Source organism: Gymnogyps californianus, chromosome Z (genome assembly GCF_018139145.2).
Source record: "Gymnogyps californianus isolate 813 chromosome Z, ASM1813914v2, whole genome shotgun sequence".
In the NCBI taxonomy this organism is placed as follows: Eukaryota; Metazoa; Chordata; class Aves; order Accipitriformes; family Cathartidae; genus Gymnogyps; species Gymnogyps californianus.
In genome coordinates, this window is record NC_059500.1 from 39199397 (window position 1) to 39343575 (window position 144179).

The 144179-nt window shown below is 38.3% G+C and overlaps 1 protein-coding gene across 5 annotated transcripts; it reads right to left on the minus strand.

Annotated features, from left to right (window-relative positions):
• Positions 1-537: 537 nt before the first annotated feature.
• On the minus strand, positions 538-59722 carry ERCC6L2 (ERCC excision repair 6 like 2). Of its 5 annotated transcripts, none has more exons than XM_050912870.1 (19): positions 59489-59722; positions 55549-55973; positions 52328-52447; positions 50637-50830; positions 48241-48402; positions 46782-46989; positions 45209-45349; positions 43549-43662; positions 41922-42041; positions 35594-35665; positions 34245-34390; positions 28954-29049; positions 27504-27603; positions 24081-24233; positions 22888-22968; positions 19971-21162; positions 19115-19269; positions 3652-3836; positions 538-1776 (listed from the first exon to the last, which is right to left on the minus strand). In XM_050912870.1, exons 1-19 carry the CDS (start codon positions 59505-59507, stop codon positions 795-797), a joined length of 4665 nt encoding a protein of 1554 aa, XP_050768827.1. In that variant the 5' UTR covers positions 59508-59722; the 3' UTR covers positions 538-794. The 5 variants fall into 5 exon arrangements, 4 of the variants coding, with proteins under 4 accessions (XP_050768827.1, XP_050768828.1, XP_050768829.1 ...); XR_007767795.1 differs by lacking the exons at positions 538-1776; positions 3652-3836 and adding exons at positions 3868-4027; positions 5000-5169; XM_050912871.1 differs by lacking the exon at positions 41922-42041.
• Positions 59723-144179: the final 84457 nt, after the last annotated feature.

Below are 144179 nucleotides of genomic sequence, written 5' to 3' on the forward strand. Positions count from 1 at the left end.
TTTAAAAGACTATTCCCTCTCTTCTTTGCTTGCACGGAAAAGTGAGTAACACCAACATATTGTCCAGATCACAACAACTCTGACAGAAGTCTATAAAAATAAAAATGGGAGATGAAAGTGTAATGAGAGATGAAATTTGACACCTAGCATCATGTAATCTGCTGTAGGTCTTGCACGGAATTGGTGATTCTTCACATCAACCAAGCTGAGAAACTCACTGCCATAGGATACTGAAGATAATTAGAAGCTCCACAGCTTCAGAGAGACTGAGCAAAATCACGGGGGGGGGGGGGGGGGGGGGGGCAGGGAAGGGGGGGAATCCAAAGGCTCTTCGACACAAAGACATCATCCCTGTCTCATGAAGTCCCTGAGTCTCTAGTAGCTCAGCAAATATGTGGAATATCATTGTCAAATCCTGTTAATATCGTTACATTCTGCCGAGACGACTGAGGGTGTCCAAATGTAAGTAAAGGGGAAAAAGTACTGCTACCGAGTCTAGGAATATAATCAGAATTCAAGAAAGCAAAGTGCACTCAGAACACTTTAAAAAGTTTAATTTAAAATTAATATATCATAGCTTACAATATATAGTACATATGCACTATTATGCACATATGTACAATACATTACATATTAATTACATATATATTCACATCTGTGAAAGGTAAATCTGTATCATCATAAATATGAATTCATCACTTTGCCTTTAATTTCATGGAGGTATCACATGTTTTGCTGCATACTGCTGAAGCTGTGGATATTTTAATGTTCAACTAAAATAATTACAGTGCAACTCACATAGAAAACTTCCATTTTACTACATTACAAGATGTAGCAGTGGACGGTTCATCTGAATCATCTGGACTGTATTTTTTCCATATAAAATTTTCATTTTTTTTCCAAAGAGAACTTTCACACACTTCTCTCTCTTGGGTCATTGGGGGATGAGGTGCTCTTTCACACAGCTTCTCTATGATTGCTATGTCTGTGAGCTTTCTGAGGCTCTCCTCATTCTGCTCATTCAGCATGTCCCAGAAATCTTTTGGTCTCTCCTTTGATTTTTCTACTTGCCCCGAAGGGAATCTCCTTGGTGATTCGGTAGGCCCATTTCCATCATTTCTGAAGAGGTCATTGAGAATAGAGGTATCTCCAAGTAAGTCCACAGAAGACATTTTCTTACAAGTCTGAGCTTTTCTCTCCCCATTTTCTGACTGAGATAGGGATCTTTTTCTTGGCAGCTGTGCTCCTTCTGAGTTCTGCTGTCCTTCACAACTTTTTACAGGCAGCACCTCAATTATTTCTGATTTACGGCTTAATGAGCCAGATGCCATAAAATCCTTGAATGCCTGACTGTTTCTCCTTTCAATATGATGAGTAGCAACAGTGGGTGATTGTTTATATTTTGCATCAACACACACATCTTGCAAGTAGGAGTCATTGTGAAGCTGCTCTACTTCTCCTCTACAGCTCTGCGTTTCTGCAGTTCCGCTCAGCAGCAGTCCTTTAGCTGATGAAGATCTAGACTTAGATCTTTCAAAATTAACAACGGATTTTCTGTTTCTGGAGTGTGTTGTATCCAATTCTCTTTCCTCATAGTCATGTGAAGCTTGTACTGGTATTTCAACCGGGAAGAAAGACTCCACCTCTGGATGCTTGGAAATGTAGAATTCCTTCAACATCTTCTGCCTTCTTTCTGATGTAGCTTTTGCAATATGTTCTGCAAGTTCTTCCACTGATCCCATATTGAAGTGGGATACCATTTCCTCAAATTGTCTCCTGTAATTATCAAGAAGGAAAAATGCATTATTTTGACACATTTAACTAGAAACAAAAGCAGCTTTCAAGCAATTCACCTACTTCACATATCCCAGAAAGTAATCACTAAAAGCAACTTCCTTATTAGGAGCATTGTTTGTTTTTATTAGCAAAGAGAAGAAAGAATAATGACCTCAGAAGAACTGAAGTGACTTCTGAATCGCAAACTCCAGTGTGATTTCCTCAGCTGATGATCCAAAGACTTACTGACTTTCAGTGTAGGTAAGATATCATACCAAAGGACCACATTTCAGAAGGTGTTTAGCTACCAAAAGGATGCAGATGGACAGATGCTAATGTTTTTTCAGGGAGGAAAAAAAAAAAAAAATAGTTGCTCAAACTCCTTTTAAAAGACTTGCTAAACAAGAGCTGGATAAACACATTCACAGGAGACAGGGACTGTCCCCTCCATCTTATCCAGTGAGCTATGGAATATTTGCTTCTGCTAAGAGGCCAAGCTCTAACTAAAGGAGATCACCCTAATTGAGTTAGCCATAGTCTGGGGTCAGGTAACCTAACTGGAAGGCTGGAGAGGTGGGTTTATGCTCCTTTGTCAGAGACAGGATATGAAACATTGCCTTTCCTGTATGAGGGTTCCAATAGGCAGTCAGATTTAACCCTGTTTGGCCTCAAATACCTCTTGACTTGCCAGCTCCAATTATACCCGTTTGTGTGTGCTGACTACAGACAGCTTCCCACCCCACCTTACAACTACAACACAAACTGAGGCACCTAACCATCCTCATTCATTGCACAGTGTATCCAGATGTACTACGAAGTCTAACTGCGAGCCAGGTGCTAACAGATGACCTGCTTAACGTTTAGGAGCAAATGTGCTTAAGCTTTTTGCTAGATAGGGCTTTAGGATCTTGGAATAACATTCTTAGCCACTTCATTACCTTTGAAAATTTTACTTCAACAAATTATTGATAACTATGATTATGATTTTGAATATTTTTAGGATGAAGGGTTCTCCTCTACTTGCCTCTTAAATATTTAGAATTTTCAGTATCTATAATAGTAAGCAAGTCTGGCACTTCAACAGTAACAGTTTGGATAGCTGAGGCCACCTGGCTAATATGACAGATTCTGAACACTTACAGGTATTACCTAGATACCAACTCTCATATAGTAATTTAATTGTCTCAAGGCCAAATTGAAAATACATACCAAATCCCAGTTCTATGGTTTGCTTAGTTAGCTACAGCTTTTCTATTCCCACATACCATCTGGCTATTGTTATTGAACGTCTACCTATATACCAACGGAATTTATGTATTTATATTAATACTAGCAATAGTTTGGGGAAAAAGGGAAAACAAGGAGATAGAAAAATTATTATCCTTCCAAAAATGAGGGGGGAAACAAAACATTAAAAGAAATATTGAAAAATATTGAGCCCCATGTTAAAAAATAAACACAAAGTCCAATTTTTTTAATAGTCTTTCAATGAAAGTGATGAGATCTAGGCAAAATCAGTAGGCAGTCAGAAGCTCACACTATAAAGCTTCTTGTTTCTATACAGTTTAAACATTGGTTTGTAGTACTGCATGATGCACATACCATGAACACTCGCGGTGATGATGTCTGCACAGCTATGTAATATATGACACATTGAATCAACATGTTAAAGTGATTTATGGGTTCAACTCATTTTATTAATCAATTATGGTACTCTTTGTATAGTGTGAGTGGAAGTTTCCCATTAGTTCTGCTCTTGCCATAAAAAATAATCAGTATTCCCTGAGTATGGTTGAAACAAAGACAAGCAACTGCCCAGACGGAAGTTCATTTCAACCTTAGAGTTTTACTTCCATCTCACCAAAACAGTCTCACCTGCGGATTCCTTTGGGTGTCTTTCCAACTAAGAAGGTGGTTGAACCTACTCTGTGTACTCTTTTGTTCTTCTGGGTCACAGGATGCCTAACATACAGGTGATGTTGATTACTGTTCACCAGCATTTCTTGCCCTCCCTTAACGTTCTTCTCTGCTGTGTCGTCTTCTGGGTTTTCATCATTTTTCTAGTAAAATGAGACATGGAAATCATCAAAACAGCTGTGTCTCTGACATAACGATGAGTTCTATTGCGCCCACTTCTGTCACTCTTAGCTAGCACTCAATGGTTTGAATGCTAAGACTGGGATTGAGAGCTGCAGTGTAGACTCCCTACTCAGTCACAAACTTCCAGGGACACTGAAGGCAAGTCTTGGTACTGTAAGAGTAAAATGGGATATTTTTCCAAACAGGTTAATTGTGAGGCTAAATAAAAGATCTCTAAGTTCTCTAATGCAAAAACAGGGGTTATTCAAATACTTAATCCTGTGCCATAGGACTCAAATCTCAGTTACAACCTCCAAATATTACTATAAAATAGAAAATGCCTGTGTCAATAGCTTACAGTCTTAATAGACACATAATAGCTTCCTGGATTAATTTATCAGGATTAATGGATTATTTGGATTCACTGCTTCCTGCTTGTTTATATATGTAACACAATTTTCACACAGTATATATTCAGAACTCTTAGTTACTTTAGCAATTTAACATTCAAAACCATAAATAGTCACACCACTATTCAAAGATACCAAAGTTAAGGTAAAAACATTTTTGTCAGTATCACAATCTCTAACACACGCACACACACACACACACACTCTTATTCAGAATTGTAAAGATACTTTCAGAAGAGGTATCACTATACTCACATGTAAAGGAACAGAAAAAAAAAAGTTACACATTACACTTTCATTATAATACTGACAAGATTAAAACACTAACAATCACATGATACTTCTTAAATGGAGAATGCCAGTTTGAAATGTAATAGTCATAAAAAGCTAATGTTCCAATCAAATTCAAGAAGACTGTGCTACAGATCAACTCATCATGCATTGACAGTCAATGTCTTGCACAAAAATATAATCCTATTTACACCTCACTTATTTTTCAGAAATTCTCACAAATTCTCATCAAAATTTCCCCCTTGCCAAAAGGCAAGCCAAAGGAAATATGAAAATTAAAGAGTGTGTTTGAAGAGCGGGGAAAAACTGAAAAAAACCCAGAAAAGCAATATTACCTTTTTTTTTTCTCCCCCCACATAAGATCAGGGGAAAGAATAACCGGTTAGTGATGTCCTCAGTCCCCCTACTAACACTAGAGATGAAAACACAAACTGTGTTCACACCTTGTCATTTGCAGTTCAAAATTTGGTTTTTGATCTACAATGTTTCTTCCCAATATATTTCTATTTGATCCATGTCCACTTCCTTTATTTCCATGGGCCGTTCACAATGTTCTTGAGCTTTAGGATCTCACATCTGTTCTCAATCCATTACTTTGGCAAGTAACCTCAAACTAGCATACAGAGAGAGATGTTAATATTAAAGGACCTGCAGGCATAAATTTTCACTCTTTAAGCTAAACGCACAACTCCAAAGATTAAAATTTCACTGCAGTATTAAAATTTATACTACACAAAACTGAAACCAAGGACCCAATTAAGACAAAAACCCTATTCTCCCAATGATGTTATGATGATAGTAACAAAATTAAGATTGAATTAGCAGATGCTATCTATAGCATAAGTATTCTATGGTTATCTTGCTAATTCTGTATACATTTAAGATATTTACAATTTTTTTTTTTTTTAAGATATGCATGGATAATACAGAAATTTACTTGGAAAATGTATTTTAAAAGAAGAAAGCAATGCTAGTTTTAAAACAGATTCATTTTGATGGAATTTCTGCATGAAAAATACTCATAGTATTCAGATCTCACTATGATAAGACTCAGTGTATTTGTAACTCTGTCAGGAAATCAGGATTGTATAATTTAATTCAAGCAGGCATAACTTGGATAGAATACAAGCCTAACCATGTCAATGCCTGTCTTAAAAGTACTTTAAACCCCCATAAATGTGCATCCATCTACCTCTTATTAAACAAGACCAGAGTATATGAGGCAGCAATACTTTGGTTTACACATCTGTTCAAACACAGAAGATTAAAAATCGCTTTGGGAAAAAAGCCAAATGTTGTAAACACACTGAAAGTCGTAAAATTGCTTGTTTTTGGAGGGAATCAGAATTAATGTAAAAAGTACTGCTAATTGCAAATAAACTCACAAATGGCATATTTAGTTCTGGAAGTACAAACCTTTTAAGAACATTGGTTCACACTGCCAAGCCCGAAAGAACAACAGCAAAATACCACCATATACACACAAAGAGCTCCTCTTCTTCTACCTAAATTAGCTGCTCAAAGTTTTTTCATTAAGGTAGAAAAAGTTACTATAAACAAGTTACCCCAAGAGCTGCAGGAGCCAATTCCAGTGAAAGCCCATGGCCACTGTGAGTTACTCCTGAAAAACTTATCTCGGCTCTCTGGAGCAAAGCCGATTGGTTAAATAGCACCCAGTTAGGCTGAAACACAACAACTGGCTGTTAAACTTCTTGAAATAACATTTTAATGATACAAGATCTGACTACAATGTTTTCGAATCATTACTGGAAAACTGGAAAGATGACAGTGATCAGTCCATAAGCATATCTCAGGATGATAAAGAAACAGTGATTCAATAGAAAGAAAGAAAGGAGAATTAAGAAGAACAAGTCAATTTTTTTTGTCAAAAAAAATCCAACTGTTTTGCCAAATAGCAAGTCTGGCTTTGCTTTATGGTTCAGCCTCGTAAGTACTGAAAAATGTTAACCAATTTAACACAGGGAGGAGAAAAATAGTCAAAACTCTCAAATGGCACAAATAGCGACAAAAATTCTTTCTCCTGGAATTAAGATTCCATCCAGTACCTAAGTAATAGCATGTTTTTCTCTCACACTGAAATGTAAATATGCTTAGAAGTTTCAAATACATGATTAGGGGCAAGTTATTCTGAATGACAACTAAAATCACAGTATAGAAATCCAAAAGCATTCTTGCCAAACGTTATACCATCAAACACATACATACTGTATGTTAAAACATATTCTTCATGTACTGCATAGCATGTCTTCTAATTAGCCTTCTGAAATACGTATAACACAAAGCTAAAGAAATACTTAGTATAGCATACAGTATCTGCTGTATGTATTTTAAAAGAATTTTTACAAAAAGATTGACAGCAATCATGAAAGCAGTTAGTCTTTACTAAATGTTTAAATACATTAAAGACAATACGCATTTGCAGTGTATGTTATGAAATTTCCACTGTTCAAAGCGGAAAAGTTTCACTTAAACTTGACCACATACTTATTGGTCATCTGATAAATTAAGTGCACTTATAGTGACTTATCTGTAACATCATTATACGTTTCTGTATTCTTCACATTTTCTCCTTTCTCAAACCAGTACCTTGGCAGGGGGAAAAAGCTGCAGCAAAATAATTTCTTCGACATCAAATATAAAAAATTTGATTCAATTACTGAATGTAACGTTTTTACTACTTTATTCAACTTTGTGCACTTCCACTTTGTCAAGAAAATCTTCACATAAAGTTCAAAAGAAATAAACAATTTCTTTTCAAAGGCATACATATAAGATTAAGGCCACAGATGCAAGCTGTTTAGTAGAAGGCAACATTTTTTTGATTCAAAAAATTACATGAGAAAAGGTTACACTACAGAAAATATCTCAGTAAATGGAAAGAGAGTTAATGAAAGTACAGTAAAATGAAATTGTGAAGTGCTAGTGCAAATTAGGGAAAATAATATGTAGAAGTGCAGCCATTCCTTCCTGTCTTACACTTGTTTTCTTATCCTATCCTCCTCTCATTTACTGCACTTACTCTGAAGAGGCTTTCCATATATTGCAATGGAAAGGAAGAGGGATTACATAGTTGTGCAGAAAATAGTTTTTAAAACCCAGGGACACTTACCACACACAAAAAAATACTTCAAAGAAAGCACTTATTTTCACCTTTCATGTTCCATTTAGTCTATGGGGTTTTCTACATAAACACGTTATATCTTCCTACCACAGAAGATCTTTTCCTCCATTCCTCCTTCTTTTGTTACGTATGTCTCTTATTCTTAAAAGTATATATCAAGTTTTGGATACCAATAATGAGTTTCCATTTCTTTGAGTTACATATTACATACAGACTGTAATCAAAAGTCCAGCAAAAATGGTAGCATCTGCACATGTAGAGTCCCACACCAGTTCACATTTAAGGGTAATGCTCTTCAAGAAGAATGAAGACATGCAGTTGAGCATCAAGCAAAAATTCAAGTGCCACAATGCTGCAGTCACTTTTACTTAGAGATTCCATCTTGAGTCTGCAACAACTCTTGGATCTGTTAGGTCCCTGTGACAATCTGTCTCCTGCTGCATAGTTACAGAAGTTTTAAAAATAGTATACACGCACCAAAACCAATTTTTGTCTATCTTTGACAGTACAAAACTTCAGTACCTGTTCTTCCTACAACAGCCATAAAGAGGTGGCTCTACACTCTGGACCAATGAATGCTAGTCCATGTATAAGCATCCTCAGACATGACTGAGATGACTGGCCACCTTAAGCCTGTGACTTCCCTCTTCCTCTCCTTAGCCCCTTCAAGCAAGGCAAAAGAGAACTATGTTCACCTTTTTAAGTACAGGAAGATGAAAATGTATGGGAGAGTAAGTGAGCAGAGGCTAGGAATAAGATGAGTAGAGAAAAAAAGAAAAACGAAAAACAGATATTCAAGGATACTTGTTTTTTAAGCTGTCTCACATTTGTGGCAATTCCTCAAGTCACCAGACTTCAAGGATGATGAACTTCCTTCAAAAGCCTGAATCTGAAGGTGACAACATGTTTGCATAATTATTCCTCAGCCACAGTTGTACTGTGTCTGAGCATCTTCCTCTCTTTTACTGCCTGACTATCCAAAGTATCACTGTGATAAGTACCTTGCCAGATACTGACTTCCAGTCAGCAATCACCCTCTCTGACTTCCCCACTCACAGCTGAAACAGTGTTAACAGGCTTTTCTCTTCAGGTATGCAGGAAACCACTGCTGCCAGATATCCAGGATACTTTCCATTGCACAGTTTCATTGTTTGTTTTCAATTCTAAACAAACAAGAAAGGCCTTCTCAAATCTCTAGCTGCCTTGCAGCCACCTAAATCATACAAAGCCATGAAACACAGTGAATTCAGTATGACTGTCCTCTTAGCACACAGCTTACAAGCAAATAACAAACCCTTATGCCATATTCTACTTTACATTTTTCCACTCCCCCCAAAACCTGAGAAAACACATGACCTTCCAGATATATTGCGAGTTGCAGTGGGCTTTGGATGATGGTTATTATTTTGATCAGGTGATACTTACTGCATGCCAGTGAATTTATCTACCCAAATTACAATTCCAAATTATTTCAGCTAATCTTTTTTCCCTTTATAGTTTTCCTTGTTTTTTTCCCTGGGAGCTTTTCCCATAATATGTATGAAATACTATGACCTTTCTATATACTTTTCTTGAACATATGCTATTCCAGATATTGTTTTTATTTTACCTACGTTTTCTCTACTTGTCAGGACATAAATACATACCCTGAAACGTTTGCTACCCGACTATTCATTCTTGGTCTTCTTTCCTTCTCTCTTCTATATGTACACATGTCAAACAAGAATTTCTTCCTAAATTATTCTGCATGCCAGAGTATGCATGCAGAAGACAGGAAGACAAAGTATAATAGTGTCCACATAAAACTTCGTGTAGTTCCTCTAAAAATGAGGTCCACGTGGTCAAGAGAAAAAAAGTTATCAAATAGCGAGACTGTCTCTACTTTCACCTGGTTCTTAAATAAACCAGAATTGCTTCTCTACTTACAGAGGACACACTACTGAACAAATTATGTACTTCAGAGGGTTATGGCGAGTTAAACATTCCACAGTTTGAAATAAGCCTGAATCTTACCATATTTTAGAATGATTTCTGATGTGGACATTAATTTTCCATCTGAATTTAACTTCAATTGAAAAGCAGTCTCACTCAGACTGAATTTGTCTACTGTTCTACCAAAACAGGATTGTAGAATGAGAATTAGAGGTAATTGTATAGCTCATGGTCAGCACCTAAATTGTCTTAGAAATGAAGCTAATCTACCTCAAAATTTTAGAATATTCTAGGACAATCGCATTTACACTCAAACTTTCTGAACTAAACAAAGCTACTCAGGATGTTCGCTATGACTACAAAGGTATCTAATATTTGATAGCATCACAGCAGACCAATAGCCAAAATATTCTTCAAGCTACAAAAACTGTTAGACTTATTCTGGGTCCAAATTACTCCTCTAAAATATTCTACCAACACCAAGAGACCAGTATTTAGCTATACCTGCTGATAAAAGTAAAGAAATTTTATCGGAGTAATATGTAGTTATTTTCCCCTGGTTGTCCTATCTAGCTTTTCTGCTTGTATAAACTGAGAGAAAGGACATTCCATAAGCTGTAATCTTTTGCTTGGTAGTGGAGAATTGACTGCTAAGTCATTTGAGGATGGATTGTGTTCTCTCTGTTTCACATTTACTTCTGAGTCCGTTTCTTCTCCAATCAGGTAACAGAGCAAAAATTTCTCATTGGTAGCAGTTTTGTTTAATTTGTTGACTCTTTAACAAAAAGAATTCCTGTAAGCCATATCACTTTCTTGAACCAAAAACCTGATTGTAAATCAACATAGTTATTACTACTATTGAGAATGAGAGGAGATAATCAGCCTGTCTCAGAATTCAAAGGTAATTGCTTATGCCAGCAGAAGCCTGTGGACTTGCACCTATCTTCTTTCACCCTCTCACCCCTCCATCAAACAGTAGCAAAACCAAAAGCCATGCACATACATCATAACGAAAATGCAACTACATGCTTCACAGAATGCCGCATATGAACTCACCACATTTTAAAAAAAACAACCAAAAGCCATACTGAAATGGTTAATTCCATTGTAACCTGAAACAGTAAGCTCAATAAAGCAGAATTACAGGCCAATCATTTGGGAACAATTATTTTGAAACTGAATAGCATTCCCCATCCTAGAAGAGCAAGGAAAATGGAATGTTATCTCCCAAAAGCCTACTCTTTGTAAACAACTATCTAAACTTGTTGAATCTGAAAGCTGTGCAAACACACTGCGATCAGAGTTACTATAACTGATAGAAAGTCTTTGTTTAAATAATCTACAAAATGTCAATGTAATACAAATAAGATAAAGAGGAGTTCTTAATGACACAACTTTTGTATTTACAGTATTCTCAACAGCACTTAAATCCGCATTGGAGATACAAAGGGCACGTTTTTTCCTAGGCTGACAGCATGCTTAGTTCTCTCATTTACACCACATTGCAATAACATAAAGAGGGGTTTACCATTAATCCAGGTTTTACTACAAAGAATCCCGTTATTTCTCTGTCAAACACTGGCAAGAGTGCCAAATGTCTGTCATCCAATTCAGAGGATTAAGTCTTCTTTTATAGTGTGATTCTTGTACGAATTTATAAAAATACAGATATAGTTTCTTAGAGCTGGTCACAGTCTATATTTTGGCCCGAATTCATGCCGCAGAGGTTGACTATGACAGCTGGCAGGAAGCTGAGGGGAGAATACATCCTCCCCCTTTTCAGTCACCACATTTCTGTTGCCATAGTGATTAATCCTCAATTGAATGGCTGCCTTTGTACATTTCTTTTCAGTAAAACTTTAAGTAAACTTAGGTTGAAAACATGCAGTTGACTGAAAAAAAAGAGAGACTCCACATATTCAACAGGTACAGTACAAGTTCTTGTGACTAATACTTTTCCACATATTAAAAAGTGCAAATTAGCTCTAATGTGGGACATCATCAGTTTTTCAAATTATTTAGTATGTCCTGTTCCCATTTTTTGTCTTTTTTGTGAAGCCTCCAAGCCTTCTCCAAAGTTTTCCCCATGCTCGAACCCCCCCCCAAGATTCCTATTACAGAAATACTGCATAAATTCAGCTTTATAGGAACTAGAGAAAGCCTATTCCAGACCTCTGTACTTGTGTAAAACGTTTCACATTGGCAAAAACAGCCTATTAACACAGAAATTAATTAGGAAATTAATTAAGGAATGCAGTCATTTAATTCAGAATAGACTAGAAACAGTAGAAGAGGATATTTAATCTTGCCTCTGGGAGGCTTCTGTTGCTTATGGTAGCTAAGAAAAAGCTTCACAAATAATAGTGCAAGTTATCCAAAACCCAAAGTAAGTAAAAAGCTCCTGCACTGAAAATCAGCCAGGTTGGTTTGCAACCTGGAACCCACCAAAAAAAAAAAAAGGATCAAAAAAATCAAAACCTCTAAAAGTACTTAGTAGATGATTAAGGTCTTAGAGAAGTTGTTAACACTTTCATTTTTTCCCAAAAAATTAATAAAGCCAGAATAATTCTGAGCAAAATATCATGAATGACTCAAAAAAATTTTTTTTTTTTTCCCAAAAGGCTGAAATAACTGTAAATTATAGTCTGGCTTTGTAAGTCCACCATGTCCAGTCTACAGGGTCATTTCACATGTGAACTTTTCGAAGCTTTTGTTTTCAATATCCTTCTTTCTGTAGTTACACAATATAGTTCTTCATTTTGGTTTTCAGCTATCTTCTTAACAGATAGTGATGGGGTAATAGAGACAATAATCTTCCACTTGTTTAATGAAAAAACAATTAATTTTTAACCCAGTTTATTTGCACACACGTGTAAACAGAAGACTTGAATTTAAAGTAAACTGCAGAACACAGATTACTCAATGTCATTAAATCAGGCTAAAACCAACAAAATAATGCAGGGGAAAAAAAGTTATTTATTCCAGGAGATTAACTTTTAATATAATCTTCCCTCACACTTCTACATAAAAGACCAGAAAACCCTTCTTATGAACAACCTTCTGTGAAATAGTGTATCAAGTGTATTTTGGGGTCATATGCATACGGAAGCAACAAAGACCAACTCTCAGTCATTTTTACTGGAGTGGGTATGTGCCACACTAAGTGATGTGCATTTTCTGCCCTCAGCTGTTTAGAATACTGAAGCCTGGTGTGATTCTCCTTGCATCATGGCATCACAGATCTGACCATAATTTCTGTCTTAACACTTATGACTTGCTATGAAAGATTACAAATAGCCAGAGATCTTAGATTGCAAAGAAAGACACTTCACTGCTGAGACACTTAGGTTCTGGGATGTACAATAAATTTTCAGAACTAGAGAGGAAGTTGAGATGTATTATTAACCTACAATACCGCATAATCTGTATCTCCAAAATCTCTTCACAAACAGCTGTCTGCCACTCTTCTGCAGGGAATAAAAATCCCTGGCTTTGTTTTGATTACTGAGGCTCTTAAACACCTCTAATTATTGACACTTCAGTGCCTTCCACATAAGCAGCACTATCAGAAACATCAAGTGTTTGAGGGAAGATTATTGTACTGTTCTTGTGTCCTTTCTTCTCAAAATCTACATTGATCTAAACACCGCCAGCTGTGGTCAATGGTCATAATAGAGACAACCTTCAGACACAGGATAATATGTACAATTCCAGAACTGTTGGTAGTAAGTTAAAATATTTTTACTGTAATTCTAAGTATTCTACATTTAAGGGATCTCAAGTATATAAATGCCACGTCTATCTAAAAAAAAAAAAAAATTGTTAGTCCTTTAAGTACCTCCCTGATTATATTTGCAAAATAAAGCATAAGCAGATCTCCACTGCTGTAGATGACTATTTATGAAAGCTCCCTCTATAACAAGACAACAGTATCTCTCTTCATTGAAAATGCTACTCCAACTCACCTAACAGCTACAGAATCTTCTACTTTTATGCAATCCCATGGACTTCTGTGATAAAGGGAATATATTCCCCAAAATACAACTTATTTTCCTTTCTTCAGGATCATGAGATTAAAAAAAAACCTTTCACATTTGTTTGCTTCTACTGTTGTCATATACTGTATTGGGTTTGCGTGGCAAGGTTTTGGTAGCGGGGGGGCTACAGGGGTGGCTTCTGTAAGAAGCTGCTAGAAGCTTCCCCTATTGCTGTATTATCATTTATTATTATTTTATTTGCTTTATTTTGCAAATATAATCAGGGAGGTTAACAGGACTAACAATTTTTTTTTTTTTTAGATAGACGTGGCATTTATATACTTGAGATCCCTTAAATGTAGAATACTTAGAATTACAGTAAAAATATTTTAACTTACTACCAACAGTTCTGGAATTGTACATATTATCCTGTGTCTGAAGGTTGTCTCTATCAGACAATAGAGCCAATGCCAGCTGGCTCCAAGTCGGACCCGCCGCTGGCCAAGACCGAGCCCATCAGCAACAGTGGTAGCACCTCTGTGACAGCATATTTAAGAAAGGGAAAAGAAGTTACAGGGGAGTTGCAGTTGCAGCGAGAGAGATCGGAGTGAGAAGATGTGAGAGAAACAACTCCGCAGACACCAAGGTCAGTGAAGAAGGAGGGGCAGGAGGTGCTCCAGGCGCCGGAGCAGAGATTCCCCTGCAGCCTGTGGTGAAGACCATGGTGAGGCAGGCTGTCCCCCTGCAGCCCATGGAGGTCCACGGTGGAGCAGATATCCACCTGCAGCCCGTGGAGGACCCCATGCTGGAGCAGGTGGATGCCCGAAGGACGCTGTGACCTCGTGGGAAGCCCACGCTGGAGCAGGCTCCTGGCAGGACCTGTGGACCCGTGGAGAGAGGAGCCCACGCTGGAGCAGGTTTGCTGGCAGGACTTGTGACCCTGTGGGGGACCCACGCTGGAGCAGTCTGTTCCTGAAGGACTGCACCCCGTGGATGGGACCCATGCTGGAGCAGTTCGTGAAGAACTGTAGCCCGTGGGAAGGACTCACGCTGGAGAAGTTCGTGAAGGACTGTCTCCCGTGGGAGGGACCCCACGCTGGAGCAGGGGAAGAGTGTGAGGAGTCCTCCCCCTGAGGAGGAAGGAGCAGCAGAAACAACGTGTGATGAACTGACCGAAACCCCCATTCCCCGTCCCCCTGTGCCGCTCAGGCAAGGGGAGGAGGTGGAGAAAATTGGCAGTAAAGTTAAGCCTGGGAAGAAGGGAGGGGTGAGGGGGAAGGTGTTTTAAGATTTGGGTTTATTTCTCATTATCCTGCTCTGATTTGACTAGCAATAAATTAAATTAATTTTTCATCAAGTCGAGTCTGTTTTGCCTGTGATGGTGATTGGTGAGTGATCTCTCTGTCCTTATCTCGACCCACGAGCCTTTCGTTTTATTTTCTCTCCCCTGTCCAGTTGAGGAGGGGGAGTGATAGAGCGGCTTTGGTGGGCACCTGGTATCCAGCCAGGGTCAACCCACCACATATACAAACTATCTTCAAATAGTTATCTATCTTTAATTCAGATGCTGGACAGGATTTATTCTGACTGATGATATTCAACCAAAATATGGTTTATGCTCTTGCTTGTACAATCAGTGCATACTTTATACTGTTACTTTTACTACGTTTAGATTTTATCTCACCTTTCATAGCTGGTAAGTTGTGAAAGAGCTCTCATGATGTCCTATTTTTATTTCTTGACGGCAGACTTCATATTCTGGTTGCTGTTACCTAACTCTATTTTCAACAGTCATACAGAATTTATGGAAATACACACTAAACAGGCATTCAGTACTATAAATGTGAACATTCTAGCTGAACTAGTCAGTTTGCACAAATCCTTTTAAAACAAACAAAAATAGAAAGTATGACTGCACTCCCTACCACCTCTGGAGAAAGAAGAGTCAAAGGCTCTGCAGCAGTCTTGAAGCCAAGTACCAGGACTGTTATGGAACCTGGAGCACAAAGCAAGCAAGAACAGAAGAAATAGTAGCAAGACCTATTTCTCATAAAAAGAACCAAGATTTTGTTCCCTTAAGCCTTTAACGGCACACAACAACAGCAGGTTAAAATATGTTCTATTACTTCAGAGAAAAGGTAGCTGGGGTATATGAATACCAGCACAGGCAACATTAAGGACAGACTGACTACTTGTTACTGGATAAAAAATACGCTTGATTGAAACCTAAAGTTTAAAAGGTTAAGAGAGATTTGACTGTGAATTACATTAGTGCCAACTGTCCAGATCTAATGCAGACCTTCTGAAGTCAAATTACGGAAAGAAACTATCACCAAGACAAACACCTTTTCTTATCCCAAAGTTCAAATTTTACACTTTTCATAATCAATTTAAATCCAAGCTTACTTATTTGTTAGTTACTCATGTTCTTAAACAAAATGTTCTACATACCTTCAAAGTTCTCTTTTGAGGAACAAAACTCCCTGCCCCCCATCCCTTCTCTCTTGGCTCTCAAGGATGATCTTCCCATGCAACCTCTCACTTTGAAGGAAGAGTCTTCACAAGTTTTGCAGTCTGCTCCAGTTTTAAGCATTTTGTACAGCTCAAGTGACTACATCAGTCTCCATGCTTCAGCAATAAAGGAAGGACTAATAAACCTAATTTATACTCCTTTTAGCTACTGCAGGTAGAAAACCAGGATGATGACTTTTTTTTTTATATTGCTTTCCAGCAGCTTATTTTTGCTGTTACTCATATTCACCTAATTTCCATAAGTTAGCTACTGAAACTGAAAAGCTTAACCTAGGATGTAAAAGTTCATGGGAATTTAGTGAAGCCAAAATGTGATTAGGTGACTAGCCAATAGCAAGAAATCAACAAAATGTCAATGTTCTTACAAGAGGTTGTCTTAATTGATTACTTTTGCTTATTACTTATTGCTTATTATAATATTGTTTATTATGCCTGTCATTCTAGATTGCTATATAAGCAGGAAGCAAAAATGTTTCACTAATTCTTTAACCAAGATTTGTAGGAAAAGCTGTATTTCCCAACTTACAATTCATCCACTTCAGTGGAGTACTTTGTTAGTTTTTAAGCATTCTTGCATCCCTTTCCCAGGGATATTAGTAATTTCTTGAAAAATGTATTTAAACTTTATTAAGTCAGAAATGCATTATTATAGACAGATTGCAGAGCAAAACTGCAAAGCAGGAAGACAGAGTTGGCATAGGTAAACTGAACAGCACAAAAGATATTTTACTTTTGTCCTAAAGAGACCTATCTATGAAATGAAAAGAAAAGATCCTTTTTTGATCACTCCTACTTAGAAATAAGACAATTTGATTAAGTGTGCTTAAAAAGAGACATAAATATTATCAGGGCATTATTCAGGAGCCTTCATGATGCTACCAAATAAAGGTTCAATATAAATACACTGTAAAAAAAGCTTCTAATTAAGAATGTGATCACTGATACCCAGAGCAAACAGAAACAGCTACATAACAATTTCTGAGAAACACTGTTAGATCAATGGTGCTAGAAAGCGACATCAGTGAGACATTTCAGCTAACAAGTTTTGTTTTTCTTTCAATAACTATCAGTTGACAATTAACATTCCAGTATTTAATACTATAATTTTATTTACCTAAAATAATGATGGAAATTTAAACTGTTCAGCTGTATTTTTAATACTACACACAATGCTACTTTAATCTGTCAAAAAACTTTATTAAACTTCACTTGAAATCAGCATTCTCTTTATGATAACACAATTAGTTGCTCTGGCAGTGAATGTCCTAACTTAAACTGATGGCAAGTAAGTGAAAAATGACCAAAGACTGATAGCCAGAAAAGCAACAATGATCATGTTTTTCACAAAGCGCCTTCCAAAATAAAAATAAAATAATGATGAAAGGAAAATAGTAGCAGTAACATTCTAAGTAGATCATATTTCAAAGTTGTCTATGAAGCTCTGGCAGCTCTTTTTTAAAGCTGAGTACAAAAAATTCAAAGCTCCGCATTTAAGAATAGCAGCCATCTAGGGATTATTTCTAGATTAGTGCCTCTACATAAAAGAAAGAACAGGAAGTGAAGGAGGAGGCAGCCTTCTCCATAATTATTGATGTTTTTCTTCCTACTTAGATCTCCAAGAGAATTGATACTACTGTTGCTTCTGAGTGAAAAATAGATACCTTAGAAAAATTGACTGACAAGTTAATCAAGAGAAGTTCATTTGTAATACTTGCAGTCACATAAACTCTAAATAATGAGATGCAAGTTACACAAACAATACAAATGAACTCGCACAAACTAGTTTTGAACATAGGTGGATCAACAGACATTTACACAAAGTACTCTCTTCAAAGTTTTCTTTCATTTATATTTAGTTTTAATAATGTTGTCAGCCATTGCCATTAAATAAGTACCTTTCTACAGTATTCTTGAGTATTTTTGACCAACTTTTGTGTTAATAAGGGACATTCTAATGCAAATGTGTTAGAATTGAAAAGGCCTCACTTTACTGGTTGGCCTGGTTTGATCTTCCCAGTGTAAAAATTCTTTGGCATCCCTGCTAATGGCTTAATTAAATACAGTACATTAACAACGCTGGAAGAAACTCTTCTAGCCACTGCGGATGTTCAACACCCCAGAACAACATAGTCTTATGTCTACAATTTCTATAGTGATTGCTAACATGTTTGTAAAGACTAAACTGCACATTCACCAATTACTTATTCTATGCTTGTGGTTTATCTTAAGAATCAGTCTAGGAAACTGCAAACGTTTATTACAAGGCAAACAACAAAGTGTCCAGATAATCAAAGTAGATTAAAACCACTATGTACTAAGAACAAAAATCTGGAAGCTGTACCTGAATTTATTCCAGATTTGTTATGTATTCCAAATGTAATTAAACAAGATGCATGACCAACAAAAAGCATAAAACGTATCTGTTGCTGCAAATGAGCACTCCCAGTAAACTCTAGTTTTACATTTCAGACATTAAGCATAGACAATTTAACTCATTATAGTAACTGCATGTGTCTACCCTCAAAAAAAAAAAATCTGCAAACTGATTGATGTTTGACTTTCTATGCTACAGAGATTCCGGCATGTACTGTGGCAACTGGATTTTTGTTAACTGGATCCAGGACAAACTAAAGTTTTTTCAAGCCTCAAATCAGAAAAACATGGCACAGAATTTGATTTCAAACATGCAATCTTTAATCTTACCATTTCTCTCACAGAAAAATCCCACAGAGGGTGCTGTGCTGCTTAATTCCCAACTCTTTCAGAGCTAGCCAATGTAAAAACCACCCCAAAAAACAAAACACAAGAGTAATTTATTAGACCTCCATTTGAGCCTCCTCCTCCTCCCATCCTCAGTGGCTTTGATCATTCATGGTGGCCATTAACAGAAAAACAAGTTTGTTAGAGCTTTTTAAGATGAAAAATGAGGATTAAAAAAAGAGTAAAAACAACATTTCCCAAACATTTCTCTTTACCTTGGCACTACAGACTGCTACATTAGCAGGGAGCTGGGAAAACTGCTTCAACTCAAATACGTCTCGCACTGCCCACCGGCTCAAGCGGTTCTCAGCCTTGCTGGATCCAACCACATTCTGATTTGAATGAATATATGCCACTTCTTGAACACCATCTGATATATTAGGAGAAAGATATAATCAAAGCCATTGGTTATTCCAAAACTCTGAAGGTACGCAGTGGCACTGAAGAATGATATTGTAATTTAAAAAGAAGTTTTATATTAAAGTTGTAAAATTTGTTATGATTTAACTCAGCACCAAGTTTCTCAGCTGTATGAAATTAACAACAATCATTAGACTTATTCAGATTTATCCAGACAGTTTAATACTGCTTCCATTTCAGTGTGGGTTTTTTTCAGCTGGACAAAGAAGTTTCAAAGCATCTATAATTTAATGGCTGCAATATTAATGTTTCAAGTTAAGTCTCCAACAGAATCAAATCTTCTACATGGTATGTTTTTTCTCATGTACCTAAGTTTTTATTTAACAGCCCTGTCAAGACTTTTAAGGTTTTACAGTTCAAATATTTAGATTCGTGAATTCTTAATAAATCTTCAATCTTAGCATCTTTCAACAGACAGTAAGTGTTTAACAAAATATTACAAAGCAGCCCATCACCCCAGAAGACAGGAAGGCAAGGCTAATAGACAAAAAGAGAGATACAGAAAGACATTACTAAATAATTTAGCAGAGCATTTATCAGTATCTTGTAACAAAAACATGTATATCAGGAAAAACTTAAAACCTGCCAAAAATGATAAACACGTTACTACTTTAGTTGATATAAAATCAAAGAAATTAAATTACTAATTACCTAAGTATCTGTCCATTGATTCCACTTTTTGCTCTTGATGTTCAAATTCAGTTTTACTTGCAGAAGTTCTACGCACAGCATAATTGCTAGACTTCATTTGTGCAACAGAGGTATCTTGAGTAGCATGAAGCATTTTAGACCCAAACCGAACTCTGCCTCTCCGGCTTTTACACTTACAGCTTTGCTTTCTGGTATGAATTTTCTCTAAGTTATCTTCAGAGGATGAAAATTCGTCTATATTCTGGGAATCACTTTGCTTTTCTTTTCTATTGGGCTTCTTTGCTTGTAGCAGAGATTTGGAGACGTTACGTAGTCCATTGTCATGGGCATGTCTTTCTTTCCATTTTGGAAAGCTGCAAGTTCTTAACTTTCTTGATTCAGAATTGTGGGAAATTTCAATATCATCAGACTCATCACTTATGTCACTTGCTCCTTTCAAATCTCTTGTGCTGTTCTTGATGTCTGCAAAAGACATGGCTTTGCTGAAATTTGACTCAGTACTATGGAATCCAAATTGCCTACTGTCTCCCTTAAATACAAGCCCATCTTTTTCTTTTGCTAACTCTTCACAGTTTTCAGATGTTGACCTGTATATTTCAACTTTTTTAGTAAGCATTGGTTGCTGGCATGCTGGAACTTGTGTAGGAAAGATGACATCATCATCCTCTTCAGAACTGCTTTCAGTTTCCATGACTATATCACTTTGCTTTGAAATGCCTTGATCCTCACTTTCTCTGTCCCCTTCCTCCTCAGAGCCTGATAAAACAAGCCAGTCTGTACTACGCATATCTTGTTTATCAGTTCCATTTGGTGACTGAGCAGCTTTCGAATGCTCCAAAACAGGCACACGGCTTTGACATTTCTGAAAATCACTGTACTTGCTATTTACATTTGTTCTTATAGTCTGATCATCAGAACTTGAATGATGAGAGTTATAATTATTATCCCCTTCTTTGGTAGTTTCAATTTCTCTCTGCAACAACTTAGAGAATCCACACTGCATTAAGGAAAGCTGTCCCTTTGTTACCATTAAACTATTTGCATTGCAAGGCTTGCTTCTGTCACATTTTTTCACAGAAGTTTCCAGAATATCATCATCACTAAAGTCATCACAAAAATCTCTTTCTTCTCTCTTTAATTGTGCCTGAATGCTTCGGGGATCTCCATCTTCTTTACAGTCTGGTTGTTCATACTAAAAAGAAAAATAATTTACAGTAAAGGTATTTAAAACATAAGTAGTATATGGAACACACCTAATTCCAAAGCAGTGTAAAAAAAGTGGATTTTCACTATGTTACCCTATCTAAAAATATATATATAAAATAATATTACAATACACAAATAGAAAGCAAATACAAAACAAATCATAAAGACAAATTACATAAAAGTCTTTGGCAGAACAAAATTTTTGGCAGAACAAAATTTTTAGCAGAACAACAGTGAAAATAAACAAAAAGATTATATATTTGAGATAATATATGCTGCACACTGCTAAAACAACCTATGTTCACAATCCACACCCGTATTTTTCTAGTTTATACTAATCTTATTGCAACTTTTCATCTTTCAAAGGTAGTTTGAAAAGTGACTTCATGATTCAAACCTTAATACTGTTTAATGACATCCATAAAAAAAAAAAATATCTCACAGCAGTGGTCAACCTCCTTGTATATGGGGGCTAACACAGTTTACAAGAGCTATGAGTACATAACATTCTGCTCTAAAATTAGTTGAGGCCTACTGTAATCAAACAAAAATTACCCCCAGGCAACCTAAAAACATTTTGAAGATACAGAAGTCCAGAACACAGCTCCAAAACTGTGTACTACTGAGACGAGAATTAAGACAATATGTAAATGGAAAGTCAGAAGTGTAAGTACTAAACTTTTGTACATGAAGTTTTAAAATTAATACATTAATCCTGATATCACCCTGCTTATCAAAAAGCATTTAACATAAGCTAAAAAAGTTACTGTTTTTCACCAAGTCCAATGCGAGATCATGACCATACAGTGATGTGAGGCTAAGACCAATATAATGGCATATCGATTTAAATTGATACTGACATTTACCCACAGAAATCTCCAAAAAGCATAAGAGACAGTGGCTAATTTTTAGCACCATTCAGTGTGATCTAATCTCACGATATTTTCATGCTCAGAGGCCATATTGTAGACCTAACTGTTCGTTTCTCAAATCACCTGAACATAGCGTTCAGTCAAAAACATTCATGAAAATGCTCCCATTAAACCCAACGTTTTCAGAAAGAAAAGGAAACCATTAGGTAAGTTGTTAAAAAAAAAAAAAAAGAAAAAAAAAAGCCAGCATTGAACAGACCACTGATTTGGTGGGAATCAGTCTGATTACATTAACTAAAGATATATAATACATCAACATCAGCCCATTTCTTCCACAGAAGTCCACAAAACCTGAAGCAAGCTTTCAATCCTCTAAACCAATTGTACTCCTTTCCACAATTCCCTAATGAAAATTTTCTAAATAACAGTAGGTGTCAGATTCTCAACTGTCATGTCATGTCATATCATATCATAAGGCTGTCACTCTTAAGACACTACAGAGCAGTGCTTCAGTAAACAATATTGCTCTATAATAACAGCATGTTACTAGTACCTTCGTTCAGACTGAGGATATCCAAGTGTTGGAAAGGTCATAGAATACCGTATTACCAGATATTCAGAATATTCCATTTTAAACACAGAAATACAGACAGTATGACATTATCTAATGCTTTACAATATGTAAAACTAGAGGTAAGCAGACAATAAAAGACGGCAAGTGCAATCTAGGGTAGAAGTATTATCAGCCTAACAAAACATACTGTCCACATTTGCCACTGTACTATCAGGAACTAGTGGGACTGTCATGCTCTGGTCCATAGTCCACAAAGACACCTCACCTTTTCTGAGTTGCATGGAGGAGTCTCTTCCTTTAGCCATGTAGTTGCTGTCATGACTCCTGCTTCTACTCGCCCTTCCCTCTAAAACAATCAAGAATGTATGTAATAAAAACTGTATCTGTTCAAGTTGACAAAGGCAAGCCCAGAAAAAAAATAGCTTTTCTTTCTTTCTACAGAGATGCAAGCACCACAAGTACAATCAGCAAAGTCCAGACTAAGACTTACATTTTAGCAATACACTTACTGCTCTTTGATCTAACACATAACCTGTAGGAAAAGTAATACACTGCATAAATTAGGAGAATCTTATGCATATACTGTTTTAATAATTTTAAATTTTTTCCAAAGCAGAATACCTGCTACAATGTTCATATTATATATCATGTTTTAATTTAATTTAGAGAAGGTGTCAGCTTAATATCCCCAAAGTATGTGTTCTTACACCATACTACTCGTTTGGCTATGCTAACTTTATACTGCTATATCACATTCCCCAGCCTCTTCCTAGCACAGGCAAAATGACAAAATAAAGGGAAGGATGGAAAGAAACCTAGAATAAACATGTTGGATAGAAAAAGGTATATAATACTGCATATACTTAAAATCAGTTTGCAATATACGCTATGGAGTTGGGCCAACAGTCTTTTTAGAGTAACTAAGAAATGAATCTTAAAATATGAAGCCTCAGTTATTTACTTCCACCCCATAACATTTTTAAATACAGCATTATAAAATATATTTTATTAAACAGTTTTTGACATCTCAAAATGTACTATAAAAAGGTTACTATGATCATAAAAAATATTTTTATGATCAGAATTCTGGCTTAAAAGGTCACTCTGAGCTAGTGATGCATATAAGGTATCTGTGCACAAAGTTGACAATATGTGAAAGTATCACAAAAATAAGTTAGGGCATTTTTATTAGGAAAAGAAATATATTAGCAAACTTTTGAAAATTATAATCCAAACTTTTTCCAGTTTTTTGTTTGATTTAAGGAAATTTATCTGGTCTACATCAGAGTGAGAAATTAGCATGCCTATTTCATTTCAGGCACTGCATAGACAGGTACTGTTTCAGTTTCACCATTCTGTTTTATAAAGTGTTTCTATTCAAAATTATGACAAAATATCTCATGAGGAAAGGAAAAATGTAAAACTAGTATCCAAAAGGAAAACGGCAGGACTTCACACCTCCAGGATGTCTTTGGTAAGACAGGACCCATGAGTCCTAAGTTTGAAAAGGTTATGGATCCCAAAAAGCTCTCCTTGATGTTCCTTTGATCCTTGCACTGCCTCGAAATACCGCTTGGCATTTTCACTTCCAACCACCGCACAGTGAAGTTGCTAAAACAGAACAACACAAGAGATTTCAGAAGTGTTTGCTCCAACAACATGTCAGAATTTCCTGGCATCCACATTATATACACAGCTTTAGTTGGAGCAGGCAGAAATTCCTAAGGGAGGATATTTTCTTTTAATTTCCCTGGCAGATGTTGGTATAATAGATTGCGGTATAATATGAACCTGCTTGGTTTTACTGAATTAAAAAAAAAAAAAAAATTTCAAGCTTTTTACTTCATTGTTGTCTAAAATCAGACACTTACTATACACACTACTGACACTCCTCTGTATTTTGACTGCTCATCTTTCCTCAATACTGAATTCTTACTATTTTTTCATAGTCCTTTGCATTGTATGCTTACTTGGTAACGATTAAATAAAGCCACAAGATTACTCCTACTGATCTCTGAATATTTCAATTATCATGCACTCCTGCTGAGCAGACTGAACAGAAGTGACTTAAAAATCTTCCAGGTGAAAAGGAAAGACAAGTAAATAGTTTGTCAGGCAGAATTAAAACATTTTTGAAGTCAGGCAGGTTTAGCTGCATTCCAATGACTGCAAATTTTCAATACTTATATAATTGGTCTATTTGACTTTAAGTGGAAGAATGTCAAAACCATGGTTTTATGGATACCAGACCTGTAATATTTTTTGTAACTGTCTCTAAGCAGTTGGTAGTTCTTCAGTTCTACTCACTTCCAGTTCTAGCACTGAACAGGCATTTTTCTAGACACACATCTCTTGAAATATGTAGGCCAGTAACTATACAGTCAAATTCTAGTTTAACTTTAGCTAAGCACAGTTTACATCTTTCTTGAATTATGCATGGTATTTACAAAAGTATACTTTACGATACATTTATAACTTATTCAGGTTTCTATTATGTTAGATTTCAATCTTATTTACATCAGATTCTTCAATCACATATGACTAGGTCAGACAACCAAACACCACTAATAAAAAAATTTCAGCAATTTTAAAATCAAATAGATCTCTCAGTAAGAATACACTACAAACGTGATAAAGCATTTTCACATAAATTCATTTCATGAAAAGGATGGATGACAACATTTAGCTGAGAGCACATTTGTACAGTTCACTGAAATTCACACATCTACATGTACTCATGGTTTCTGAATTTTCAACAGCAGAAAAACGCATTTTCTTCACAACTTACTGAAAATTTCCTAACTGTGCTCAAGTGTCAATAGCAGGGAATGCAATCCAAGTGTAGACCAAACAAAGAAATCCCAGATTTACAATTACCGTTTATTGCTTCTTATTCAACTTGAAAAACACAAGACAACTTGAAAAAAAAACCACAAAAGCCTTCCAAGAAGTTTTATACACACCTTTTGGAAATCCAAACAGACAATATCCAGGTCTTCTTATCTACAAGATCACCAATTCGAAAGACCTCTGTGAAGCCTGACTCCCCTCTTTCAGGATTGTGGTGAATATAGTTGGTCGTAATCTGCTATTGCTCATTTTGTTAGCCTTTCTGAGACCTCTCCTACTGGTACTTGCTGTTGAAATGAATCCTCAAAAGTAGTTCGCACAAGAGAAACTTTGGAACAGGATGCTCTCTAAGCTTTTCCATGAATATGGATATCAAGAATAAATCAAGTAGGTTTTTTTGCAATGAACACTCCTTTAAACCTCGCTGAAGTAATGCCCATAGAGCAGTACAATTCCTGCTCCTGATGTGTTTGAAATCTAAATTATTAGCTTTTATGATTTTAGACCACTGTCCCTCAAAAATAGTTTTTGAACTTACCATGTTTCATATTTTACTTGCCTCATTAGTATATAATTTCAACTATTAATACAATGTCTTCTTCATTCTAGGCTTCTGATAGTCTCTGAAAATTGCCTAATTACCTGTGAGCACTTCAGCCCATCACCTACTTCTTTTAATTTCTTCTTAACAAGTTTTCTCTTTTTTATTTAGATAATTTTGTCAAAACTAAACAGAACTCTAATGGCTTTTTGGCTTCCACAAAACACTGAATTTAAGTGAGATAAAGTCACTTACACTTTTGAAAGTAACATTTTAAAGCAGGCCATACACATTACTGAGAGCAGGTCAAGATTTGATCTTCTAGCTGTGGATTTTCTCACTATCTGCTCTGTGAAATCAGACTATCTTAGAACCTTATTCTTATTTGTCACTTGCTTAAATCTTAGGAGGATAATGACAATCTATATACTACTGCATTTCCCACTCATTCAGCCTCCAACCTACTCCTTGTAAATAACCCAGCTACAAGAGGGTGCTTGTCACTGAAGACTCATTACCAAATTTTTCCTATTTATGGCCAAAAATTCAAATTATTAAGTTAATTCATCAAATTTCATAAAGCTTTCTTTAATATATAGTATCATTTGCCCACTGAAGTGACCTACTTTGTCTTTTCTATGAAATGCATTCTTCAAGACAACTGTATCTCACTGATTTTCTTCCTTTCTCCAAGTTTATATGCCCATAATGTCAGTATCTTAACTTAAAACCAATCATCTTATTTCTTAACTTGCAACTTCTGTTAGGAAAAACATGTTCATATTCCATCTAATTTCTTACTATCCTGCAGCCTGCTCTTTGTTGTTCATGTTCGAGTTTTTTGTTTTATTTCTCATCTCATCAGGAAACAGTTGCTAGATTATGTGTTCCTCAAACCACACACTGTGTTTTCCCAATCTTAGGTGTTTAAACCTATCAATGCAAGTAGAAAAATTTAGAGAGAGCAAGTGTTTCAGGTTGAGTATTCTGGCAAGCAACATCACTTCTTACCTTCATAATAGCAGCAACTACAAGCTGTTTTCCCCTCCTTTTACAAGCAAGTTTTCACAGGCAGAAGAGTAGCAATGCCTTCTTGCTTTTCTTCTATAGCACCAGCAAGATTTTTGCTGTACTTTCTCCAACCTCTCATAAGAAAAAGCTGCCTGAACCAGACTGCTGCAGCTACTACCTACAACTGTCACAGATGTATTTTACAAGTCTTTAAATAAAACAGTTCTCTTCTCTGTATAACCTGATTAATGTATACTGCATAATTAAACTGTCAAAAGTTACAGAAAAACTTGAATACAAATATAATTCTGTTTTGTTCTTTGACAATTCCTAAATGATATCTCTCTGCTTAATAAGTTAAGGTAACAGCATATATCATAAAACCAAGGTAAACTACAATTTTGCTATAGGCTAGCTTAGCTTTCAGTCATTGAAACTGCTAAAAAGAGCTCCCAACTTAAATAGTTTGTGAACTTTACCTGTTTATAAACTTGTCGCAAGTACATCATCTCCTCCACAGTTCCCAAGGATATCAATCTAAACACTTTAACAGCTTTGTATTGGCCAATCCTATAAGCTCTGCAAGGACAGTGGCATATTAAAAAACAATTTTTATCAGTAAAAAAAATAAGCGAGAGCTCTTAGGCGTAGTTAAATAAATAAATAAAAGCATTCCAATAAAACAGGAGTACTCTAAATCATTTATGAGTTGGTTGGGTTTTTGTTGTTTTGGTTTTTTTTTTTTTTTTTTTTTTACTTTTCCAAATTTTCCTCAGTATTTCATTCCCTTTTCCTTTAGCCTTAGTTTTCCATGTTTCTTCCCAGGCCTACCCAGTTGAAAAAGCTTTCTCCTCAATTTGTATCACAAGGCCTGTCTCCCATCTCTCTTGAAAACACATCTTCCACCATGTTTTCTCAGGGCTTTTTTTTCCCCCCCTCCGTTTCCATCTGCTCTTGTACAAGATATTCTCCTATTTGCATTATACAGGAGTTAGATCATGGATTACTTGGGGCAGTCTGTTCTTTCTTAACTTTATAAAGCACTTTGCAAGTCACAACATCATAAAAACAGCTAACGAACAGGCAGTGTTCTATATAAACGGTAAATTATGAGACTTCTAATAATTATATTTCAAAAACTCAAGAGAGGCTGAACCAATTTATAGAAATGTAATCTCACAAAGATTCTTTAAAGACAGTCCCTTTCAACAAAACACATTTCTGACACACATATTTCTCTAGAACAGGTGCACATAAACACCTCTTAGAAGTCAGAAAGATCCTTAAAATGGAATTACGTAATTGGATGGGACAACAGAAACAAGTTTATTTCTGCTCATGAAAATATAGAAGTCTACTGAATTTTGAAGGCTTCCAATATTCTTTACTTCAGCTATTCAAAAGTCTGTCCTGAATTCCTAGGGAAATATCCTATGGTCAAAAAGCCTTGAAAGAAAAATCCAGATTCCTGGAAATACTCCAATGGCATAATATCAGAGATGGAAGTGAGTGCTGAAAAGACACTAATCTCCACAAGGGTGAAGCAGAAAAGAACATAAATGTTTTTCTTTAAGGATTCTGGAATTCAAAACATCATTTGAACTATGGTCAACTACAACATACTGTCTCCTGACGAACACAAGAAAAATCCCATCCAGCTACACACACACACACGTGTTCTAGAGATCACAAAAAGTTACACTGCCACAAAAATAAAATGGAAAATAAGAAGTAAAATTCAAGAAGTCAAAAATAAGAACATCAAAGCTAAAAAATAATTTAGCTGGACATTTCTTACTGTCTTGTGGACAAGTCAGACTACGTAAAAAATTTCTTCCCTGAGGAAAATTTTAGTTGGACAATCAGATTACAGAATCAAAGCAAAAGAAGAATACAACATGGATCAAGTTCTGTACTTTGAGAGTGTACCTGTCAATAGCTTGAAGATCATTTGCTGGGTTCCATGTAGGATCAAACAGTATAACAACATTGGCACCAACAAAATTAAGACCCAGTCCACCAGCCCTAAAAAAACATAAAAATGAAAAAATAGAACTATTTGACAGTAAGGAAAATAGAACAAACTTTTTTCCAGTGTATTAGGTCCATATTGGCATACCTTTCCCCAACATAAATAAAAAGAGCACAACAGAGACACTGAAAATAGGGGGGTACAGCTTTGTGTTACTGTTGTGTTAACAACCACCAAGTACTCAAATAACCACTGCTGTAAAAGGCAATCTTTTCACCTAAGTAGCAAGAAGATTACAAACTGTATGACCAGCTGAGTCATAACCAACTGCTATCACCTTACTATAGTAAAAGTCCTGATTGCTACTTCATACCCACTAAGCCCTACACAGGCCAACTCCCCCAACGATTATACTGAAATTCACAACCACTTCTATGCCAGTTAACATTACAGAAGCAGGAAAACTACAGCTTAAATAAAAGAGTCTGCATTAAATTTTACTTCCTCTAATCCCAGCACATAGTTTTGACAATAATGCTACGCAGCTTCCACTAAAATGGTCATAGTCTAGGGTAAGTCACAGCTATAAGAATTAACAACTGTCACAAGCATATTTGTGCAGTATGTTAAGTCAACTGTTAAAAATATAGTTGGCCACGCAGCTGCATATGAGCAACATTCATACCGGTCATCACAAGAAAAAAGTCACTGCAAGAAAATTGTCTACTGTGGGGGTTAGGAGTCACAGGGGTACCAGTTACATCATCTTAAAACAGCTCTAGTGTGCTTTCAGGTAAAGCCTGCAAGTCAGTAAAGAATGTGAGCATATGCCTAACCTGAGGTAGTAACTAATGCCTCGCTGAAGCCAACAAAACTGCTCAGTTACTTGGAGTTTGGCATGTGCATAGCTGAACGATTTGATAGGAACAAAAGTGACGAAAACACCACTTCTCATCCAGCTGCAAAACAAGCAAATACTGAAAATTCTTTTCAACGGGCTCAGCCAACATTCCTACAAAAAGAGACAAGTTCCTATGCAAGCACATGCTAAATACTATTATTAACTATTAAAACAATTCTTCACATTGACATAGGCAGCCCTGATTTCAAGTGTGTTTTTTTCCTGAATGAGGTACCACAAAATTGAAAAAGTCAATCCCATTTAATTTACCAAGCACCTAGTTTTAACAGATTACTTTATATTCTGCTTGTTTAAAGCAGTGGGAAAGGTAAAGTTTCCAGGTATAAGAATGAATGGAGACAGAAACCAAAAGCTTACAGAGCCCCACCACTTTTTGGTCTTCATGGAATTCTTGTCAATGTAAATACAGTTGTGGCCTCTTCCTTCCAGGTGTGGTATGGTGTTGGGTTAGTTAAACCTGGAAAGGGAGAGGATGTGGGAACCTGCCAATATTAACGGAGGTTTCCGGAGGATGAGCGTTCTCAAAGTTTGAAATGCTGAATAAAAATCTTTGTATTTTTCAGAATACCTTACTGTATTTTGGAATTTTGGTGTATTTCTTTTTAGTGAGGACAGAATTCAGCCTCTCATCTTACCAAACGAACCCTGCAGTCAGCCTGAAACATAAGTCAACATGTTTTTCCAAATGGTTTCTCAAAAACTTGCAATATTTGGAACTGAAATATGAATTAAACCTCAGCGTAAAGCCTTAGTGCAAGTAAAACAGACTGACTATAAAAATTAACTAAACAGGATACTTAGCTTTATAAAGCTTTTACCTTTCAATATTTTTAGTTATGCCACAAAAATTCAGATTTGTGAATACTCCAAAACAGAAAAAGAACGGCTCCTATATCCTTCATGGACAGAATGAATGCAGTAGTTAGTTTGTGCATTGTAAAGAATATCTTCCATTTTAACAATAACTTTAACTAGCTGTTAGTCATTACTACAAGATGGTCCATGCAAGTTACTATAATATGGCTCAAATGAAGAGCCCTGTATGAAAGGCCTCATAACAGTTCTGTTACAAACAACAGTTTTCAAAAGATCATCTTATTTAAAACTGCACACTGTGTTAAATAAATGGCTTGGTTTTATATCCTGTCACTGACTATTTAATACCTCAATGTTCAGAAGTTACAAAACTATACCGCATTATGAAAAGTTTCTATGAAAGCTTTGACTACATAATTCTATTTACCAAGGTAAGTTTTTTATAGTTCTTAAGTTCTCTGTTTCAGTGAGATCTTGTGGCTGAGAGTTCTTTGAATGTGATTACATGCGCATTAAGAATTATTTGCAACATAGTTGTGAAAAATTCAAGTTAAATGAAGCCCTGTAAAAGCAAAAAGTAAGGGACAGCAGTCCCGTAATGGACAGTAATTGAGAATGCTGCAGGTAGAATGGAAGCGCATACTGTAACCTTTCATGATAAAAACTGTCTACAAATTTCTGTAACCATCATCTCCATCATCTAAGCACTTCTCTTTACATAATAATGAAAACTGAGAAGCAGAAACAGATTTTCATGTATAATTATTGTGAAGGAATTAATCTAGAGAAAGACTAGCATGGAAAACCCAGAAACAGTGATTTAGCCTTAAAGGAATACTCGCTGCTCTTATTTCTTCCAGAACACTACAAGGGAACAGGACTGCATACACTTCACTATTGTACACATACAGTTCCCCTTCTTCAGGCTAAGCAGCACCAATGGAGTTGCAAGCTCTGACATTCTCCTATCAAGTTATAGCAACTACAGTAATTATTTTAATGTTTCTAAGCATGCCCAAAAATCCCCTTCTCTTTTTCTAAATAATCATACATTTTCCCAGCAACACCAGCACAGAACTGAAGTATTCTGAAACAGATTTTACTTCATGAGCCTTAGAAGTTCCAACAGATGTATACCTATTTTTCCATAGGGCTCAAGGCTGACATTCATGATCTACACCTAATGGCTTGATGGAATTTACAAGCTCTGAAGAAATCAATCATATTTTCTCTCAACATCCATAAAATATATTTACCCATATGGCTATATTAGTCATAGCTATCGATAAAGGCATTATGGATAGCTATATGACTATGTTTGATACTGACATTAACTGCAAGACTTGAGGTCAAACGATATATAGATAGACAGATTTTTCTTTTCTTTTTTTTTTTTACTTTATTGTTTAAGGCCCCATTTCTCAAAAAAACCTCACCAACCAATTAAAAATCAGGATTTTCAAATGTCTATGGGCTATACATAGGCAATTCCAGGCAGAAACAGCATTTTGCCAGTATAAAAAAAGGAATATAAAACAGGAACCTTGTAAATTTAACAGTGAAGTCATCACCACTGTCTGCACTGTAACTTGCTAATTTATAGATTGGAGCTTCCTGTTTAAAGTTGTATGTTAACTGTGCCAGTAGAATATAATGGCAGACTCAAGATCACTATGCAGGGAATTCATCCTTTGCAGAATGCATTTCTGCAGCCAAAAGACTGTGCAAGTATTTTCAGTGAAAATCAACATTTGGCTCTCCGACCAGTGGGAGTTTCAGAACACATACAAGTTGACTACACAGAACAGTCAGCCAAAAACTCTGCAAGAAAGTACAGACAGAAGAGCATGACCCAATTCTGTCAACTTACTATGTATTGAGAAATAAAGAATATACTGTAAAGTCCTAATGCCTGAAATCTGAGTAAGAGGAAAGATGAATCTCTTGTAGAGTAGAACTAGGATATATCACGTTCTGATTTCCAAAGGATTACAAAATTAAAGCTGCTTCCATTACTGTATATCAAGCAAGCAAGAAGATCACTTCTTGTTATCTATGACAAACTACACAAAGAATTACACCTTCTGTTATGCTTAGTAAACACCGGTTGTATTGACTGCAATTCCATCATTGTTTGCTCCTTCCATTTACTCAGTGAGATGAGAAACACTAAAAACAACAGAATCAAGACTCTCATCTCAAGCACCACAAGCAGGCATGGAAAGCTCAATAGTCTGTATTCACAAGCTCTCATAACAGAGAGGAGAAAGTCCATCTTTGTTTACCTGACCTTCATTTTTCTTTCTGTGTAAATTAATGGAAGAGAACTGAAGACATTATGATTACGCAACTAAACTAGACTGATAGGAGCACAAACTAGCATCTTTCCTAATACTATGGATGCAGTAATTCCTTGCTGTCTTCAGAGACAAGGAATAGGGACTCATAAAGGTCTTAGGGAAGCTGATGGCCAGATTCCACAGTTGACGGAGATTACAAACAAATGGGCATGACCAACACCACAAATCTCTTCACAACCCTGCCCACATGCACCAGAGAGTATCTGAAGACAGTTCTGATGTGCGCTTGCAATAGTCTTTAAGATTATGTCTGACTTCTAATTAAACACAGGCAGTGTGGATCCTCCTAACTAACTCCAACATGCACACTTTTAGTAAAGAAGGACTAAAGTGACTGTATAGGCAAGAACAGCACGTTTGCATGTTTCATCAAGTTTCACTGAGTTTTCCTCTGGGCAGGAAGATTAAAGTTTTTCTTTGTTCCCCTTCTGCCCTTGCCTGGTAACAAACTTCATCCAAGACGAAACATGGAAGTAACCAGAATTAAATAAATAAATAAATAAAAATAAAAGAATGGTCATCATAGTTTCATTAATTCTAGTTGAACACATTGCTCTTTTTCAAAAGAATTCACTATCCTTCATAAATTCATAAGCAGATCTGATAGGTAAATACTTTTTTAAAAGACAATCAAGGATTGTTTGAAGTATTTTAGACAGACATATGCTAATTAATGTGGTTAATAAATTACAGTAACACCAAGAGATAATTTTCAGTTCAACATAGCATTTCATGTTCACACTTACTTGCTAGTTCAGTACAAGAAATACTAGTGCAGTACAAGAAACTGAGTCTGTCTACAATAAAATGAAAGCTTTTTGTGGATAATGACATAATAATAATAATAAAGTTTTAATAATAATGTTTAAAAACCTACAGCAACTGAAAATATAAAACTAGGATTCAGAAGACCCACTTGTTTCCGATCTTAGAAATCCTCATAAAGCAGAGGAAAGGGGAAGGGAGGAAGTCTCCAGATATTTTAAGAAGTTTCAGACCACAGCAGTGACTCTGTGTTACTAACACACAAGAGAACAATTCACTTTCTCAAAAAAGTAATCCCTCACAAAGTCATCAAGCAAAATGCAGAGTAACCTATTTACTAAACGCTACAAAGGCAGAACGAAACAGACAAGTTAAATTTTCTTACATTGTAGATACAAGACATATGTTAATTTCTTGAATGCTGTTGAACTCTCTCACAATTCTGATCCTATCTTCTGATTTTGTATTTCCATCAAGTCGTCGGTAATCTAGCCCGGATGCCATACAGTATTGTTCCAGCACATCTAGCAACTGGGTGGAAAAATAAAAAAAAAGATTAAGTGCTTACTATTATCTTTTTAATTAAACATAATCACAGAGGCCATGTTTCTTAAACATATTTTCAATAGACCAAGCATTGAAAGTGAGTGTAAATCTTCGCCATTTTGATATCAACATCCTTGACTCTCTTTAGCTGTGATTCTACAGCACTCAAGGTGATAAACATTGGTCTGCTGTGGTCTCACTCAATCCTCCAGCCCTGGCTGCCTGTCCCACCTCTAAGTGATGCTGGATCAGTTCAACCCAATAAGCTGGCAGGCAACTTAAACAGTTTCCAACCATCTTAGCAAGTTACAAGGACTTGAAATATAGTAAATGAGCATCAGAGCCAGCACAGAGCAACACGCTGGTATGCACAGTCAGAGTTCAGAGGGATGGACTGAAAGACTGCAGTAACCAGCAGTCAGTCTGGTCTTGAACACCGTGAAGCACAGCCTAAGACATATAAGCATTTTACTACTGCATCTAAATATTAAACTTGCATCTTCCTTAAAGCCACAAAATTATTAAATGTTTAAGACTCTGAAATGTCATTCACACTATTATTTTTTAATACTTTTTAATGCTATCATTATGAATCTTTAAGTGTAGAAAACCATATTATAGATTCACCATTTCAGGAAACACATTACTCCCTAACAAGAAAACCAAGGAGCAAGTCCCTTAAAAGTGAAATGTGCATATACCTCTTGCTCCAATTAAACACTGTTTTAAGTTCAAACCAACTGGTGTAATAAGTCTCAAGGTTGAAGTTTCATCACTGCTGATAGTCAAAAGCCAGTTAAACAGAGGAAATTTAACTACTTTCCGTGCTAACACAAAGGTTGTGTGTACAGCAGTACACAAAGTACTTCAGTCGTACTTCGCTGTGACACTGCTCTAACTCAAGACATACCAGCTGAACTCAATATGAGCTATCTAAACGTGAAGTAATACAACAATTTTAAAAAGCTCTAAGGAAGGTAGCAGAGTGTTACATTTGTTTTGCCATCACCATTTTTATCATGAGAAAACATAAGGTTTCAATATGCTTCTGGAGTACGGCACACTGTCCTCATCACTATTTCCCATAGTACAGACAGAAAGGAAATGTGGTTGACAGCTGTCACCTCAGTGCTTTACGCTTCAGAACTTACTGCTGCAATTAATTGATAAAAATCATATGGAGCTCACCTTTGTGGAAAACGAGAAAAGAAGAACTTTATCCTTGTTTTTTCGGAAGTGATTTAAAAGCTGCTGAAGGACCTGTAAATGAACCGGAGAATACAAATGAAGAGATTTTATCTACAGGTCATCTCACACACACTTACTTGGACTTTCAACCTTTAAACAGGCTACAGTGTAATTAATTGTTTGCAAAGCCAACCAGAGGCACAACAAAAAACATTACTAACATAATAAACATGCCAAAGGTAATGGATCTATGCTGGATCTATGCATTTTTCAGTGATCTACACGGAAATCCTGCTGTAAAAAGGCAATCATACCACTAACAGGTAAATTCAGAAGCTATTTGTGTCATTGCACAGACTGCAACAAAATGTTACTTATATCATGCGATAGCTCAGCTTGTGGATTTTTGCATTTAACAAATGCACACAGTTCCCCTGAAAACACGAAGGTCTGTTTAAGTTTTCTGTACTACATCTGAGTTCAGAACTTCTTGGAACTTGTCTTCTTAAAATAATCAGTGAGATGTATGCCCCTCCCTGCTCTCACTCTTGTCTGTTGCTCTGTTTACAGTAGGATCCAGCTTCCCAGACTCTGCACAGACCTTGAAATGCCAATAATCCGCCCACACACAATGTTCTTCTGGTGGGGAAGCAAATAATCCAGAGCCTTGTGTATAATAGTGATACTGTTATTTTCAAAAGAAGCATGTCCACATCTGGCAATGGCAGCTCCAGAGTACCGCGCAGAAGCAATACACAAAGGGGAAAGAGGAATTTTCCGTACCATGTCTGTAGTTTTCTCCCACTGGGCAATAAATATTTGAAAAATTATATTTATTCAGTGATAAATACATAAACTGTTAATTAACACTGATTTCACTAAAAGCCTAACAAATCTTTGACGACCAAATAATGATGAACGTTTATATTAATTTTACAGTTCTGGATAATATCTAGAATATGAAATAGTAATTTTACATCACTTATAAGCCCTTTTGTGTATGTTAGCCAGCCAGTTGCAAGTGAAAACAAGGTACAAACAAGATAATTTTTGCCTGGTTTCATTGCACAAGAACATATAAACTAGGACTTATTTTACTGGGAAAAAAATCCATATCAGGTAATTTAACAAGAGCTAAATGACTTACATTTGCATTTTATTTAGCCACATTAAGAAAAAGAAACAAAAGAAAAACAGTAACATGCTTTTAAAGTAGAAGGAATTTGGCTACTGTATTATTGTTGTTATTATTAAAGTACAGGTCAAATAATGCATTTCCTATAGGAGAACACACAAATCCACTCAGTTTGTTTAAATAAAATGGATCAATGTCATGCCCATTGGGATTTTAGGTATTCTGGAGTAAAGAACAGCTCTGATGAACAGGGAAAAGTAATGAATGGGTCTGCGCCAAAGAGAAATAAATTCTATGCTTGTGCACCAGAGTATTATCCTTAAAGTTGTTAGTCTGAAAAAGAAATACTTGATCATACTCAAGCAAAAGGAACGTGCTCTTTGTAAGAGTCCACATGGATTTAAATGCATATCTCCCCATTACTACATATTGTGAGTTGTCTGACGTGATCAAACTTTACCTCTCACATTTAAGAATACCTTGTTCGTATACAGATGTCCAAGTTAGCCTACAGTGTTTTTACACCTTCAAAACCGTGCCTGCCTGGGTTAGGGTTATGTTTAATGGCAGAAGTTATTATTATTTGCAAGGTACTCCGATAGACTTCCATTTTCCTACTGAAATAATGATAATATGCCAGGCAAAAATAAATAAATCAATCCAACACTGTTATTCCTAAGAGATTTATATTAATTAAGAACAGTATTCCAAACCTCCACAAATGGAAGTCTGTGGAAATATTATACATGTAGTTAAAAAAAGTTATTTTGAGTGTCCAGACATTTAATAGCCCTTTTCACTTAGAAAGCATATAGAGTCTCTCTGAGCCAGAATTTTAACAAAACTGTACAAATAATCAGAGAAGGTAGTAATGAGAATTACTGCAGGCTTTTAAAACTACCCTCATTCATCTTACTTCTTTTCCAAGCAGCCCCCGATACTTCTGTGTGGACAATCTGCAATCTTTGTGTTCCAAAAGCAATGGAATCACTTGTCCTTACACTTCGCAGGTCCCCGCTGTCTTACTTCATGATAGAAAAATGGTGATTTCTAAACAAGGCAGCACACTCATTTCAGTTCTCACATATTCAACTATTTCAAGTTAAAAATCTAGGCATGAAATCCACCTTGCAATAGAAAGTATAAGCAAAATCTTCTGAAAACTGTATGTTCTGCAGTATGATTGAAAATGAGGGGATAATTCCACAAAAAAAGCTGAAGCTCAGATCACACCACTGTGTATTACCCACCTCCCACTGTAACGAGGATGTATTAGAGTCATAGGTATACCATCAACGCTTGTACGTGTACTTTTGGATTATAGGGACTGTTTTTTCCAGGCTCTTGTTACAATCTTAAATTCAGAACAGAAAACCAGGGGTGGCATGTTGTAAATGCTACAGCTTGCAAAACACATAGAGATAACTGCAGCCACAGCACAAGGTAGGACGCAAACACCAATATGCCACTCTCACACTTACGTTCAAGCAATTCTAGTTTTACTGGTGGCAGTAGGCATATTCCATAGTACAAAAAGCTATGTTTCCCTATGTGTTTCATCTCTGCTTGGCGAGGGAACAGAAGATACTTTAAGCAGATAGGTTAACCTTTTCAACTCTGCAAGACAGTGACAGCTGCTTAGCTAATAAACTTCATAGACAAATCCAGGACTTTCCCCATCATGCCCCGAATAAATTTAAATAAATGCCACAAACTTCTCCTTTGCAACTATGCTCATCTACAAAAGAATAATCAGCTGTGCCAAAATTTCTAGGTAACCTGTATTAAATTTTAATTTAAAGGACTAAATAATACCTATTCCGTCTATATTACCTGATGAAAGTTACAGAAGTATTTCAATTAGTTTCTAGAATATATTTATAGAACAGAAAAGGTAAAGTACTACAGTGGGACAAGGCTATTAAAATCATTTTACTATCATTTGTCTCTTTTTTTCCCCAAATACATTAAAAATAAAGTAGTTTTCAAGCTCTAGTATCTGTTGACTCTCCTGATTACTTTCTGATAGTAAGAGGACCTTCTAAATTAAATACTTTCTGAATGACTTTGGTTCCAGAGCATAAAAACAAAAATCATCCCAAACAGCTTCTGTTTTAAAACTCAGAATAGAAAACAAAAAAGTTAGACAACGTTTTCTCACAAGACAAACCTCCAATGCAATCAGCAGCAAAAAAATAAAAAAAAAAAAAGCCACCACAACACCAGACACATATGAACCAATTTTTGGCATCATAATTATTCTGAAGTCAAAATTAAGGGACTCAAAAAACACTTTATTTTTCAATGATGGCTACTTGGCCCACTACACAAAACTCCTCCTTCCAGGCACAGAGACATCACCACACAGTTCAGAATAGTCTGTTTATACTGAGATATATTTCATGAACTGACACAAAATTCAAGTTCCCCTTAAAAGAGAAAGCAGACCAATTTCTCCCAAAGTAAGCAGTTCTTTCAATAGTTCTTAGATAAATTCTATCCAGTTTGCAATGGACTAAAATACACACTGTAGATTTCTAAAACAAAGCATCATATATACAAAACCAGAGGTCATCAACAGTGGAAAGATATTCTGTAAGTCTACTGACCTGTCATAAATGCAGCATTTGAAAATGTTTCTATTCTATAATTCATAAAGTAAAAAACCAAACCAAATAAGCAGAACCCCTCATAATAACACAAGATCATAACTTCTTACGTTGGAGGAAAGAAAGGTCCATATTGCTTTGTACCTTTGCCTACTACTACTGCACTGTAGAGTCTGATCTGACTTTTTTAAAAGGTCAGAGTAAAAAAAAAAGTTCTGTGAAAGAATTATAGCAATTTTTTAAAATTTCCTTTCTTACTTTTCTACAGAAATTCATATTGCACTTCTCATCTGTCATGTACCAAACATACTGAAGAAGTATTTTTCAATATAAATATTACTTCAAAAACACAAGATTGGATTTTAAAATCCAGTTTCCCATGATATACGCTGCACTTTTTTTTAGAAAAAGGAAATTCTCCACACCAAGGCTCTTCTCAAGAATATGCGCTTATTTACGGTTTGGGTATTCGTTATTTGGGGGGTTGTGGGTTTCTTTGTCTTGTTTTGGGGTTTGTTTTTTTTTTGCAATTACCTACAATCTATATTAAAAAATACCTTGAAATACAGGAATATTGATCAGTATAGACCAATAACAAGCTAAAAGATCAAAAATTAAATAAAAAGCACAATATATTAGGAAAGTCTCTAGTGAGATAGAATGAAGATGAGCATTAGATGATTCACTAACAATAAAAAAAAGCAGGAGTAATCACCATGCTAGTAGCTCACTACTTTTAATCACATTAACTTCTTTCTCATTAATTTCTCATCTCATTCTACTTATGTTTGGGCAATTTATCCAGAAATGTAAATTGGCCTGGCACTTATCTACTGGTAACTCAGAGATTCATTTTTCTAACCGTGTGGATCTCCTCAACATCAAAAGTAAACATTCAACCTGCCTGACATCTCATCAGTATCAAGCCATCAGCACAAGCTCAGTATACTTAAGAAGATCACAGCCTCTGCTCTCTTGCCACCTCAGTTATGCTCTTACTCCTGTGCTGCAACAGCAGAACCTTCTTCCTTACCACCCAAGGCCACTGCACACAAGCATGAAAAGAGCCTTACTGCTACCAGCCAAGGTTACACCCAAGCCACACAGCTACAGCCGGCTGCACCCCTGAGAAGATGCTGCAGTCTATGCTGCCCCAGAAGCAACTCAGGCTTATGGCCATGGTTTGGAACAGATTCCTCCCAACAGGCAGCTCTGTAAGCTGCAGGCTTTAAAGGCACATCATGTTGGAACCTGTGCCTTAACTCAAGCATTTTTGCTTGCCTGTGTTTTTCACTACTGTGTCAAAAACCACATAATGAAAATGTTGTAAGGCAGTGCTGGAGTGAAGTATGCAATAGCCCCAAGAGACAGATTTCTAGAGAAAGGAAAATGAGTCTTAACCAAAAAAAGAAGAGCTTCATAAGCACCACTGAAGATCATAGACTTAGTTTTTACAGGTATATATTAAATATTTGCTGGTAGCTAATTTAACAATAAAGTTGACCTTCACGAGATAATTAAGTGTATATAACAAAGCTAATATGCAGGCCTCTCACATGTATGTAATAACAGAAAAGAAAGGTGTTGTTTGCATAATAACAAATCAGTAAAGTGGTAACAACCATTACCATTACAAAAACGTGGCCCTGCCACTGCCTCCCCGCCAGTCCCAACCAGCAACTGTGAATATCCAGGTTTATAGAGAGCAAAAACACAGTACACTCCATTCTGCATAGCTTCTCACCCTCCAGTTACTCTCAGCTCAAGAACACTCCTAAACCTAGTATGGTTTTCTTTTTAATTAGCTACATTAGACATCTTTTTCAGTTATTCATTCTGTTCCCCTCTGAAACCAGAGAAAGTCACAGCTTCTGAGGTAAGGAGTTTTACAGGTTTACACTTAAAGTGTTTATTTCGTTAATCTTTAGCATGGCTCCTATCAGCTCCATTTGATGTCCAAAGGGTTAGAAAAGACAGTAAGCACTCAGTACATCTTCATCAGTTCCATGCTACTCATGATTGCGTAAGTCCCTCTCACATTCATCCTAAGACATTTTTTCCAGGCTGGAGAGTCCCAGCCTACTTGGCTGCTTCTGTCCCACAGTACTGATCACCTCTGTGGCCCTGCTGTTAACCTTTTCAAGGTCTAACATATGCTTTTTGAGAGGAGTGACTGGAACTACCCACAATATTGAAGGTGTCCACAAATCATTAAGTCATAATGATTTTGTTTTGCTCTCTTTTACTTTCCCAAATATTTCCGACTGCCACTGAATCGATGGTTTCATGGAACTATCTGTCATAATATTATGACTCCAACTCCCTTGACTGTAAGGGTTATTTCCGTTCCCATCACTAAATATGTGAAGCTAACATCTTCGGATATCTTAGCATCGCAGATCACTTATCCAGTCTTTGCCCAGAGGCACCCTGATCCATGACAGGAGATACATGCTGTGGTACCACCACCATAAACACAATGATTAAAAACCCACAACTGTTAGGTGTACATTTTCTTATATCCATATACTACAGCAGCAGATCTAGTACTAATACTTATCTTTCTTCTAAAGAACAGGTTTACCTTCATTTTTCCACTGTACTTTGGATCTGAAATTGTTTCAAAGGCTGCATCTTTGCTTAACTGCATAAAATCTGGAAAACTGGAAAATACCTGGCTGCACACTCGTTTGATATGTGCTTCCTGGAAGAAAATCAGAAAGTTTGAATAGGCATTAAAAATTAGAGCTACACTGGGATACCAGTAAGCCATACAAAGAGTTAAAACAAGTTGAAACAAGTGATCTGCTGAAGTAACTCAAGCAGAAAGAGTTACGTGTTTTTATTCAGTTCACTACAGAAGTGCTGGATAGAACATCTCCTGTGTGTTTTGGTTTGCTTCATTCAAAAAAGAAAGAGGATCTTAATCTGCAACCATGGATTCTAGTTACTAGAGTAAGAGATGCCCAAAATTTCTTCTCCTGGGCAGAGATCGCAATAGGACTGGCCAGAATTGTCAGTCTCAAGAACTCTGTTGGCTTGACGTTTACATTACCTAACAGTTGTGTACCAGCATTTCTCTTGACCCTCTGGCATGAAAAGCCAATACAGGAATTACATATTGTCCCACCAATACGACAAAAAACAATATGGGAAATGCATTTAAACTGTTCAAAAGCCACACAAAGCTCCACTTCTAGAATTTGGGTAGCTCTGAACTTGAACGTGACCAAACACTTTAAGTCTACTTTTCCAGAGGAGCAGAAAAGATCTCATCTCTCACCTAATGACAACACATGTGATGGATGTTAATACTAAAGGTAAGAAATACTACAAAATATCAGTTTCTTCAGTAGATTTTAGAGAGTTAATAATTATGTATGCCATAAAAGACAGTAAGTCTCGAAATACTCGTATATTGTTATTTCAGTGGCTATTTAAACTCTCAAATGTTATTACAACAAAAACCACACACACAAAAAACCCACTGAAAACATTTGGGTATACACTGCATATAAGGCCCTGGACACTTAACAGTAACATTTCCTAAAAAGCAAGACTGCTTTAATGGAACAAACGTGCCAAAATTAGCTAGGATTTTCTCATTTCCATTCCTTTGTGGCTTCTGAGAGGAAGTGGTAACATCCCTAAATCCCTTTGCTCATTCTTGGATCTTAGGGATCACATACAAGCATTTTTAAAAACTCTGCTGTTTGTGGGTCTTGGAGGTTACTTGCCACAGTAACAAGATAAACTGAAACTGTTCTCTCATTGAGCATTTTGTACTAAAACGTGTTTCTCATTATTTAAAGCAGCTCAGCTCTGAATAGAAAGTACTAGAAAAAAAACCCCCACATCCTAATTACCTATTATTTATTTGTTTGCACAGACATTCCTCTCACTAGCCACTTGTCATAAATGGAACAGAAATGGCATTATTAGAAATCACTAAAAATTGCTCTCCCCCCTAAAGCTCTCCACTGCTTCTGTAACCCTTATTTTCAGATACGCACCAGCTAAATGAACATACTGTTGTATAACATCTCTATCTACAAGGGCTGCATTCTGAATTATTGAATGGAAAAGGAATTTTGCAATATATCTTCATTTCAGTTAGTTAAGACTTAAAAAGGAGGCCAGCAGCAATTTTCATTCAAGAGTTTTCATCCCATTTTCCACAAGTCCATTTTTCAGATACTTCTGAAACTAACCTGCTGCTTGCTAGTGTTGTCCGTCTGCAGCAGCGCAGCATGATTTGCAACCTTCTGCAGGATTGTCAGGTAGCTGAAGCGCAGTGACTTAATTGTTTCACCATAAGCATTTACCTACAAAAAAAAAAGAAAGAATGTTTATGCAAACAAATACTCCTGAAAATAAGAAATAATCTAAAATAAATGCTATTCTTACAAGGTTTAATACATTGGCGATTTTAAATAGTACTACAATTGATGCCAAAGAGATGCATATTGTATTTCTGACAAAATGCAGCAAGTTTTTTTTCCCCTCAGCTTTGTGATCCTATTAATAGAAAACATCTTCTCAAAAAGAAAAGAACCTCACACCTATGTTCATAGTTTGCTAAGCATTTCAGATAGCGTGGTATCTACAGAAATTACTAAGATAACCAAGAATTCCTTGGTAGACAAAAAGACAGTAACTTTACAACTGATTTAAATGTAAATAAAACCAGAGTTGTTTGAATGACTTCTTACCCTACAACTGCTAACTTTACTTTTCTCTATAGCAAAAACGTATGAAGTTTTATAAACATGTAGAGTAACATAATTCAAACAACTTCACACATTCCACAATGCAGCAGCAGCAATAGCATCAGCTATTCTTCTGGTTATGGTTGGCCGATTCGACAAATATTCGTTTTCCTTTCCCTTATCAAGTTACTAAATTTCACGGTTAACTTTGGAATAAGACAGTCCATAAGAGCACTTAAGTATCTGCAGGCCTGCCTACTGCCCTTTGTGAATCAGGTTCAACAGCATTTTACTTTTTCTACAAAACACCACGAGAAACAGAAGCCTGCAAAGAACAAATACTAGTACCCATGGAATATTAAACAGGCTAATAGGGAGACTGTTTTTAAAGAAAGATGCAGAAGATTGAATAAGCTACATCATTTGGAAAAAAAACCAAAACACACTACACAAGAATCACAACAGGCTAGAAGGAAAATAGGGAGAAGCAAGTATGAGACATATGCTTCTAAATGTTTAAAAGACGTGCTTAATCTGAGCCTACTGAGTGATATGGGCAAAACAAATACAAAGCTAGACTAACTGAGTGTTAAAGAAGTCCAGAGAAGATAGAAGAAATCTGCAAAGCTGTTACTAGTGAACAAAGTTCTGCTTGTGCTTTATGGCTACTGTCACAGTTCTCTCTTCAATGAAGCAAAACAAAGCGCATGTTTAATGGCACAGAAAGACACAATCCAACTGCAGTTATAACACAAGCAAAGCCCAGACAACCTGCTGGGTCCAGGATGCCTCTGATTTGCAGCTTCTGCATGGACCGCCTAAGGCGCATGGGAGCAGCATGCCTGACACATACTGAACTTCCCAATGCAATATCCTTGCCGACATCAACTATATCACAGGTGCACTTATTAATACAACACATCCAGAATTTACTGCATAAATAACAACCACCTGCTCAGGGCATGCAAAGCAGCTTTGCTGTAATCCCACAGTGCCTAACTCCATCATGCTTCTGATGCAGCCACCCATGTTTCCAGTCAGGATTTCCCAAACAGATGGCCTATGACCATACAGCCATTTCAATCAGCTCTTCATTGGCAGACAGTCTCTTGGGAAAACCAGAAAGACTACGTTCTACAATCTAAACAGTGTAAGTTCTTACTTTGTAACAACAGTTCTTCCTTTTACGGCCGCTGTTGCAGCCACAGGGCTCTCCTGCTCGTAATACTAAGCTTACATCCTCTGTGTCTAGCACAGCCTGGTACACCGCTTTCTGGAATTCGGTCAGGGAACAGTACACCATCTGCCAAAGAGAGAACCCCAAAACCACAATTATGTGCGGCATACAATGAAAAGCAAAAGAGCACTGCATGAAAAAAACATAAAACACGGAATACTGAAAATAAAGTAGAAAACAAGAATATATCTGCTCAAATAGTTACAGGAAATTATTCTACTACCAAAGGAAAAAATGCGGATCTTGATACCACAATAGCATGAAATTGTAGCCAAAATGTACGTATACTTATTTTATACCCTCCCAAAATTCTGCAAAGAGTATCAATGTCAAGCTACAAGAACCTGCTGTTAGGTTTCTATAAACCTTTCAGTATGGCTTTTGTGGAGGCATAGGAGGAGGGGGGGGGAAGTGAGAGAAATAAACACATAATTGTAATTACGGATTCCCCTCTGCTTTGCCAGTTGCTTAATTTGCCCTTTCTTTCCTCTTTTCAGGCACTAGCTGTTGCAGGGCACTACCACGGGCAGGACAAACAGAATAAGCAATGAGAAGGCAAGGATCTACACAGTGCTATGGCCAAAACTCTTATCCCTCTTCTTAGAGACCATGGGTGGCATCTCCATGACATCTTTAGTCTTAAACAGCAGGAGACAGAAATCCCAAGATCCTTCCTCAACCTAGGCCACCCACACAGCAGCAGCACCATGCTGAGCTATAATAATACAACAGTAACTTGAACATATACTCACATTAACAAGAGAATGAAAAGAATAAAACCTGCTAGATTTAGAAAAGCCATTGACTGACGTTTGTGTTAATCTTTCCTTCAGAAGACAGTTTAGATGACATTATTATACACTAAGGATGAAGAATAAACATCAAATTTTGAAAACAAAAATAGCTGCAAACTAATGTGTTTGTCTACTTAGAAGGAAAGCACAAATATGTGTAATAAGAATTTACCAGAACTCTTAGCTATAGTCATAAAGTATTATCACTTCATATAACGTTTACAATAGCATTAGATGAACAGGATTACAGACCTATCAACAATCAGCTTTAGCTTTGGGGGTTTTCTTTTTATTTAGTGATTGAAAACGAGGGAGTTAAAAATCAAAAGCATACTGTTCCATGCACAAAGTGTCAAGCTGCAAATTCAGAATTCCTACATAGAATTCAAGAGATTTACATACATTGCATTGGGTTTGCACAGGTAAGTACAAAAGTGCACATAAAATAGATGTGTAAATCACTAGTCAGAAGTCTAGCTGAGCATTTTCATGCTTGATTAACTCCATTTCAACACGCAATCGTAGTAATTATGTGAACAAAGCACTCTACTGCATGTGCATTTTTTCTAAGGCTCTGGATTCTTCTTAAGTCCAAAAGAAAATCATAAACTACTACAGGCATAATGAAAGAGAGAAAACACAACAAAAACAAAAAATAAGAGATATATTCATTAGCATTGTATCTGAAATGTGCAGGCACTTACTCTGTCTTCCTTTTTTGGCAATTGATCGCTGATAAGTGCTTTGGTACGTCTCAGAAACCAGCCAGACATTTTTCTTGCTAGCTTCACCATGGCCTTACGACCTGTTGCTAGCTCTCTTTTAGTTGCAGTGTGCCTCTGGCCATGCTCCACTGGATCAGAAAATTTCTTCTTGAAATGTACTCTGCTACCCAGAAGTCCTGGTACAGCCCTGTTAAAAAACAAAGGGGGGTGAGGGGTGTGTGAAGGAATAACAGCATTTTCTTTACTCCAAGGCAGTCTATGCTTTTCCATTGATTAAAAGCGTACCATAAATTGTTTCTGGCTAACAGCAAGAGATCTTAAATTAACAATCACTAGAGAAATGAATAAAAATTTTGTATATAAATAGAAACATATACTACCTCCAGACACACCATTTTTTCATTTACTTTCTGTGACCCTCAGATATTAAGAGATTACCCTCATGACAAGGGTTGCCATCTGCAGAAAAACAAAAGCTCAGTAGACCAACAGAAGTCACAAGTATATAGACCCTCTAAACTACAAGGCTGCTGCTGTTCAAGAGCCTCAATTGGAAGCTAAGCAGTCATGTTTTCAATTTTTACTGTTTTTATTAAAGTCAGGTTATGCAGATATTACAGTTTACTAAATAAAATCTTAAGAAACCCAATAGCAAAAAGAATTTAGTAATCATTGGCAGCACTACATATTGGAACAATCTATTAACAATATCAGTATAGTTTTAGTGGACTGGATGCAACACTAAGCTTACTGTTGAAGTATTTCTTTCCTGATATTTCAATTCAGTCTGTATATCCTTATATTTAAGGTATGTTTGCTTGGTTCCTCCTCCGTAAAGCATCCCCAGTAAGTCTTCTATGCTTAGATTTATAAGTAGGGTTAGTTCCACCTCTCCCTCTCAATTAAAAGTTTTCCTGGACAAGACTGTTGCTTTGCAAATATGTGCACTTGTACATTTTGAAAAACAGCAAGATATTATTACTTTCATCTTACAAGTACGTCAGAATGACCTGCACATAGTGGACAGAGCAAAGGCACAACGTTGTTCAAAGTTGTGTAATGATTCTCTATCTACTATGCGGAGGACAGAAGCAAAAGAACAAAAAAAGAGTGTCCTTAGAAAAGAAAGGTAAACATAGAGGGGGAAAAAAGAAAATAATTTTAACTGCTTCCCAAATTCCCCACAGAAGCCAGACAGAAGGCGACCCAAATGTATTAAATAGCTGCAAAATTCACACCAGGAGCTTACCTCCATAGAGGTATTGGAAAAACATACTTACATTCTCACAAAACACTGCGTTTTTTTAGGGGGAGGGTTGTGGTTTGTTGTTGTTGTTTTTTGGACACAGATAGGTCTGTATCATCCAGCTCTATCCCAGTCCCACTGCATGGTTAACAGATAGAGGTGTTTAACCATAAAAAAAGATATTTTATTTACCAGTCCATAACACACCAAAGTTCCTTCATATTGTTTTGAAGAATGGTTCCAGTAAGACCTATGCGAACACTGCATTTTAATGACTTCATGGTTTGAGTTATCTGAGCCTTTGGGTTCTTGATTCTGTGTGCTTCATCCACTATCACAGCAGACCATTCTACACTGCAAATCAACAAGAAATATTGTATTAACTGAAACCACTTATCCAGTCATCCCACATACACATAAAAAGTGAAGTCAGTCACACAAATAGCTATGATTATTGTAAGACACTATTACTTTTTGATTTTCCTGTTCTACATTGTATTATACTACTCAGTTTCTTTATATTCTGTTTGTTTAGTAAATTCAATTGCCATAGTTGAATATAATGGCTAAACTACATAGCCAAATAAATGAACTACTGTTAACTGTATCAAATGCTTCCTGTGAAGAAAGCAGCTTTCAATCTCTGGAGCAAGCAATCCAGCACATCTCACCAGCACTAATTCCACGCATAAGTAAGATTTAGAAAAATTAAATAAATCTCTGAAGGTAAACTATTGAAACATGCTTAACACAGGTATGCTTTATTTTCCCAACAAAACCTATCCAATGTAGCTAGAAGTAGACTGAAAGCATTTTCAATCTGTGTGGTTTCCTACATGAAAGCATCACTCAACTTCTTTAATATCTATATGATACCAATATGGCAGAGGAGTTTTAATATTTTGTGATTTTGTGGCTAGGAGGAACATACCTAGAAGCAGTGACCGAAAGATATTTTGCAGCCAGTTCAAGCACAAAACTTGGAGGTAGAATGACCTGTATACTGTGATACTAATTTAAGTCATCAAGTCCCTAGGAAGAGATTTATTAAATTTATGAGATCTCTTTATATATATGAGTGAATATTTCAGAACAAAATCATATCTACTTTGATGATACTTCAAGCAGCAAAAAGCTGAAACAGACATGTTTAGAAGGAATCCTCTCTCCTGAGCAGGCTGCATTTAGTTCACTAATCTGAAGGCTGATCGTATGGCATTTTTGATGCCTGCTAAGTACACTCATTCATATCTGAGTTCCTTACATTCCTAAAATCTGCTAAAAATTGGAGTTTCTGAAGGAGCCTAACAGATGAGCATGTGCTAGCTCCTTCAACTTCATCTCTCATTATGCTGATTTACATGCATAACTGAGCCTATGTATTCTTATTAGTGCTAATTAATTATTTAAGACCAGTTTTTGAGGCCAATCCATCATTCTAGCTAAGCAAGACACATAGCCTCCTCCAGTGTCAAGATCACAGACCCATCCAGTCACATGCTCTGCAGAAAGAGTTTGGTAAATCTGTATGCTGAAGCAATGTATTGGCAAGCAGTCAGTCACATATCAGATCTGCTCTGCACATGCACCTGTTTCCTGACCACTGTCTATTCAATGACCAAGCCTGACGAGTTTCTCAGAAAGACAACAGCAAAAATTAGGGTACTGCTAACACAACCCCTTTCGTCTTCTCCTATCTGCACTTCTTTTTCAGACCTGAGCACAGAGAGAGATGGAGATCTGACTGTTTTGGTGACTGCTGTCCAGACCACTAGGACACTCTATGGGGCTTGGACCTTTCCCAACACCTAGAATGACAAGATCTGCAGATCCACTGACAACACCAGCTGCTAAGGGCAGGCTACTACTACTAGCTATTCACACAACTTGTACCCTACTGTCCTGGTTTCGGCTGGGACAGAGTTTTCCAAGATGACATAAGGAAAGAGGACCACTAGGATCAGATGAGAGGTTAAGTACTCCTGAACATAGCCAAAGGAAAGGCAAAACTCCTAGTTTGAAAATGCTGACGGCTATGGAGCAAGTGAAGTAGGATTTCTAATACAATCTGCTGTCAGAAAGACGTTGATTCTGCTAAGTCCATCAGGTAATTAAAACTATACACACACATATATCTCAAAGTTTTTAGGAATCAAGAATTTTTTCAAGCTGGTGAAAAGTGCAAATAACAAGGAAAATACCTTTTGAACATTTTCTAAAAATTCCAGATTTTTTCCTCCTTACACTGTACTGAAAGATAGAAATATCTTCTGTGTATCTTTTAGCTACTACCGCTTTTCAGGCATGCAATTCCTGCATCTTTTAGAGAATACTTCATGAATGGGTTAACAGCAAAGACTAGCTTTATGAAAACTATTCAAACACTTACTTCTCCCAAGCATCCCACTACAACAATAATATAGGGTACACTCCCCAAAGATAATTAAACGGGATCTTCCTCCTCAGCACAGTGAGTCATTGGATTTAAGAGCAAATACATTACACAGAAAGAATAAGTACTTGCAAAGAACAATGTAAAATTAGACAGTTAAAATTCTGTGTGTAGAAAAATACATTAAAATCATTACCTGTTAAATTCATCCAAATATAGGCGAAGTATCTCATATGTCGTAAGGGCAACTTCGCATTTCCCTTGCTTGATGCGACTCAAGTCATCATCTTTTTTACCGCCATGTAAAACAGAGACCTTAAAGTACCCCCATGTGTCTAACTCGTCCTTCCAGTTGTACAGCACTGAAAGAGGGGCCACTATGAGGAAAGTCTGAAAACAAATAGATGTTATAGTATTACTGGAAAAACTAAAACATAGCAATTTCTCAATAAGGAAAGTCAAAACCTTGAGATTTATTTTACTGCTTTGAACAGTTTGAACTGTTTAATTCTGTCACTTCAAAGCATAGTATAGAGAATATCTGAAGAGTCAATATAAATTCAGAAGTAATCAGTTTACTCAGAGTATGTAAATAGTACAGAAGAAAAATACTGTAATAGTAAAAAAAATACCATAGTAGTGCTCCTTACTTAAATTATACTCTAACAACTGCAATAAGACATGAGATACTATCACTTTGCTTTGTTATAAAATCTGTATCTATATACCATAAAATGTTTTACAGCTGGAGAAAACAAAAGGATGAAGAGGGTAAGCAGCTTCCTCCAATCCACAAGTCTAGTCATCATATGACTTCAAAACAGAGAGACCTGAAAAGGGTGTAAAAATTTAAGACAGCTAATACAACGCATTTAATGTCATAGAATAATAAAATCAGTGAGGTGGGAAGGGGCCTCAGGAAGTTTCTAGTCCAACTTTCTGGTCAAAGCAGGGGCAACACTGAATTCAGACCAGGTCATTTAGGGCTTTCCCAACTCAGGTCTTCAAAACCCCCCCAAGGATGGAGGTAGTCCACAACCTCTCTCTGTGACCTGTTCCAATACTTGATTGTCTTCAAAGTGAAATTCTTCTTCTCTTATTCCCAGTCAGAAGCATTCCTTGTTTTTTTTCACATGAAGTGCTATCCCTTCACCTGTTGCCCTCTGCCTGTATTTCCTGAGGAACCTGTATCTGTTACTCACAGACCTATAGTCCTATGAACCATTCTACCAGTCATATATTCCAATTATTCCAATAAAATAAAAATAGTAATGGAAAACAGAAATTGCATGGGTCCTGTGGTGGGTAAAATTAAAATGATCTTCAGATTTCTCTCATTCACACAGAACTTTTACACACATCTTTATTTGCTGTAACTGTATTTGATTACCTAGATTATCAATCAGACTTACTTCTGACATTATAACAGTCATTCAAGAAAATATGAGAGGTCACAAGAATATTAGCAATAAATTTTCCAAATATATGCATTTGCCTTAATTATTTAAATAGCCTGTTAATACAGACACACATGCTTTTTGTACTTTAGAAACACAATCACACAAAACTATCATTTTCTACTCACTGACACGGGCTTTTCAAAGTACTCTAACCACAAATCTCTTCCAGATATTTCCAAATGTTTTGTGTTAGTGCAGATCAACAGTATTAACAGATTAGACAATAACAGCTAGATAACGCACTGTGACAGTCTGGAAAACTGAAGGCTTCCCTAACACTATTAGAAGGCCATGAACCCCTGATCTCCCTAAGTAGCTGAATTTTAAAAATCAATATACATGAACTCCTAACGCAAACAAACAAACAAAAAAATCCAAGTATTGCCTTTTACTAAAATCCTTAAGCTTGTATCACTAAAAGCTGTACCTTCTTGGGGTTACACTTTGATTCTTTTTTCATTGTCCTCAGTAAAAATTCTGGCATATTATTTTCAATATCTTCACGTGTTCCCTTTTTGTGCAACACTGCAGCCAAAAACGAAATGACCTTGAGAAAGAAAACAATTCTCAGTGATTATGTACAAAAATACAAACAGAAATTGAGTGAGTTCCACTGAAAATAAACATTCAGGACAAAATCTTGGATGGGATTTAGTAAGGTGGTTTTGGTGGGGACTAGGTTTTTTGTTTGGGGTTTTTGCTGGTTTGTTTTAAATCAATCTCAGTTTTTAAAATGGGAACCCCTTCCCTTGGAGAATCCTGAATTCATAAGAGCAATTAATTGCTCTATTTTACTCTTTCACCTTCTAAGTGGAAAAGTTCCAAAAATACAGAAGAGACTATGAATGAGCCAGGAAAAACTAGAGACAAGGCATGCCTTGCATTTCTCCTCCATTTTCAGGAGGACACTTGAACCTTAGATGAGAAAACTGAAGGAAGAGATACTTGCTAACTATACTCCCAATGCTACTTCTGCAAAAGGAAGAAGAGGTTTAACAGGAGGTTAGATTTTTACTAATATGTTGATTTTGGTATGTTCCATTCCTTCCAATTCCTGTTGTTAGCTTCAAAACCAGCTCTTTCTGCTGTGTTTGGGCTATATTCTCTCATCTGCCTCAAACCAGTCAAGGTGATTTCCCTTTGATTATGAGAAGACAATTATAATACACCACAGCAAGGACAAACATCCCAGCATAGGCTATTCCAAGCTGCTCCCATGTTAATCCAAAACAGGAAGAAGGCACAGAGATATCTGGCCAGAACATGCCAATCGTAAAATCCACTTGGGATAAATAGTATCCATGGGGCTAAGCAGCAGCAAGGACCAGATGCGTCATCAGAGAGGTGCCCTTCTTTTGAAAACTCAACAGGACCCGTTTACTCAGAGCAGCGAGCTCCAGTTGCTTCCTTTTGCAGCTGCTACACAGCTGTTCATAGCAGGGCAGAGGTAAAGCTGTCAGCTGTTGATTTCCGAAAAAGAGGAAATTTCCAGAGCTTTCTCCCTCTAACTTTGGGGGGAAAAGAGCCAGTCAGCAGCACAGAAGTGCAGGAAAAATAGCCGAGAAGAGTAAAGGTAGATAAGCAGAAGAGACAGGAAACCCATCACATATGGGGCTGCAGGGTGGGAAATAGATACGTAGAAGAAAAGAAAACCAAAAATTTTTATACATAATATTTCATATAAACTGAGGCTAAAAGGACCTGCAAGTTTGCACATGTTGTTTGACTTTAAGCCTTTTGAGAATAAAATTCAACTGAACATAAAATCTCCATGTGTCTTCCAGATCCTCCATTTTTGGAAGAATTATGCATCACAAATTTGTAACAATAGCAAAGGCTGTAAAAGGGCAACTCTGCTGAGAAACCTTTGGCTCTTCCAGATCAAGCAGGAAGCAACCTAAAAGCCTTGCTAGGAAACTAACTTACTGCAATCACATTAAGAAACAACATTATTCTTCCTGCCTCCACTGCAACTTGAGCTTGAAATGGAAGAGCCATACAGTCAGGCCAATTTAAGCAAAAATCAGTTCATAACTACAAAGAACATTAAAATGCAAAAGTTTTCTAGAAAAGTCTGTATCTCATAAATCATTCTATAATTCAGAAACAATTAGGTTCAGCCAATTGACAAGCATAAGACAAGTTTCTGTAACACTGAATCAGTTACTTGATGAAGTTTAACTAGTATTTGTTCTTTCATACATACTAATCTTTTCTAAATAAGTGAAATTCTCTTTCACTTCATATCCCCTGAACTGCCTTTCCCACACTGAACCTGAAGAACATAAATACTGTGCTTTATAAAAAATACACAAGATATTCTTCAAAACCTCTACCTTTCTTCTGCAAACTTGATGCTGTGACTAAAAGAAATAACCATCAGATGTGAATTCCACACAGGAACACACTGTCACTGTGTGATAAACGTGACCAGGTCACTACAGAATCAGCTCTGACATTCAAAAAATACAAGAGATGCAAGAAAGACAACTCAATTCCCCCCCCCCCCCAGTTTAATACTGTCTTATATAGATGCTTCTTATTATATGAAATCAGATTATTTGCAGTTCTGAGTAGAAACAAACTTCCATAACTACCGAGTTCTTAAACTGCCATGGACAAGAAACATGGCCAAGCTTACGTAAAACAGAATGTAAATGGATGCAGTCTAATTTTAATAAACATCTGTTAACAGATCAGCAGCAGCTACACAAATCCATGATGCACCTCTAAATGTTCTCTCTGTCCAGAGAAGTTTTGCCAGTTTAGTTTACTCACTCCTCTTGTCAAGTTCCCTACAGAACAATACTTCTTTGCACTGAAGGGTGTCTGTCGACATTCTCCTAAATGGAAGGGCAACAGATGCTACAGCCAGTATTTGTCAGTGAAGGAATAAGCTTGCATTTGACACATGGAGGGAGAAAAGAGAGGGGACAAAGACTAGCCACCATAGGATTCAAGCTGTTAACTTAAAACCAGACAGAATAAAGAGAATTTTCAAACATAAAAACACCCTAATTTTAGTAGCATAAATAAATCATTTGGGCCACACTGATTTAAAGCATAATGGAAAAATCCAGCTATACTTTGTCCTTTCATCTACCCAAGTCGTATTTCCAAAAGAGTGATAAAAATAACATGGAACATCTAAGCACTTTTTCCAGAGATGGGAGCAAACGTGTCTGCTCCTTCTCGTTCCCAGTACAATTAAACTATTTGTTTTCAGGAAAAATGGAAAAAGATATTTAAAGAGCTACAGTCAGAGAAAGGCTGTAAGTACTTCTAGCATACTCCAGTGCAAATTACTTTCATGATGCACAGGTAGCAATCCTCAAAGTAAATTCAACATAAAATGAATACTAACATTTTAACTACTGTAATTACTCATGCTTACACTAAAAGGGGCCACATCCCAGTTTTGTGGCCTGTCAGGAGTGAATCTTAAATCAGCAATGGCTCCTGGCTCTAAGTGCTGTCCTGGACGGTCGTGTCCTGCCTCCTCCAACTCCACAATAGCAAAGGGAGGTTAAGCTCCACTAGGGTGTCTTTTCTTAAATATGTTATTTTTTAAAAAGATTTACAACTCACAGAAAACACACTGCCAAAAAAAATTATCTATTTTCTCACTGTAACAATCAAAAAGAATACCTGTATTGTCTTTCCAAGGCCCATATCATCTCCAAGAATACACCCCCTTTTATTAGCATAGTGTCCGTACAAAAATTGGGCTCCTTCCCTTTGATAATCACGCAGGTATCTGTTAATTGTATACGGGATAAAATCGCCATTGTCAGACAATTTAAAAGCCACTGCAGGAGAGGGAAGATTTCGGTCAGGAAAATAAGGCTTTTCCAGATCACCATCATCAAATATTAAACTCTTCCAGGGTCCTCTACTGGCTTTGACTCTACAAAGTTTAGTTATTAGTATTTTCCTTTCTTCAGACTCCAAGAATGATACAACAGCAAATAATTTTCCATCCTTGTCCTTTTCAATAGAGGATATTGTTCCTTCATGAAGTTTCCCATTTTCAAGACAAGGGGCAAGGCATTTCTCCCCAACATGCCAATTATCTATAAAAAAACCAAACACACATAGTGATAAACTGGCCAGATGTACAAAGTATTTCATTTTGTCACGCTAATAAAACACTGGATATAAATTCATTTGACAAAATGCATACAACTTAAGATAAAAGATTTTATCAAAGGTAGCATTAGAATCAGGATACCGATTACTTTTTAGAACCAAATCCTGAGCTAGACATAAAATTTTAGTTTGCTGAAACACTGCTATTTTATAAATATCTCAAAGCCTATGTGAAAAAATCTGATGTGAAAACCAAATTCTGATACATTAAGTGGTTACACAGGCAAACACTGATGTGCTGATGCCTGCAGGTTTAGTGTCCAATTAACAGACCACGTGACCCGGTCAAAAAGGCCTTCTGTATTAAGACACACTTCTGATCTAGCTCAATCTACTACTGCAATGTTAGAAAAATGTTTTATAATTATAATCACATAGGAAAACACGATCTTTCTCCTAACAAAGTCTGGAACAGGTAAAAAAAAAAAAAAACTTATGTTCAGAAACAACAGAAGTGTACTTTAAGAACATATAGTAGCGTTTCATTTGCCTCTATTGTTCATCAAAGTAGCTAATTACTCAGTAAACTGCTTACATAGCTGTCAAGTCTGGAACTGTTAAATTCTGTTCCTCTATGTGGTCCCACTACAGCCTTAATACAGCATATCAACTATTAACACAGATGACTGAACTGCTTCATCTTCAGCTATCTCATTCTCACATTTCATGCACAAAGATGATTTTTAAATGGTATGTACACTGCTAACAGGGAAAGAGGAAGAACAGCAGTGTATCAGAGTCCAAAGAACCTACATTGTACTGACAACGAAAAACTCAACAAAATATCTCTATCAGAAAAAACAGGGCCTTCACTCTTCATAGTAAAAAGAGAAAGACCTCATAAATAACCGCTGCACACACAGTTTTCCAAATCTGAACTGAGGAAGCGTTGTGCTTTTGAGTTTGTGGAAACAATTTCCAACCTTCCCCTGCTCAGCCATCCCAAAACAGATAAAGGGACACACGATTAATTTCAGAACTTCTACTGTTTTGTATCTATTTGTTGGAGTAAGTTCTGCTACTTCTGAGAAAGTCATTACCAGTAGCAGTGAGAAGCACCTAAGGTTTTTACGGGAAGGAGCAAGTCAGAGAGATTCTTGCATCAGAGTAAGTATTCGTACTTCATACCTATGATCAGTGGTAGTACACCTTTTTGGGTGCATCAACCCAGTTACTTTTCAAAGGTAAGGAAAAGAAAAGAGGAAGTCCTGAAGGCGAGAAACTCCACCTTCCCCCATTTTTATGTCTCAGTGCAAAAAACTCATGAAGAAGACAGGTTCTTCTCACTAGTTCCTGAGCTCCTGGAATTGTACGCTCACAGGATTATTCTCCACAATGTACTAGTTAGATCAGCAATGACTACACTTCATTTTAAAAAATTAATTAAATTATATACACTAAAAGAAAACAAAAACATCCATGTAGCCCACTCTTCTGTAACAAGCAGTGGCCAGAAGTTGACATCCAGGTAACAATAAAAATAGCACAAACATATGGAATATCTCTCTTCTAAAATTCTTTGGCGTTAAAGTATTCTTTTAGCTACAGAGATTTCCAGGGCTAGGTGTGGTTTGCCTGTTTAGCAAACTCCAGTGGACCGCTCTCTTTTGAGTAGCTCCATTCCCCCTTCAACACATGCAGATTTCTTGCATCTGGTGTCTTCTGACTACAAATTTCGCAGGTCTGCTCTCTAATACCTCTCAAGCTTTTGCCTGCTATGAACTTGGATCCCGCAATCCAAACTGATTGCCCATTAGTTCTTATACTAACAGGATCATAAACCACGATCTCTCTGTTAGACTCATCATTTTGCAGATCTCTTTCATAATGCCCCCCATCAACCTTACTTGAGAAGTTCAGCCCCACAACCTGTGACCCGTATGTAAGCTGGTCCATACCTTCAGCCATTCCCACTGATCTTCTCAGAGACTTGAAGCTCAAACGTATCTTTTTGAGGCAAAGGGTGAAGTACAGACAGTATATTCAACAAATCATATGTAACTAATCTCTTAAACTTTAAGGCATTTGTACTGTCTCTCACACATGCTCAAATCGATGCAAAAAAATGTGCACATCAACTTCTCCCAGTAGCATCTAAGTCTTTGAGCAATTTCTCAAGAACAAGAAGCAAGACTGAAAAAATGAAACCAGCTATATACAGCACACTGTTAAATATGCAAAACAAAGCTTAAAATAAGAGAGCATTTCCATAATTACTTTCTTTTACAGTAATATCTGAAGTGACATGTGACATTAGTTTAAAGACCCTTAAGTTGAAACTATGATTTAAGATGACAGTCCCTTTGTTTTTAACTAAGCATTTACTTGAGTTTAATGAGTTGCATATGACTTGTCAGAATTAGGGTTCCAGGTGCAAAGTGGAATAAATTGCATGGAGCAATAGTTTCAGTATTACCAAACTCCAAATCTAGTGAGAAACAAGAAACAGAATGAGAAAAAGGGAAAGAAAAGCAATGGTATTAAGGACACCATTGCGACAAAACCCCAGAAAATAATGCTGTACAAAGCAAGAATTGCAACTGCAACTAGCCTGATTCACTAACTTCTTGGGTTTTGAACCAGAACTATAATTTATGTAGGGTACTATCTTTAAAAATGTAGAAAATTATCCTTCCTAGCATGGGTACAGTACACTTGCCATCAATGAAGAAAGCTGATATTTAAGATGCCTGCCTGTATTTACCCTTTTAATACAGTTGAAAAAAATGTGCTGTTATACATATTAACTGTACTAAATCATGCTGGTAATGGCCTACTGTCACACACTAGCTCCTTTTAACAACTACTCCTCTACAAAAAAAAAAGAGCAAAACTCATGAATGCTTTCTAACTATTGAGGTTTGACCACTTAATGTGGAGTGCAAAGGGGTTTTTTACACTCCAATAAAAGGCTGTAAAGGCAAAATTCAAGGATACTATAAAGTAAAAGCATTGCCCTTCTTAAATTGCAAAGCTTAAGTACAAAGCTGGTAAACAAAAGGAGCTAAAAAACCCCAAAATGTTCTCTTCCAGAAGATGTCAGAGCAGGATGTTTCGAGTTCACTTAACCACACGTTTCTACTTGTTGCAAGAAACAATCTCAAAATGTACACTGACAAACAACCGATTTAAAAAGTTTTCTCACTGACTATTTGTAAAACAAATACACCACCATTCTTGTCACAAACGCCTCAGCTTTGCTGTCAGGCAAGGCCTCACAGCACTGCGGCACAGAGATGTGCGCACAAGGCACTGCCAGCAAGCTCCCACGGGCCAGCCGCTCCACGGGCGCGCTCTTCCCCACAGCGAACGTGCGGGTGCACCCACCGTGGGTTACCAAGCTCCCTGTAACTTCCACATCTGCTCTCCTTTTCCGCCTGCGCAAATGTGAATTAAGCGTCTGACCATCGCTCTGGAAAGATACACGGAAGATGCTTACCTGGGACATCATCACTCATTTTAACTTTGGGCCGTGCAAAGCCCAGCAGAGCCCGTGGGCGGAGGCACCCGGCGGCAGGTGGGGACCAGAAGCCAGCCGGGACGCCGCTCGGGGGGGGCCTACCACCACAGGAAGGGGGGCACGGGCCGGTCTAGCGCCCACACCCCTTCTCTGGACGCCGCACGCTCCCCCGGCCAAGTCACAGGAGGGCAGGGGCTGAGGAAACCCGGGGGGCGCCGAGCAGTCACCCGGCGGGCACCTCACAGCGTGTCAGGGAAGGAAACCGCCCCGCTCCCCGCACCACCGCCGGCCCCGATAACGGCCGGGCAGCCTCACCGCCCGCCTCCGCCATGAGCGGCGCCCCCCTCCCGTTCCCTCCCCCCGACCCCGGCGGGGTGCAGGCAGAAACCGTGCCCGGGGACGGGGGCGAGCAGCTCCTTCGCCCTCGCGTTTATCGCCCCGCCCCGCCCCGCCGCACCGGGCGCGGTAGACTCGGCCACCGCCGGACTACGGGGGCGGACGGGGGGAGAGGGGGGCGGGTATCGCGAGAAGAGCGGCGCGGCGGGACTTCGTTCTTAAAGGAGCCAGCGGTAAAGTGGGAAGAGCGGGAAGCGTCGCGAGGTTTGCTGGCGGCGTCGCGAGAGGCGGGCGGGGAAGGGTCCGGGTGTGGGGACGCGGGGCCGGGGAGTGCCGTGTGCAGCGCCTGAAGGCCGCGGTCTTCCTCGTCTGGCACCCCGGCTGTCGCGGAGCTTTCTCAGGCAGCCGGTGGCTGTGCTGCTGTGGCTCGGAGGGCGCTTGGTCTGAGGGCGGCCGTGGGTGCTGGTGAGGCGAGTCCCCGGGAGAACCCAGCGCAGGGCTGGGAGTAAGTCGAGTCTGTGCTGCGGGGCCGTGTTCCGCACGCCGAATTGAGTGCGCTTTCGCACAGAAGCGCGCCGAGGTGGAGTGTGGTACGTGTGGCGGTGTTGTACAGGCCTGTGACTGGTGAAAAATGCGGCGTTGCCCCTGAATGTAGCCCCTGAGCGGGACATAACTACTCCAGCTGGAATGATTTGGCATCTTGACCCATGCTACCTATACTGTAACTGAGTTTCCTCCTAATGCAGCCCTTGTTTGTAGCAAGATCTGTAAAGGAAACGGGGGGAAAGGCATCTGAAGTTATTTTCTATCAAGAAATTGCACAGGTAAGGAAGCAGGGAGAACAACTGGTGCAATGGAAGGTGCAACTGGTGCCCTTGCAGAGTATGGCTTTGCAGCTGGTGTGGTAGAGAGGAGTTAGCCGCAATGCGGTGATTGGAGCATGGTAAGAACCAAATGTGAAGCAAGATGCAGCATTTGGGGAAAAGGCTTAAGTGAGAGGCCGGCTTGCTAGAACAGTTCCACCTCCACCTGTTTTCAGAACAGCTTAACTGGATGTGGCAACACTTAGCAAATTATAAACTCAGTAACAACCGTCTTATTCTTGCTGAAAAAATTCAGCCCCACCAAGAAATCTATCTAGATTGCCTCATATCTCAGTAGCAATTTAACAGAATGTTACGTGAAGGGCATGACTTCCCAGATCCTTGCTATTACTTTGGCAAAATGCTTTAATGTGCATTTAATAGCACAATACTAAGTAGTTTCACTTATGAGAGTAAGTATATATGTGTAAATATCATGCAAGATCTATTTTTAAAGCAACTTTGATTACTTTTTTAATGCAGAAGACATCAGTTCAGGATGAATCTCTCATTGTTTCTAATTATCTTGTAACTTCAATCATTTTACTGACATGTTAAGGAGGGATTAAGCATTGGAGAAAGAAAATGGGATCCTTTTGGCATATGGAGTAAAATTGTGTACAATAAAGATGGATAGTCACACTGGCTAGTCAAAATTCTACATCCTACAATATTTTCAGAAGCAAGGCAATAAATTTTCTAATACGTGGGTCTCTGGGATGTTTCTGCATGCAGCTGACATGCAGGCAGCTACCTGCCTGCTCTAAGAGTAATGAAGACTTATGCAACCTGGAGAAGCATTAAGTTGCTTCTTTAAGTTGTCTGCTGTTAGCCAGAATTTTGTTCTAACAGAAGTTAATGAAAGATGGATGGTGTTTGATCAGCCAATTATGTTAGACTAATGGGAAAATAGCAAGCATAAAAGCACTAATACAGTTGCTGCAACAATAAACTACATGAATATCGGGCACCACATATGTTGGGGGAGGCTGTTCAAAAATAAAACATAATATAGTACCAGTGAATTACATTGTTTTAAAAATATATATGTAGTCATGCACTTAACTGCGTTCATTCCAAAGGAATGTGAGAAGAACTATACCATCATAAAACAAAAGCTGAAAACAGATTTTAAAAATCTGGCAAAATAAACACAATGTAATTTTACCATGACCTCAGATACTTAATACGCCTCGGCCCTTGGAGTATCTTAGAAAAATCGGCAAGAATGTAGGCTCTGATTCTAAGGCAAGCTTTTAAACTGGATCATGTTTGAATATAAAGGTGTATCTATACCACAAGGTGTTTATTTAACGAATACTATGTTGCATTTGATTCTTAGCAAGATATTTGTGCTTAATAAGGACTCTTTCATGCAGAGTACAGCTGTTATTTTACAGTCAAATACAATATTATGACTTCACAATAGAAGGAAATAAGAAACAGATTAAACTCTTGCTTAAACACTTTAATTTTTCTAATAAACAGGCAGTAAAATTCTGCCTACACTCCAACGATCCCATTCTGCTTTTATGTCAGTGGTAAGACCTCAGTGGCTTAGCTCGAAACAGAATTGCACCTGAAAATCCCAATGAAGTCACTAGGATGGGTCTCCAATACAGTTAGGTACACTGTTGAAGCTCTTCCCTTCAGGGGGGAGAACAAAGGGAGGAACACACCCTTAAGAGGAACGGTTGGTTAGCTTTATGTCAACAGGTAGTTTTCCTCTTGCCATTAAAATTCCTCTCACAAATTACAAGCAGTTTCTGTATCTTTACTCCACTTTGAAAAAAAAAAAATAAAGCTAGAAAACTAGCTGGCCCACTAAGACTAGGACTTCTTTCATGCAGTACCCTTATAGGACAAGGCCCATAATGACAATGTTTTCAGAGGCCAGAGAATTCTTTAGCTCTATTGTGTATCTTTAAAAGTTTTTGGAATATAAAAGTCCTTCTTTCAGGAATCTTTCTAGCACAAGTTAGAAGTTATTTGCTAGGATGTCAAAAATGTCTCACACTGTGTTTCTTCAGGGAAAGATTTGTAAAAGGATTTCAATTTGAAAAGCTGTTGCCATTACTGAAAAGTTGAATATATCCAAACTCTGTATTAAAATTTGAACTCTGCTCATATTTGAATTAGTTTAGATTTCGTAAGAGAAGGGTTAGGCTCAGATAACAAGCAAAATGAATAGGATAATGGGGATAAGCACTTTTTAAATATGTGCTATATCCCTGAAAGCATTTCACATGTAACATTGTGGCCTTCCTGTTCACTCTTCTTTGACATAGAAAGGAGATAAATTAACTGATGTGCATCTAGAAAGAGCAGCTTAGTTACATTTACAGCATCCTCCATGTCAGTATGTCTGAAAACAAAGCAAGCTAGTGATTCTCAGATGCACTCAGCATTTGCAAGTCTAACTGAAACCCACGGAAAGTACAAGCGCCTAGAATTTTTGAAAATGTCAGTCAGTCAGTTGTTTAATTCTATAATAGAAGAAAGAAGAGGTGGTTCAATTCACTGGTATTAATTAAGCATGGCAGCATTAAAAGTGCTACAAAGAGGAACCGTCTAATGTGATATGCACTGAATTAACATTTTGGAAGGCCTTTTGTCTCTCCAGCAGTTCATTGCCACAGTATTTTACACATTACCCATTAACAGTATTCAAGAAGCTCTCAGAGTTCTTCATGGAAATGAGCCTAACTGGGTGCTCTGAAGTATCTGTACACTGACGCATACCCCGTAGGGAACAAAGAAGAGGCCTTAGAGCCCTTGTGTGCAGCTCCAGGGCTACAGTCTCTTTGGGATCACAGAGACGTGGCAGGATAGCTCACATGACTGAATGCTGCTGTGGGCAGATAACGGGCTCTTTAGGAAGGACAGGCCAGGACAGTGGGGAGCAGAACTGGCCTTTTATGTGAGAGAGCAGCAGGGATACATGGAGCTCTGCCTGGTCTGTAGTGGCCATGAGATGGTGGAGTCCAGGATCTTGAGAGAAGGGAACAAGGCAAATAGCAGGATCGTAACCCTGGACTTCAGGAGTTCAGACCCATGCCTAACCAATCCATTAGCCATCTACAATGAAATGACTGGCTTGGTGGACTAGGGGAGAGCAGTGTATGTTGTTTATCATGAGTTCAGCAAGATTTTCACCGCTTTCTCCCATAAAATCCTCTATATACAGGCTGGTGAAGTATGGACTAGGTAAATGGGCAGTGAGGTGGATTGAAAACTGGCTGAACTTCTGGGCTTAAAGGATTATTATCAGCAGCACAAAATCCAGCTGCAGTCCCATTACTAGTGGAGTATTCGGGGGTCTTATACTGGGGCCAGCACTGGCCATTACATTAATGACTTGGATGGTGGGACGGAGTGCATCCTCGGCAAGTTTAGAGATGATACACAACTGGGAGGAGTGGTTGACAGACAGGATGCTTGTGCTGCCATCTGAGAGGGTCTGCAACAGGCTGGAGAAATGGGCAGGTAGGAATCTCATTAAGTTCAACAAAGTCCTGCACCAGGGGTGGAATAACCCTGTGCAGCAGTATAGGATGGAGATCAGCTAGTTGGAAAGCAACTTTGCGGAAAAGGACTTGTGGGTCCTGGTGGACAGCAAGTTGGCCATGAGCCAGCAGTGCACCCCTGCAGCACAGAAGGCCAACAGCATCTTGGGCTATGCTAGGATGAGCATTGCCCAGCAGATCAAGGGAGGCGATCCTTCCCCTCTGTTCAGTCCAGGTGAGACCACATCTGAAGTGCTGTGTCCAGTTCTTGGCTCCCCGCAAGAAGAGAGACATGGACATACTGGAGAAAGTCCAAGGCCATGAAGATTAAGAGATTAGAGCATCTGACCATACCAGAAGAGGCTGAGAGCTGGGATTGTGTAGCTTCAAGAAGAGAAGTCTCAGGGGAGATCTTGTCAGTGTGCACAAATACCTGATGGGAGGGTATAAAGAGGATGGAGCCATACTTTTCTCAATGGTGCCCAAGGCAAGAGGCAATGGGTGCAAATTGAAAGAGGAAATTCCATTTAAGGATAAGGAGAAGCTCTTCAGTTGTGAGGGTGGCCAAACACTGCCACAGTTTGCTCAGAGAGGTTGTGGAATCCCCATTCTTGGAGATACTCAAAATTCAACTGGACATAGGCCTGAGCAACCTGGTCTAGGTGACCCTACTTTGAGTAGGGGAAGTTGGACTAGATGGTCTCTAGAGCCTTCCAATCTCAGCCATTCTGTGATTCTTTGAAGAAGTCTGTAGGACAAACCGAGTTCTGGCTAACTGCTTATGCTGTCTATTCTTTAAAAATTAAGAGCTGTAGATACTAGGCAGATTGCCAAGCCAGAATCCAGTTTGTCCTGTAGCCCAGTGCCAAAAGATGTGGCACCAATTCTTATGTAGCTATATGCCTATTTCCAGTCTCATCTTCCAGTTACTCTTAGTGATGCATAAGATCTTCAAGTCGTTCTTCTCTTTTGTATCCTCAATCGTAAAATAAAAGCCTGAAGATGCTAACTAAGGATGTCTGGAAATGCTGCACAACACTTAAATGTGTGCAGAACACATAAAAAATAAATAACACCTTGAGAGTTTAACTCAGTAAATCAGGTATCTCTTGTATTGTTAACTCATTCTCTCTCAAAAAGATTCTGGCCAGTCCTAAATCTTACTAACTCTTAGAAGCCAGGGTAGCATAATTCTTATAACCTGCTGCAAAATTGTCCTTTAAAGTTTGTCTGCCAGATGATGTGTTACTCAGCTTGAATAAACCTGAGAGACTGATTCCACAAGTGTTACGAAGTATTGATTCATTTCCTTCGAGTGTCTGGTTAAAGGGTGGCTTGAGGAAAATGTAAAGTTTTGTCCTTAAATAAATATTGTATATAAATGGATCATGTCAGCAACACTCAGATTTCATGATTGCCTGGAGTGGAAACTGGATAATGAGACTTGTCAGCTCCACTGGATTTGTAGCAGGTATTTGTGTGGAGCAGTTTTGAATGTTTCAGAAAAATATATGAACATTCAAAAGGCTTGTGGACCAGTCTCGGTTATCGTCTGGGTCTGGTTAAACCAAATCAGCATAATTGTTCTTCAGAGGATCTTTTATTATGTGTTACACATTTCACTTTACAAATAAAAATTATTTCAGAAATGGAACAGAGCTTTCCATTAGGAGTAGTAGTCATAGAAATGGTTTATGGAGATTACAGTTGAGTTTGGTTCCTGTAATCCCTTTTTTCCTTGAGGAAAAAATAAAAAGTATTTGCTTCCTCAGGTTTGATTTCACTTTTTTGAGTTTTGATTGACAGCAAAGCATGAAGGGAAAGACTTAAAAGCAGTGCACACACAGAAAGAGAGCAAAAAAGACTAAAACTGGAAAGACAAGAGTTTATTTTCTTTTTTGTGGGGGTAACATGGCAAGCTGTCCTCAAGAGATAAGAAAGTCCTCATTTAAAGCATCCTAAACAGATGAAATGCAAATGTGGTCTGGTGGGGGAGACTGGAACATGCAGCTTTCATAACTAAAACCGCAAAACCTGGAATACACAACCCTTGTAAACAGCCATCTGACTTAATCATCAGGTCAAACCTAACCAAAGCATCTCTAATCAAATGAAACTGTAGGGTCATCTTGGAAATGTGATGCCAGCTGTGAATTTCTAGGCTGCTATGATGATCCAAAACCAAAGAAAAACTGTACGCAGTTATCTTCTTAAAGGTAAAACTTTTTTTCCTTTCTGACCTGTTTTCAGCAGTTTACCTCAATTGTGTGAGCCATAACAACATGCAGAGGCGTACAACATACACACACACAAAAAGCGTATTAGGAAGCAACTCTGAAGCACCATTAAAAGATATGACTCCTGTTTGAACAAAAAAATCCTATTCCAGTACTGTGAGTGGAATGCAGTGCTTTATATAAGTTATTTCCTGTGTTTCTTCTTTGTGCTATCTGTACAACACATCTAGCAAAATAGGGTGGCTTGATGAAGTGGCAGTTTTTAGGGGAATATTATAGCTGTGTACAAATACGTTAAAGATGTAAGCTGGAGCTAGACAAGCTAAACTGGGGACTTGTCAAACAATTCACCAGTCAGTTCCCCTAAGGCATGTAAGAATGCTGCATGTTCATGTGGAAAGCAGGGATATTTTTGCTCCTGGGGGATTTTTCCCCAACTCTAAAGTCAGTTAACCTCTTTTACTAGGAGGATCAGACTGCCGTTGGTGCCAGAAACCACAAACGTCTGGGACCAGTATGTCAGAGATTATTTCTGCTCAATCAGCTCTCAATATAACAAATGTATTAAACTAGTAACCCAAGCACAGAGACATTTCATAACACAATGGGAACTGCATGGCGAAGTATATCTGTGATTTAGACAAATTCTGAGCCCCTGTCCAATGTTCACTGTTACGTATAAAAAAATACTAAACTTTTTGTGATGCCAGCAACAGATTATAATACCAGTAAAACTACTGGTATACTTTTTCAAGTCTTTGCTTATAAATAAAATTAAAGATAAATTTAAAATGGGAGAAATACCATGGTATGATTTCTAAAGCATCAAAGGAATTATTAAGCCAGTGATATTAAAAGTATTTTAAAGGAATCATCAGAAATACGTTATATATTAAAAAGTAAGTTGCCATGCATGCCTTTCATTGGGTAAATATAACTTAAAATTGTTGTCAGATATCTGGTCAACAATCTATTGGTTTGTACACATACATGTACATGCATATGCTGTGCCACTGGCCCACAAACAAACTGAAACCCATTCCTAGTTTGTAATTAAGGCTGTCCAAATGCAAGTATCAACAATTAAAACTTAATAAAACCACAAAATAGCAAACTTGATTCATATGCCATAATAGCGAAGTCTTACTGTCCAAATTAAACATACAAAGCTTCCTCATCTGTAAGCAAATTCTCAGTTACTTTGAACTGCACTGTTCTTTTATTTTCTGATTCACCTTATCCAGTAAATTCTGAGTTGATACCACATTTTTTTCAAGATGTAGCATATAGAATAAGTTACTTATAAACCACAGAAAGAAAAAATATAGCTTATAAAAGGAATCACTGTTAAAAACATACTTGTTTTTTCTAGCTTTAGTTTATCTCAAAGACGGGTAGTAGGCTTCCTTATAAAAAGATTCTTGAAACCAAAAAAACCCAAATATTCAGTCTTACTCTGGGATTGGATCCCAGCCTTAATTTTTTTTCTTATTTTAAACAGAACAGATTTCTCTTTTTTTTGGTAATATTTGCTATTAAATTAGTTTTTGCTAGTGCACTGGTTTTTGCTAGTGCATTTTAAGGAACAGACCAGGGCCAAAGAAGGGGAGCATTTATTAGAGTTTGGAAGACTACTTTTGTTTCTGAGGTTGATTGCTTGCTGACTTTAAGTAGACTTGCAATCAAGTTAGTTGCACTGCCAAAGGGCAGCACTGAGCAATGGACCAACCTTCTTCAGCATGGTGCTCTCTCATGCTGACTGCTTCATTTTCCCCACTAAAACCAAAGAAGATTCATGCTTGAAGTTTAGTAAGTAAACAAAGCCAAAAGGAGAAAAAAAAGCCAGAGAGAAAGACAAAAATATACAGCATTCAATTGCTTGTGCTTTCTGTAGAGGCCTACAAGGGTCTTCCCACAACATTCAAGATTGCTGACAGTCCAGAGCTTACCAGCCCCTTTTCAAATTCAGCTGTCCCTTCTGGTTGGTCCTAGGGGCTGATTCTCTCCATGTGGGTCTTCAGTTCTAAGTGTGAGGCACAAGTAACTGACTCCCTAGGCCAATTGTCAAATGTAGTCCATTGACTTTCACCAAAAAAAAAAAAAAGGACATGCTAAACATCCAAACCTCCAGTCATAGGTATAATTAAAAGGGAAAAAAATAGCAGAAAAAATGTTCCCAAGAGCATTCTTATCACAGCCAGTTACTCATATTGCGTGTCTTTTTTTTTTTTTTTTCCTAAAAGAAGAGATTAACTCAGCTCTGTATGTGTAGGTGGGAGGGAATAATTCTGTGTTAAGACAGATGTGCTGTTATTATGACTTCACGGATGTTTATCATCTAACTACTACAACTACTGGAGCCATAAAAATAAATGGAGTAGCAGCAGCTACCATAGAAAATGAGGCAGAGGAGAGATCTTCTAAGCCAAATTGTTGAGGTTCTGTGTCTTCTACATGGTATGAATAATGTTTGCATTCATTTGCATTCGTGTAATGTTTTCTTAGAATACTTCAGGCAAAATACAGAAAGATTAAAAAATCTCAATTAGTAGGTGGCTGTATTCATTTATACTTGTATGTATACGAAGTTAATATAGCTAGTACAAAGTAGCACAATCAAGTCAGTTTTCTACAGAATCTGGGGTGTTCATTTACAACACAATATTTGTATAGATATACAGAAGAGAAAAACTAAGTGCTTAAACTTTTGCTTAATGCACATTTTCTGATCAGTACCATCCTTTCACAAAAAAGACAGTAAAACAAATTCTTTTAGCTGAGTGGACTTAAGCCTTAGCTTAAACGATTTTCTAAACCAGAATGAGATTAGTCAGTACTTAATGCTAGGATAAATGAGAGCGTAGGTTATTATGTCATCTCAGAAAGACCACAGAATGCAGAGAGAATTCCCCCTTGTTTCTAAAAAGCCATATAATCTTGATTCCTTTAAAAAAAAAAAAAAAAAGGAAGGCTACTATTAACTCTTGTGAAGTAATAGGTTGTTTTGACAATGTCATTATCCAGATTTATGGATGTATCTTTCAGCTTCACTCAAGATCTAATTCTCCTCAATCACTCCAAACGCTTGAGGACTAGTGATTGCTGGAATCCTCCACAGATTATCCCTGATCCTCAAGGACATGAGAGCAATTCCAAATTAACTTCCAAATACATTTATGTAAACTGTGTATCCCGCCTCAGAAAGAATAATCCACTACATTCACATATAAACAGAACCTTTAAATATGCAACAGATGTTCCATTTTTTGAAAAGCTCTTGAATTCATTGACAGGCCTTTGGCGAAACTGATGAATTAATTTGTTCGGGGCGGATTTCATAAATCCTCTAATAATTCTTACCCTTACACATCTTGACTTGATTTCTGAGATCTACAGCATGTGTTTTAAATGTTTTAACCTTTACTACTTTAATCAGGTAACATTTATTTCAGGGCTGGATGATGATCGGTCATTGAAAGGTATAGTTGACTAGGAAATAAAATTCAATTTGTCAGTTAAACAAACCTCCACATCTGAAATAAGAAGAAATCAGTCTGTATTACTGGATCCCTGAAATGCTTAGTGGTTTTGATGTCACTCTCCCTTTCAAGATTATATAGTGCTGGATTGCTAAGTATTGCTGGATGCAGTGTTGGTATGCAGAAACCACAGTTACCGTGCTTATGTACAACCAAGTTCTTGGGGTGGTTTAAATGTAAGCTTTTACCTCTATACTGAGATTTATTTCTATCATTTTAAGCTATTTAATACTTAGAGGCTAGATAGCAGTTTAAACAGCAATGAAATCAGTCTAAAAAACAAATTTTGTCTAAGCTGTTTGCTTTGGATAGGTCTTCAACTTTGTTAATGCCTCTGATCTAATGTACTAAATGATATAAAATAATTTTTTTTTATTGACAGATGCGTTTGATAGCATACAATAAAATGTGCAGGTAAAACTGCATTAGAAAGGCTTTTGTTTTCCATTGCTAGACAATTGGCATGCCAGCCACCCACTCAATAAAACTTAATGTATTTTCTTACTATAATGGGACATTCAGAGCTCCAGAAGTCTACAGTCTCTAAGATATGATAAAAGTATATTACATTTATTATTTTTTTTTCCTGCTGAAAACCATAAGCAGAGCAAATGGCCATTTTTTGCCTCTTCCATGACATTTTCTCATAAATGTAGGTTTAGCTAGATTTAGAAGTCTGAGTACATCAGTGCTGACTGTATGTTACTAGTCCCCATCTGTATGAATCCACAGAATTATGAGTGTTACAACCTAACTTGAGACGCCGACATCCATTCTGTAGTGTTTGATGCTTTTTTGCTCTGCTGCATTTCTAAATGAACTCTGCTATATCAAGTAAAATGATGGAATTGTGAAAGAATTGCAGGATTAGACAGTACATAACAAAAACAGACATGCCCATCTGAATTCAGCTTTCAAAAATAAACTGAATTCTGGTTAAAATCCATCTAGGTGGTTTACATTTATTTGAAAGAGGTCTGCAATTAAGGTTTCTTAATCTGGGCCAGTTATGCATGTATGCTTTTTATATCTCTAATGTGAAAATGCTGTTCATGAAGTGGAACTACATTTCATGAGTGAAAAAATAGTTGAAAAATGAAAATTCTGCTTACCATCTTGTGTTTATTCATTTTCCAAGATGTTCTGGAAACAGGAGACTTAACAAAGCTTTTTTTTTTATCCTTGATATGTTCACCAGGTTCTTTCTTGCCAGTTCCTCCGTAGGCCATAATAATCTCAGCTATCAGCTGAGTAGCTAACTAGCAGAAGCCAAGCAAAATGTGTATTAACTGCCTCCCATCTGCCTTTCCTTTGACAATGCCACTCATATTGACCTCTCTACCCAGATGACAAATCAAATTCTTGTCAGACACTATAGCTTACAAATGCCAAACAAACTGCAGTATGTTATAGAAGCAACTACGTGATTACCCAATTCTCCACTTTGCTGTATTAGCACCTTTGGAACATACTAGTGCAAAATAGGTGACAGGATAAACCTATAACTGAAAACCAAATATACCATAAACTGCATGAAGTTGTTGCTACTTAATTTTCTTCAAATATTTTATTTAATAGTAACAATACTTTCTGTCACAGCATCTCTGATACCTAATCATTAACATATTGCATCATATACTGAGGACAGCAAAGTATTTCACAGCTAAGCAATCAAATATGAGGAGGCTGGGTGAAAGACTTGCCCCAGAGAAAAAAGAATTCTTACAGTAGCCAGGAATAAAGTGTCCTTTGATTCTCAGTTTCTCATTTCTAAACTCCAGATTTGCACTGCTAAATTCAAATTCTAAGATCAACTTTTACTGGTAGTATGTTGTTTTCTACTAAAAAGTTGAGTTTCATACAGAAGTCAAAGGACCCTAAACTCAGCTGCAAGCTTAGCTGCAGAAATGCAAAATGTACTAATTTGCTGTGAAACAGCGTTGTTCATGCCAAGAAAATAATCTTATATAAACACAGAAGTCATTCTCCTATATCAACTAATGTGGCTGTGGCCATTTCCATAACCAGAAAAGACTATATTGCTCAGTGCTTGACTCTGCACTCTTTGTTCTGGAATGAAAGTGCCTCTAAGATAAGAAAATGGAGTACTGTCTTACTTAGTTTACATACCATTTTAGATGAAAATACACCAGCAAACCTAGCTGCTGTCATTTGACAAAGGCAGTTTCATTTGGCAAAAACAGCTAGTCTACATGTATACTGAAAACTTCTCCCAGTATTGTAACATAAGTAGCATGATTTCTAACAATATGTTTTGACTAAGAAATTACTGAATTAGTTTGTTTAGGTAAATAGGATAAGTTATTCCCAAATAAGTACTCTCTTGCCAGTATAGGTGGTATTTAAATTAGAAGAGTCCCTAGGTATAGCTATATTATAGTAGTTGTACCAGGAAATGTGTTCTTCAGCTTGTCTAGAATGACGTAGCTTTAAATTAGCTAATCTGGATATCAAGTAGCAGTTCAGCCACATCAGAAAAGAGCTCAGCAAGGGTGGGCTTTTGTATTTTTTCCAGTAGGCTTTGCAGCCTGTGTTGTGCTCTGTCTAGTTGAAATGATACTGATAACTGCACCCAAGCCAGCCAGTTTAAAGGTAGCTTAGATTATTCACTACCCAGTCATAGGTGAAACTCTTAGATGAGTATGCTAATACCTACCTAGTTTATTGATATTGCTGTGTATTTACTTTCAGTTGTATCATAGCTGTGGCCTCATAGAGTGAGTGAAAGCCCAGGCATTTAGACAGGGAGAAAAGACTTGTCAATGTGGCTAGTTCCTACAGAATTCCCATTTTTCCCTGAGAAAAAAGCCATTTATTCTAATTGAACAATCATAACTGGCTGCCACTTTAAAACATTGCCTTAACATTGGAGTTGACAAAGAAAAATGCTTAAGGCACAGCAACTAAACTTTGAAAAGTGTTCCAGTCGCATTACTATCCTGTATTTTATAGAAAGGCTTTTTGCAACTTTTGAGTAATATAAAACAGTTCAGTTAAGTGGGATGAAGACATAGGTTATGATCTCACTTTTTTTTCTTTCTCACCTTCACTTTCACTTGTTTTCCTTCTGACTTCAGGAAGGATTCCTAGCACCAGAGGGGAGCTAGAATTAGAGACCTAATTTGTAGACTGCAGGCTTTCAAAAACAGGTGCCAGAAATCCCAGAGCTGAGAGACATATCCATATGTGTATTTGCTGACTTACGAAATTATTTATGTCCAAGCTTCCTACAGATGGAGCTATAATGCAGTTTGTAAGGGCCTGTTTTCTTTCACAGCAGATAAAGGGATCACATCTCCACAAGTGGGCTTCTTGTTTAGATGCCTTATGTTGTGTTTCCAATTTACTTGTCTTTTACTGGAGTAAGTATTTTTCAGAAAAAGTTAGTTTAAAAGATACAGCTTCTAGGTGGAGATTTATGCAAAAAAATGGCTTTTGAGCTTGCTGAGCTTCATTTTCTTCCCATTTAATGCTAGTGCATTTAGCTTATTACTTCCTTAAATCCTTTCTTCAATATGGCAGTTAATACAGAAGGAGAAAAAAATGAAGAACATATTTGAAGAAAACAGATGAAGACACGGGCTCAGTGTCATTGCTGTATCATTCTACTCTTGCTGCATGCCTTCTGCTATTTTGCCTTTTCTGTTTTCTGCCTATATTGTAGGCTTTTGGGACCAAAGCCATTTTCTCCACATGTGGAGTTATGTGAATAGTATTCTAAAGCTTTTGTTTTAGAAAAAGGACAAGTGGCTCCAATTTGATTTTTCTTGGAGTCCTCCAGAGGGTTAAAGACACATCTTAAATTGTGTCTTTCGGACTCCTCAGATACTTTATCACTAAGTATTCATACTTTCTGGTCTCCTATTGTGCCACTTACCTAGCAGACAGCAAGTAAGGAAGTGCCTGAGCTGGCACCATGGACAGAGTCCCCCTATGAAGTGGCTGGAGTTGGACAGTACATTCCTGGCAAATCTTACTCATGTGCGTAACTAAAAGACTTAAATTATTTAACTAGGTTAACTGAATTAGCTGCATTGGTAGATTTTGAGGGTGGATAATTCTTCCCTCAAAACTAAACAACACTAACAATTCCTCGTCTATGAAATATCTGTAGTTTGGGGGAGTTTCGAATTGACAGCTGTTAGCTGAAAGATTCTGCAGTCGTATTCCCTACCACATAACCTGAGAATAATAGTAAACACCATTATGAATTGATAGTCTAATGTTGTAGCATGACGCTGGCAGACTTTGCTTTTTGGTAGTGGTCTTCTGCCCTCCAAAATACATTTTCGGCTCCCTGCAGTGTTCTCCATTGCTACATCTAATACATACAGCTCTAGCCCTAGGAGGACACAATCCAGACACACTCCCTGTGGTGTGTGTGGGCTTCCATTTTTATTTTCCTTGTGAGAAAGGGACTGGAGCTGGAAGACATTTCCTGTTCCCAAAGAACACTATAATTCAAACATAGCTTCTGGAATTTCAGCACTGCATTGTAATTAGCCGTTCTCACTGACCTGAAAAAAGAGAATAAGGAGGGGGTGTGGTGTGTGTGTCCTAAAATTATTGTTACCATCCATTTCATGTTCAACAGTTTGTCACACGTCTATAGCTTCAGACCCCTTGCTGGTACACTGGGACTTCTTAGTCACATACAGCCCTACATCAGCCACACCTGCAAGACTTGTGCAAGTGGATTCTCAAGAGTGGGTAGAGATGAGGTGCTCCTCAGCCCTGACAAAGGCACTGCATCCTAACACAGTGCCACTTGTCAAAGCTTTTTGCATCTGAAGGTAGGCTCCTTTTACTTAGTGTTGGCTTCTATGAGATTGTATTTTGTTCATCATATGCAAAATACAAGCAGAAAGTCCTGTGCCAGAGGCCCTAGGAGTCCATTTTGGCGGACTGCTAGTTTTGCCCAAAACCTAAGGGCTGAGGAGAGATTCAGGAATAGAGAATAGATTTTTGCTGGTCAAGAATATAGGCATGGGGCCTCCAGAATAGCAAGGAGAGTAACTTCTAGCTGAATTTATGATCCGTAGTGGTGGTAATGTTAGGTTGCTGTCCCTACATTGTGTGTTATGGTAAATGCTTCTGTCTTCCTGCAGAGGATGATCTAGTTGTGGCCAACATCTGCTTATCTGGCACTCTCCAAACAGTGGAAATGCTCCTTGTCTGGCAAGGTAGGCCTCAAAAGTGCCCCCTGTGGCTAAAAGTAAGAAAAATGCTTCTCAGTGGACCACATATGAACCAATCGGGTGTATGAGCCTATTAGTCTTGTGCTCATGGAGCTAAATAGAATAACACTTGGAAACATTACAGAACATGAAAATTATTTTCTGTGGGAAAAAAGCTCTTCAAGATGTGAATCACAAAAGATCTGAATATCTGAATCCCAAGTGGTCCTTGCTCGAGAGATTCAGTTGATAATAATAACTTTGTATAATGATGACTTTGGGAAATTTCAGGTACTGAGAAGACAAAGCCTGTTTCATATATTCCATCCCATATATCATGAGTTAAACCAGTTCTTCCTTTTGACCATACACTAAAGTTTGCACTTATTGCCAGAACCAGTGAGCTTTATCTGACAGATATTATGAAGAGTATGAACCAAAGATAATTTGATTGTAAAAAAATTATGTATTTTGCATCTTGAAAGGCAGCTTGTGTTGATAACAGGTCCTTTTCTATGTAAATGATACTAAAATTTTATCCCCCAGGGACATGCTTCTAATGTAGAACTGATGGCATTCTCAAAAAACAAAAATTGATGCTATCTCCCAGCTAAACTGAAAGCTGCCCAGAAGAAAAGGTTTATGGGTTTATGATGTAATTGAGATGTTGGCTTTAGAGTTCCTTGTATTTTGTTTAAGGAATACTTTTTTCTGTGTTACAGTAATGCCTGAATATGATGAAGGAAACACTCTGCCTTTCCTCTTCCTTGCTGCCTGAGGCACTGTTAGTTATCATTTCAGAGCTGTACATTTCAAGTTCATAGGAAGGCCACACAACCTTAATCTTGTGAGGGCTAGTGAATCAGACTCACAGTGGTGAGACTGTAAGCCCTGTCTTGACATTGGACTATGTAGTGGACAGTTTATTTCTAGATACATGTAGGAAACGTGTTAAAGGTTGTAAGCTCCTACGACAGTAGAGGCAGGCTGTACAAAGGGAGGATACTAAACTGGGTAACAGAAGAGTTGAAACACGAGGAGCAGGTTGCATGCAGCTTCTGTGTACTTTGTACTCTTTTTCTTGCTTTGGTTGGGGAAAAAGGCTGCAGCCTTCATCAGGATCCTGACAATGCTACGTGAGTCTCTTATGGGTATGACTTGTAAAGTTTACACTGTGTATAAACTAGCTGGAAGATTGAGTGCTGTGAAAAAGTAGACTGCCACAAAACTAAAGTAGCTGTCAGAAGAGGGAGAAGGATCTGCTGTGCCAGATTCAGCCTCAAGGATTAATTATTTCCCCCCTTGCTGACCTCTCTAAAACTTAGCACATCCTTGGTCCATGCAATCTACTGAAGAGTTTGTTTGCCCTTCAACTAGAGAGAACTAATATGCTGTCTATCGTCATTTATCCAACTTACCACAGCCTGACTATTACCTTTTGCAATTCTATCCACTGTAGTCTTTTGTGTCTCAGCTTGCATTTTGTTCCCTAAACTATTCTGGTCTAACACCTTATCTCTATGCATACAGGTCCTAGTATAGAGGGCTTGAAGCTGCTCTGTGCTATTAAAATATAAAATTAAAAGCAGCCTGAGAAGATCTGATAATTGATAACATTTGGTGTCAGCATTGTTCCAGTTCTTCATAGCTTCCTCAGTAGCTGAGGAGGGTTCTTATCTAAAGTGTATTGGAAGTCATAGGGCCAACTCCTACTGATTTCAGTTAGGTGTGTTTCATTAGAAACCTTATCAGGCCCTAGACACAAACTTTATACACAGTTACAATCCCTTGGCTATACAAGTTTATAAAGACGTGCATTCAAGTGTTACAGATAAAGATTTGTTTTCAGATTAGAAATTTAAGACATACAGATTATTTCTGCATCAAATAACTCATCTTTCATATTCTGTGCCTCATAGCCTCCAGAAGAATCCAACTAGGCAGCCAAAACAAATCACTCTACACTTGCTTGATATTTAACACCGACATCTGGGAGGGCAACCTAGGTGTCGAGTGAGAGGAAATGGCAACACCCCATTCAGCTAGAGTGCACCATCCGATCTTATGTCTCTTTTCTGCTTCTTGTCAAGCGAGTTCTCAATTTTGGTTTGAAATGTCTGCTCCTTTTCCTTAATAAACAACTCCCACTTGGAAGGTGGAGTGCTGAAGCACAAGCCTAGGCTCCAGAAGAAAGCCTTCCTGGCCTCAGTGAGTTAACATGGAGAGCATCCAAGTACAGGAAGATAAGGAGAAAAGGCTTCAAAGCAATCCTCCAATGGATCCATGCCACATTAGTCTTGTGAAAGATACTAGATGATAAACAAACCATGAAAATGGGTGGAAAGGAAAGTGGGAGCTAAAACCAAAAGCTTTATCTGGAACAGAAGGTACATGCAATGGAAGATGTAGAGATCACTCAGACATGAATGTTCCTTCAATCTTACTTTCCTTTTAGTCTGATATAGAAATAAAAGGCTAATTTTTTATATTAACCATATTTTAAACCAACAACCAAGCGAAAGAAAAAAGATTAATAATTGCATAATTCAAGTCGGTTTTCCTTTTTTTCTTTCTGTAGATAAAACTCCTGCCTTTGGCACAGGTGTAATTTCCATTTCAGTGTATTCTTCTGATATTTCCTGTTCCCACCTGCTTCTTCGGGGGGAACTTGCACATTTAAAATATTTACTGATTTCAGACTGTCTCCACAAACTTCAGTGTCTTTTAGAATGACAACTGAACCTGCTCTCTGCCTCTGAAATGTGTGGTCTCTTATTGTTTGGATATGGGACCATTAATTCTAGGGAAGAGTTCGAATCATTAGGTACATTATATCCAATTGTAGGATAATCCTATCACATATGGGCTGCAAAGATAGCATTGTTAGCCACAGAAAGCATGGAAGGCTGAAGGCAAGATCTGCTTCTGGGAGGGATGTATAACTGAGGAAAAGAAAGCATAAATCTGGGTTATTTTGATGTACCAGTTTCCAGGACCTTTCTTGGGAACATGGACTAGAAGGAGGCACAAACTTCTCTGAGAAACCCATTCAGTACACTGCATGAACACCAGATCACAGAAAGCAAAGGCTTCATATGTATGTCTTTCCTCGACTGTGCTTAGAACTTCCTTGCTATAACTAAGTATATAGGTCAGGAAGTCCATATTGCATCCAGCTAATTTAAATTGAACAAAATATTCAGTAAGTATCAGATAATTAGATACTCTTGACTGGATTTTGGTCAGAAAGCCATAGCAGCCATGCCAACTCTTGCAAAAAAAAAAAAAAGGTGATAGGTCCTTTGATTATCATAACTGATCATAGTGTACTGTTTCAGTCTCATTTGAAAAGTGGCGTCTGCAATGGCACAATATTTGCAATATATACACAGGATGTTGTAAATATGAATTCTAATAGGGCATTGCACTCCAAGTACTGATGAGGAGCTGCTTTGATCTGTTCAAAATCATTCTTTGGCTAAGAATACCCCAAAAACTTCATTCACTGTAAAGTTTGTTTGCATTTTTTTCTATATAGATTCACAGAATGCTTGAAAAGAAGCTGTTCTGTTACTAAGACTGAGTAACTTTATGATATATTATGATTCACAATTACATCACATATAGGAAGCAGCCAACCAACACTAGAGGGCCATTACTTAAACCTCTGGCCGTGTTCTGTTATTTGAAAGATGTATGTGTCATGTATGGAAGTAGGATAGCTTAGCAAAAACATTTAATAGTAATGTTCCTGGCTTCTCAAAACTTGTTCTTGCAATTACAATACTTCCTGCTACTGTACCTGTCATTACGGAGTTGTCCACCAATAGGAACAACCATAGGAGGCATTCAGTTGCATTTAAGAATCAACAGTGACATATTCCTGCGATCTGCAATGGACCTGGCACAGCCAATATATAGTCAGTCTTTCAGTAAGCAGGAAAATAAACAAACAAAAAGATCTATACAATGGAGATTTTTTTTTTGCAACATACATGTTAAGTTGGATATGGAAGGTACCGGCAGCCTGAAGCACTCTTTTACATAATAAACATTGATAGTAAAACTTGAGCTGTTAGGGCAAATCAGCACAGTGGTGTCAACAAATGCCAGTATAGGTGGATCTTACTGTGTGGTGGAACTGATACATGGAGTTTTATGCTGCCGGAGTTTTATGCTGCTAGAATTCTGGCATATGGTTAGAGCTTCCCGGACCACCTTTATGTGTTAGTTCTAATTTACGGTAGGATTGGAACAGCAAGCAGCAATCACAGTATCAGAAAATCTTACCAGATTGTTGCCTTTGTACACCTACCCCGTGAACCCATACTCTTACCTGTTAGAGCTTTCCTGTCTGTATCTCAGCTAACACCAGGATGAAAGGTGTTTGGTCTAATTACTGCCACATGTCTATCTTTGTAATCCCCTTGGTATAATGAAGTATTTGGAATGCTTATTCCTCCATCCCTTCTTGGACATTCCCCCAGTATGTTTGTATATATGGTATAGATGCAATCTATACTTTAAGACACTTCTTGAAATGATTTGCATCAAAATCTGTGGTTGAACCATGCATGATGATGTGGTCTTCATTTTCACCTCTGGTAGAAACTACTTCTTCTTTTAGAAAAAAGGCATCCCATCTTTATTTTTCTTGAATTAGGCATTCCAAGGTTCGGGCAACTCTAGTGGGATTTGTCATTCTCACATAAGAGATATACGGTGAGCCCCAAGAAGTCTTAATTAGCTGGAGCGGCTTAGACCAATATTAAGCTTCTTGGGGGATTCAAAGGGAGAAGCCTAGCACTGGGATTTTTTTGCTTTGAGAATGGGAAGAAGAGAGGGTTTTTAATCTGTTACCGTGGGAGTAAAAGCACTGGCTGAGTGCCAGGACCTAAGGAAGATTGCTCCCTGTGGAAAGGTAGAGCTTGATAGGAGATGATAAATAAATTATAACTTATAATAAAATAACTTATTTAGCTGCCAAAAACCAACTTAGGCTTGCCTGAACCTGGGCAGGATAGAAGCATTTGTAGAGTCTATCAGCAGTGAAGAGTCTAATGAAAGTCTGGGCCCAAAAGTGGTGAAAGAGTTTGGGGGTTTGTGCTTATTTTGGACTCGGACTATCCAAGAAGGGACAGAGTTTTATATGACCCTGTAAGAGAGCTGTTCTGGAGGCCAGATGTATAAGCTGAAAGGTCAAGAAGAAAAAAACAGTTCTCACAGTGACCTGCCAAGAGTGAGAGTACAGTAAAAACATTCGTACTCTTTTTCAGTCTCGTTTTAGGGTGCTCTGCATACCTATCCCAGCTGTGTGTGAGTGACATTTAATGAGAAGGATCATCAGGATGATGATTTTATTTTTCTTTTCACTACATAGATCTGATAAATACAGAAGACATCTAAACCCTTGGGTACAGAAATATGCCACGAAGAATTTGTCTGTCTTGTATATGCTGCGTATGCATCCATATGCTCAAATGCACATTCCCAAATTCATTATTCTTTAAAAACTATCGATTAGATAGTTATTTGGTCATTCAACAAGGTGGGCAAACTACTCTTCTGTGACTATTCACACTAACATCTTTCCCATCTATTAAGAACCATACACTGGGAAATAAAAAGATTGCTTTTCAAAATTTTACAGAAGTAAAATTCTCCATTGTTAACTGAATATACAGTGGAGATATTTATGCTTTATATTGACCAAGAATGGTGACTTGTCCTGTGCTTTCAAGTTTAATTTTTTGAAGTGTTTAATCATTATTAAGCCTAGTGTTTCAGTAATACTCCTACTGCCTAATGCTGTAATAAATTGTCAACACAGTCCTCATCCTCATGTCACATCTCCTGCCACTTTTAGTAGGAAACTGAAGTGAATTCTGGTTTCACCTACATTGGTGAGTAATGTTACTGGATTGTATTTACCACCATTACCCTTGTTCTGTCTTTCTCAAACTATGTTGTCACACAAAATCCAACAGTCATTAGAAAGGTTTTATTAGCAGTAGTGCAGTTTCCCTGGGGTAGGGGAGTGGGCAACTGACTCTAATTGCTAACAACTGCCCAATGCTCCAGGCAGGATATATTGCCTAAAAACCCCTTACATCTCCACAGTAGAAGAACTAAGGTTTCAGTAGCAAAGACCATTTGAAAAAAGGCTGTACTTTCAAAAAATCTAAGATGTTGTTCTGTTGGAGCTTAGGACTGCAATTTGGTTCAGTTTGCATACAAAAATGGCAGGCAAGTCAAGCTTAGTTGTGGAGTTAAAGTTGAAAGTAAAGCCAAAAACATATCTAAAAAATGTAAATGCATGAGTAATGACATCTAAAAATAAGATACGCATTGGGTGGTAATTCAGACTTCCAGCATGATGTCTTATGATTATTTTTACTGTTTACACAAAAATTAGTTGGCCATCCTGAACAAGTTTCAATATTGTTGGAAATATAAACAATTCCTAAGGAAAAATGAAGAAGACATGGGCTATAAAAATACTAAAAATTGGTAAGAAGCAAAGCTTATTACGTACTTGATATAAAATCTAGTGTGTTATCTAAACAATAATGAAAATACAAGTCATATTCTTTCTTTAACTAGAGTTAAAGTTACACATCCTTTTTCCATGACTAGTATTTATTTTGTTTACGGAGTGGATTTGAAAGACAGAAGAAGGGAATGCTATAGCATTCAGTTATAATGGTCATGCATTCATGAAGTGTGTGCATTTTAAAACTTGAGCCTTTAATTGTAAGAAGTATGGTCTAGATTTTTAACAGGGAGAGGATAAACTGCTTTATATTTTGTTTTTCTGCTCAGTGATGATAAGATGGTAGTGAAATGAATATTCATGTAAGTCCATTGGAGGCAATATGAACTATGTAGTACTGCCAGAAATTTTGTAAATAATGATCTTCTGAACTCCCTGGCTACAAATTCCTGAGAAGGTAACAGGAATAACATGAACAGAGACTCAATTATTGTCCAAGATTCAAGTCATTCCAGTAGATCCTGATCTAAATATTCATTAACACTCACATGAGGCACTCAGGCCCTCTTTTTCGTATCAACGAAGCATCCTTAATTCCAAATTCAATGCCCACAAAAAAATGATCCCGGAACGTCTCTCAGAAAAGAGCATTTTAATTTCATTCAGTTTATCTGTTCCCAAAGGGAGGCAATTATACTGATCTACATTAGCACTGTGAAATTAAATCATTACCAGTTGAAGTTTTTTGTTCTCCTAAAGTGGTCTGAAGTCTTTTGACATGAGATATTATTACTCTATTAAAATCGTGCTTAGTCATCTTCAGTTTATACAACCAAAATTTTAACCTGGAAATCAATACTCAACTTGCTTTCATTAACATGAAAGGTTTTCACACTTTTCCAAACTACTGGACATGTTTTCCCCTGTTGCTGATGAAGGAGAACTTATCATTGATGACAGTTTGAATTGCAAGGATTTAAATTCAATCTGACATTTCTTTCTGCTACGGTGGGAGCTTTTTGTATCACAGACAATGTAAAGGTCGCAGTAGGCTTTCTTTATTAGCAAAATAGCTCCCTTGGTGTTAAATATTGTCCAGAGTCTCCAAAAAGAGGAAGTCAAGGTTAGCCTTAATTCCATACAAAAGAAACTCTTAGACATGTTTAAAAATCCCTAACATTGAACATCTAATTTCTGTGATTCTATTTTGAAAAGATTTTCCACGTTACAGAGTTTGATGGGCTAGACCTATTTCATCAAATACTGAACACGTCATTAAAATACTCAAGCATTAGGTGAGAAATACAAAACTTTGATTAACTGAGGCCTGAATCAATATTACAGAGTGGGGTCCTATCTATAACAGATTTTTTTTATCACTTAATTTTTGCGTGATACAAAAGGGAAGTGGAAAGAAGGAATCTGTGGCAAGCACCATGAAACCATAAAAGAAGGTGATTCAAGAAATACATTTGAGACCATTCCAACTCCAGGTTTAATTGCAGTCTCACCTTTATGTCCACCTTTTCATTAAGAACTTTTCTTTCTTGTCCTCATGTATGCAGACATTTAGGATTAAAAGAATAAGTGCATGTGATCTTATATTTGTGGCATGAAGTCTTGTTTCTAATGCTGAGGAATTTTATTCTCCCCACCTTGTGACATGTGGGGAAGTTGCAGCTGCAGGCTGCTGGTTCACTATAAACAATATCAGTATAGAGTCCTAGGTACTCCAGGCTGCTGAAGGAGCAGCTGAAGGAGCGGTTAGCATTGTCCAGAAGGGGCCATGACTAGGATGTCTAACATAGGTGTTGACTTGGAGCCTCCTGCCAGCAGAGCTCTCACGAAACAGCAAGTACCCCGCCACAGTGATGAATTGCCCCCTCTGGCACAGAAGGGTTGGCTGATGTTAGGAAGTGCAAATTACATCTCCCTGTGGCAGCTTGTCTAAATCTGAACGTTTAATTGTAATTAAGTGATGAATACATTCCCTTCATTTTTGTTTTGTTTTGGTGAATTCAGCTCTGATAAAGGTGACAGATTAATTGCACTGGGGAATGAAGTCATTGAAGCTGGTTGAGAAATGGTTCAAAAAGTATTTCATTAACGTTTTTTTTCCTTGGATTATCTAAAAAATGTTTCAGCTAGGTCTAAAAATCACAGCTTAGTAACAGCAGGAGAGTCTTTCCGTTCTACCTGCATCCAGATATCTGTACCACACCTTGAAATGCTATTTGTGTAGTACAGCTGGGCACAAGCCACGTGGTTTCGTCTGTGCTCTACAGGACAAGCATCTCAAAAATATTTCAGAATGGCCAGACAGATGTTCACATGGAAATCTCTCCTCCTGATGATTCACAGGATTTTCCTGTTCTTTAAAAAAAAAAAGAGATAAAAATCTCAGAATGTTTACAAAAGCGAATTGAAATGACTAGTGAATACATACCCATGTTTGTGGGGCTTTACTTGAACCAATAGTTGTGAGTGGTGTGTGGCAGAAAACTCCTCTCTACAGTCACTGGTAGTTTAAGTTGCTTTCCCCTGAAAGCTTGAGAAGAGGAGAGTCTAGCAAAGATCTGGTGACCTCCTCCAGGGCCCTCTCTGGAACAAGAAGATGGCATGCAGGCAGGGTGCTGCTTCCGTTTTCTCATCTACCCCAGAAGAGGTGTCATCCCCCTCTGCTTCCAAATGGGGAGGAGAGATTGAGGATCATTAAAAGAAGCTGCCATATCCTAATCGCTAGACTTTAACCTATTATTGTATCTTTTGGGGCCTTCTCTGCTGCATAAACTAAGCAGAGAAGGAGAGTAAGGACATGTAAGCAGATAAATCAAGATTTAGAAATTGTTGTGGAGCGCCTTCTAGTATTACTCCACAGAGGTTGCTTTTCATATCGGAACCCTTTAACCAGGAGAAACATGTTAGGATAAACCAGGGAACATCTAGCAAATTGTTCTAGAGCTGATAAATAAAGTGATAATTGTGTATATGTGTCTGTTTTATTCCATGCACGTAATGTGAAGAGGCAGCTTCATGCAATGCAGTGGGGTTCTTTGTCACACAAAGTAATGGTTGCCACCAAGTTAATGCTTTGTATAATATGGAATTCTAGTTCAACATACAAAGTTTAGACAAATGACAAAGGATCAAATCTTTTATGACCAAACATTTCTGCTAATGTGTATTTTCCATCTTATCTACTCCATTTCTTTTTTTTAAGCAAGTTGTTTTTATTGGACTATGAATAGCAAATTCCTACAATTTTATAGCCATGTGACATTGTTGTCATTGCTTTTAGCACAGGAAATGGTACATCTGTTAGTAAAGAGACCAAAAGAACTCTCCCATGAGTCACCAAAAAGCATTTGCCAAAACTAATTAAACTAATGCCAAATATGACAAGTCAGTTTAAGACCTGTAACAATTTACGGTACATTGACTTTGCAGGAAAGGGGTAGAATATGGGGATGCAGGTAGTGGGAGGCTAGGGTAAGGATCTGAAGTATAATTTCACAGAAGAGGTAAAGCTCCCTTGTCTGAATTTTTTTCTCAATAATTCATCTACCTATGTTGAGCTAGCCCAAGAACAATTTTCAGAGCCTTTGTTTTCCAGTTTTATTAATTTACCCTTAAATTGCAATTAACAGGAAACCCGTTCATTCTGTTGGAACTCACATTTTATATTTTTCCAGGTATGAAATTTTAATTATTGTTCTAAGATGAGAACTGTTTTAAAACAAAATTTAATTTATCCTTGTATGTAATGTTTGCTAGGAGTTTCACTGATTTTCATGGGACTATCATGAGAATCTGCTAAAGAGATGTTTTGATCTTGATTTTCTAAAGGAAATTCAGAATGAAATACAGAGTTCTTTTAAGTATTAAGCTAAAGAATACACCAAGAAGAACAATGTAAGTTTTGATAATAAATACTGCAGAACTATTTTTTTCCCATTACGCCCGCAAAACCAAAATGTTACATGTGTAGCTAAGGCCTGTGGTCTGATTTTAACTTCAGAAAAGCATGTAAACGATGCATCAAGAAAGCTGAAATATCAATAATAACGATTTCTGCAAGCAGTCGTATATAATACTTAAGAAAATTACTCCTTTTGAACTAAATAAGTAGTCTATTTATTGTATGCTTACAGTTTGTGAAATGAGAAATTTTTTTCCATTTGTATAGCAACTTAGAGCAGTGCAAATAAAAATATATCTTTAAAAATAAAATCCGTGGAATAAAGCACACAGAAAAACTGCATGGCAACAACAGGAAAATATGAGACATATTCAGATTTTACAGCTTGCAAAAATAGTTTAGGAGTGTTTGCTCTATATTTGTGCTGCACGTTGCTAATGGAAATATCATGTGATTATATATGTCCTGTATTAATCACGTCAGTCTGCTACAGTGCTACCCACATGGGGCAGCTGGATATTCACCCTAAATCATTTACTGCAGAAAAAATTGTATGGTTGACAGTGCATGTGCAGGAGTAGCCAAATTTGACCCTCTATGTCCTACTGTTCCCCAAACTCCTTCTACATGTGGTTTTTAATACTTAAGCCTTTACATACACATATACCAGAAATTTACCCCAAATACTGCAATGTTGCTAATGTTATGAAATACAAATATAATTATTAAAATGCAGCTATAAGAGTATTGTAGAATTATTTCATCTAGATGAGCCATTAGATTTATTTTCTACTCTTGAAAGCATTATTGTATGGTTGCAGTTTTTGGACCATGATGCATTGTGGAAGCAATGAGGGACACAAGGAGTGGAGAAGGGTTATCTGGAGACAAGACCAAGGTCCTATCAACCTTGACTTTTTCAGTTGACACAAGACCCTCCAACAAGACTGGCTTGCATCATCTGCCACCCCAGGTCTTGTATCAAAAGAGTGTGGAGAATTGAGCCCCTGTTTTTATCTTACGTTGCATTTGTCTCCAGTGTCTGTCCTAACTGCCAAACTTTGTGCTGCCAGTGGTATGAACTCTTTCCTTTCTCACTTTTCTGCAACAGAAGTATTACTTTTAGTGATATTTTTATTGAGAATTAGCCCACCAGGCTAGCACTATCAGAAACCCCTTCACTAATAAATATTCTACTCCATTTTTGCATAATTCCATTGACACTTTAGTGATTTATCACTCTCCCTCTTTGTTTCAGAATACCTTTGTGTCCTCAGCCTTCCTGTTCATGTTGATGTATCTGCTAAATTAACTTGCTGAGTCCAAACAATTATTATGAGTTTCTTCCCTCTTTCCAACCTAGTTTAAAACCAGCGTAGCAGGTCTTACTTGTTTCAAATCTGGGAGTTTGTACTTTTCACTCAAATGAGGATTTTGTGATATCCAAAAAAGTTATTTTCAGAAAAAAATTTCCAAGCTCTCATCACCATTGCCATAGGCTGTTGATCAGTTTTCAACACTAATCATGTGATAAATTTCTGGCGCAAGTAGTTGGCATTTGCAGATGTCTCTCTAGCACCCTGAAGAAATTCTCACTAATACTAAGTTTTCCATGATGGCATAACTTCTCACCCTGCTGCAGCTCTGTCCTGCACACAGATTTCCTGTTTATAAAGTGAACATCTTCTGATAATTTAGGATATTTATTGTTCCTAAATTAATATCTAATCCCATTATGTGGGAGGAAGTATGTCATACTGCTTTCATTAAATAAATTGAAACATCTGTGGCCCAAAATTCCCTGGCATGGACTCAGTGATCAAGATCTCCATAATCTTTTTGGTGGTTCATGATTATTTTTCTCTGATAGGAACTCCTGGTCCTAACATCTCCTGTTTGGATTACTATGGTCATCTCAACCAGGATTAAATGATGACATTCATTTAAAAGATATAGCTAGTTCAAAATATGAAACCTTTTCCATGACATGCAAACTACTTAGAAACCTACAGTAATACTGCTGTAGACATAACTGTTCACATCCACATTAAGTTTACTGTATGGAGGTTAGAAATTCTGTAATGTCTGACCATTAGTTTCTGAAATTGTTCCTTTTTCTAACCCCGTAACTTGATGATGCACTTATTCTTCATCCTTTTGTTCCCAAAAGTATTCCAAGCTCACGGATTTTAGGAACATGGGATACAGATCATCCATTCCCTGAATTTCTCCTGAAAGGTGTGATAAATGAGTTTGGGTTTTATAGCAATGGGAGTCCCCATCTTAAGGAAAGGATAATCCTGCCTACTGGATTTTATTTTTTAAATAAGAAAAACTATAGGGAAAGAAAATAAGGGAGATAATTACAAATGTTAAAGCTACAATATGAACTGATTCTTCATCTAGTTGCAAAAATAGTATTTTTTGGTCAAGGTCAAAGATAAAAACCTGCTGTAGTAAGAGACAGAAAATTATTTAATAAGGAAATGCAATATTTTATGCAGAAATAAAAGCATTTATACTCTAAATGGAGACTGAGAATAAATATTCTTCTCTGACATAGACAACTTTTGGTTTATGTTTTTCTTATAAATAGAAGAGGACTATAAGATTCCCTTAGAATTCTGTGTAAGGTGTAGATAGCAGAGTAACTTTAGAAGACTGTCTTATCAATCAGACCACATTTATAGCTTGTACAAAGTAAAAAGTCATGGCAGTCAGGCAAAGTCCCCAGTGACTGGAAAAAGGGAAAAATCATACCCATTTTTAAAAAGGTAAAAAGGAGGACCCTGAGAACTATCAACCAGTCATCCTTACCTCTGTACCCTACATCTGTAAGATAATGGAGCAGATCCTCCTGGAAGCTACATTAAGGTATATGGATGACAGGAAGGTGGTTAGAGACAGGCAACATGGCTTCACAAAGGGAAAATCATGCCTAACTGATCTGGTGGCCTTCTCAGATGGAGTGACTGCATTGGTGGATAAGGGAAGAGCAACTGATATAATCTGTCCTGACTTCTGTAAAGCCTTTGACACAGTCCCACACAACATCCTTGTCACTAAATTGGAGAGATACTGGTTTGATGGATGGACTATTCGATGGCTAAGGAATTGGCTAGCCACATCCGAAGAGTTGCAGTCAATGGCTTAATGTCCAAATGGAGATCAGTAACACGTGGTGTCCCTCAGGAGTCTGTATTGGGCTCAATATCTTTATTAATGACATAGGCAGTGGGACTGAGTGCACCCCCAGCAAGCTGGCGGATGACACCAAGCTGAGTGCTGCAGTTGATATGCTTGAGAGAAGGGATGCCAACCAGAGGCATCTTGACAGGCTTGAGGGGTGGGCCAATGTGAACCTCATGAAGTTCAACAAGGCCAAGTGCAAGGTCCTGCACCTCGGTCAGGGCAATCCCTAGCATCGATACAGACTGGGGGGTGAATAGATTGAGAGCAGCCCTGCAGAGAAGGACTTGGGGATATTGGTGGATGAAAAATTATATATGACCTGGCAATGTGCTCTTGCAGCCCAGAAAGCCAGCCATATCCTGGGCTGCATCAAAAGGAGCGTGGCCAGTAGGTTGAGGGAGGTGATTCTCCCCCTCTGCTCTGCTGTGGTGAGACCCCACCTGGAGTACTGCAGCCAGTACCGGGGTCTCAAGCCCTGGGGACCCCAGTGCGAGAAAGACATGGACCTGTTAAGAGTGCATGCAGAGGAAAATGGTCAGAGGGCTGGAACACCTCCCCTATGAGGAAAGGCTGAGAGAGTTGGCGTTGTTCAGCTTGCAGAAGAGAAGGCTCCAGGGAGACCTTATTGTGGCCTTTCAATATATAAAGGGGGCTTATAAGAAAGACTGACAAAGACTTTTTACCAGGGCCTGTAGTGATAGGACAAGGGGCAATGGTTTTACACTGAAAGAGGGTAGATTTAGATTGGACATGAGGAAGAAATTTTTTACAATGAGGGTGGTGAGACACTGGAACAGGTTGCCCAGAGCAGTTGTGGATGCCCCCTCACTGGAAGTGTTCAAGGTCAGGTTGGATGGGGCTTTGAGCAATCTGATCTAGTGGAAGATGTCCCTGGCTGTGGCAAGGGATTTGGACTAGATGATCTTTGAAGGTCCCTTCCAACCCAAACTATTCTATGATTATATGATTCTAAATACAGCAAGCAATTTTACATGTTAAGGCCTCAGTTAAGAAATTAATGCCTTGCTACTAACTTTACACAATATTAGGCAGAAATCAATTGGTAATCCAAAAATTGGAGTAGTATTTGATATATGAGGACTTTGAGGAGTAACATTTTTATTGGGGAGGAAAACAGTACCTTGTTGAATGAAGGACAGCCTAGATGATTTTGTAAATCTATGAAAAGCCTTTTAAATAGTTTTGGCAGAATCATAATCCTCTCAACACAAGAGGTATAAAGTAAGGACTCGGTATAAAATTAGGACTGAAGTCAGAGGAAAAACAAGCAGTTCCTCTGAAGAGTGAGACACTTCTATTTGTAATTCTTTGTTACATAAATTAAGATGTACTGATTATATCTAGATAAAGCTGTTTATAGGGTTTATATATGTTAATACTTCAAGTGTATACTACTTGTTACAAAACATAAAAACACATGGGTAAAGCCTAACCTGTTATACCTGTAAAACCAGAGGAAGTCCGTTGACTTCACTAGAGCTTTTTGGTACTATATAGTACAACTGAAAGTAGGATTTGGCTTAATGTGTTTTTCAAAGAAAAAGAATTAAAATAATGACATCTGTGTTAGAAGCCATGTAAGTTCGTGTATCATCCCTTTCTCTTTCTCCTAAATGAAAGCCAAATAAATAAAATGCTATAAAAATGTGTAGAATTAAAAGAAAAATTTAAATAATGATAAAAAGTAGAGGCTATTTTCTTGCTATCAGCTTTCAAAAAAATCCCCAAAGAGCATGTTAAAGTGAATTAAATCTCCAATGAATGCTGTTCTTTGTCATAACAAGAAAACAAAAAAATTACAAAACACATACCAACTTTCAAAATAAGGTTATGATTTAGCAGAACAAAAACAAAGCTTTTGGTATTGTATTTGTTTATTTGCTTTGGCACTAGCATAATTTTTTGATTGTGCTTCAAATACTCAGTTTTGCCCATCTATATTTCTTGCTAGTTTAGTTGGGTTTGTAAAATAAGAAATCTCTTGAAAACAGGCTTTGGATAAAGTTGAATAACAAACATAACTGTCTGTGAAAACCAGCTATCAGACAGACATTAATCTGATCTATTTCCAGTCCAGCATCGTGCTTGAAAGAAATACAGAAATACAGAAGTTTAGGGCTTTTTTGCTCCAGTTATTCTGTTTTCTCAATTCCAGCCCCATGTAAAGATTCTGAAGTCCTCTATTATGAAACAAACAATACTCAAAAGAAGTAGAAAAGGTATAGGACTTCTACAACTGTGGTATTACTGTGTCCTGAAGAGAGAGGTTGAATTCTACATCTTGTTCCATAAAGATTTTTTTAGTTCACCAAATGAAAAGACTGAAGTTCCTGAGCCCCTTGTAAATAGACCCTTTTGACCAGATAAGGTCAAGTTTTTCTTTAACTTTTTTTCAGTTATGCTTAAATGTTAAAGCTCTTATGCTTTCTTTGGCAGGGATAATGAAGAGATGTAGATTCATAAATGGAAGAGAGATGCTTATTGGAGTTTTCTTTGCAGTAGTGTGGGATCAGAGAAATCAGCTATACATCTAACACACTTGTTAAATTCTGCAGTACATCATGAATCATCCTCACAGATCCCTGAAATCCTTAAATTTGACCTTGTCTTTGTTGCTGTGATTATGGAGAGAGAATCTTTTATACTGCAGGAGACATCCAGGCTCCCCACTCCCCCTGAGGAAAAGCATTTTCAAAGTACAATCGTGTAGGCTGGGTCACCAGCTAGAGAGGAGAAGCAAAAGCCACACCCACGTTCTTTTAAAAGCTTTTTTCCCCTCACAGAATCTTTTTGTTTTTAACAATAGTCAAAGAAAATAAAATCTCAATTGAAAACAGAAGTCAGAAGCCTCCCTGCTTTGACCAGTCAGAAGAGGGAAGGGAGGAAAAGACACCCGTTCTCCAAAGCTCCCCACCTCCATTTTCTAATACAAGCACAGCTGCAGAAGAGCTAGATTGCAGTCTTTTCCATGCAACCTTTTTTTCTTTGACATGATGCCAGTTGATAAGCTATTGCATAATTAGAAAAAGCTCTGGTGGGTCAGAAACCACCAGTTCAGAAGAAGCAGAAATGAGGAACACCTAGACTTGATTGATTGTGAGGAATGAGCAGGGCCGGAGGTTAGTGAGTTGTTTACTCAAGGAGTATTTCATGTTCTGCCTCATTTGGTGACACATTTTTGAGGTAGCCCCTTGTGAGAGGTTTGAAACCCTACCATTATGCCTAGGTCTAAACAGTGCACTACAAGTGCAGGTTTGTGTTTAAAGGAAGAAAATGCTAACTAATTCCAAAGAAACTGTAGTCATCAGGCATTAGGAATTTCCCACCAGAGGTAGAAAAGGGGGTTGGATCATCAAAGCCATGGGAAGATGCAGACATGTTCTGGCAGTCCAGGAAGAGAATAAGTGAAAGCATGCAAAACACTGAGAACAGAGGAAGCATGAGGGTTATACTCGTGTTTCTAAAACTAAATATTTTGCACAGTAACCTGGCCATATTTTGCTATAAAGTACTTTGTTAATGTGCTGTTATGTTAGTGTTAGAATTTGCCAAGAAAATCTGTCTGCATGTTTCCTTACTTAGGAACCCAATAGGGTATATTTTCCAAGTGCTTTATTTTAGCAATGTAGTTGCAAAGACTTATCTGATATTGGAAATGTGGCACCTGAAAATATTTTTCGCTTCTACTGCAAGCTCAGACCAACATCATATAAAACATTCAGTAAGCACGTTCAGGGGGGGGGGGGGGGAAAAAAGCTACTACTAAGGTCTTTAGAATACTTAGTGCAATCTCTAATCACTTGTTTCTGTGCATCTACCTGTAAACTTGAGGAGCAATGTATATACAGACAAGAATACAGGAGAGCAAAAGCCAAACCGAGATGTGCCAAAGAGCTGGAATTACTCAAGAAGAGACTGCCAAAGATTTTGAGTTAAGATTTTTTAATGCAATAGGCTTCTTTAAATCCCATTGTGCTGAAGAAATATTGAAATAAGGCTGAATAATTTTAAATTAGCTTTTAATTTTGCTTTGCCTGTAAGTTGCAGTGAGACAGATGTAGACATCTCCAGCTGAAAATAAAACTTGGTTTATGCTAGTTCACAGCTTTAATTAGATGATTAGTAGGAAGTCTTCTATAATCTTCAGTTTAGAAAAAAAAATGCCTTTCTGTTTTTTGGTTGTGTTTGTGAAAGCAAACCTAATTTTGGAATCCGAAAATATTCTGTACCCTTATGTTTAAGCACACTGTCTGAATATATTGCATTAATCCCCCTAAAAGGTAGCATGCAGTAGTTCAAATCCTAAACTTCAATCCAGACACTAGAAGAAATACAGTGTTTTGAGCCAGTTTCAAAAATCAAAATATAAAGTCCGTACAGAAGGTACTAGTGAAAACACACTATGTTACGAGCCTGCAGACCTGGAAGTTGATCTGGCATTCTGAAGAGGGACTGAACTATGTAGTCCAATTTGAAAATTTGCCTTCTTATGGAAGAGCAGACCAACCTTCCTGTTCCTAACCCAGCATGTCTTTTGTTGGTGTTTTGCACCTCAGATTTTACGTACTTGCAAGCACGCCACGAAAGCAAATTTTTGAAAACCAAATGAGTGTAATTTTGAAGGACAAACAAAACAGAATTCATTCACGTAATATTGAGTGTGCAGAAATGCAACAAAGCTCAAAGCAGAGATCACCAATTAAGATTAAAGAGGGCAATGACAGGCAGTTGACATCACAGCCAGTGTCAAATGTATCAGGAAGCCTGCTTCCCATGAAACAGAGATGTCAAGACAACTGATGACAAAAATTATTTTTCTCCTCAAATGATGATGTTGCAAAGTGTTGACCTGAATTGGGGCACTCCTCTTTGTTCTGCACTGGGACGGAAACATTGAAAATGTATTTACAACTGAACTGCGGCTCATTATACAGTGACCTCGTACAGAGACCTTTTGTTTAGCAGCAGAGACAAAGTGAGTGTGCCAGCCAGGGAGTATAACTGCCTGCTTCTTCTGTCTGTGCATGAAAGGCTATTGAGTCTCCTCTGGCTACAGCCGAGATACAGTCACATCTGAAATTGGGTGGAATGCCATCGATGTGAGTGAATATCCCACACAAGAGTCTGCTAGGCTCAGACACGCTATGCTGTTTATTCCTGAGGTCACGCTAATGTAAAAATGCTCATGAAATGCTTATTTCAAAATGCTCCCTCCGTCTTGTCCTCTCTCCCCTTTTCCCTTCCCCATCCCAATTTTTTGGCATTGGGTAATGGGAAGCACAGGGGAGAGGAACTGCAGTGAATGTGGTACCTGGGTTGTATTCACAAACACAGGAACACTTCTTAAAAGATCAGTTCTTTTCAATGTCTTACTGCAGAACAGATAGTAGACCTTCCTTCTGTTCTTCTTCCAAAAGGTGACCTTTTGGGAGAGGGGAAATTCTTATTAACAGATGCTAAATGCATGACTTTATATTTTTGTACTGTTGAGTTTGTCCCGTGGCTCCCATCCTCAAACTTGCCTAATTCTTACATCATGTTCTGGTTCTCCTCTGGATGACTGGCACCCCCCACCAGGGGCAACAGCAAATGCTGCTTTTACCTTTACACCTATTAGTGATCTTGTAATAAATTTTAAAAAATATATTGAATTTATCCTTGGTATGGATTTCCAGAAAGAATTCCTTTCCACTGAATGGTTTTATTTTAGCCAACTATGTCCCCTTTCAGCATAACCCAATGTGTCCTCCTATTTAGTTATTCTTATGTTAATCATATACCATTTAATTTCTGATATTGCATCAGACCAAATGTTGTATTGAATCTGGATGAATTAAATCTACCACCTTTTGTACTTTAGAAATAATGGTTTTCTCATTAAAAGATAAATACTGAGTTAACGTGGCATGGCCTAAAGTCTCCTTAAGTGTAAACTAATGCTAGTTAAGCTAGACAGTTATAAATGCAAACAACTGGCTCTGCTTGCTAGTTTTCAACGTCCCCGATTCTGCAAGTGCTTACGCACAGATTGAACTGCAAAAGTGGTCTCACAGATGACAGGGTTGTTCATGGGGGAATACTTTTGGTGAAAGTTAAGGATGTGTGTAAATTCTTGCCAGTGTCTGGACCAAAATCATGTGGGTGAAACTTCAAAACGTGGCCATTGACTCTGACCAAAAAAAAAAAAAAAAAGTAAGTAGAAATAACTGCTAAAATGAACAGATATGGATCTGTTTAAAGTGCAAATGAGAACAAAAGAGGCCTTAGAATAATTCTAAGGTGTTAAAAGTGAGACACATATAAGTTTCGCTCAGGCTCTCTAGGCTTTTAAAATCCAGATTTTGGTGTGTAGTACGGTGAACAGGATGCTTAGCATGGCCCCTTTCCCATTACCTGCCCCTGAAAGCTGAACCAGAATGCTGCTTTCAATTAGAATTCCTACCTGTTTGATGAGTTTAGCTCACCTGTGCCCGTTTTTAGGACCCTTCGGTTCTGCTTCCATAAATTGCCATAACTGAAGTCTGCATAGAGCTAAATTTGCAATTTGTAAAAGAAAATAATGCTCTTTGCTACTGAAAATCAGGCATTTCTGGCATAGAGGTATTTCCAACTTTTTCCTAAAGAAATGTGTTCCAGAGGTATACATTAGTAATTTCAAGAATTAGTCAAGTTTTAAAACAGTTTTTATAGAGTTCTTTGCAATAAAAAATATTTTTGCTGTCATAAGTTATCAGAAGTATAATGTTTATATAGGAAAATATATAATTTTTTTTTTTTACTTGATACCATTGTCCTAACTGCTAAGGGGTAGTAAGCCAGGTCATTAGTACTGGGGCATTGACCTTCATTATGCAGAAATGACACGAATCACCTAGAGGTGTAAGACATGCCTCCAGAAAGGTGCTTTCGAAAGGCTGGAAGTTGGAACTTTTTTCTGTTCCCTGGCTGGAGAACTCACTACCTACACATTTACCCAGCAGTCATGACAAGCCTTCTGATTACCCTGCTGTACTAAGGAGTTGTTTCCCATGACTGAATTTTCTTGTCTTTTAGCAACATCTGACATCCATTTAAATAAAATAAGCCAATTTCCTATGTCATTTATGCAGAAATTGCAGCAAGAAATACAACCTTTTGCTGAATTTGCTCCTGACTCCTTAGAAATTAACTGCAGTAAAAGTTGGATCTTACTAAATGAGACAATTACTTCATCATTTTTGCTGCTAGTGCCGTTATAAGCATACTTCAAGAGAACTTCTCGTGGGCTTTAACAAACTGTTTTACGGGCATAAGATTTATGAAGGAAGGAGAGCGTATTCCTGAACGATGAACCATGAATGTCTGTCTGTTCTCAGGGAAGGCAAAGAGGGGTACAAATGAATGCAAGCTTTTCTTTCTGAAGATGTTGCCCTTGGTGGCAGTGTCTTTTTACTCTAGGAAGTCAAGATCTTAAGATTTTGATAAGCAATCAGAGGAATCAAGTTCTTTTTCCGTATCCGTCTCATTCTGCACCTCTTCCTCTTCAGACTCCCAACTGGAGTACCAGAGGCAACACAATTTTAAGCTTTTTTTTTTTTTTTAAGCTTTGCACCATTCATTAGTAACTGAGCTACAAGTACTAGTTGACTTCTAAATTACCACACTACCAAACAGTTACTTGTCTTCCTGTTAAAAATGGCTTGATATTTTTGAAGTTACAACATTTCTTTGAAATATTTTGCTAAATGCCAGTTTTCTGATATTAAAACCTGTCACCATTTTTGTTTTCTAAATAATGTGTAATATCTGTTAACCTAGGCTAAAATTTATAAAATATTTAAAGTATGGAATAAAACACTTATTAAAAATTTCTTTGAAGTATTGATGAGTACTTTAATTACCTATGAAAACTACAGATCTTCTGCCTTTTTCCAAGCTCTAATGTGGCTGCTTTGAAGAACACACATCAGATGAGCTATGTTTGTGCCCATGCCTGTGGGAAAGTGTATATGGAGAAGAAAAAAGCACTTCTGAGCTCTTCAGTTGAAAGTAGAGAAAAAGCTAGAGAAGTGTGGAGTATTAGTAGCAATAACATTAGATGACCTGATAGAGTCCAAGAGCGAGAGGAGGTCTCAGTCACAGATCAGATCTGCTATTAATACTTGGAGTAAAGATCCCTTGGAGTAGTAACCATTCTCTGAAAAGTGTGGAGAAAAACACAAAATACATGTATAATGCGCTGATTCAAGACAAATTAGCATGAGTTTTGATTATTCAGTGTTCTCTAAAGTATGTTGCTGGTATCTGCTAGATTAAATGATACATGAATTTCTTCTATGAAGTCAGCACAGCTGTGCTTTCATCAGTGACCAATTCCAGATTCACCAAAACCAGAGCCTCCTATTCTAAATCTCTGCTAGCCTGAAGATTTAAATTGTTCATTTAAATAATTGCATTCTGGAGTGGATTGACTCCGGCCAGCAGCTAAGCTAAGCTTTGGTTAGTTTGGGTCAGCTGTCCAGATTCCGTCCCCTCCAAACTTCTTGCCCACTCCTGGCCTATTTGCTGAGAAGGCAGAGAGGGAAAAAGAGAAGGCCTCGATGCTGTGCAAGCACTGCTCAACAACAACCAAAACACTGGTGTCTTATCAACAGTTTTAGCCACAAATCCAAAACATGGCACCTATGAAGAAAGTTAACTCCATCCCAGCCAGACCCAGTACACGTTCCTAACCACAGAAGCTTACCTGTACTGAATAAGTGCAGTAAAAATAATGACGGGTAGGGAAGGTGATAGCACAGGAGGAAGAACAGGGCTCTAACTTGTACTTAATTTTGCTATGTGCTTTCCTGAACTCCTGAGCCACGTTCCCTTAGTGGGAACTCAGTCATTTCACTAAGTGCCTAACTATAGGCATCGCTGAACATTTCACCCAACCCCTTTTCAAAAATTGAGTTGAAGTTCCTTGGCTCCATTTTAAAAAATAAACTGTCCTAGGCTTCCTGCAGTGTGAAACAGTGTATAATTCAGTGTGAATTCCTGCGCTACCTCGGAGCTACCTGGTGGATCAACACAATGTGGCTCAGCACCATGCAGGGAGCTTTGTAGGAGCAAGCTCAAGAGCTTGGCAGCTGTCATGGTTTAACCCCAGCCAGCAACTAAGCACCATGCAGCCACTCGCTCACTCCTCCCACCCAGTGGGATGGGGGAGGGAATCCAATAAAAGTAAAACTTGTGGGTTGAGATAAAGGTAGTTTAATAGGACAGAAAGGCAGGAAAAATAATTATAATGATAATAAAATTACAATAATAATACTAAAAGAATTAGAGTATTCAAACCAAGTGATGCACAATGCAATTGCTCACCACTTGTTGACCGATGCCCAGTTAGTTCCCGAGCAGCGATCTGCCCTGCCGGCCAACTCCCCCCAGTTTATATACTGGGCATGATGTCATATGGTATGGAATAGCTCTTTGGCCAGTTTGGGTCAGCTGTCCTGGCTGTGTCCCCTCCCAGCTTCTTGTGCCCCTCCAGCCTTCTTGCTGGCTGGGCATGAGAAGCTGAAAAATCCTTGACTTAGTATAAACACTACTTAGCAACAACTAAAAACATCAGTGTGTTATCAACATTATTTTCCTACTAAATCCAAAACACTGCACTATACCAGCTACTAGGAAAAAAATTAACTCTATCCCAGCTGAAACCAGGACACCAGCTCAAGCTGCAAAAGCAGTACAGTGCAGGTAACATCACACTCAATGCCTAGACTCCTATCACAAGCATATAAAAGTCAGAAAAGCAAATAACTTCCTTGCCACTTCTTAAAGCAAAAGTCAGTGCAATTACAACTTCCACACGACACAATGCTGCCTGCCAGAAAACAATAATGGATGACAGTTACGCTCCTGTTTTTTGTAAATTGTCATTTTCAAGGAAGAACCCATACTGATTTCTTCTTCCTTGCTTGTGCCATATAACTACGATTGGATAAGCAATCAATCAAGACTACTAACACAAGAAATTTCTCCTTATATCTCTACTGAAAACAAAGTAGATCAAGGATAGTTTCGTAGCTCATATAACCATCCTCTTCTTTTGTCCACCTGTGTGGGTTTTTTGCATCTATGAGGGGAAAAAAGGCAAAAGAATTTGAGAATTTATTTCAATTAATTTTAATACAAATAAGCCCGAGAACAGCCAGAGGTCTACCACTCATCCCTAACTAAGGAATTCAGAGCTACTGGTATGCCTGCTGGGTACCTGGCTCCTGGTGCTATGGTATTGCCTCAGAAAGTGGCACTTTCCTCTCAACCGAAGTGGTATCGACGTATTAAAGAAGCGTGACAAGATGAGAGAAGTGGAAAAGCTTAAAGATAAGAATTTTGATAGATATGCTTCAGTTGCCAGCTTTTACCTACAAGGTGTGACCCTTGTATACGCTTAATGCTGTTAAAAAAATTCATAAAGCGCATTCCACAGTGAGGGCAAATGGATGGGCTGGTTCACTCGCCAACAATGAAATACAGGTGTTTGTAGGGTGGAGTGAAGCTGCTATTTAACAGTGCATGAAATGCTTACACAACCTTTTGGTCAGGGTGGGAAGAATGCAGTAACAATTTGAAAGTACAGAGGAAATGACAGACTACAATTACTCACTGCAAGCAGTAAAATGGGGCTAGTGCCCCACTTCTTGCACAAAGCAGTAAGAATCCTTAACTAAAGCATTTTATTATTTGTTTTTGTCTGGAGAGCAAAAAGCTGAGCACTATAACATTAAGGCAGTAGCCCAGTACTTACTTGGTGGTTGCAAACGAAGGAGCCATGAATTCCCTGCCATTTTGGTTCCAGACTGCTGACAATACAAATGGAGGCTGTACTGTAGGGAGAGATCTGCTGCCGAAGCTACACTAGCAGGTGCAGCATATCACTTAGATTAAATAGCAAAAATGACCCTTTATTATGCTGCGTCTTCTACAACTGCAGCTGCTACTCATCAGCTGTAATGGTGTAGTATAACAGATTACAAACCTGTAGTATAAACACAAGTGAGTGCTACCTGCTGAATCATCAGCACCACTTTTATCCAATATTTTTACGTGGATGGATGATAGAAAACATCTAACCGTATTCTCCAGAGGGATTGTACTTTGTCGTGAAATACAGCTGTAGGCAAGCTGTATGTGTGTAAACCACTAAACTGTAGTGCATATAACACCAAAATTTTGTCCTTGGCTCCTTGTGCTGTTTTCTATAATCATAAACTATGCCATCATTAATGTCTTATTTTACCTTTGTCAGTCAGGAAGCACTATTTTGCAGGACACCTACTGTAAATGTAATAAAAATATTTTTAAGAACTTCAATAAATGGGGTGAAAAAACTCTAAAATTGGCATTTTAGGGTTCTGAAGTCATTGTGAATCAATAGCTTCATATCATATTTACTCACATTAAATATAAAAAGAGTTATTTTGAAACATGGTAATTAAGCTTGTATATGAGCCTATAATAAAAAATTTTAAATGAGAAGGAAGAAAGTTTTGATGGTGCAGTGTCCAGAAAAGGCTACAGGTTACGCTGGCAGATTACTCTGTATTTTTATTTCCTTTCCACAAGATCACATTTTTCCAATGAAATACACAAATGGGGTTCTGAGAGATTTATTTACCTCTGACTTTTAAAAATGCCGAGTTACTTCTTTGGTGTACTTTCAAACATAAAAGGATTTAGAACTGAAACAGAGCGCAGTCAAGTTTCAGGTGATGACTCTGCTATGTTAGTTTTATTTTCATTATTAAATGTTGTGGTTTAACCCCAGCCAGCAACTAAGCACCACGCAGCTGCTCACCCCTCCCCTCTCCCAGTGGGGTGGGGAGGAGGATTGGGGAAAAAAAGGTAAAACTCATGGGTTGAGATAAGAGCAGTTTAATAACCAGACTAAAATAAAATATAATACTAACTAATAAGAATTAAAATATAATAATAATAATTGTAATGAAAAGGAATATGACAAAAAAAAGAGATAAATGAAACCCAAGAGACAACAAGTGGTGCACAATGCAGTTGCTCACCACCCGCTGACTGATGCCTGAGGAGCGATCCGCACCTCCCGGCCAACTCTCCCCCCAGTTATATAGAGAGCGTGATGTTCTATGATATGGAATATCCCTTTGGCTAGTTCGGGTCAGCTGCCCTGGCTCTGCTCCCTCCCAGCTTCTTGCACACCTGCTTGCTGGCAGAGCATGGGAAACTGAAAAGTCCTTAACTTAAGATAAGCGCTACTTAGCAACAACTGAAACATCAGCGTGTTATCAACAGTATTCTCACACTAAATCCAAAACACAGCACTGTACCAGCTACTAAGAAGAAAATTAAGTCTATCCCAGCCAAAACCAGGACATTGTTTACATCAATGACTGGGAAGTAATTACCGAGGTGCCTTTCTTTCACAGTTTTCCAAACAGTAAGGGATATTCAACTTGCCAAAGGCAAGATAAAAAAACATTCAGTCCCAGTCTGCTTCTTCATGCACCAGCTCTCCTCTCACAGGCATGCTTCCTTGATTCTCTATGGTAAAATTTTCTTGATCTTTGTAAGTGGAAAAGAGATGTCTGAAATAAAGGTGCTAAGTGTCATCAGCCTGAAGGTACACAGACATAGACCACTTTAACTGTAGATGGGTAAGTACATCCTGTGTTACAAAAAATTAAGAGAAAAGGGGAAGCTTGGGATCCATTGAGGTAAATGGTGAAAGGACCTAGGTTTCCACCAAAAGCATTGATGCAGTTTCACCAGCAGGTATTGTGGTGTACTGCGTATCTATATTGTATCGGGAGGTGGAAGCACTGGTACCAGTTTCCTAGATGACTGTGCATCCTTCACGCTTTCTAGCTCTTTTTTCCTCACTCGCAAAAGTAAGTGCTGTGTGCAGAGTTTGACGTAGTAGTAAAATATGACGAGCACCCAGCTTTGGAAGGAGGAAGAACTTGTGGTTCCTGGCCATGTGCTTAATCATTTCAAAGCGGCTTTGAGGTGGGCAACATAAATACATTAAAAGAATCTGAGCAATCTGCCTTCCCAAACTGGAAGCAATATAGGCTAATGGAAAGCCATTAGACCAGCAAGACTCTCAAATCCTTGTGAAAGTCATTTATCTTCCCTCTACCACAGTTTCCCTAGCAGAAAAATGGGGATAAAACACCACTTTTTGTGATAATGAAATTAAAAGAAAGACAGTGTTCAGATACTATGTATTGTGCTCTGGAACAGGAATTAGTTTTTCGGACTACTCACAATAAAGGGGATAACAATTATCTCAGATTCCAAGATGGAAAAATCTAATTTTCAGTGTACTAACAGTGAAGCAGAAGCATTATTTTTGCCAGTGAACTTTATATGCCAGCAACATTTTGATTAAAAATTTAAAAAATTATTCTAAATTCTAAAACCAGCTGTACGACTATTAGAGTATTGACCCAAGGCTTTACAGTGAAGTATAAAACTGCTTGCACTAATAGTTAAATGAACTCTGTAGATTGCTAGTGGCAAGCATGCATGAGAAAGAAAGAAATTAAACAAATCAATTCCAAAGTTTTATAGCAATCATGTCAAGAGGGTGGTTCTGTGAGCTATTAGTTTGTGATGGTTTTATTTCATGTCTTTCTTATTTGTTTAGAAGGAACAGTTTAATAGGATAGAGAAATACGGTGTTTTCACGGCCCATGAAACAGAGCTCCTATGTCACTCTGTAAGAAGTTCAGCCATGCAGCCTCTGAGGAATGAGAGACTTAAATCCATGAAAAGCGCTGGAAAAGAGCAGCACAAGCAAGGGAGATGTAGTAAACTGAGTAGCAATAGAGTGCAGGGGGGAGGAACATGCATGGAAGAGCAGCTTTGGCGAGTCTTGGTGTAGTGGGGAAGGAGTTTGAAGTGGTTGCTGTACGAGACAAAGAGCAGTAGTGTGCTTCCAGTGCCTTGTTCCTCCCTTCTCAGCTCCGCTGTGCCTGTGCGGTAACGAGGGGACTTTCAGCTGCTGCTAAGAACATGCAGCAAAACTGCAGAGGAGGTTCACTGGGGGCCAGAGTGGGTGTATATAAAAGAAAGAACGGACAAATAACTATTTTAGTTCTGCTTAGTTGCAGCAGGGAGACGTTTTCTACAAAGGCAGAGACGGTGGTTTAGAGAGCCTTCAGGGTAAATGGCAGTTGTTATTCACACAGGCCACACACAGGGATCGCGCATGCATATGCACACAAACACTTGCAAAAAAAAATCCGTTGTACAGACTGTCTCAGCAAACGTCTTAAAAATCTGCACTTCACCCACAGTGCCAGAGGATGCTTTAGGACCTTTGTGATTGTTGTTCAGGCAGCACTGCAGACGTCAAGAAACACAGCATGTAAAACAGAGAAAGAGATTGAACAAAATGGAAAGCACAAACTTTACATTAGAAATGAACATCGAATATGCTTGCTGTGTATGCAAAATGTTCCTAGGACAGGTGGACTTCCAGGCAATTCAAGACGAGGGGGATATATCTCTGCCTATTTCAGTTTTTCCATGCAGATGTAATAGTGTGTCATAATTAACTCTACCCTGCTGGTCTTAAGCTAGGCATGGCTGTGTGTGTGAGTGTGCTATAACTAGAAAATGAAGTAAAGCTGAACAGCCTACTGCTATGTCGGTTGCATATGAGGCAAGTAAAACCGACTGCAAGAAGGAAAGTCCCACAACATTTCAAGCTTTTATGTGAGAGCCTGATCACTTTTATTTATAAAATGATATTTTCTTTTTGGCTCTTGTGACCAAATGCTTTACCAGAGTTACCTGAAATAAGAGACACGAGAAAGTATTAGTCTGTATAACTCTATTTTTACAAGAAGTGAGTAACAAATACTCTGACCGGGATTAGAGGGGCCCTGCCTCCAACCAGGTGGAGGAAAGTGACAGCCAGGTTTATTGGACTGTGTGGATTCGATGGCCTGGCACATTAGACCCACAGGAGTACAAGGCTCAGGTAGATACCACTGCACAGTGTGCCCTAATGCCATCCAGTTATAAAGGGGCAGAACCCATATGTATTTCTTGTGTGACAGGGGGATCCCAACAGCTAACTGTATTGGACGCTGAAGTGAGCCTAACTGGGAATGAGTGGCAAAAACACCCCATTGTGACTGGCCCAGAGGCTCCATGCATCCTTGGCATAGATTATCTCAGGAGAGGGTATTTTAAGGACCCAAAGGGTACCAGTGGGCCTTTGGTATAACTGCCTTGGAGATGGAGGAAATTAAACAGCTGTCTACCCTGCATGGTCTCTCTGAAGACCCTTCGGTTGTGGGGTTGCTGAGGGTCGAAGAACAGCAAGTGCCAATTGCTACCACAATGGTGCACCAGCGGCAATATCACATGAACCAAGACATCCTGATTCCCATCCATACGCTGATTCATCGACTGGAGAGCCAAGGAGTGATCAGCAGGACTTGCTCACCCTTTAACAGCCCCATATGGTCAGTGCGAAAGTCCAATGGAGAATGGAGACTAACAGTAGACTGTCGTGGCCTGAATGAAGTCACGCTGCTGCTGAGTGCTGCCGTGCTGGACATGCTAGAACTTCAATACAAATTGGAGTCAAAGGCAGCCAAGTGGTACGCCACGACTGATATCGCTAATGCATTTTTCTCAATCCTTTTGGCAGCAGAGTGCCGGCCACGGTTTGCTTTCGCTTGAAGGGGCATTCAGTACACCTGGAATCGACTGCCTCAGGGGTGGAAACACAGCCCCACCATTTGCCACGGACTGATCCAGACTGCACTGCAACAGGGTGAAGCTCCAGAACACCTGCAGTACATTGATGACATCATCGTATGGGGCAACACGGCAGAAGAAGTTTTTGAGAAAGGGAATAATACAAATCCTTCTGAAGGCTGGTTTTGCTAGAAAACAAAGTAAGGTCAAGGGACCTGCACAAGAGATCCAGTTTTCAGGAATAAAATGGCAAGATGGATGTCATCAGATCCCAACGGATATTATCAACAAAATAGCAGCTATGTCTGCACCAACCAGTAAAAGGGAAACACAAGCTTTCTTAGGCTTTTTGGGTTTTTGGAGAATGTATATTCCAAATTACAGTCTGATTGTAAGTCCTCTCTATCAAGTGACCCGGAAGAAGAACGATTTTAAAAGGGGCCCTGAACAACAACAAGCCTTTGAACAGATTAAACAGGAGATTGTTCATGCAGTAGCCCTTGGGCCAGTCTGGGCAGGACAAGATATTAAAAATGTGCTCTACACTGCAGCCGGGGAGAATGGCCCTACCTGGAGCCTCTGGCAGAAAGCACCCAGGGAGACCCGAGGTCGACCTCTAGGGTTTTGGAGTCAGGGATATTGAGGATCCGAGGCCCGCTATACTCCAACTGAAAAAGAGATAATGGCAGCATATGAAGGAGTTCGAGCTACCTCGGAAGTGGTTGGTACTGAAGCACAGCTCCTGTTAGCACCCCGACTGCTGGTGCTGGGCTGGATGTTCAAAGGGAAGGTCCCCTCTACACATCATGCAACTGATGCTACATGGAGTAAGTGGGTTACACTGATCACACAACGAACTCAAATAGGAAACCCCAGCTGCCTAGGAATTTTGGAAGTGATCACGGACTGGCCAGAAGGCAAAGATTTTAGTATATCGCCAGAGGAGGAGGTGACGTGTGCTGAAGAGGCCCCACTGTATAATGAACTGCCAGAAAATGAGAGGCAATATGCCCTGTTCACTGATGGATCCTGTCGTATTGTGAGAAAACATCGGAGGTGGAAGACTGCTGTATGGAGTCCTATACGACAAGTTGCAGAAACTGCTCAAGGAGAAGCTGAATCGAGTCAGTTCGCAGAGGTGAAAGTCATCCAGCTAGCTTTACATACTGCTGAATGAGAAAAATGGCCAGTGCTCTACCTCTATACTGACTCATGGATGGTGGCAAATGCCCTGTGGGCGTGGTTGCAGCAATGGAAGCAGGGCAACTGGCAGAGCAGAGGTAAACCCATCTGGGCTGCCGCATTGTGGCAAGATATTGTGTCCCAGCTAGAGAACCTGGTTGTAAAAGTACATCATGTAGATGCCTACATACCCAAGAGTCGGGCCACTGAAGAACATCAAAACAACCAGCAGGTGGATCTGGCTGCTAAGACTGAAGTGGCTCAGGTAGGTCTGTATTGGCAACATAAGGGTGAACTATTTATAGCTTGGTGGGCCCACGACACCTCAGGCCATCAGGGAAGAGATACAACATATAGATGGGCTCGTGATCGAGAGGTGGACTTGACCATGGACACTATCGCACAGGTTATCCATGAATGTGAAACATGTGCTGCAATCAAGCAAGCCAAGCGGTTAAAGCCTCTTTGATATGGAGGATGATGGCTGAAACACAAATATGGGGAGGCCTGGCAGATTGACTATGTCACACTCCCACAAACCCGCCAAGGCAAGCGCCATGTGCTTACAATGGTGGAAGCAACCACCCTATGGCTGGAAACATATCCCGTGCCCCATGCCACCACCCGGAACACTATCCTGGGCCTTGAGAAGCAAATCTTATGGCGACACGGTACCCCAGAAAGAACTGAGTCAGACAACGGGACTCATTTCCGGAACAATCTCATAGACACCTGGGCCAAGGAGCATGGCATTGAGTGGGTATATCACATCCCCTATCGTGCACCAGCCTCCGGGAAAATCGAGTGATACAATAGATTGTTAAAGACTCCATTGAGAGCAACGGTGGGTGGGACCTTCAAACATTGGGATACACATTTAGCAAAGGCCACCTGGTGAGCCAGCACTAGAAGATCTGCCAATCATCGGGCTGGTCCTGCCCAATCAAAACTTTCACGTACTGTAAAAGGGGATAAAGTCCCTGTAGCGCGCAAAAAATATGCTAGGGAAGACAGTCTGGGTTACTCCTGCCTCAGGCAAAGGCAAAGTCAAAGGCAAACCCATTCGTGGGATTGCTTTTGCTCAAGGACCTGGATGCACTTGGTGGGTGATGCAGGCGAATGAGCAAGTCTGATGTGTGCCTCAAGGGGATTTGATCTTAGGTGAGAATAGCCAATGAATTAAATTGTATGATTTTAATTGCTATATAACCCTGCCACTGTATGTCATCACTACTGTAGTTGTTTTATGCTATATCAATGGTGTTACAGTAAGAATCACCCAGATTAATGAAGAATGAACTTTGATAAAACCCAGTGAAGCGCAGTAATGATGGAACCAGGACTGACTTCAGCATGCAACAGTCCAACACTACACACCATCCTCCTGCTGCACCTGATGTCACCTGCCCGCCGCATCACACCGAAGCCCGAATCTGCTCTGCTGACTGAGCAGACTTCGCACCATCCCTCCTGCCCAGACAGACGGAGCCCAAAGTCATGAACTGAATGAACGCAACCGACATTTTATAGGGATGGCCCATGGACTAAGGGAGTGATATCTGTGTGTATATATATATATATCTGTCTCAAAGGACAGGAAAGGTGATGGTGATTAATTAGAATGTATTGGAAACAGTGGGACCTGAGCATGACATAAATGGTACAGAATAAGGGATGGATACTGTCCTGGTTTTGGCTGGGATAGAGTTAATTTTCTTCCTAGTAGCTGGTATAGTGTCATGTTTTGGATTTAGTATGAGAGTAATGTTGATAATACACTGATGTTTTTAGGTGTTGTTGAGTAGTGTTTATACTAAGCCAAGGATTTTTCAGCTTCTTATGCCCTGTGTCATGGTTTAACCCCAGCCGGCAACTAAGCACCACGCAGCCGCTCGCTCCCTCCCCCCACCCAGTAGGATGGGGGAGAGAATTCAATAAAAGTAGAACTTGTGGGTTGAGATAAAGGTAGTTTAATAGGACAGAAAGGCAGGAAAAATAATTATAATGATAATAGTAATAATAAAATGACAATAATAATACTAAAAGAATTAGAATATACACACCAAGTGATGCACAATGCAATTGCTCACTACTCGCCGACCAATGCCCAGTTAGTTCCTGAGCAGCAATCCGCTCCTCCCAGCCAACTCCCCCAGTTTATATACTGCACATGACGTCATATGGTATGGAATAGCTCTTTGGCCAGTTTGGGTCAGCTGTCCTGGCGGTGTCCCCTCCCAGCTTCTTGTGCCCCTCCAGCCTTCTTGCTGGCTGGGCATGAGAAGCTGAAAAATCCTTGACTTAGTATAAACCCTACTTAGCAACAACTGAAAACCAGTGTGTTATCAACATTATTTTCCTACTAAATCCAAAACACAGCAGTATACCAGCTACTAGGAAGAAAATTAACTCTATCCCAGATGAAACCAGGACACCCTGCCAGCAGGAAGGCTGGAGGGGCACAAGAAGCTGGGAGGGGACACAGCCAGGACAGCTGACCCAAACTGGCCAAAGGAATATTCCATACCATATGATGTCATGTGCAGTATATAAACTGGGGGAGTTGGCCAGCAGGGCAGATCACTGCTCACGAACTAACTGGGCATTGGTCGGCGAGTAGTGAGCAATTACATTGTGCATCACTTGGTGTGTATATTCTAATTCTTTTAGTAGTATTATTGTCAATTTTTATTATTATGGTTGTGATTATGATTATTATTATTATCATTATTATCTTTATTATTATTTTCTTCCTTTCTGTCCTATTAAACTGTCTTTATCTCAACCCACAAGTTTTACTTTTATTCGATTCTCTCCCCCATCCCACTGGATGGGAGGAGTGAGCGAATGGCTGCGTGGTGCTTAGTTGCCGGCTGGGGTTAAACCACAACATCTTCTCATGCAATCTTGAAATCAGTAACTGTGGGTCGAGTGGGGCACAGGCTTTGTGTGTCTTCTGCAGGTACCTCCCTGTCTACTGTCCCTTTGCTCTCTTGTAGTTTTAAACCTGTGGCCACATGCTCCATAGTCAACACTTAGAGAAAAACCATAAGGAATTTGTCAATAAAATGCATCTTTTTCTTTTCCAGAACATTCTTCCTGAGAGCCCACACCCAGCTCTGGCCTGCGTGGGTTTTTGTGCCTGAACCAGAGAGCCCTTTCTGAACCAGAGCAGCCCACGGCCTTGCTGGAGACCAGGTGGCAGAGCGCTTGGCACAGGGACATCAGCCTGAGCTTCCCACCTTCCAAGTGAGGGGAAGAGCTATTGTTTATTCAAGGTGGGGCTGTTGCAACTAATAAGCAGGGGATATTAGTTAAATCAGGACTTTAATCTTGTTTCCATACCTCAGTTCAATACCACAACTTATGAGGATGAGGTCTTGCACTATTTCTCCCCTTTATCATTATTTAATTTAGGTCAAATGTATATCACTCTTTAAACAAAAATTTGACTGTGGAAATTTTGCCAAAGTAAGCAATTTAGGGGTGTTACCTTTTTGTTACAATGATTTGGTTTTGCTGGTGCTGCATAATGAATCAAAGACTGTATGGCAAGGTGGTCACAAAGTGAGGGTTCACTGCCTGGCTCCCATGCCCCCAGCCAGCTGGAGGTTAGTAATGTTTCCTGCTCCCGGAGGTTATGGAGCTGTCTGATGGTTGGAAGGTGGTCAGGAGGTTAAAACAGAGCCTAGTAAAGCAGAGAGGTCATTTTAATGCTGTACCTACTTAGGGAAATGGTTGAATTGTGGGAAAATCTGCAGGTCTGAGCATCATCTGCTGAAAAAAAAAAAACCAGGGAAGACCGTAGTTTAGGTAGCTGGTTGCAATAAGCAGATAGAAGCTTGAACTTCTGTTCAAGCTAAAGAAACAAAAAGTTGAACAATGTGGAACTCTAAAACTGATCATGATCACTTCACAGATGTCTTGTGCCTATCAAAGGCCAGATTTACTTTCTGTATCTCTTCCTTCTGCTGTAGATACAAGAAGAATTAGTCTTATAAATAAACATTCATCTTATATTGTCTGTGTAAATAGGTTATGCTGTTGTTTAGTTCATACACATTTTAAAAAGGAAAAGAAAAAAACTCAAATTGAAATTTCTGAAAGGTGTGATTTTTAGAGGGAGAGATGTACTTAATGTACATGTGATATATGTACTTAATTTTTTTGCCTCATGATACAAGTGGGCAAACTTTGCTAAATTATTATCAACAGAGAATTAGTGTTAGAGACAAGAACAGACTGTGCAAGAAGGTGTCTCTAGCGCTCTGGAGTAACTCATAGGAAATGTCATTGTTCCTCATGTGTGGAGCCAGTTAGATGCATTTACTACAGCGGTTTGCAATGCCCAGTCTGAAAGGCCATAGTAAGCAGTCTGCTGCCAGACTGCTCAGCCACGCTGAGTAATGTATTAGTAGTAATATCTCGGTTCTGCCTGGCCACTCAGATGACCAGAGACCTTCAACCTTGACAGTGATGGACTGTTCCCAACCACCTGAAGAAAAACAGGAAAACATGCAAACAAATAATTTGCTTTTAAATTCATAATATCTGTATTCTTTCTGAATGTAATTAGTGCCCCAAAAGTACGTAAGGCACTACTCCATTATTTGGTATCCTTTCTGACTGAATCCAGTGGAGTCTCTCCTTGAATGGAATCCATATAACACTTAATTAAAGATTAGAGTGGGATATGAGTAGGGGTTGGATACACTACCAATATAACTATATATTTCTTTTAAATTAGTAAGGGTTGATGTTCCCCTTTTTGTTTACAAGTGATACACTGCAGGTAATGGCAGAGGTAGTCTCTCCACCTAGCTCTCACTTTGCTGAGCTGGATCTTGGGAAGGACTGAAAGAGAAATTAAGTCATAGTATTGCCCTCCTCCACAGTAATGTCCACATAGTTTGGGGTAATTAAAAGCTTTCTGTGCTCCTTAACCCATCTTTAACAGACTACACAATTGTTTCCATGACATAATGAGCTTCAGCGACTGTTATCCTGGCTTGGATTCAAGCTGATGATCTGCATCTATTTCCAATTCACAGCTATGAAAGTTCAGTGTTAGTTACCAATTCTTTTCTGCAACTGCATGCTCGAGGACACAGACTTGCATCCAGGTTTGCATATGAAAAATTCTGGACATCCAAGGGATGTTTGTTCTGTTTTGGATTGAGGTTTGGCTTTTTTTCCCCTTGCTTTAGCTGTTGCTGTACACACTAATGAGAAATTAAGTTGTTTGAGAAGTAAGAATCTGCCTGTCTGCTTAACAAAGTAAGTGCAAAACTTTGTTTAGGTTTCAGAAACTTCTTCAGTTTCCAAGCTCCCTTCCACCTAACTCTTATCAGGTTATACTGAAATCTATGTGGGTTCAGCACTTGCTGCCTCGGTGCTCTTGAAGCAAAATTCCAGAGCTTCACCAAAGCCACAGAAGATATATTCACCATAAATTTTTGACAGTGGATATTTAAAGTTATTGCAATAAATCAGGGATAGTAAGAAGTAGGAGAAGCTCCTTTGCTAGAGATTGGCAGGGAAGCAGATGGCTAGGGTAGCCTGAGGGAAAAAGCCTCTTGTTTAGTAAAGGAAGAAAAAATGTCAAAGTTGTTGATTCTTTACCAATGACATAATGATGCAATGTATTCTGGAGGTTATGAGATTCATGACCAAATTAGATAAACACTTTCAAAACACAGTCAGCCATCAGAGAAAGTAGAAGATACCCTTCTGAGTAAGGGTCATGGGGTTGAAGCTAGTGGAAGAAGCGGCAAGAAGGAAGAGGCAGTGGATACAAGAAGGCAGAACATCGCTCAAAGTTCAGATAAGAGCTGCCTTTAATAAAAAAAAAAAAAAGCTTGCCAAACAATTCTTTTTAAAGTTCTCTTTTTAAAGTTCTGAAATTTTCAGGTTGTTTCCTCAAAATATATTGCCTGGTACAACTGAATGTGTTCTGTTAGAAATATATGAAATATTTGCAATGAAAGTAACAGTTTTCAGCAATTTTCACACTTCATTTCTAGCCTGTAAATGAGCCTATCTTGCCAAAAACATTGTTTTATTTTGTGAATGTTTTAAAAGAGGCTTTGCTAATGGAAAAATATCTCCTTTCCAGGAAAACTGAAGTTCATCTAAACAGAAGGTACTGCTGAAATTAGAAAGGTTAGCATAGCATAAGAACTTTAGCCAGGAGAATTAGTAAGAGCCTCCTGTGATTTCTTCAGGCCCAAAGTCTTAAACTTTCATTCCTCAGCTAATTAGCACAAAACAGAAATTTTCTGCACTGAAAAGCAGTATTACCACCATTGCAAAACAATGTAACTTACAGAATTGCTGCAACAGATTGGACCCAAGTCCGCCTAGCCCCACAGACAGTCTTGAAAAGTGGTGTATTTATGGTGAGGATAGCGTGACTGTTCCTACCATACATTGCCCAGCCTCCAGTAACCAGTGTTTGAGACATTTATATGTCAAGCCTCCAAGTTCCACAACTTAGAGGTGTGGAGAAAGCCAGTACTTCTGTTAGTATTAAGTCTGTGTATGATAATTTCACTGCATCTCCTTGTTGCTAATTTCATTAGATCCTTCTTTACGCCTCTTACTACAGTAATAATTTCATCAGCCTCTGTGATTCCTTTCCCCATCCTTCATCCTGCCTCAATCCTCACTTCCCAAACTGAAGAATCATTTTTACTCATCTGTTCCTGTATGACCACTGTTTTATACCACTCTTCATTCTTGTTACTGTTCTCTGGGTTTTTTTCTTATTCTGCAACAGTCGTTTTGAGATAGCAGTACCAAAACTGTCCAAAATTGTCAAATCTGGATACATAATAGATTTCTATAGTGTAACACTTCTTATGTCGTCTGGATGATGGTCTGAGAGTAAAACTTGAGAATTTAATTCCTAATTAAATTTTCAAGCAGTCATCACAAATAAATGCACCGTTCAAACACTGTGCAGTGCTCCACCAGTGAGTGGCTGTTTGGTAAATATTAATACCAGTACTCATGCTCTGGCTGAGGAATGAAAAACAAATTATCATAGCTGATAACATGGAACAGTAAGGAATCCTTTCAGTGCTAAATTGCACTAACCTTGACAGTTTGTCATTGGATGTCTGCAGAGTTGTGTAACTACAAATTATAGCTTTCACAAGATTTCCAGGTGAGAATAGTTTTATCACATATAGAAAGATGACCTTGGAGGGGCTGAAATTCCAAAACCGATGCAGTAAGCAATTTATGGAAATTCTTCAACATAATTTTTACCAGTTGTAATTGTCAAGGGTTTATAGTAGATGCCTCTGGATCACAAACAAGCTTTTGACTAGTATATTTATAATATCAGACTTTCTCTGTTTTTTAAATATAATCTTACTAATAAAAGACTGTTACAGGCAAGAATTCACACCCCAGACAATTTACACCAAAACCACAGAGGCCAGTACATATGAATACAATTTCGAGAGTAAGTTCATTGAAAACAAACAAAAACTAAAATTCTGTCAAATTTTTCTTGAATGAGATATGCAAAGCTAACAGGGCTAACTGCATGTATGCAATTACTTCACTTTTTCTTCTCTCTTGGAAATTAGTCAGTTCTGATCTTTGGGCTTAAGTAGCAAATAGGAATGGATTTAAGTCAGAGGGAAATAAGGCTGACATTCACAACATATTCAACATATTCCTAATGAACACTTTATTTACATCACATATCATACCAAATATCCAGTTCTAGAAGAGGCTGATCACAAATAATTTTCATTCAGATCAGCAGTGACAGAGGAGCTACTACTAAAATAAGTTCTAAAGCAAAAGCCTTTAAGGAATAATGTAGGAAATGTATAGCTTTCCTCTTCGTCATATTCACGTGAGTCATACATATAAAATATGTTTTCCACTCAGTTTTAGTCAATTTAAACTAATAGTGTGGGTAAGGTTACCTTTTTTTTTCTAAGATTAATTTTATTGATGTCACTGAAGATAGAGCTATCAGCATTTCCACACTAAGTGAGCATCTCTGAAGGCTATGAAATGACTGAACATGGTAGGCACCCTTAGGGATTGTTTCTAAACTAAACCAAGCTTTACACGTAGGCAGCAGACTGGGGTAAAGATGAAGCAGAAAGGGCAAGGAAAAGATAGCCTTATCTTTGACATGATCTGTTAAACAAGAAATATCACCTGCCTGCATTCTCCTTTATCCCCCAAACACACATATCCCCCACCCCAAAACACCAACTGTGACATCCTGTAACTTGAAACCAATACTTTAAAGCAGTTTAGTTTCGTGTAAATTACAGAGTCTGCTACACAAATAATTTGCACTGAAATGTTTATCAGCTCTCTGACATAGCTGCTTCCATTTATAGCTTATAAACTGTTTTTTACTGGTTCCTTCACATCTGATAACATGGCTTGAGAACAGGTGGTGAAAATGTTAGGCAATTATGAGAGCCTCTGTTTGCACGTGTGTGGTCTCTTGGTTTGCAAGGCCACTGACCACATACGAAGGCATTGTAAAAGCCTCAAAGTTAGATTATCAGCCTCTGTTGCTGAGTACTGCCCTAGCTGCAGCTGGAGTCTTTCTGGACTGTAAACAGCTTTGTTGAAGGGTTAAAAGTTCAGAATTATCAAAACCTACATTTAAGAACAAAATTTACTCAAAGTAAATCACAAAATATTTTTAGATGTTACATGTGTAAGTAGTGTGGCTGGGTAACCATCCAGTATTCCAGTGTAAGGTTGGTTTCTTAGTAAGGCTCGGAAAGTGATATATTGGCCAAGGCGGGAGTGGTTATTTTTGTCGCATGTTACCATTGCACCTTTGGAGATTTTGCAGCAAACCTTGCTGGTATAAGTTGGCTTTCCAGAGATAAATTAGCAAGGGTTGTTTAATTTTCTTTGCAAGGAGGGATAAAACTCTTCTGCAGTTTTATCATAAAAATATCCTCCAGGAGATTCCTTGCAAATTCTTCTTATTCAATTAAGAATATCCACCTTTAGAGGCAGAATACTGTCTAATTCAAGATTCAGATTTTTATTTTAGCAAAACAAGAATAAAGTGTTGTGATGAGTAATCTCTGATCAAGAAAGGATCAAACTACTTACAGATATAAAGCCTTTTAGCCAGAGTAAAGGCTTTTTGTAATTGGAAATGCTTTCGAATTTTAATACCATTATTGCTAAGAACTTGTTTGCCTTGGAAGGTGTAAGTGCTGCAGGATTGTTTCTCACTGGTGGGTATAGTCCAACTCAGAGTATTTTCCACTACTTTCCTGCATTTGGATGTTACAGGTGCCATTTGCCATTATACAGAAACAAATAACTTCAAATATTTGCCCTACAGCCACAATAGGGATGCACATCTTGGGTTTCAGCAGCCATTAAAATAACCTTTGTAGAATTGAAAGGAACAAAGAAGTAATAGAGAGGATATTCTACACATGGTGCAGTCTTGCATTACTCCTTCCATCACTGTATTCCCTCGCAACACACCTGTATTTATCCAGGTCCCCTTCCCGTTTAGTGTGCAGTCATAACCTCCAGAAAAAGAACATGCACTCTAGTCCAGGATTTTAAGTACAATGGGCTCGCTTCCATCTACAGTGCATATACTTTCAAGAAGAATTCAACAACAGGTCTATGCAGTTTATTTTATCAAAATTCTTCAAGTACCTGTTTCCAGTACTATTGACTGAGTTGGGAAAAGGGTAGCAGGTCTTTACATAAAAAGTGCGTGAACCATAATAATTTTGAAAGAAACATGTATCAGAAAGGTTAACTGCGTGGCCTTCAGTTCAAATAGTTTATTAATGTCGGGAAATGATTCAAAATAGAGGGTTATAACAGAAAGTGTTAGGCTGCTTCCACTGCTTGTGCTATCATCCCAGCAGTAATTATGTGTTCTTAAAGGATCAAATTCATTAATACTATTTAAGATAACTGATACAATGGACTACAGTGGCTTTGCAATGCAGGTTGTAGTTGTGGAGTATCACCATGACGGTTCACACTGAGAACATGTCCCTGTTCAGGAAAGTAGAGGAAAAAAGTAGAGACAAATGTGGCCTAACCCAAGTCCCTTTTCCTCCCTGCTGCTGGGGATTGTGTGTGCTGAAGACTCCAGACACTTGCAGAAAACAAGGAAAGGAAAACAGAGCTTTTCAAAGGCTTGATGTTAAATGAGTGTGTCTACCTGAGGGTTCCTGTGCAGTAGGACTGAAGGTAACACATGGAAAGACTGTGCAACCGATCTTCCCAGTAACTTTCCTCATGAATTTTCTGTCATAACTTTTCTGCTTACTTTGATACCCAGATCTGGAGAAGCTGAAATAAAAAACAGCAGTGTTTATATTGACATGTGCTTCTATGTACTGTGATTTCATTTTTCAAGTTTTCACTATCACTGTGCAACAGAACCTGTTAAGTCAGTGGTGCAAATTGTAACTGACTTCTTAATATTAAACACAAAATTTTATGCAGACATCGTAGCCAACACTGAAGCTTAGCCAAGGAAGATGGTCCCTAAATACAAAAAAAAAAGAAGAGAGACAGCACTTTCAGCAAAGTTACAACATTAACATAAGAAGAAAAAAGTTATTGAGTCTTTTACTTGCTTGTTATCTTTCAAGCACCTGGCTACATTTGGGCTAAATTTTCAAGCTTTCTTTGAAATCATGGGCAATAACGTTTATAAATGAAGCAGAGGATTGTCACATATTTGTAAGCTACTAGGATCTGGGACAGAAAAAGAGCCATCCAATATCATGAAGCTTGCAGTGCAGTGCCAATGTTCTTTAAGCTTACCCTCACATTGTGGCTACATGACTGTAAAAATTGCTTCGAAATCTCCATGAGTGTGTGTGTGTTTAGGCACTAAGAACTGGTGGAGTACATATGGAAAACTGACAAATTGAAATGTATTTGATATGGAACAGATTGTAGGGTTACTAGTGAGGGCATTATAGGTTTAACTTTCCTAACGAGAGGCTTCTTTTTGGGGAAAAACAAAACAAAACAACCAACCAAACAAACAATAACAAAAAAAACCCCTCCCTGCAGTAAAGAAACCGCGCTCTGTTTTCCTCTTCCACCTATAGGACCTCAGTCATGGGATGAGTAGTAGGGTGTTTGATGTGTGGCCATAGTGTATAGCCGAGTTTGTCCTAAAAGCTGCATTGGTATAGGTTGCCCTCTGTAGAAAATGATTGTGTGGAACTGGTTTCTATGGAGATCCCAGCTTGCATCAGAAGATCAGTACAAAAATGTTGTATGGTATTCAGAAAATTACAGTGATCTATAGGCGGAAGGAGGGGGTTGTTGGGTGTTTTGGGGGTTTTTTCCTTTCCTTTTCTTTTTGAGCCAGTTCTATCATCTGCTTCAGAACTTCAGCTTGGGAAATGAAGACTAGCCATAGTTTACATAACAGTATAAATAATGCCAGCTGTAGAAGCATTCACACAACATTGACAGCAATGGATAAAAATACGTAAAAACTCAATTGCTCAAACATTGCCTTTTAAGTACAGTAAATCAATGAGCATAAATTCTCTGAAACACCAAGATGAAATATGAATGTTTATAAAATATGGGGCTCCCCAGCAGATGGGCTAAGGGCTACTTAGCGATTTGCATGTAAAAGCAAAAATTTCCCAAACAGCCACTGTTCTGAATCCTTTTACGTTTAAGCTGCAAACTGGCGATACCATGATCTGGGTCTGTAGAACTGCTAACCTATCACAACTTCACATGAGGTTAGTGGGAACTCCAAGGCTTTACCATTTTTGAAAATCAAGACCAAATGCCACACATTAGTTGCCCAGATATACATAACTGCTTAATTCCTTTGGCCTTTTTGTTGTAGAATTGTCATTGATAATCAAGTTTGTTAAACTTTATTTTCTGTTCTATTAACATTAAGGGAAATAAGAGAGCATTCCTTTTGAAATTTGAACTGCTTGTATATTGACAGCAAGCAATGACTGGAGAACATTCGCAATCTTGGTCATTCATGTGGAGTTTCAAATTGTGTGCTATTATGAAATATTAGATGTATAAAGTGCTTTTTCATTGTCTGGTCTTTTTTCCCTCCACGCACAGTCCTCTGATCTATAAGGACTATAAGGCATAAGGCAGTTTAATTCAGAAAATTAAAGGAGGAACCATGCATCCAGCTAGCTGGCAGTCTTGTCTGCTCTGCTGCTTCTTTATAGCCCAGGAACTGAGTTGGCCAGTTTGGCTGTGGTGTTTCTGTTGCTGTCCACTAAAATATTTTGGAGTCAATCAGAAAGGTGAAAATAGGAATTAGCTACCAAGCTACATTTAAGGAATTTACATGTGATCAGGCCTCAAAATACAGAATTTGCTTTTATATAGGAGCTTGGGACTCTGTCAGGCTCATAAGAGCTGAGAACACGAGTATTACAAGAGGACAGGCAAACACAAAGGATCAAGGCTGCAACTCCTCCTACTCCCCCACATCATTAAAGAGCAAAAATCAACAACAGAATTGAATTTGCAAGTAGACAGACAAGAAAATAAATATCTCAGGCCCAATTTTGCAACTCATTCCTTCAGCCTTACCAGGGTCTTCTGTTCCTAACATATTGTTCTAACGGATAAAATTAAGCTAAATTCTTACAGATTTTTAAACCTTTATTTAAGCATTTTTTTTTTTCAAAAAGCAGAGAAATTGGTAAGTGATTAGCAATACTTAAAGATCTACTCTTCAACTAAGTACCTATCATCACATAGTTTGTGATACAGGTTAAATATTTGCCTCCTAATTTGGCAACTTATTTACATAAGACTGCTTTTCTCAAATAATTACCCTTTACTGATATCACTGATAGTTACAAATGAGATGCAGTCATGGAATGCAGTGTGTCTCAGTGCAGGGGGAGTTTAAGATTTACTTTCTATAGTCTTATGAAATAATGCCTATATTATGTTAGTGCTCTTCCCCATTCTCTGCCTTATCTCAGCCATGAGTTCCTGGCCATCTAAATACTCACCAGAAATGTGAGTGGAGCAGATCTTGTTTCCAATGAATGACATCTTTATTTGTATGAATTTGCAGGGGGTTTCTGTTTAGCATGCTCATGGATAGAATTATGGAGTTCTTTTTTAATGCTTGGTCGTGCCAAAAGATTACACATACAGACAGAAAGAGCAGCTCTTTCTGTTTTCTGCTACCAATCTAATATACTCCATACCTGTATAAAATTCAGTTTGTGGCTTTTTTCCATTTTTTCATTTAGGGCTATTTATGAAACATGTAGTTCACAACTTTATTGAAACAGAGCAGAATTGTTGAGAGTTTTGAATAGAGACTCTACAGAAGGCTGTTCATTTCCCAATGCACAGGAACGTATCATCCTCGTCTTGCCCAGCGTTCAGTTTTACAGTTCAGTATACTAATTGATTTCAAGGTAAGAAAGGACTATTTTGCAAGATTTCATCATGTAAGATACTCAGTTTCCCACAATGTTAGGATCAAATTTATATGAAAAGTTAAAACAGAAAAAAAATTAAGAACCGTCCCTTACTGAAGTTTGTATTAACAAAACAAACAAACAAACAAACAAACAAAAACAAAACAAAAAATCCCAAATTTTCTTCATTTTTGGGAAGGTCTTTCTTTCCCCAGTTTTTATGTTTTGGGACTCAAGAGTTTACAGGAAACAGAATGCGAAGTCAGCAATGTCTCATAAACAGTAGTTCAGCACAGGATCATATCAGAGCTGGACAAGAAGCTGTGTTCTCCCTTTTTCAAAATTTAAAAAAAGAAAAATTCTCATCTCACAGTAGGACAAACAAAGATTGTGCACGTTTTCGCAGGAGCTTTAGGTGTTTTCCATGAAAATGGAATGAAAAAAACCAGAGTTTTTTACATCAGAACAGTTACTTAGCCCAGGAGACTTGGACAGAGGCAAGGTTCAAGTCCTCCATCTGAACCAGGCAGAACAGGCTGGTTTCCCACATTGTAGGTGAGTTTCCTGAACATTTTTCTCCAGTAGCGCGTTTCTGTGTGACTTTAAATTCCTCTTTTTTTTTTGTCAACATTGACATACATTTGAAAGTTTCGTGTTTTGTAATTTTTTTAAGACAAAACAGCTCACCTGAAAACATCTGACTAGTTCTAATGCATGTATGTTTTATCTAAAGTTTTCGATCTATTGATTGATGCCTGTTGAGTCCTAATGTTGTTAATGTCCTTTCATTAGGTATCCTGTTCATGTTAAAGGATCCTGTAGATCAGTTACAAAACTTGTACCCAAGTGCTCCAGTCATTTCAATTGGCTTTTAGTCAAACGAAAACATAGTTTTAGCCAGTATTAAAATTGGTATATCTAATTTGGCTTAAGGCTGTATGTGAACAAGTCCTTTTATAGTAAGCGGAAAAGTGCTGTTTCACAAATCTTCTATTTTATCCTGAAATCTAAAATTGATTTTAATGCACTTTCTTTTCAGAACTGTGCAAATACTGTAGAGTCATTAGGCATTTGAATTAAGGGGGTATATGGAAAGGCCTTATCATTCAATTCATTAACTTCAGGAGAGGGAGGCTGTATCTTCTGTTTATATTCAAGGAAATGAATGTCAAAGATTGCCATGTGTGTGGTGTAAATAAGAAAGGCCACCAGTGGAGAGCTTCCATTTTTGTGATGAGAACATAAAAGTCAGTTGCTTCTGTTCCAGAGGTGATATTTTACTTAGACGTCTGCTCTGTTTGCAAAAAGGAGGCAAAACGTCTTTTGTTATTGATTTGCAGACTGAGAGGGTTTGGACATCAATTAAGTTTAAGCCTTTTGAAAGTCCTTCTGTAAACCTTCATGTTTTAGTGATAGACTGAACAGTTCTCTGTAAAAATACAATTTAGATGAGAGACAGAGGGAATAAAGCAAATAGAGGGTGTGGGTTATCATGAGAATAATTACACTACATCCCTGGAGCATTTTGCTGCTTGTCATTAATTTTCCTAGACTGTAATTCTACTATGAAAACTTTGCCATGGGGAATTATATCATGCTATTCTAAAGTCTTAACCATAGAAGAATGCAATTTTTGTGTATGTTTACTGGGGAAAAAAAATATGAATCTGTCCATTTAGAGTGACCAAAGGTGACAAGATTTTAAAGGAATTAATTTAGGTGATTTTGCATGCTCCATTCTTCTTGACATCTTCAAGACAAGTTCTTTATTCTTTGAAATAACTTTTGGATTAATAAAAGCAAGGCCAGGGCTGAATATTAGGATTTTATTATAATTATGTGGCTCAAATAGCTTTGAAACTGAAGCAAAAAGCATTATATTCAGTTATTATATATTTATCCTACACCACCATCATTCAAATAATCTATAGAGAAAAGAATCTTTCTGTATAATATGTTTTAATCTCTGAACTCATGTTTAATGGCTAAATTGTGATGATTTACAAGAAAGTGGTAGATGCTGGCTTGCGTTTGAACACAGACTTTTCTCCAAAGTCCAAGAATGAGCAGTCATCCAAGACATGTAAGCAACAGTTAATAAGGATACTTGAATTTCAACTCTTTACTGCATCAGTCATCATAAGAACAAAAGCACCAGCTCAGATTTTTTTCTGTGCTGTGAGAATACTCTCTGCAGCCATATCTAACTCCACTATCAGTATCAAGACTACAAGTAACTTTAATAGCAGTTGTGTAACAAGTATGTTCTCCATGTCCCTGTTTCTAATTCCATAAGTAACCTTCAGATCAGCCTGGCTCTTCCGTTACTTGAATGTCTTGAATGTTTGAACAATGAGTGTAAGGTACTATGAAAATACATGGTTTTATTCTAATATCATCATTGCAATTGATAAAGTGCAACATAATGTAGATTCAAGCTCTTTAAAATTTCCCTCTTTGCACTTGATACAATTCTTTATGTTGTTACAATACACAAAGAAATCCATTACACTATAGAGAATATTGATAGATCAGACTATCTGAAAAAGATTATTTCATTCCCAGATATTTTATTCTGCTCATATTTCCTAATGTAAATGGTTGAGTTGAATAAGGAAACACAAAATACAGAGGGAAAGCCCCTTAAAAAAATACATGGTATAATATTTGACGTTGCAAAAGGCGAATGTGCGAGGATAAAAAAATAAAATGGGGGCCCTGGGACAATGACTGCTGATGCCTTGACAACTGCTTCCATTTTCTCATTTTGTGTGTATAAGCATAAGGTGTAGCCCACTTTGTATTTTTGATGCAACTCAATAGAAAGTTGAAATTTGTATACTTTTATGCTGTGATGAACCCATAGCAATGTAATTGTGGTAGGTAATTAGTAATATGTTCTGCTAAACTATCTGGCCTAAACAAAGACAGCCTGCTGCAGTAAACTCACAACTATGTGTTTAAAAGAGATTATTTGTTTGACATCTTTAAAAGTGACGAATATTACCTGAGAAAAACAAAAAAGCTCAGAATGTTATGCTTAACAAGCGTATAGAAAACACTTGCATCTTCTTTTTGAAGTGTTTTGTAAATGTTCTTCAAAAAAGATAGCAGCAGAAAAATATTTTGACTTTGTTTTCTTTACAGGAGAAAACTGATTTTGTTTTCTGTTGGGACTAGAGTGCTCTCACTACTCGCTGTACACAAATCACACATAAAAGCCTTCACTTCACCATTACTATGAACCAGATTTTTCCTTCAGTTGCAAGTCACGATCTCAATTCAGAAAGTAAATAATACGTTACGTCACTATGCATCTGACCCTAAAATTTTGGGAAGATCCTAGAGTTATACTTGGGTACTTTATCTTGGCAAGAGGGTTCCAGTGACTAAAGTGATTGGTAAGCAAAATGGTTATAAATGGTTCCCACTGTAATACCGAATAAGCACCACTGACTTTGCCTTTCATCATCTTGTACAAGCTTTTTATAACCTTGAAAAGCCATTTCTTAGAGCAGTGAATACATCAGTGTACACTGACGCACTTTAAGTATTTCATTGAAGTTAAAGCCACTGAATTTTATAATAAATTTCAACAATTGAGAAACACATCCTGCCATTCTGGATGTATGGTTGCAAGATACGCAAAACAAGAAATAAATATTACATGGATTAAAGTAATATTATTCTGTTCATAAAACAGCTATACAGACTTCCCCTTAGAAAATTCTCCTTTTATGAAAAAAAACAAAGCCACCTGAATTTTCTCTGCAGAACAGCAAGCAAACAGAAGTGTTTGCATTGCATATAAAATAGATGGTAAATATAAATGGGTTTTCTGAATTTCCCAGGATTTTTACCACTGATTAAACTGGTACTGGCTCTACAGTGCTAGACAGCAAGGTGGATAGATAACCCTTTGCCTTATGCAACAATAACATGTTACCTGAGGTCTAACTACAGAGTGTATTATTATTAATGACAGTGCAGGTGGCAGAATATTCTGCTGTGAAGTTGTCAAGTTGTTTTGCAATGTTGAAAGTCAGGATAAACATTTTGATTTGTAATCTAAGTTTAACATGGAAATAACTGAGGAAGAATCAGCAAAGAATGCTTTAATACACTGGTCATTCTGCATATTTTCCTATTTTCTCCTTTTCCACTCAGCAGTACAGTTGAAAATGCTTAACTAAGTCTGAGTTTGGCTTTTAAATGTCAAATTAGTTTCATAGTAGATTGTGCAATGTATGGAGAGTTCCTGAGCTGGTTTCGTAAAGCTTTAGCATTGGCTCTTAGTTTTGTGACCCGAACCAAAAGAGATTAAAGGTTGTCATTCTATTTCCAGCTTTTTAAAGTGGGTTGGGGCCTCCTCCTTTGGAGCCATTTCTAGTTACTGTCTGTTATTACTGCAACATGAATACTGCTGAGGATTGGGTTCAACTGGCATTCAAGTTCACAGTCCACATTGTGGTTGCTTGAAACTCACTCTTTCCTTCAAGGATTATTTTTATTTAATTGCTAAAAGCCCACAAACTAACCATTTCAAAGGAAGAGATCTTTCTAATATGGAACAGCAAATTCACCCATAAAAATGGAATAAAAACAACCTCATGTGTCCAGAAGAACCTGAGAACAGTTCAGGATGAAAGTAACTTACAGGCTTCGCACTGTAGTATTTTGCTTTCTTCATTCAGAGGAAAGGAAAAAGGCAGCGTGGAGAAGAATTACACAGAGTTACTGTGTGTCTGCACACTTACAAAGTGCAGGGCAAGGCAATTACCTAGAAAGGCCCAGAAATGTCTAGAAATAAAGCATGACAGATCCCGGACACAGCTAATATAATACAACTGTATTTTATGTTTTGCTCATGAGCGAGCTGTGTCATACTCAGTCACTAGAGAAAATTAAATGGTTAGTACTTGGTGGAAAAAAGCATTAGAGACTGTCTTGCAGGCTCAGCAGTGTCTACAGAGAAGGCAAAGTCCCCCTGTCTGATCATTTTGAATCCAGACAACAAACTGCTGTTTTACCAACAAGTAAAGATCTGTTCACTACAAACACAAGGACCAGCATGCTATCAGCTGGGAAATTACCAACTGTTTGCGTGTTGGAAAGGTTTTGGGATGTTTTCAAAAAACTGTGAGTCCTGCCTTTCTACTCCAGCCTCAGGGAGTCCAGTGGCACACTCTATCTACCATGCAGAAGTAATCTGTGGAATAAGATCAGAGAGTCATCTGTTTATATACATGGGCTAAAATAAACGTAACTGTGACACTGAAATTTTTCATTTAAATGTAGGTGAATATGGTTATTATGATTATTATTTCAAAAAAATAATCCAGAAACTGTCACATATGGAAAGCTGATTCTGATGTTTGTGTTTACACAGGGAAAAGTTTATATATGTATTCGCTAAAAAATCAGTTATAAATCATCATTTCCACTCAGCATTCCTCACTCTTTTGAAACTTGTGAGTGAGACCACCATTTTTGTAGTTCTCAGTATGACAACGTGTTTAGCCAGGCAGAGCATTTTAAGCACTCAAGTTCACAAACCATGTATGAAATGTAATGAAGAAGAGGAGGAAATTAAAAGCAGAAGTTGCAAGTTAGAAGTTGCCATCTATTGTCATTGTGAATGTACATTGATCTAAAATACTGATGTCTAAGATGTTCCTTTCATGTCTGATGCAGAAACTAAGTGTCCTCTGAACTGGATTTTTTTCGTAGCAAAAATGTAAAACATTTTCATGTTACATTTTTCATGTTACATTTTCATTTACTTTTTTTCATAACAAAAATGTAAAACAGCTCTCACTGAACAGGGATACCTGCGTCTAATGCCATGGAGGCAGGAGAGAAAATTACTGTTGTCTATATTGAAATAATTATGAATAAAGAATTTGTATCATTATAGTTGGTCTTAAATGCAGCGATTCTGGCTTGAGTCTGCATTATTTCTGCAAGGCGCTGTAGTTGGAACCTTGCCACTGGGAAATCTCCCAGCAGTTCATATGGCTACTGTTTTACTTTGCTTGGCTCAAAAGAAAGGAAAAAAGCTGTGTGGAAAAATCATGGGTCGTAGCAGGAACTGTGGTGCCTCTGCAAACTCATGAAGTGCAGGGCCAGGCGATTACCTAGAAAGGCTGAGAAACATCTACCAATAAAGCATGGCAGTTACTGGACGAGCCCAGTGTAGGAGCTGCGTTTTACGTGCAGGCTAGCTACGTAGTAGGTGACTGTCAACTTGAGAGAAGAGGACACAGTTTCAGGTCCATGGTGGTGGTACAAGAGCCTCTGATTGCTAGTGGTTTCCAGCTGCAGTGTCACAAAGAAGTCAAAAGAAAGAGGAGACAGCGTTAAGCATATTGGAAGCAGAGGTATCACTGTGTGTACAGTAGTCCACAAAGTAGTGCCAGAGATACCACAGGCAGAGTTTTAATGAGATACCACAGATGTCAGATGCAATCTAGCTCCAGTTCACATTGTCTGTGTCATCTGGTTCTGAAGACTTTGTTAATATCTTTTCTTGATGCTGTAAGGACTCACACTGTTAAGATATTACCTATGACCTAGGCTTAGACTCTTGTCTATCTTGGAGAGTTTCAGCTCAGCAGAATACCTCATCCTGTTTTTCTCTGGTTAGACTGCTTCTAGTCTCCAGCCTAGATATTTGGTAATGAACAACCAGTATCTTCCATGACAATGGACATCTGTTGCGTAGGAATGAAATGATCTATCAATCAGGTGAATTTTCTTTTTTGTCCCATTTGTCTCATAAGCACCATATAATCAACAGTGTCAAAGGCCAAGGAAATACAGTAATTTGAGCACAGAGATGCTTTTCTTCCCCAAAAGCAGAAAAGGGTTTTCTGTCAACTCAGTTTGTTCCTAGTCTGATCTGAAGCCTGACTAATGTAACCAGTATGGTAACATCCTAGTCATCCCTTCCAGAGGAATTTGGGCAAAAAAGGGAGCTTGCCATGGAATAGAAGCTGTGAAGTTCACTGGTGTTACATGCGAGCTTTTCCAAGCATTCCAGATCTATGGGGTAACACACATCTCAGAGTATGTGTGTGACTTTGTGTGTTTGGTTTAATTGTTTTCAGATCAGAAGACCTCTCATGTAGCTAACTGTCACAAAGTGGAAGGATTCTTATTATGAAACTGAAAGAGGGAAAAACAAATTTTTTTTTTTACCTCCCCAAAATTATGAGGAGGTAGAATTTTGAAACTGGAGTTTCAAATGGGTTTAATTTCTACAGTCACATTTGTCTCAGACTTAAGACCGTGCTGTTTATAATTCCTATCCAGAGAAATATCCTTACCTCATAGTCAGGGTGAATTACTTTCATACTTCTTGTTCATTTCATAGGAAAGTTATTAAAATGACTTAATAGTCAGCTAAATTTCAATAGTTTCAGTTTGAATGGGCTATCAAAGCCCATGGATAGATTTATGTCTATGTGGTGCCAGAGGTTTGAGGAGCCAGTTTGCTGTAGTCTGTAACTACTGTTAAGTATTTTAGGTTGGACTTACTTAAAGGGTAATTTTAGTGAGCATTTGTAAGCTGTATGGCCAGATATTACAGACATATTCATGCACCTCATATGCATACAAGGTGCCTGCAATGCCAACATACATAATTTAGTTTTCGAGGCAAGATTAAACTTCTATACAAATAGAGGAGTAGATGGAGGAATATAAAAGAGAGATACTTTTTCCCATATCCCTCTCAGTAAACCTTTACTGAGAACACCACATGCATTATATATAGTTCAAGTGGATGGTATCTGGTTTTAGCACATGTTGGAAATGTGTCTCATCCTTTATTGGATGAATGAGATGATTCCAGGAAAAGTGCAATTATCAACTGTCACTCTCTGGCAAAAAGTCAGACATCGCCCACAAGCACAAATCAACCTACTTCCCAAAAATATGTCAGCAGAAGAAGGGAGATTTTCTTTTCCACATTAGCACCATGTAACACCTGCTGGCCTGATCAGCTTTCTAAAAAGGGAAGTGCTCATTGGTCACCAGCAGCTAAAAGTAGTTAAGAGCTGATGAACATGGTTTTACCATATGTAGAAAGCAGTGTCAGCAAAAGCCTCTACTGCTGGTGGTCCTTCACGTTGGAAGAAAGCTACCACAGAAAGGTTATGTATTTACAAGACACCGTCCTGTATCAAAAGAAAAGGAAGATAATTTCTCGTATGTCTTTTCTTTTTCCTTGCATAAATAGATTTTTCTTCTACATAGATCTGATTAGGTGGTGTGTTTTCTTTTGTGTTTTTCTTTTTTGCTTTTACTGAATTTTCAAAGACTATAACACATACTACTCATCCATATCCAAACCCTCAGAAAAGAAAAATACAATAATTTTCACAGCAAAAGCCTTTACTGAGAACACCAACAAACACTTTTTTTCCCCCCTTCAAAATGTTTGCATGAAAAAACAAAGCAGAGCCCACAAAGGGTTCAGCACTCTTAGAAAACTTCTTAGTCCAGCAAATCTCCCACCAGACTCAAAGTGATGTTGTTATGTGGTTTGCTGTGGTCTAAACTAAAACAGATAATGCAGGGGAATCATAACCAAAGCAGATCTGCAGAGGATGTCTTGCCTGATGCAGTCAAAATTCAGCGGAGCTGTGCATGCAACAAAACACACAACAGTTTCTCCAGCCTGTGGAAAGAGTAAACACCCTCTCACACGGGAGTTTCTAGCAGTGTCAGAGACTTAAGTCCACAGCACGTTGACAGCTGCAGTGCCTAATTTTTAAGTACCTTGCCAGCTATTGGAACTTCTTCTCTTGGTTTTGGGTGTCTGGGTTTCCTAAAGCAATGCCCAAAAGAAGAGAGAAAGATGCCTAAGCATAGGACTTGCAATAGCCAGCATGCTGTACAGAGAATGGGACTTTCCATCCTTTCTGCTAAAGATGCTCCAGTGTTAGGTAGAATAATTAAATAAGACTTGAAGCCGGAGCTAGAACAAACAGAATTTCTCTGTCTTCCTGTAGCGTAGGAGATATGTTGTTATGCCATACCGAGCTGCATAGTTTCTCTAAGCCAGGGACTGGGGGTGCTGAGGTTGAATGCAGGAAGCCAACAAGAGACATCACACAAAGCACACCAGTCCCTTGTGAAAGAGGGTGTAGCACGCAAACTGTTCACTTCAAAACAGTTTTGACGGGAATGAAAATGTCACGTAAGCTGAAGAGAAAGTTATAAGAGAAAAAGCTATGTAAAGTAACAGAAGATATCCATGACTTCATACAACATAAAAATTACTTTTCCCCCGAAATTTTCAGAATCTTAAGTGAAAGGAGAATGTAGTGAAATTGATACAGATGCTGAAGGAGAACTGAATGTACTAGCATTTCCGTTTTCCAAAAAGTCAATGAGAACTTTATTGGAAAATAGCAACCTGTTTACTGGTAGAAAGCCAGCTCAAAGATATGAAATTCTTGGCTTACTAATGCTGATTACTGCAATGATATCTGATTGCATATGAAGAGCAAGAATTTGACACTACTACCTTTTGGTTTAAGGGGGGAGGGAGTACTCTTTAGGAGTCAAAAATACTATGAGTCCTGCCTCACATGTACCCAGAACCTACAACAGAGATTTGCCCCTCTTTACGAACAAAACTCTGAGCATCTCAGGCAGTTTTTGGTGTAAGGGAACTCATGTCTCAGAAAGCTGAAGCATAACCAGTGAGAAGTTAAAAATCCAATGCAATAGGATAGGATTTGCATAGGAATTTAAGTAATGGGTAAGATTTGTGTACAGGTAGGAAAGTGAAATTAGTTTGTGGTTGACAGCAGCTGCTGAATTCTTCTGTCACTGATCAATGCTTTCAACTAAGTAGGGTGTGTTGCAATACCTCATTTAGCTCTCCTTCTACTAGTAGACGTTTGTGAGTCTCGATCATCACAGTATTTGAAAATAGAAGCAATTATTTCACTCTTTGGGTTTTCTTTCTTCCAGGCAGTTAGTAGAAAGGCTTGCTTCATTTGCTGGTTCCTTACTTTTGTATTGGCTAGCTTGCTTCTGTGATTTCTGTGCATGCAGGGAACAGGTGGTATGCTCTGCACTGTATGATATCAAAAGAACGTACAGTATACTTTCCAAGACAACAATTGGCATGAATGATTTCCAAAATGTGGATATTTTTGCAGCAGGAAATTTGTTTTCTTAGGATTACCAAAATAAAATACCTCAGATTTTCTTCTTTCAGATCCCCAGTACAGGATCTTTTATTTAAAGACCTCGCTTTGTTACTGTCACTCATCTAGTAGAACCAGGTTTGCTAGACACTCTAGGCATGCAGTTGGTTCTTCTCAATTAAGAATGAGGGACCTGAAAAAAACGCGAGTTAAGAAGACTGTTGCATTTGAATTGAAGGATTAGCTGAGCTGAATAGGTTTGGAGAATCTTGTTTTCAGTGGTGATATTTAGAATATTGTTAATGACATAAGGCAAAGGCTTATCAGTAAAACAAATAATGTTTGTCACGTATGTTTAGATCACACTACTATATATCTGAACAAGTGCAGGTCACTCATATTCAGATGAAAAATTCTGAGGAAATTGTTAGGATTTGCTTGTATATGATTCATTTTTTGTATAACTCACAGTTATTTGTCCATTCTTGGAGGTTTCCATGTTTTTTCATCGTTATCTCTTGAATGCAGAAAACTGTTATGTTCATGCAAAATAAACTAGTTTTCCAAGCTGTTGTTTCACCTACCTCTTAAGTAATCACTTGCCCCCAAAGTCAGAGCCTTGGAAAAATTTAAAGAACAGCTCCAGAAGTGGTGGTTTAAAGTTTGGGAAGCAACCAGTAAAGACCATAGCTCTTACTGGCAGCAGCCTTCACTGTCTCATGACTCATGGTGCCTATCTTGGTGTGCATTTTATCCAGCTGTAAAGGGATATGCCATCTTTTTCCTGTAATACCGCTTGCTGCCCAGCACCTCCTATGCCCCCTACTGATGAAGTTGTTTGAATATGTTTTCTGAATATAATTTCTGGGCTGAAAAAGTCACATTTTGACATCACCTATGTGTAGCTCCCAAAGACTGTGACGAGTTCATTCACACTGGTGTATTTCCATGGAGGTTGAACATTTGTTAATATACTATACTTGTGTAGACTTTTAATGGTTGTCAGATGTTTTTCCTGTACTAACGATACTAAAAGCTCTGTTGCTGTGTTCATAAATTCAAAGAGGGGGAGAAGAGTGGTTTAACATTACTTAATAATTCACTGATTTCAGCCTTCCTTTCTTAGTCTGTATTGTCCAGTCTCTGCTACCAAATTCATGTTGTCTATTATGTATATCTTGCCCACATTGTTCAACCAATTTTTAATGAGACTGTGGCAAGAAGTATAAAATGGTACTTTACCATATAAAAGAAAAGCCAAATCCTTCCTTTCTTTCTTTTTTTTTTTTTTTTTTTTAATTCTACTCCCTTTCTCTCATTCTTGCCCAGCTCCTCTGGTCTCCCGTTATGTACATTATATTATGTTAGAAAACCTCTCCGTAACAGGAGTACACCACATCCACAGTCAGCTCTTGAAGTGTCCACTTTCATGATGATAGGAAACAGGACAGCCAGTGAAGCCCTGGTCTTTTATAGTCCTGCTGTTAAAAGTACAGAATGTCTTCATGTCTCCATCGTGTGACAAACATAAAACAGTAATAGGGCTCACTTCTGAAAGCAACGCTTAATTAAAAAAATATTTGCACCATTATTTTATTTAATAATAAGAAACAATATGGTAAATTCTTAAACTATTTGAAACACTTCTGTACAAAAATAGACCTCTTGAGAGTAGATCTAGTCCTTCTCACTAGTATAAAAGATTTAACTGATTGCCTTCAAACATTTTTAATAAGCATCTTGAGGATGTCACATCATCTGAGGAAAAAAAACCTATGATGACACTAGAATTTCTCTGAAAAAAAAGAAGGGGTCAAAAATAATCTTCAAACGGAAATGTTCTTCTAACCCGTGATATTTTTCTCATAAATATTATAAACCTCATTCTTTGAAGACAAACCTTCATGTACCACAAGTTGCCTGGAAATGTAACATTAAAAAACCTTCTTAGCACAAGGCAGTTGAATTAATCTCCACGTAGAGTGGATGAAGCGTGGAGTGACCAGAGATGGGTTTGAATAGCAAACAGTGAAGTTCTAAGTCTGAAGGAAGGTGAGGGAAAAGGCCAAAAGAGAGCCAATACTTATGTACACAAAAATTTTACTCAAGAAATTTCATTTTTCAGAAAAGCTGTGTTTTCATGAGGGAATGTATTGGATGGCTAAAAAAGGTATGCATACAAATAATACTCTAATACCACTGCTTTTTACAGCAGTAAGAGGCATCTTTACGGTACAGATAAACAGTTTCTCTGACTTATTGGCTTAAATTTTCTTTTGAGTTTATCTTCCTCCTTTCATTATTTTTAACAAAATAAACCCAATTAAAACCAAAAAACCCGTGCCTAGCAAGAGCAAACAGCTTGTCAGAGAGCAACAGGACTGGGCTGCTCTATATGGGAAGGTAAGCCGAGAGCTGAGAGCAACAGCAAGGCAGGTGGGGTGATAGCTTTACAGGCAAGCGTCCAGAACAAGAAGAGCAGAGCAGGTCTGATACTGGTAACATCATCAGCCATGAGTCCAATGATCCTCAGGCAAGTTCACAGTGATGAGGCAGGTCTGAAATCAAACCATGAAGTCAAGTCCAGTCAGGGACTGAATCAGCAAAGTACATGGCCAAGCACTGGCATAGCTGCAGTTCAGTGACCAACTGCCTGGCTTTATCTGCAGCTCCCAAGCAAAGCACGGACCCCTGTGTTGCTTCTCGCTGCTCTTTTGTAGCAGTTTTCACAGCAGCCTCATCCCAGGTTACACAGCTGCACCATGTCAAAACTAGCCTTGAGCACAGGCAGCCAAACCCATAGGAGGGGTAAAATACCTAGGACACTGGGCCCCAGCAAAGCTTTTGGATTCGCATTGGGTTCCTCTAGGAAAAAGGTTTTCCCTTCATTTCATGAACTTCAAAACTTGTATTTTTATGTGTCTTATTCTGAGAACTCATTCATCTGTAGCTCCCACTTTGTAACTTCATGGTAATGTAGCATAGACATACCTAAAGACAAGCGACTACATAAAAAAGTGTTTTGAGATCCAGAACTGGAAAAGTGACCAAGAAGCAGTTCTGGTTCAGTCAGTTTTTAATGGCTTACTTGGTGCACAGTCATTTGAAGTACATCATTATATTCTGTTTTCATTTGTCGGAACCAAGAGAAACCAACACAATGTCTGTGGTTAGAAGGAATTAGCTCCTGCAGTGGGACAGGGAATTTACTTTTGGAGCCATCACCTGGACACAAGAGCAGGAAACAAAGGTTTCTTTTCTTACACTTTTGATGTTCGATTCTTTCTGCTTTTCAACTGAGGCCTATTAGGTAGCAAGAAGGAAAATTGTCAGACAGAAAAAACCCTGCGTCAGGCTGCCCCAAGGTGGGACAGCAATTCCCATGTCTGGAGAAAAAGAACATTTTTTTCTCTCCCTCATATTTCATCTGTCAGATATAAGAGAGAGAAACCCTCAGGCATATCTTTTCTCTCAGAAGGCCCAACTGAAATTTTTTTTCCCCCTTCTGAAGCTGGAGCATAGGTAGATAAAGATGGGGCAAAAGCCACACAGACTCCTGTCCCTTACAGCAATGTTTAAGACATATATTTTTCAACCTTGCAGCTAGTCCAGTAGAAAACATATGAGCTGGACATTCTTTTCAAAAAGATCAGGAAGAGGTGCTGAGAGTGCATAACGTTTCCCAGGATCATTGTTTTGCAAGCATCTGGAGAAAAACATAATGATGAAGAAGTCAGAAGTTCATAAAAAATGTGTTAAATCTCAATTATTTTAAATTTCTTTCTTGGATGATAGCATTATTGAATTGGTGAAAATGTTAAAAGCTGACTTTGTATGCTATTGTATTGCTAAAGGATGCTTTGTATCCTTTGTATGAAAGGAGCAATCAGAGATGTAGAAAACAAGCTAGATACAAGTCTCAGCGTCATGATGCTTCAGTAGTTCTACTGCCATGATGGGGGCTACCTGCGTGAGTAAAAAGTAGAAACTAGTCTGCAGTGTGTAATGTTCTCCTTTCGAATGTCATTCATTTAAGTCTTTCTTTCTTTGTAGTGTATATATAGTTCTATTCAGATAATTTGATGCAGGCTAGATGATCTGCAATTGATAGAAACACACAGTAAAGCTTTTGCTTAGCTTTAATGTAAAAGTTGAGTTCATCTGTCCCAGCACTTTGATGACAAAAAGATTTTGAATACTTCATATGCATGGGTAAATAACGAGCACAGTGCCCTCCTCCCCCTCTCAGTTTCTATAATGTAATGACCCTTCTACACTGACACTTTGCTGAGAAAAATTCAAATAGCCAGTTCAGCAAACCAGGTGCAGTCACGGGATGTGACTATTCTTTGTTAGATGTGCTGCAAGAATAGTCCTTAAACCAGCCAATGAGACTGGAAACAGACCTGGATGCATAAAACGAAAAATCCAAAGCTGAGCCTATAAACAGCTCCGTGGTTTTTATTTAGCTAATTTAATTACATGAACTTAAAACAGACCAAGTGTGTGCAAACAGCAACATTCTTCTATAATTTGATGCATTTTAAATGCTGTGAGTGTTTTCTTGTGGGAGAGAGAAGAGAGGCACACTGAGCTCTCTCTGAAAGCAATTAAATACTAATAACAGAGGGTGACATCATGCTGCATGACTTCTTCAATTAGAACACCAAGTCATTTCTGGCTTAATCATTCCCACTTGTTAATTTGTTCTCTAGAAGACTTAACAGACCTGATTCTTGCCCCTATTTAAAATAGGATTTCTGATTCTGACACCTTTTAAATAGAATTCCACTTGGATACAGCCTTCTATTAAAACAGAATCTGGTAGTTTTCCTACAGCAGAACGAGACATCAATAGCTCAGACGAAAAACTGATACAAATTAAATAAATGAACATGAGTGCTTTCATTTGCTATTTAGCAAGAGTATGGACTGAATCTTCCTCTTACTGAGATTAAATAGAAGTTTTGCCATTGACCGCAGTAGAAAGCAGATGTAGCCCAGTATATGTAAATTATTATACACCTTCCCAAGTTCTTACCTTACAGTTTGTAAGAAAATCATGATTTTATCTCTAATCATGTATTTAAAGTATTTGGGGGGAATAAAGAGAAATTGTAACGCTAAGCATTTAAAGAATGTTACTAGAGTAGGGATAATCAGGGATATTCCTATTAATTACAGGGCAGTAAGTTTGTGATTTGAATCTTGCTTTGCGTAAGTATTTTTGGTTCTATACTATTTTCACTCTAAAAAGGATATTCTTAAAATGTTTTCCACGTTAGGCAAAATAAGGCAGTATAAAAAAATCTAACCTGAAGCCTCTTCCCATTATTTACTCTTGTTCATGAATATTGAGATGTTGCTGTAGCCTTCCCTTTTTCAACATTTTGTGCTCTAAATCTAAATGACAGATGTTGCAGCTACCTCTTTCGAAGTAAATACAGCAACAAGTTACTAGCATTTTCCTTAAATTTAAAAGTTTTGAATAACTTTAGAAAAATAAATTTAAGACCAAATCTTGTTTCTATCCTCAAACCAGGTTTGATTCTTAGAAGTCATTGCACCCTATCAATTCCAAAATCCCTTCTAATATTCAACAGGCCTCTCTGACAGTTATTACAGCTCTTAATCTTGTATATGATTTGACTGATTTGACAGTGTTTGTCAGGGTAATTGCTTACAAGACTGTAAAAACTATAATCAGGGCTGTCAGGTGTATTGAAGCTTGCCTGAGCTGAATGTGTCTTGGACAGTGTGGAAATGAAGACAGCTCCATCCTGATCTAAGTAAAAAATGATAAATATGACAATCTTTTACAAAAATATAAAAAGAGAAGAGGAAAAATTCTTCTGAAAAAAAGAAAGGTCTCAGGAAAAATGTGGGTAGTTGAATAAAGAACAAACGTCAGCAGCAAGAGAAGAAAAGAACAGGATCTGTGATACTTTTGGAGGAAAGAAAATACATCATTGTATTGGAAAGGAATCTGGCAAACTTTTTAATACAATTTTCAAATATCCTTTTTCATGAAATTTAATAAGATCAATAAATTTTAAATGAAATTCAGATAAATGTAGGTAAAGCACCAGAATTTCAAGACCTCACCTGAACTGAAGCATCTATCTATATTTTTAAAGGATATCTTCAGTTCTTTTATCTGTGAAATACTTTAGAAACTTAAGCTAGTAAGCCCTGGCCTAATAGGCCTATTAGCCCTATTAGCCGTAGCCTAATAGGGCTAATATAGACCTGCAAAATATATACTAGTATCCCCATTTTACAGGTGAAGAAAGATTAAGTAACTTGGCTTAGACCAAAAGAAAATCGTGCATCAGAGCCAAATTAGAGATTTATAGTTTCTAGTTCTGCGCTCAGACCATTAAATCACATCTCTCCGTCCAGTCACGACTATTAACAAACTGTCTTCCAAATTAACAGTGAAACACAATCTCGCAGACCTTCTGCAGTATCCCTCTTCTCGCTTCTTCCTTTTTCACCGGAGCGCTCACAGACTTTATTTCCTAGCGAGAGCTGAAACACTGGGATCTACTTTGAGTATGATATTAATGTGGAAAAGTCCCTGCGCAACAGAAGTGATCCAGAGCTTTCTCCAGTGCAGAAGGTCGTGCATCTGGCATCTGCACCTGGTGAAAAGCTATTCAAAAGAAAGCATTTTCCAACGGCCACATATGTGCCTCCCACAGCGAGCTGCAGCTTCTGGCTCAGGATAAGCACAGGAACTCTGTTACCGCTCTGTATTTTTTCAACGTGAAAAACTATTATGCCAATTTAGGTGGCTTTTCATTACTAAGTAGCTTGGGCTGTAAGCCTGCCTTAAGTCACCTTTCCTCCCAGTTAACAATGGGCAAAAATCTCTAACAATCATCTTCATTAAGCTTTATTGTCTTTCATTTTACAACACAGTGTAGGAATAGAAATGAGAATGTGCTCATTAGGCCAACAAGTGCCTGTATTGTTTCAGATTACTAAAACCAATAATTCAGTGAACAAATTCTAAAGATTTCACTAGATACTTGTTTCTTTCTCATATTCTGCTCCATTTTATCACTTATTTTTGTGTAGCCATTTTATTTACACTTGAACAGTGTGGGAGAAATCCTCATCCCTTTGCAGTTAAAGACAATGGTGAATATACCCTTTGCTTCAAGGTTTTATCATATGCATATGCGTGCAGTGCACAGTACAAAAGCTTCTTGCTATTTTATCATATTACAAATATACTTTCTATCTGAGAGACATATATCTGCTATATACTTCACAGCAGTAAATCTTCAAGTATAATGGGAGAAATTGGTCCTGGCATAATTTCAGTGGAGTAATTAGGGTGACGCCAGGACTGAGTTTGTCTTGCAGCATTGGGTTCAGGAGTTGAGAACCATCGTGCCAGGACTTGAAGACATGAAGAATTTACCACAGGAGGAAAACAAACATTTTTTGATTCCTTCCCTAGGCTTGCCATACCCTACAAGGAATATCGTCGGTGGATCACAACTGAATGTTAATTGTGTGGAAGGAAATACAGTCTCATTGCACAGAGATACACAATGTACCATAATGTGAAGAAGATACAAATCCCTACTTAGAAAACTTCAGAATATAGGGGAGAGGAGAAGGGAGGGAGGGAAGGAGATGTGTAGACAGAATGATGGATAGATAGATTGGTTATGATAACATATTACATTATGGCCACTTTGTTTGAAAGACTGCCTTCTTGTGAACGGAGAGTTGCTCTGAGAAGGCAGGAGATGTCCTTGCGGAACAGGGAGAGAGTTTTACTGAATAAATGTGGCAAAATTCCTCATACCTTTGCTTGTTGGGCAGGCTAAGGAGAAATCAGGTCATAGCCTACCTCTGAACCTTGAGGTCTGGATTCTTTCCCACTCACCACAGCTGCTGCTAGGCTGAGGAGAAAGCCAGGCCCAGATATTTAATTCCTGTTTAGCAGTTGGTAGGAAAAATTGCATCCAGCTCTGCTGCCAAGGTGGAACCACAAGAAGTTTGCCAGTTGTGCCAATTGGTTTCAGCCCCATCCTTCTCATCCTTCATTAAGTTACTAGACAGTTGGTAAGATCAGGGGACTGGGTTTGGAAAAGATCTTGGAAAAGCCTGAGCTACCCAGAGCCCCGCTTTATGTAATCCCTGGATTTGAAGTGCAGGTGCTGCAGTCCACTTCGGTGCAGCTGGGGGATACGGTTCAGCTGATTTACTGGGAGGTGCTATAGCACTGTTTCTCAGGGTAGCAGCGCACAGCGAGGGAGTGTGTTTGTATGCCTATTTATCTTGTGATTACCCTTGTCTTTTACCTTTTACATGACAAAAGTTGGGAAGCTAGACTGTTTTTAGAATCCTCAGAGGAGAGTGGAGGCACTGCCTTTGGAGCCACCCAGGTGCTGGTGTCAGCAGAAGTCTTTTTGCCAAGTGGTGTGAGCTGAATGCTTGTGTGATTTTAAGAAAATTGTGATCTCCGAATTTCATCATATGCTTGTGTCTCTGTTTTGTTGCTTCTGCTTTTGCATCAGAGATGCTGTGCCAGAGTAAAGATCACAAAACATGAAAGCTTTGAGAACCTCGTGGGTGTGTTGCTATTCCAAGATAAATATGTCTTTATTTTACCCAGAGTCCTACCTCAAGCACTGATTGAGAACTGTTTATAGAGGCACAAGTATTGAATTGATCTAAGGGCAGCAAAGAACCCAGAGAAAGTATAACAAAGTTTACTGTGTTGTTTATATAATTAAGATTCTTTTCTAGCATCAAACTATAGCTCCAGTTATAAACAGTTATAAACAGAAGAAGTCAAATTCAGCCCTAGCATAAACATTCAAATTCCACTGAAATCAAGAGGCATTGTTCCCACTTACACCATGACTGAATTTGGTCTAATGATTTACAGCGCATCAAAGTGGCTGCCACTGTAAATGCAATTAATATTTATAAGAAATTGTTGCTTTTATTGTACTAACACCTGGTGGAACCACTTGGATGTGAAGCTCCCTACAGTAGACACCATTGCATGTTTTAGTAGAACATCTCCCATGTTATAAGTGGACAAGGAAAGTGCTATGGTTTGTCCAAGGCCACCTGGAAAGCCTATGAAGTTTGGAATAGTTGTATTCTTTTCTTCTTGAAGTAGGCTGTCTGTGACTGTTCACTCAACTCCTGCTCAGGTTTTGGCTAACACACAGCCCATGCTAAGGCTTGATGTATGCTGGGAGCAGTGCCATTAGGTCTGCGAGAGAGGAACACGTAGGCAGGACATGATGGCCAGGAAGGGCTAAAGGTCATTATGCAGCCACTGTCACCTGCAGCTTGCTGTCTCCTGCAGCCTTTATCCTTGCATATTGATTCTCTGGCAGTTTCTTCAGAATCCACTAACTTACAGAAACGATATAGACCCAACTTCCAAGCTGGAATGTATAAATACGTCAGCTTAACCAAAAAGCTTTTGAAGTGCATCCAACAGCAGCCAGACTGCTGAGGCCTTCATGGTTCCCCGTGTGGTACAGAGAACACCCAAACCCTGGTGGGGGGGGAAGGATGAACACTCCCACCCTCACTCAGTTAGGTAACTAGTTTGCTCATAGGCACATGAGTTACCAGTTGCAAGTTATGAATTAAAGAACTTGTGAGTTGGAAACCTCATGAATGAAGTGATGAATTAGTGAATTCATATATTAGACTAGTCTGTACAGAGGGGATTGAGCTCTTGTTTGACATGTTTGTTTGTTTTCTTTCCTAATGAGCTCACAAAATAAAGTTTAACTTACAGAATACCTTGTCCTGTAAATTTGAGAGGTACAAATGGACCATGACAGTTGCCGTAGTTTTCTATAACTGTTATTTCTATGCAAATATTAGCTGAATGCTTTAGAATCATAGAATCATATCTCAAATTGGAAGGGACCCATAAGGATCATTAAGTCCAACTCCCTGCTCCTCACAGGACTACCTAAAACTAAACCATATGACTAACAGTGTTGTCCAGATGCTCCTTGAATTCTGACAGGCTTGGTGCTGTGACCACTTCCCTGGGGAGCCTGTTCCAGTGACTGACCACCCTCTCAGTGAACAACCTTTTCCTAACGTCCAATCTGAACTTCCCCTGATGCAACTTCATTCCATTTTCTTGTGTCCTATCGCTGGTCACCAGACAGAGGAGATCAGCACCTCCACCTCAGCTGCCCATCTTGAGGAAGTTGTAGCCTGCCATGAGGTCACCCCTCAGCCTTCTCTTCTCCAAGCTGAACAAACCAAGTGATCTCAGCCACTCCTCATAAGTCTTGCCCTCAAGGCCTTTCACCATCTTGGTTGCCCTGCTCTGGACACACTCAGTTTCATGTCCTTCTTATATTGAGGCGCCCAAAACTGCACACAGTACTCGAGGTGAGGCTGCATGAGTGCAGTGCAGAGTGGGACAATCACCTCCCTTGACTGGCTAGCTATGCTGTGCTTGATGCACCCCAGGCCATGGTTGGCCCTTTGGGCTGCCAGGGCACACTGTTGATTCATATTCAACTTCCCATCAACCCAAATCCCCAGATCTCTTTCTGTGGGACTGCTCTACAGCCTCTCATCCCCCAATTTGTACGTATAAACAGGATTACCCTGTCCCAGGTGGAGAATCCTGCACTTGCTCTTGTTAAATTTCATACTGTTGGTGATTGCCCAGCTCTCTAGTCTTCAGTTGTTGCTAAGTAGTGTTTATACTAAGTCAAGGATTTTTCAGCTTCTCATGCCCAGCCAGCAAGAAGGCTGGAGGGACAAAAATTCCTACTCCCAAAGGAGTAGAAAGGAATGAAAAACAATGATAATAATAATAATATGACAATAGTAATACTAAAAGAATTAAACTATACAAAGCAAGTGGTGCACAATGCAATTGTTCACCACTCGTTGACCAATGCCCAGTTACTTCCCGAGCTGCGATCCACCCCTCCCAGCCAACTCCCCCAGTTTATATACTGGGCATGACGTCATATGGTATGGAATATTCCTTTGGCCAGTTTGGGTCAGCTGTCCTGGCGGTGTCCCTCCCAGCTTCTTGTGCCCCTCCAGCCTTCTTGCTGGCTGGGCATGAGAAGCTGAAAAATCCTTGACTTAGTATAAACACTACTTAGCAACAACTAAAAACATCAGTGTGTTATCAACATTATTTTCCTACTAAATCCAAAACACTGCACTATACCAGCTACTAGGAAGAAAATTAACTCTGTCCTAGCTGAAACCAGGACACCTGCTCAGCCAACCTGGCGTTCTGCCCTGCTTGCTTGACTTCCAACACTTTGGAATTGCCTGCTCCTGCGCTTTTAAGAGATGGCTCTTAAAAAGTGACCAGCATCAATGGACCCCAATACTTTCAATCTTTAGTTGTTGTACAATGCATTTTGTGCATCCTTTGGCAGGGCAGGAAGAACATTTTGAGCTAAGGTGGATCTTTGCACCCACTCTATGTGCCTGTACACCATCCAGATCTGCAAGATGCAGGTGGAGTTGCCGTTACCATGGCTTGCAATCTGTGTAGATTGCTTACACTATGCTCTGAGAATTAGGTGGTGTTCATGTCAACAGTAATGCCTCTATTGATTTCATCTGCATCCAAGCATGGCCAGTCAGACCTAGCTGGCTGCTGGACAAAGTTTCATGTAGGCTATTGCCAGCAGTAGCCCTGTGGTGATAGCCAGGACAAGACCCAGCAGCAGGCCTCCATTTCTTCGGTCCCAGCTAAACTTGTCTGAGCTTGAGCTTGGTCATGTCATGGACAACGTGAAATCAGCCACAACAGGTTTTGCTTCTCAGAGAACAATATGGGATGTTTGTCCTTCACCAGGCCATCGTCTTCTCTGGACCTGGCTAATCTGATACTCTCGCGGGGTCGCTCGTCACAGCCATGGACCACAGGCGGAGCTCTAATCTGAAGTTGAGGTTTTCCCTCCCGTTCAGATGACATAAAAGTCCCCTGAGTACAACAAAAGTTTTAGAGTTTTGTGGGTACTTCCAAACACACAATACCTAATAATTAATAAAAGACTGATCTTCCCATGTTGGCCTTCAAACTGAGTGACCAATTAACTGTCCTGTTTTAAAAAAAGAGTATTTTCTCGGTTCAAGTCAGACTGCAGCCTGTGATTCATTTAGGGTTTTTGCAAGAAGTCAGGGAGAAAAGAAGGATCCTAGAGTCACTGTAAACACATTTCCCAGATGCCTTACGCTTCAGCTGAGATTTGTACAAATGACCTTTCACACTACATGGACCCCACTAATCTGCAGTGCAAAGATGTCTCTATTGCATTTTTTGTGTTTGTTACCACAAGCAGTAAGATGACAGCTTGATTACATTTATGATGTTTAAGGAGCCAAGACTTTTCTTCTGTTACCAGAAGAATGACAGAAATCACTTGCTTTGAAAGAAAAGAGCCTGAATGTTCATTTTTAGTTTGAGACTTAATCAATAGCTCTTCATTAACTTTTTATTTTAGAGATTAGAGGAATTATCTCAGACTAAAGGTATGTGGTTATGCATTACCATGAAAAAACATGGTATTCCATGCTAGCACACCATTCAAGGACTGCAGTTAAAACTAAAGAGTAAATGTCACCAAGCCACAATTTCTGTTCACAACTGTAGAGTGATTGAAATGTGTGACCTTCTTGTACTACAAGTAAGAGGCAGCCTTTCTTCAGAGGACACAACAAATCCAAGGAGTGAGACACATATAGCATGTGACTCAAGTAAGAAGTAATGAACTTAAAAGGAGATGTAATTCAAATAATGGTTGCAGTGTATTTTAAAACTACAGTCTGCCTTCACTGCAGTCTCCGAACTCCCACTGAAGTCTGTAAAGTGGGCAGTAAATAATGGAAATACTGGGCATGATCTTCAAGTCACTACTTCAGGAGGGGCAAAAACCCTAACTAAATTCACAGTTAAATAGGTCTGTTCAGCTGGACTTTTTCTGGAAAATGAATAAAGCATGTGTCGTGGTTTAACCCCAGCCGGCAACTAAGCACCACACAGCCGCTCACTCACTCTACCCCAGTGGGATGGGGAAGAGAATTGGAAGAGTAAAAGTGAGAAAACTCATGGGTTGAGATAAAGACAGTTTAATAGGTAAAGCAAAAGCCGCATGCGCAAGCAAAACAAAACGAGGAATTCATTCACCACTTCCCGTCGGCAGGGAGTTGTTCAGCCATCTCCAGGAAAGCCGGGCTCCATCACATGTAATGGTTACTTGGGAAGGCAAACGCCGTCACTCTGAACATGCCCCTCTTCCTTCTTCTTCCCCCAGCTTTATATGCTGAGCATGACGTCATATGGTCTGGAATATCCCTTTGGTCAGTTGGGGTCAGCTGTCCCGGCTGTGTCCCCTCCCAACTTGTTGTGCACCCCCAGCCTACTCGCTGGTGGGGTGGTGAGAGAAGCAGCAAAGGCCTTGACTCTGTGTAAGCACTGCTCAGCAACAGGGAAAACATCTCTGCATTATCAACACTGTTTTCAGCACAAATCCAAAACATAGCCCCATACTAGCTACTGTGAAGAAAATTAACTCTATCCCAGCCAAAACCAGCATAGCATGTCATTCTGTACTGATTTAAAATGATTAATCATATCAGCAATCCTTTTGAATAGTCCTTTGCTTATCAATCAGATTAATCTTTTTTAGGAAAAAGAATCACTTCCACTGGAATCAAAAGGAAAATTCCCATCAGGAGAGGTAAGAATGTGTCCATTACTAGCTTACTCCAGACAACCCTGTCCATTTTATTTAGTGTTTGCTGCTTCTTGCCAAAATTTAGTCCTGACTGTGAAAAGAGAGACAAGACTTGGAATGGTTAGAGGGGACTGTGGAGGTGATAATCTTTATGGAGATTCTTAAATCTTTTCCACACTTAATAAATCTGGCAGTGTCATCTGGTAATGTCCTTTTATTTAATATGTCATTCAGAATTTATCAAGAGACCCTACTGTTTACGATGGATGCACTGTTTCCTAGCATACTAAAATTATATGTTTATATAAAAATACAGTTTAATTATCGTATCATTCCCAGAGCAGGTAAACACTTATTTGGTAATACCAGTAACATCCTTCCTCTGACTTCCTCTCTCTATTTAACTCAGAAAGTACTCCTTCCTTCAGAACTGATAAATGAGTGCTCAGCAGTCTGGTATGTATTTTATTAAGGAAAATAAGTTAGTTTCTATTGCAATACTACTTCAGAACCCAGAAAGAGGGCTCCATTACAATAAAATCTCTAAAGCAACATGAAGGTTTTGAAGATGATGGTAATTAACCCGGTTTTGCATTGTCAGGAGCAGGGAAGAGAAAAGAACATGGCAAAGGTACATCAGTTTTGCACTAGGTTAGTTTTGGTTTCTCCAGTCACTGCGTCACAGTTGGCTGCTTGCTTAGGTAGGGACAGATGTCAGTCCTTCATGGACATCATAGCAAATATAGGTTTATAAGTCTTAATGAAAAAATCTAAAGCACTACAAGAGAAAAAAATTGAAAGTTTCCTGGAAATGGTGAGCCAAAAGCAAAGAAGGCCAATTGTTTATTTTCTGTCAACAGAATAAGCCTATATTTTCCTGTGAATCTCAAGTCACTAACTATTGCAATTCTACCTATTTCTGATGCTCGAATTTTAATTTCCGCTGGTACTCATTTTTGACTCTTGTCTTATTTCCAAGCAGAAAGATGTGGGACCGAAGTCATAATTATCTCCATGTGCAAATACATGCCTCTTTTACATTTCTACTCTCTTTGCAGGCTAATAAATGCCATTTAATATTTTCAAGATGATCTATTTTAAACATAATGAAGTATATTTTAAGAAG

Coding starts and splice junctions, on each gene's coding strand:
- ERCC6L2 (XM_050912870.1), bottom strand. Junction 48,403..50,636: donor TATTTGGATGAATTTAACAG/GTAATGATTTTA, acceptor GTTGATTTGCAG/TGTAGAATGGTCTGCTGTGA. Junction 46,990..48,240: donor CTTTGGTGTGTTATGGACTG/GTAAATAAAATA, acceptor GTTTTTTAACAG/GGCTGTACCAGGACTTCTGG.